This window comes from Oncorhynchus kisutch, linkage group LG15, assembly GCF_002021735.2.
Source record: "Oncorhynchus kisutch isolate 150728-3 linkage group LG15, Okis_V2, whole genome shotgun sequence".
NCBI lineage: Eukaryota > Metazoa > Chordata > Actinopteri > Salmoniformes > Salmonidae > Oncorhynchus > Oncorhynchus kisutch.
This window is the reverse complement of record NC_034188.2, coordinates 34,533,782-34,675,980: the sequence shown is the minus strand read 5'-3', so window position 1 is coordinate 34,675,980 and position 142,199 is coordinate 34,533,782. Positions and strand designations below refer to the sequence as shown.

The window sequence follows — 142,199 nt, the reverse complement described above, 5'->3', positions numbered from 1 at the left end:
CATGTGTGACTGAGAACATCCTGTGTCTATAACCGCTGTTCCCATTTACATTAGCTATGTCTAAGATAACTGTTATGGGCACTATTTTGCTGTCACATAACTGAACTGACTGTCAATGGTATGACTGAGGAAGATAAACTGATCAAAGATAAGTTGTTAAAGAGGAAGCCCGAGCTCATTGAGGACAAATTGCTGTTACCTGTCACAGTGCTGGCTGTCAGTGTCCACTAGGGGGCAGCACAGGATCTGGGTGTGGCTCTCTGAGCCCTGCGAGCTCCACCTCAACTCCTCTACCTCCTTCTCCAACCGGTTCACCTGCTTCTCCTTTGACAGGCAGTCTTGGAGTCTGGAGGTTTTATTCAGATGTCAAATCTGGGGTTATGTACTTACTGTGTCCGTCCATCTGTCTGTCTGTGCTACATAACCAATGACAACAGAGTGATGGGTAGAGCATAGCTACCTCTTGACGGAGCACATCAAGTAGCGCTGCTGTTCACGGCCACTCAAACTTCACAGCGGCCTACTGGATCTTCCTCAGGCTGCCCTCGATTTCCCGCTGCAGTTCCTGCTCCTTTCTCTGGTTGGCGCTGCACAAGTTGTCATTGTCGCGCTGCAGTTCCTGACATTTCCTCTAATGGGTGCTGCGCAACTCCTCCATCTCCTGAGTGCTGGCGCCGTAGCGGCACTGAAGCGCTCTAAGCTCCAATATCTTACTATCGGACAAAAACACATTAAGAGTGTTAAAAGTGAACTTATTAAAATCTCAATGGGATCGGTGTCTCCCCCTCCCTCCCCCCCGCGGATGGTTGAGCTAACTTAGGCTAAAGTGATTAGCATGTGGTTCTAAGTGTTAAAAGTGCATTTATTACGGTGCTACTTGCATTTAGAGATGTTTCTAATATGTGGTGTTAAAAAAAATCTATTTTGTAGCATCCTTCCTGAATGTTGCATGAACAGCCAATATATCCAACCAACATGTTACCCCCCTGCTGATGTGATTTTCTTGCACTATCAATCATGAAAACATTATTTTTTAGAAAGACTATGATTCCCCAGTTTATCTTTCACGGGCAAACAATGAATTTCAGCTCTAGGAAGGGTTTTGAGCTGAGCTCATGTGACACTCCCCTCTCTCCATCATCCCCATAGTGCCAGAGTACCGCTGGAGTCACGATGAGATAACGTATTCTGATCGTCAGCCAACTTTCCAAACGGGGGATTCAAAGTCAGCGAATTACGGCACAGCATGCTTAAGGGCGTGTGTGTTTTCGCTGATTTAGAATCACAAATTCAAACTCAAATGTTTTTCTTTGACGTGTGACAATATGACTAGCTGGAGACATGTTCGACATGTTTTTAAAACAGTGGGGTACGGCTTCACTTTGTGTTTGCAGGAGATGGTAATCAAAAGTTAGGAGTTTCATACATTTTTATGTGTCTTTGCTGAGACTGGCTTCACTACATTATGTCCATTTGTACAGCTGGCTTAATAATGCTGCCATTTAAAAATAGTATGTCTTATGTGTTAAACATTCAGGGGGGTTGGGTACACACACACAGCCATTTTACTTGCCATTTCCCACAGTGCAGAGCCGTGTAGGCCTACCTGTACAGCTGTGCTTGAAGGCCCCTTCGTAAGTGCAGCCCTCTGCAGGGCCTCAGTATGCAGCTCCTCCACCAGGCCTTCCAGGTGCACCTTCAAGCTCTGCCAGTGCCATAGCTCCGAGTGGACCTGTTCCAGCTGTAGGCCCAGCAGTGCAGCGTCTCTGGAGCTCTCTTACACCACAAGATGCACCCGTTGCTGCAAGAACACAACCAGATCCTTGGTGAGGGCCACATAAACCACGCAGACAGAAAGACAAGAACACAAAAGATATGTATTCAACACATGCTATGGTAAACACTCTTTCAGAAATGGGAGGAATGTCATGACATTTCCCTTTATTGCACCATTAGTATTCACGTTATCCACTAGACAGATTCTGGAGATGTTACCAGAGTATTTTCCATAAACACCTATAGATAAAGGTGGCTAGCGAGCCCATACTTGATAGTTGAAAAGAATTAAGATTTGACAGGTATGTGTCAAGACATTTTGTATAGCTTCGATTGCATCGGAATGTATTGATTTTTGCATTGAGATTCTACATTTTGCGAAATGAAGGTAGACCCTTAGAAAGATATACAAAAGTAAATGATTCCTAATCCATGCAATTAAGATCACTTTATTCATCAATTGTACACAATGTCGAACCTGTTCATGATGAATCCTGTAGAGCAGTTGGTCATATTTGAACATTAGCTATGTTGATCTGCTCCTGTTGGCAGAGCTGTCCGGACAGAGCCTCCGGCTCATTCTGCAGGCTCCTCTCTCTCACTGGCCACCAGGCATTCCCCCGTACCAAAAGAAGACGACCCTGTGAATGGAAATCTTGTCTCCCCCTTAACCACCATCCCTCCACATCAGAGGACAACTTTCTCTTACGTATTCAAATGATTCTCTCAGTCACTGTACAGTAGGTTTGGAATTTTAACACTGTAAAATGTGATAGGATATACAGGATCGGTACATCCGAACATCACACCTGCGGGACAGGTACAGGATGGCAACAACAACTGCCCGAGGTACACCAGGAACGCACAATCCCTCCGTCAGTGCTCAGGCTGTCAGCAATAGGCTGAGAGGCTGGACTGAGGGCTTGTAGGCCTGTTGTAAAGCAGGTCCTCACCAGACATCACCGGCAACAATGTCGCCTATGGGCAAAAACCCAGTCACTGGGCTAGACAGGACTGGCAAAAAGTGCTCTTTACTGACGAGTCGCGGTTTTGTCTCACCAGGGGTGATGGTCGGATTCGCATTTATCGTCGAAGGAATGAGCGTTACACCGAGGCCTGTACACTGGAGCGGGATGATTTGGAGGTGGAGGGTTTGTCATGGTCTGGGGCGGTGTGTCACAGCATCATCGGACTGAGCTTGTTATCATTGCAGGCAATCTCAACGCTGTGTGTTACAGGGAAGACATCCTCCTCCCTCATGCGGTACCCTTCCTGCAGGCTCATCCTGACATGACCCTCCAGCATGACAATGCCACCAGCCATACTGCTAGTTCTGTGCGTGATTTCCTGCAAGACAGGAATGTCAGTATTCTACCATGGCCAGCGAAGAGCCCGGATCTCAATCCCATTTTGCATGTCTGGAACCTGTTGGATCGGAGGGTGAGGGCTAGGGCCATTCCCCCCAGATATGTCTGGGAACTTGCAGGTGCCTTGGTGGAAGAGTGGGGTAACATCTCACAGCAAGAACTGGCAAATCTGGTGCAGTCCATAAGGAGGAGATGCACTGCAGTACTTAATGCAGCTGGTGGCACAAGAGATACTAACTGTTACTTTTGATTCTGACCCCCCCTTTGTTCAGGGACACATTATTCCATTTCTTTTAGTCACATGTCTGTGGAACTTGTTCAGTTTATGTCTCAGTTGTTGAATCTTGTTATTTTCATACAAATATTTACACATGTTAAGTTTGCTTTAAATAAACGCAGTTGATAGTGAGAGGAAGTTTCTTTTATGCTGAGTTTATATATGAATCAGCTTATGTATTGCTTTGTTTCATGTGTCAGTCCCTTGCCAGGTGGGGGAGACAAAGCACAGCTATTCCTCATTTGTTAGTACTTGATTACCTGCTTCCATGTGAGGTTAATAAACACGTCAATCACTACCTTACATCACACACACGTGTGGAACGTATCAAATAAACTGTTTAGAGTCAATGGTTGGATCCTTGTGACATCGGAAGGTTCAGTAGTCAAGGAAGAACCATTAAATAACTGAGGCTCTTCAAAAGTCTCATACCGAATGCAACTAGGACGTGTTGATATTGGAGTTTGATGAACAATTAATTCAATGACAAGATGTTCAAAAATTGCATTTATTTAGAAAAGAAAACCACCATGCTGACTTCTGCCTCCGAACACAAAACTCGTAGATAGAAAATGGCTATTGGACATCTACACAGTGTCTGCTAAAACGAATAAATAAAATATTTCAGGTCTGTGAAACAACATCTCTTTCATAAAAGAAATCAGTGACAAACCCATCCCATGATTAGAATGACCTGATTCAGCAGTTTGTTTGTTTTGAATTATATTGGAATTTGTTGGACATTTCTCAGACTTTCACTATGTAGTACTCTGTCTTTTACAATCATTTTGTGATTTAAAACCGTATGGATTACCTTGGGTGTCCAAAAACTGTAGATATACCATCAGTGCATTGCTGTAGGAATAAATGTACAGTATCAGTCAAAAGTTTGGACACACCTACTCATTCAAGGGTTTTTCTTAATTTTTGACAATTTTCTACACTGTAGAATAATAGTGAAGACATCACAACTACGAATCATGAAGTAACCAAAAAAAGTGTTTCTTTGAGATTCTTCAAAGTAGCCACCCTTTGCCTTGATGACAGGTTTGCACATTCTTGCATTCTCTCATCCAGCTTCATGAGGAATGCTTTTCCAACAGTCTTGATGGAGTTCCCACATATGCTGAGCACTTGTTGGCTGCTTTTCCTTCACTCTCTGGTCCAACTCATCCCAAACCATCTCAATTGGGTTGAGGTCGGGTGATTGTGGAGGCCAGGTCATCTGATGCAGCACTCCATCGCTCTCCTTTGTCAAATAGCCCTTACACAGCCTGGAGGTGTGTTTTGGGTCATTGTCCTGCTGAAAAAAAACAAATTATTGTCCCACAAAGGGCAAACCAGATGGGATGGCGTATCGCTGTAGAATGCTGTGGTAGAAATGCTGGTTAAGTGTGCCTTGAATTCTAAATAAATCACTGACAGTGTCACCAGCAAAGCAACCCCACACCATCGCTCCTCCACTGTGCATAACGGTGGGGACCACGCATGCGGAGAGCACCCGTTCACCTACTCGTGTCTCACAAAGACAGTGGTTGGAACCAAAAATCTCAAAATTGGATTCATCAGACCAACAGACAGATTTCCACCGGTCTAATGTCCATTACTCATGTTTCTTGGGCCAAGCAAATCTCATCTTCTTATTGGTGTCCTTTAGTCGTGGTTTATTTGCAGTAAATCGACCATGAAGACCTGATTCACGCAGTCTCCTCTGAACAGTCGATGTTTTGATGTGTCTGTTATTTGAACCATGTGAAGAATTTATTTGGGCTGCAATTTCTAAGACTGGTCACTCGAATGAACTTATCCTCTACAGCAGAGGTAGCTGATTCTACCTTTCCAGTTTCATTGTAGCACTTGATGGTTTTTGCAACAGCAATCGAAGAAACATTCAAAGTTCTTGAAATTTTTCAGATTGACATGAAGGTCAGTCAAAGTAATGACGGACTGTCATTTCTCTTTGCTTATTCGAGCTAGTCTTGCCATAACATGGACTTGTGTCTTTTAACAAATAGGTCTATCTTCTGTATGCCAACCCTACCTTTTCACAACACAACTGATTGGCTCAAACACATTAAGAAGGAAAGAAATTCCACAAATAAGGCACACCTGTTAATTGAAATGCATTCCAGGTGACTACCTCGTGAAGCTGGTTGAGAGAATGCCAAGTGTGCAAAGCTGTCATCAATGCAAAGGGTGGATACATTGAAGAATCTCAAATATATTTATTTGTTTAACACTTTTTTGGTTTCTACATGATTCCATGTGTTATTTCATAGTTTTGATGTCTTCACTATTATTCTACAATGTAGAAAACTGTACAAATAAAAGAAAAACCCTTGAATGAGTAGGTGTGTCCAAACTTTTGACCTGTACTGTATATTTGATTATTTGTTTTGATGTATGGAAAGTTCTAGTTTCAATTTGACTGACATAAAAGGATTAAAAAAACACCAAATGCCATTTTCTGTGACATTACCTTTGTTAATTAAGGTAATAAATATTATTTAAAAGTTCAGCTAAACTCAAAAAGGTGCAAAAGTTGTTTTCATTATGATACAATTAATACAATCACTATCTTCACTGAGGTTGTGGTCTCTGGAAGACTGGAAATAACAAGGACAAACTGAGTGACACAAAGAGATAACCGATTCATGAGCGCTTCCAGTTATATCTGGAATATTTGTCTCTCCAGAGACCACTTTTCACAAAGATAACTGCTCCTCCCGCAAAAGAAAAGAAAGAGATCATAAACACTCAATCCTTCCACCCAGATGAACAAACCAGTGCAGATGGGGTGACAGCTGCTTAATACCTTGGTTAGCTAGGACTAATTCAGTTAAATGTAACAAACTCCAAAGCTGCAGCACACTGTTCACTGAAACCTTTAACTAATGACAAACTACACCGAGAGAATGTATGGTATCAGCACACCCAATGCAGGCATACAAAAAACACATTCAAAACTAGTTTTGGCCTATACGGCGAGCTCATTTCCTTCAACAAGACGACGCGAGTACATTTTAGTTCAGCTATACAAAATATAGGCCAAAACAGGATGTGACTCGGTAAACACTGGGGTTCCGTCCACATTTATCTTTGAACCATAATTACAGTGCAGCCTTTGTTTCCTACTCCAGGTATAGAAACCAGTAGAATACCTGGTAAATCCAGGCGTAGCAGTATTACCCATGGTTATAAGTAGCCTAGATCTTAAATTGGCCATGATTCCACCGGCTAGCCCTAATCCTGGGCTGTCTAACAAAGGTTTTTGATGATTTCTAAACCTTGCTCCAACAAATCGATGCCGACTTTGTTTTAGAGAGAAAAGACGACACTGGGTTACAATGATTTCTAGACATTTTTCAAAAAAGAACCAAATATGCTACACTAGGCTAAACAACAAAGCACAAGAGGCCAGTATCAAATGAACGTATTTGAATAGCTGAGTTATTAGTATTGATCACTGCAATAGGTGACAGTGCATTGTATAATGTATTATATCAATGTACGCTGTATGTATGTTAGTATTGAAAGGTTTCAATCTGAGAGACTAAAGCTCACAGCTTTCAATATGCTCTTCAAAAACAACACATACTCCATACAAAATATCCTGTGCTGTCTGCACTTGGAGGGAGAAACTTTCCTCAAGACTGACCAGCACGCTATTGTACACTGTCAATCCCAAAGGAGTAACAACATTTGTCAGTTAGATATCTTTGTCACAGGAAAAGCTTCCACCTTTCAGACAATCACAATCCCTCCCATAGGTCAATCTGAGTTCAGGTTAACATTAAGTTTGACATTTTTACAGATAAGATGGACTTTTAGATTTCAACATTATAAAGATTTTGATTCTCAAAAGATAAGCCTGTACAGTACATGAATGGAGAAGACTCAAACATGGAGCAAACAAAAAGTACATATGAAAGTCAGCACATCCACCTGAAGTCAGTCTGACGTTCCGCATGACAGTTAAATCAAATTATTGCACTGGTTTAATGTGTCTGTGGATGGGCGGTCATAAATATACAACAAACAACAATAATAGTAATCATAATGACAATAATAATAACAATTCTAGTAATATAAACAGTTCAGACTTAGTCCCCCACCTCACCCTCCCAATTTTACCACTGCTGCCAACTAAAGTCGTCGTTTGATCCGAAGACCAAGAAGAATCCCAGAATGGTTGCGAAGATCACTACATTGCCTGTTAACACAAGCGCACATGCTCCCCAGGCAATCTGTAAACAACAAACATGAATAATTCAGTCCGCACGTTACAAAATTCTGCATTGCACACTTTCAATCTGTAGTTTGGACTGAGCAAAACAAAGTCCTTTTTAAACTGTTATTTAGTAATGGAGCATGTATTGTTATTACACAAATGGTAGCCTATAAGATTTAAAAGGAATGGTCCTTATTCCATTTGTGTAACAAGAAAAATGCATGCAAATAGAAAGCAATTACTTTAACAGCAAAGCTAACACAATGTTGTAACTGCACAGGTATAAGTGCAAAGTGTTGCCAAACACCACTTAGCCTACACATGCAAAAATCCCAAAAATGTGTACTTACAACATCAGCTCTGGCGAAAATTATTGGCAGGCCGAAAGCTGAAACCACTATGCCTGTTGTGAGAAATAAAGCCAGCTCTTTGCAGGCGTTGCTTGCCGAGTCTGTGTCGTCAACAATTCTCCGGGAAATGCCGTAAGGGATTGGGGCGAGGATGTAGAAGAAGAGGAGGAACAAGGGCCAGTATTTACTGTGAAGAGAGAAGTTCCCAGCAGTTATGACTGGAAGAACACTAAATCTGGGTGGCATCATAATACAAAGGCCTGCATCATGACAGTCAGGTTGAATATGATGGAGATACTTACTCATACACTGGAAGGGCACATCCTAGCATCAGGAACATGAGTCCAATGGCCCCACCAAAGGACAGGCTGATCAGAGCTGGAAAGGAGTGGTAAAGAAACTAAGCAGCTGTGTGTGTGTGTGTAAGACTAAATCCTTTGGTCATAATTGATAATCTAACCGTTGGCCTAATGCTTGGGTGAGGGGATGCTGATTATTTTCAGCTACCATTTATTATGTGAATTGGGGGCTATGCGCTATTATTATCGTTTGATTTGTAAACATGCAGGATGTCATGTTATTTAGCTAATAGCTAGCTAGCTGGTGAGGATTGAGACAATGCTATAGCTAGCTAGTTGGTGAGGAGAGACAATGCAATTGCTGTCGAAGTATAGCTAATCTTAGTTTGAAGTCATCGTTGCATAGTTAGCGCTAACTAAGAATGCTATCAAGCTAGCATTCTTAGTTAGCGCTATCGTCATTGTCTGGCTTGACATAACAACCAATCAATAACAATACAGATTTAGCCGGAAGGCAAATATCGTTTCTAACGTGGATTTCATTGATTCAGAATGGCAATCATTAGCTAGCTAGCTTAGTTGACCATTCGAAACTACGCTACCAGAACTAGCCTGGTGCCAAGCTAGCTAACAATAGCTATACTGATTCATCTCTCGTTGATATGTAGCTAGCTAAGCGGCAAAATATTTATTTAGATAGTTAGCTAGCTACACCACTATTTGTCGGCCTGTCAAAGCTAGTAGACTTTAGCTTAGCCGGATAACTAGCTAGTACTCAGTTGTTAGCTTAATAGCTAGCAGCACATGCACCCTTTCAGCGTTTATATATGTGTGTGATTTATTACTTTTGTTGCAATCCAGTTAATGTATTATCTTAAAGTAAGATAGTAACTTCCTCACCTTTAATTCCGGCCATTTCTGTAAGACATAAAGTTGTCACACAGTCCACGACAACAACACACCCTTGCTACTGGATCAAACAGTCCGTGCAAACGATTTCAAAGAGCTGTCTGTAGCTAGCATAGCGCATGCGCGAAACCCGTCACCCAAAACAAGAAATGTGTCTTTGAATAAATAGACAATAATCAATTTATCTCAGACAAAATCATCTGACTTGTGCATTTGTATGCTTAAACCCCACCCTGTATCAGTATCTATACATTAGCTCATTATCCTTGTGTTGATGAGAGAGTTTATTTTTAATAATCTGTTAATATCAATGCCATTTTTATTGACAAAAATGTAATAAGCTAGTGTATTATGCTGTATTGTGATGTTTGTCTTTGTAAATGCATGGGGATTCCTCACTTGTTTTGTTTTCTTTAGGTACAGTTGTGATTCTATCAACCCGGAAGAAGCACATTTTGCTTCCGGCTACAGTTTCGCATGCAGGCGAAACATGTCGAGTGGAGGAGGCTCTGTTGCTTCGCTGTGGACTGAAGTGAATCGCTGTGGACAGAATGGAGACTTCACTCGGGCCCTCAAAGCTGTCAACAAAAGTAGGATTTTGCTCTTGTTCACATGTTTGTAACTGTCAAGCTATGAGCTATTGTTTAAGGGCGGACTAGTTTGCTAGGCAGTTGGCTAACACAGCTAGCTACAGCTGTTAGCACTTAGCTAAAGCGTTAACAGAAATAGCAGAAATATGCAACTACACGTTACTCAAGCCAATTGCTAACTAGTTTCTGTTTATATTTGAGTAATTTTGCCAACTGACGAGTCGGAGTCGAGCGTAGATGTTGTTGAGGACAGTAATATCACATTTTGACCAATATTAATTATTCAACACTGTGATGTGTCCCAATTAGCTAACTACTAGCTTAGCCACACTATAGCAACTACCGTGCTAGACGCTTAGTTATCACTGTATTTTATTTAACCTTTATTTAACTAGGCAAGTCAGTTAAGAAATAAATCTTATTTACAATGACGGCCTACCTGGGAACAGTGGCTTAACTGCGTTGTTCAGGGGCAGAACGACAGATTTTTACCAGCTCGGGCTGTCCCAGCGCTCTGACCATTAACCTTAGGCTACCTGCCGCCCCATCATACGGTATCTACCAGGAAACTGTGATTACTAGATTTGAGCAAAAAATATTTTTCCATGTGCACTTCAAATTGAGATTTTATTACGTTATAGATAACTAGTTTGTTAGCGTTGACCTGAAGAAAAGGTATACATTTTAATGTAAATTGTAATCCCGAAGTGCATTTCTTCCACAGTTTTGCATGAAGTCAAGGAAGACGTGACAGCCCTTCACTGTAAAATAGTTTGCCTAGTGCAGAATTGCAGTTTCAAAGAGGCACTGAATGTCATGAACACTTATTCAAAAGTACTTGGCAGGTATGTTGAATATGACAAATGACTATAAATGACATATTGTTAGATTTTGCATTGCTACAAGATTATCAAAATGTATAAATACTTGACTTGGTCAGAGAAATTCCTGGTTGTACCCTTTAACAATGTTGAACACTTGTTTTTTTGTTCTTTCTCAGTGAGCTTATTGTGTTTGAAAAAGCCTACTGTGAGTACCGATTGAACAGAGTTGAAAGTGCCCTGAAGACCATTGAAAGTGTTTCAGAACAAACAGACAAGCTCAAGGAACTCTATGGCCAAGTGGTAAGACTTTTTTTGAAAATAAGACATTACATGAGTTGTTGCGCTGCTTGGCTGTCTACCCTTCCGTGGATAATCCTGCCAGCCACTGTAAACTGGCCCAATGTACTGGCCTCAGGTCATCACTAGTTACCTCAGCCACAAAGTAATAATTATCAAATTGTATTTGTCACACTGTGAAATGCTCACTCACAAGCCCCTAACCAACAATGCAGTTCAAGAAATAGAGTTAAGAAAATATTTACTAAAATAAAGTAAAAATATAAAGTAACACAGTAGAATTACATAACAATAATAAGGCTATATATACAGGGGGCCCGGTACCGAGTAGATGTGCGGGGGTACAGGTTAGTCGAGGTAATTTGTACATGTAGTTAGAGGTAAAGTGACAATGCATAGATGATACACAGAGAGTAGCAGCAGTGTAAAACAAGGGGGTGGTCTGGGTGGCCATTTTATTAATTGTTTAGCAGTCTTATGGCTTGGGTGTAGAAGCTGACTTGTGTGACTGGAGGGTTTGACCATTTTGGGGTCTTCCTCTGACACTGCCTGGTATAGTGGTCCTGGATGGCAGGAAGCTTGGCCCAAGTGATGTTTTGGGCTGTACGCACTACCCTCTAGCGCTTTATGGTCAGACACAGAGCAGTTGCCATACCAGGCGGTGATGCAACTGGTCATAATGCTCTTGATGGTGCAGAACATTTTGAGGATCTGTGGACCAATGCCAAATAATTTGTCTCCTGAGGGGGAAAAGGTGTTGTCATGCCCTCTTCACAACTGTCTTGGTGTGTTTGGACCTTGATAGTTTGTTGGTGATGTGGACACCAAGGAACTTGAAACTCTCCACCCGCTCCACTTGAATCTCATTTATGTAAATGGAGGGCTGTTTGGCACTCCTTTTTGTGTAGTCCACGCTCATCTCCTTTGTCTTGCTCACGTTGAGGGAGAGGTTGTTGTCCTGGCACCACACTGACAGGTCTTTGACCTCTTCCCTATAGGCTGTCTCATAGTTGTCAGTGATCGGGCCTACCACTGTTGTCATCAGAACTTAATGATGGTGTTGGCGTTGTGCTTTGCCACGCAGTTGTGGGTGAACAGGGAGTACAGGAGTGGACTAAGCACACACCCCTGAGGGAACTGGTATTGAGGATCAGTGTGACAGATGTGTTGTTGCCTACCCTTACCACCTGGGGGCAGCCCGTCAGGAAGTTCAGGATCCAGTTGCAGTGGGAGGTGTTTAGTCCAAGGGTCCTTAGCTTAGTGTTGAGCTTTGTGGGCACGATGGTGTTGGAACGCTGAGCTGTAGTCACTGAACAGCATTCTCACAGGTGTTCCTTTTGTCCAGGTGGGAAAAGGCAGTATGGATTGAGATTGCATCATCTGTGGATCTGTTGGGATGGTATGCGAGTTGGAGTGCGTCTAGGGTTTCATGGCTACCGATGTGAGTGCTACGGTGTGTTAGTCATTTAGGCAGGTTACCTTCGCATTCTTGGGCACAGGGACTATGGTGGTCTGCTTGAAACGTGGGTATTACAGACTCGGTCACAGCGAGGTTGAAAATGTCAGTGAAGACACTTGCCAGTTGGTCTTCGCATGTTTGCCAATGTTTGCCAATAGACCCGATGGCAGTGGTGATTTACTTACTCTCCTACGAATCCTAACAAAGCATCCCAACCTTCTCCCTCGGTCTCTCCTCCTTTTCTTCACACGAATGACAGGTATTTGAACCTGTTCTCTGGAAAGCAGTATATCCTTAGTGTCAGACTTATTAAATCAATTGTGGTAACTGGTGACAACCCTGGCCTCCCCTTTTGTTCTCACCTTAGCTGTACCGTATGGAGCGCTATGATGAGTGCAAGGCTGTCTACACGGACCTGATCAGGAACTCCCAGGATGAATACGAAGAGGAGAGGAAGACCAACCTATCAGCAGTGGTGGCTGCTATGAGCACATGGGAGAAGGCTTCTCCGGTGGGTCTTCTTGCACACAATTAGAACAGACTTCTATTTACAATGGTCCTCTGAGACACTTGGTTATTGAAGCCCTGGCATCCTTAATCTTCCCAAATGTCATTCCACCCTGTTTTTGCAGGATGATCTTGGTCTGTCTGAGACTACATATGAGCTGAGCTACAACGCTGCCTGCACTCTAATTGGTCGAGGCCAGCTCACGGAGGCTCTGAACAAACTACAGGAAGCAGAAGGTCAGGGCCACAGACGTATTGCAATTCATCCTGCTACATAATGTAGCACTTAAGGTTTTTGTCCAGCCCTTTGTGGTTAATGTTGACCATTTTTGTTTATTTTTTTCCAGAGCTTTGTCGGGTTTTCTTCTCAGAGGATTCGGTGAGTGCTCTATGCCTGTGAAATAAATATGCCCACAATGTCATGGCTGAGCGTACAGACAGAAATGTCACCAACATAATTGGCTTGTCTGGTTCGTGCAGGATATAACTGAGGAGGACGTTGAGTCTGAGCTGGCTGTCATCCACTCCCAGATGGCCTACATTATGCAGTTACAGGGTCGGACAGAGGAGGCGTTGCAGCTCTATAACCAAGTTATCAAGCTCAAGTGAGTGTTCCTCCAAAGTGGAATCAATTGAGCCATTACATTCCATTGTAGCTGATGTGTAATTGTAGGCACAGGAAAAGAATAGCGGAAGAGGTGTCTCATTAATTTTTTTGTTGAATCCTAGGCCGTCAGATGTGGGACTTCTAGCTGTGACTGCTAACAACATCATTACGATAAACAAGGTGGATACATGCATGAACATTCCCTGTACTGCTAGGAACGACTGAACATTGAAACAGGCTTTGCTGTTATTGACTGTGTTCTCTTATTGTTTGAACCCATGGTTTTGATCCTGGGCCAGAGCTGTTGCTCATATCCCTTCTTTCTCCCGCAGGACCAAAACGTGTTTGACTCTAAGAAGAAGGTGAAACTGACAAATGCCGATGGCGTTGAGTACAAGCTGGCCAAGAAGCAGCTGCAGGCCATTGAATTCAACAAAGCCCTGTTGGCTATGTACACTAACCAGGTATCGGATTTGAGTACATTAACTCTTCAGTTGTATTTTTACACGTAGTTATACAGTCTGAATAGGTTAGACTGGTATTCCAGACTGGTATTCCAAACAGTCATTGATGACGTGCGTTACATTATACCTCACAGGCGGACCAGTGCAGAAAGCTGACGTCAGGCCTCCAGTCCCAGAACCCAGGCCACCCGCGGCCAGTTTTGATCCAGGTGGCTCAGCTGTGCAGAGAGAAGCAACACTCGAAGGCCATAGAGCTGCTTCAGGTACTCACTGGGCCAAATCCTAACTTGAGATAAGTGTAGTCGATGTATGAATATAAATAGGACATTGAAAGCTCTTCCTTTGCCTCCCGATTGGCGCAGCGAGCTAAGGCACTGCATTGTAGTGCTAGAGGCATCACTACAGATCCGGGTTTGATCCCGGGCTGTGTCGCAGCTGGCCGCGAACGGGAGACCCATGAGGCGGTGCACAATTGTGCTTCTGGCTTCCGGGTTAAGCGAGCAGTGTGTCAAGAAGCAGTGCAGCTTTGCAGGGTCGTGTTTCGGAGGACGCATGGCTCCCGACCATCGCCTCACCCGAGTCTGTGTGGGAGTTGCAGTGATGGGACAAGACTGTATAACTAATATTTTGGATATCACAAAATTAGGGATAAAAGGGGGTAAAAAGTGTGCACACAAAAACTAAAAATCTTCCTTATCCTGCAAGTATAATGCTAACTGTGTGATTCTGTTTTTAAAGCGTTTCTCAGACCAGCACCCAGACAGTGCATCTGGTATCAAATTGACGATGGCACAACTCTATTTGACTCAAGGTAAACTTCTTCCCAAATCCCTTTTTTTTGTCTGAGTAAAACACCCCAAAAATAAGCCTATTGAAGATAAATTGGATTAGATTAGTGCTAAACATTGCCTTTACTGATGCCTAGTACTGTTATCTTTTCATTTTTTTGGGCAGCATATAATTCTGTTGTGTTTGCGCATATGACAGACTACAAGTTAACCTCATAATAATTAAATGTATCGGTGTCTTCTCCAAAGGTCACGTTACAAAAGCATGTGACATCTTGAGGTCGATCGAAGATTTCAAGCACAAACAAGGGATGGTTAGTTTTTATACTCTTCTATTGCTCTTAATCTAATCATAGATGTAACATTTTCTGAACAAACATTACAAGGATCATAAGACTAAGAAATTGACATTGTTTCACAGATCTCAGCTCTGGTATCAATGTACAGCCATGAAGAGGACATCGACAGTGCAATTGATGTCTTCAGCCAAGCTATTCAGTACTACCAATCTGAACAGGTATTATACCCCTGACATGGAATGTGATGTCTTGAAAGCACCTCGGCTATGGCATGTTTGTTTGTCTGAAAGGGTACACTATGGCTTTTTAAATGCCACCACGAAACCTTCTCTGCAGATAGTTTTGAAGTGCCACTGAATGGACATTTAACTTGTCAGTAAAGGAATTCCACTTTTAAAGCGGGAATAACGTCCATCACTAGGCTACCAGAACTGTCAATCAAATGATCTCGTGCTGCCTGTGACCACCCTGCTGCCTGCACGCAGACCACTCGCTCCTAAGAAAAGTACTTTGACGTTTGTTAAATACAATGACTTAACAATACATTTAGTAGAAAGAAAACACATCTATGTACCCTAACATAAAAAAACATCAATCAGCAACGTTTATTGTTGTCAGGGGAACAATACTGAACATCCTATGCAGGAGCAGAATTCTGCTTGGAAAAGTTAGATGCTTCTGATGATGCCCTTTTAAAAAAATGTCTGAAAGGTTATCAACTGTCGCTATCGACCCGTTACTAGCGGCTTCCAATGTATGAAAGGGGTATAAGTAGACGAGCACCTTTTTAGATTCATCACGAAGTCGATGTAACTTTGAAAATGTGATGCCATAGTAGCGCACTTACTTGTCAACTGTTGTCTTCTGCCATCCCAGCCTGGTTCATCTGTTCACCTGGCGCTCGTACGAGAGGCCGCTGATTTCAAGCTGAAGTACGGACGGAAAAAGGAAGCCATCAGTGACCTGGAACAACTGTGGAAGTGAGCAATGTTCTGTTTCTGTTGTGCGGTGGTGATGCTGGTGAATGTTTTGCTTGCTCTAGGCTTGATATTCAATGTAATAACTAGTCCCCCTCCCGCTCCACAGGCAAAACACCAATGACATCCACACTTTGGCACAACTTATCTCGGCTTATTCTTTGGTGGATCAAGATAAAGCCAAGTCGTATCCTTTCTTTGATCTCAGTATTTTAAACTACACATAAGTATGAGTCTGAGTATTTGAATGACTATCGCTGATTAGTGCAGTTTTAAAATCACAGTCAAGGCATTTTCTAAATATTTTTATACCCATTGTTATCATTAAAGTACATAGAACTGGCTAGTAAATGGAAAGGCATGTTATATCCTTAGCCATTTGTCCCAGCCTCAGCAAGCACCTCCCCTCCCCTGAAAGCATGTCGTTCAACGTGGACGTAGATGAGCTGGAGAACTCTCACGGAGCCAACTATGTCAGAAAGAAGGCTGCTAAAGTAACAGGGGAGAACCCACCCAAAGAACAAGGGTGAGGAGACCTGAAGCTTTTTAAAACACTTAATTAAGCTGCATACTACCTGTTCTACACATTCTGTGTACATAGGCTTTCTCTCACTATCAATATTATCTCTCTCCACAGCCAGGGGGATGTTAAAAAGAAGAAGAAGAAAAAAAAGAAGGGTATTGCAAGTTGTGTTGTATGTGAATATCTGCATGCTGTGTGACCCAAATAATTGTTTTATCTGATTTAAATAAAGTCAGCATCTCTGAATGGGATGGGGAATCACTGTTTTTCTCCTGCCTCTGTTTAGGCAAACTGCCCAAGAACTACGACCCAACAGCGAACCCTGACCCGGAGAGATGGCTGCCCATGAGAGAGCGCACCTACTACCGGGGCAGGAAGAAGGGCAAGAAGAAGGAACAAGTGGGAAAAGGCACGCAGGGGGCCACGTCAGGAGCTGCATCCGACCTGTGAGTAATGCATCCGTGTCTCTTATTGTTGGTCACTTCCACTAACACTTAATATATATGAGTCTAATAGTTTAATTCAGGAAAAATCAATGCAGACCTGTCTGATTCCCGATTTGTTCATGTGGGACCTTTTTATATAGTCGTGGCCAAAATTTTTGAGAATGACACAAATATAAATTTTCAAAATTTTCTGCTTCAGTGTCTTTAGATAATTTTGTCAGATGTTACAATGGAATACTCAAGTATAATTACAAGCATTTCATAAGTGTCAAATGTTTTATTGACAATTACATGAAGTTGGTTCAGAGAGTCAATATTTGCAGTGTTGACCCTTCTTTTCAAGACCTCTGCAATCTGCCCTGGCATGCTGTCAATTAACTTCTGGGCCACATCCTGATTGATGGCAGCCCATTCTTTCATAATCAATGCTTGGAGTTTATCCGACTTTGTGGGTTTTTGTTTGTCCACCCGCCTCTTGAGGATTACTACATGTTCTCAATGGGATTAAGGTCTGGGGAGTTTCCTGGCGATGGACCCAAAATATATTTTTTGTTCCCTGAGCCACTTAGTTGGCACTTTTGCCTTATGGCAAGGTGCTCCATCATGCTGGAAAAGGCATTGTTGGTTACCAAACCATGGTTGGGAGAAGTTGCTCTCGGAGGATGTGTTGGTACCATTCTTTATTCATGGCTGTGTTCTTAGTCAAAATTGTGAGTGAGCCCACTCCCTTGGCTGAGAAGCAACCCCACACATGAATGGTCTCATGATGCTTTACTGTTGGCATGACACAGGACTGATGGTAGCACTCACCCTGTCTTCTCCGAACAAGCTTTTTTCCGGATCCCCCAAACAATCGGGAAGGGGATTCATCAGAGAAAATGACTTTACCCCAGTCCTCAGCAGTCCAATCCCTGTACCTTTTGCAGAATATCAGTCTGTCCCTGATGTTTTTCCTGGAGAGAAGTGGCTTCTTTGCTTCCCTTCTTGACACCAGGCCATCCTCCAAAAGTCTTCGCCTCACTGTGCGTGCAGATGCACTCACACCTGCCTGCTGCCATTCCTGAGCAAGCTCTGTACTGGTGGTGCCCTGATCCCACAGCTAAATCAACTTTAGGAGACGGTCCTGGCGCTTGCTGAACTTTCCCTGAAACCTTCTTCACAACATTTGAACCGCTCTCCTTGAAGTTCTTGATGATCAGATAAATGGTTAATTTAGGTGCAATCTTACTGGCAGCAATATCCTTGCCTGTGAAGCCCTTTTTGTGCAAAGCAATGATGACGGCACATGTTTCCTTGCAGGTAACCATGGTTGACAGAGGAAGAACAATGATTCCAAACACCACCCTCCTTTTGAAGCTTCCAGTCTGTTATTCGAACTCAATTTGCATGACAGCGTGATCTCCAGCCTTGTCCTCGTCAACACTCACACCTGTGTTAACGAGAGAATCATTCAAACATTCTGGAGTATATGCAAATTACCATCATACAAACTGAGGCAGCAGACTTTGTGAAAATTCATATTTGTGTCATTCTCAATGACAGGCCACGACTGTATAGTTAAACCGCCCTAATGTTGGAAACAAACATAATTATTATGTTGTCATCCAGAGTCATTATGTTCCTAGCTATGGCACACAATTTTACTTACAGCAGGTTTTTAAAGGACCAAAGAGTTTGGACTGCTTCGTGTTTTAATTTTTTTCAATGGAAAAAAAAATGTAATACTGGTATTGTCACAGCTTTACTTTTTTTTAACCTGTAGTGTTGCATTTGGTCGGTAACACATTCTTCTGTGTTTCCAGGGATGCCAGTAAGACTGCCAGCAGCCCCCCCACCTCCCCCCGGCCAGGGTCAGCCCAAGCCTCTGCCTCCACCTCGGCCCCCGCTGCCAGCAACGTGGTCCCTCCACGACAGCAGAAGCCCGCTACCGCAGGGCCAGGGGCCCGCAAGAAGGCCCCTCAGAAGAAGAAGAAAGGAAGCAAGAGTGGCTGGTAGACTGGAAGAACGCTGCAGATATGGAGCAACACATAGGCAACCACCACCACACGGCCCGGAACTCACAGAATCATGTGCTTTGTCATTTAAGTTGATTAGCCTGTTCTTTTTTTTTTTGACCACAAACATTGTCCAATTTGTAGTTGTTGAATAGGATGCGATGAATTGAGTAATGGGCATCAATTCCCTGCCTGGTTCTTTCACGGTTAGATTTTTTTACACAGAAACAATTGTCAGAGAACTAATTTAAATGGCCAGAGACCTTATTTGTTTGTTGTAGGCAAGTGGGTTCTCTAGTTATAATTTGTATCTTCTGTGCAGAGGAAATTTACTGTTGTTTCTGTTCTCTGAGCCTGAGTTTTTGGAAACTGTTCTTTGACCGTAAACTAATTTCCTTGAGTTGCCCACTGAAAAGGCAAGCTTTGTATGCAAAGGTTAGTATATATTTCTTTCCTGCATTGGTTTAAAGTAAAAATACATTTTTTTTTATTATTATTGGGTAGCAGTACGTCATTTGCGTATTGTTTTAAGGAAAATGATGAAAGCAAACGATTTTGGCCAAAATGTGTGTCCCATTGTTATGTCTTAATAAATAGGCTTCCTTAACTGAAACGGATCTTTGTGTTAATTTTATCTTTGGAAAGTTTTCTCAATTTTTATTTTACCTTTTATTTAACTAGCCAAGTCAGTTAAGAACAAATTCTTATTCAACAGATTTTTACCTTGTCAGCTCAGGGATTTGATCTTGCAACCTCGGTTACTAGTCCAACACTCTAACCACTAGGCTACCTGCCGACCCATCAATGATGTGTATATACAGTGCTAATGGAAAGTATTCAGACCCCATGACTCAACATTTTATTACGTTACAGCTTTATTCTAAAATGTATTAAATATTTGTTTCCTCAATCGACACACAATAACCCATAATGACAAAGCAAAAACTGAATTTTATATTTTTTGCATACCTTAAAGACAACCATCTCTGCAGCACTCCACCAATCAGGCCTTTATGGTAGAATAGCCAGACGGAAGCCACTCCTTAGTAAAAAAAGGCATATGACAGCCCGCTTGGAGTTTGTCAAAAGGCACCTAAAGGACTCTCAGACCATGAAAAACAAGATTCTCTGATCGGATGAAACCAAGATTGAACTCTTTGACCTGAATGCCAAGTGTCACGTCTGGAGGAAACCTGGCAGTATCTCTACGGTGAAGAATGGTGGTGGCAGCATCATGCTGTGGGGATGTTTTTCAGTGGCAGGGACTGGGAGACTAGTCAGGATCTAGGGAAAGATGAATGGTGCAAAGTACAGAGAAATCCTTGATGAAAACCTGTTCAGGACAGCAGACTAGGGCGAGGGTTCACCTTCCAACAGGACAACGCGGGAGTGGCTTCGGGCCAAGTCTCTGAATGTCCTTGAGTGGCCCAGCCAGAGCCCGGACTTGAATGTGATTGAACATCTCTGGAGAGACCTGAAAATGGCTGTGCAGCGACACTCCACATCCAACCTGACAGGGCTTGAGAGGATCTGCAGAGAAGAATAGGAGAAACTCTCCAAATACAGGTGTGCCAAGCTTGTAGCATCATACCCAAGTAGACTCGGCTGTAATCACTTGCAAAGGTGCTTCAACAAAGTACTGAGTAAAGGGTCTGAATACTTATGTAAATGTGATATTTCAGTTTTTTGCAAAAATGTCTAAACCTGTTTTTGCTATGTCATTAAGGGGTATTGTGTGTAAATTCATAATGGGAAAAAAACTATTTAATTAATTTTAGAATAAGGCTGTAACGTAGCAAAATGTGGAAAGGGTGCAGGGGTCTCAATACTTTCTGAATGCACTGTAAATCCTGGATTTCTATTGTATTTATTGGCCAATGAGAGGCTTTGAAGCAACCGGTCAGACATATTGGCACTCTCAGAAGAAGTCCTTCAAAGGAATAAATGGAATTCTACAGTATTTCAATTCAATGTTTCAAGGACAAAAATACATGTATTGTTGTAGTGGGGACAGTAGCATAAGTACTTTAAAAAAAAATTGCCATAAAGGATTTAAAAAATATTTTTATGTTTCGCTCACAATGTAATATAAGTATGCATTAAAGGTGTCTGTACTAAAATAAACATGTCAAAAACAAATGTAGAGATTAATAAATGCATTTCTAAAGCTTCTAATATATTTTTTTACCAATTGAGTGCTAAGATGGAAGCAGGGTGGCTTCAACACAACCCTCCCTGTCAGTCTAGTGTATATTTGTCATTAGTTTTTACCCAGTTTTTTGGTCATTGAGCATCTCATCAGCATTGTTCATCGGCATTGAACGCAGTGTTGCCTCTTTGATATCAAGCGCTGCCTGGTGGACTTACTATGGAAATGCAAACAAGATAGAATAATTTAGCTGCATCATTCATGTTGCTGATTTTCTATATGTTATTTTTCAGTCCTACCTTTGAAATTGTGATGCTACTACTGCGTTTAGACAGGCAGCTCAATTCGGTTATTGTTTCACTAATTGGACCATTCAGATCAGCTCTGAAGAAGATCTTATGTAAAAAGATGGAACAAATATCAGAATTGGGCTGCCTGTGTAAACGCAGCCATACACCCCCTTGAAGGTACTTGTATAAAGTCTCTACATGTCAATCAAACTGATGAGCCGAAACAACTCTCGAGAAGATTAAGTCTTCTCGGCAGTTCGAGTGTAATGTAGTAGTGACTGGCTGCATTGTAGAACGTTCATGTCTTGCGTTTGATGTTTTTTTATTTAGAAAATGTATTATATTGTATCTCTATATATTCATCTATTCTAGCTCCTGCAAACATTATTTTCTGTATGCGCCTTAACGTTACTTCCTGTGTGCTCTAAGCCCCCGGATATCCCCTATCGATCGCATTGAGAGCTTAATCTACTTGTTGTAACTGGGGGGATGCAAACTTATTGATACGTAACGATTATCACGATGTATAAAGACATGTGAAACAGTTCTCCGAGATTTCCTAACATTGTTTCGAACATGCCTGTTGTCAGAGAAGCTGCGGTCGTGGGTCTTGCTCTTGCAGTAACCGGAGGAGTTGCGTATGTCATCTGGACCTATGCGTCTTCGGGGGAAAAGCCAAAGCAAGAACCAGAGAAAATAGGAAAGCAGACTAGGAAAAAAACTGCACAAAAAGCACCAGAACCCGCACAGCAAACACCAACAATCGTAACAGAGGTACTTTTTGTTCGTATTATGCTTACAAAATGTCTATTTTGAGGCACGCCTACTTGACGGATGTTTGTGGTTGCTATTGGAAATTACCTCACCGCCACAGAAAAGTACTTGTGAAGATATTAAACAAGTTAGACTTTTCAAACTAGAGACTTGTAAACTAGAGGCAAATATCCTGTGCAGTTTATAACAAATAGGGTCCACAGATAGGCAATATATCTTAATACAAGGGCGCCACTTTGGTTTTAGAAGTGTATAACCTGTGTATAACCTGTTCCGCATAACCTGGCGGAACTTTTTGGGGCATCTAAAGCTAATTTCCTGCATTTTTACGTAATATGCCTTATCTATTTGAACAAAAAGTAATTAAAAAATGCCCACAGTTATCAAGCTAGGTGGGAGGGAGGTCATTATTAAATATGTTTAAGTGATAAGACTGAACTAGGTCAATATTTTCTATTTTATTTCCAAACATTTTCCTTGGGAATTGAAAAAAATGAATGGTGGGAAATGGGAAGGAAATTGTGTTGGGAGAGAGTTGAGTTAGACTGGTGTGGGTCGGGTGTGCAGGCTGCTTGGGCTGGCTGGTCGGTCTGGCTGAAATTTGATATTGAGGATGTCTTAATAAAAACAATCAAAAGTCTGTATTGGTTGTTAGACTCTTGGTTTAAAATTCACCTCCGCTCCATCACAAACTGGTCTTCCCTGGCTGTTTGACCCTGCTGAGACCCCTGTCACCATCTGATCCGTGCTCTTAACTGACTTGCCTAGTTAAATAAAGGTAAAAATAAATCAATAAAAGATTAAGCATGACAAAGAATTACCTTAGTGTACATTTATACAGTATATTATCCAAGAATAGAATAAATGATCCAATAATGGAAATTACCATTATTCCCAGATCCTAGACTGTAGCTTTAAGCTTAAACTGCTGTTTTGTAGCTATGCCCATCAATATAAGATGGAACTTTGTATCATTCACTGATATTGTTAATATACTGCGGAATTCACCTGAGCTCTGTAGACTGTTCTACCCTGGCTGTGTGACCCTGCTGGGACCCCTGTCACCATCTGATCCTACTAAGACATGGTGAGCAGTGTTGTGTACTGACTGTGCACTCAAGGTCTGCCATCCCACGGGACCTGCGGGCCCCGACAGAGATCATTGCGGCACGATCTGCATTTTTCATTCTGTGGGCGGTCAGACGGATGACTTTTGGATGAAAGCATTTTTGTATCCACCGATTATTTGGAAACGGTCCTCTTTCTGCGTTGTATGCGGTAGCCTACCTATTGTATTAAAATCAAATTTTTCGCATTATTCACACACACATAATTCGCTGCTTCAAGGTCCTGCCATTCTTAAGTGGCCTACCTCTCCTAGTTGATAATGAGAGTTCGAGTACGCTTAGTATGTGTGGTCTCATTGAAATAGAGTAAGCTGCATACGTGGGTGGGGAATTACGTGGCAGTTAATTTAAATATGAAATTAACTTAAATATGATTAGACTGTAGTTTGCTAAATTGTCTGTAAATAAATAGGCTTGATAATGGAGTAAAGGAGGGTGCTCGACCAATGTGAGTCGACGTGCAATCAAAAAATGGAATCATCATTGAAAAAGAAAAGGCACAACTCGCACATTAGTTAGGCTACAATGGTGAGCGAGCGTTGCACCTTTTCATTTTCCATAATGATTTATTAACCATTTATTTGTCTCTGCCTCCAAAATGTCTTCCTAAAAGCTAGGCTATATCCTATAGGCCTATGAAAAATGTAGTACGTGTCGCTGTCATCATTCTTGCTGCATCCAGTTCAGTAGACATACCTGTGAGATCAGGTGTGTTCTCAATTAAATAGAGTAGGCTATAGCCTATACATGGGCGGAGAAGCACGGGCAGTTATCTTTCCAAGGATATGTTGCCTCGACATAGGCCTAAATATTGATCACCCATATTTCTCAGTCTGAAAATATTCCCACTCCTAAAAGGGAACTATGAAAATAACTCAAGAGAATGTGGAAGTCTTTCGTACTCTGCTCTCTTCAAACTACATCTAGCATATTGGCCGATATAGCCCAGTAATACAGATAGTCTAATATAAGAATCTCTAGGAGTTTAAACAATTTCTTAAGTCATTTTTGCATTTGATATTCCCTATGGGGCGCAAAATTAATGGGACCATGGCTGGCATGTGAGCTGCGTCACATACGCCTAAAATAACATTGCGGGACTTCATTTGGGTTTGGGACCAGTTCTTGGGGTAGCGAGTGGGAGTCAGACAGAAAGCCAACAGCTGACGCGGATTCCGGTATGAAAAGCTGCGGATGGAGGCGGGAGCGGAATGAAGAAATCGGTCCTGCGCAGACCTCTACTGTGTGTTTATTACTGTGTCCGTGTGAAAAGTAGGGAATTAGCTCGGGAACTGACAGATCAATAACATTACATTGCCATACTGACTAATAAAAACGTACATTGCACTGAAAAAAATGCCAGAATATAAATCTTCAATCGTTTGGCTGATGGTTCCATCATTTGATTCAGGTCTAGTGTGATGAGGCAAAAATAATAGCTAACTTTAGCCAACTTTTGGCCAGCTCTCTCTAACTGTACATCAACTGGCGAAAGCTAGCCAAGTTCATTTACTCCTGTTGAAAGGGGACCAAACAAAGGCTACAAAACATGTCTATACAAACAACTGCTGTTAGCTATATGAGGTGGCTATTATTACTATCTATCTGACAGATAGCTAGAGGTTAGAGCTGACCTGGCTGTCCTAGCTAATAGCTAACGTAGCTAATTCATTCACGTCAGTTGAGAGGGGATGAAACGTTACATGTCAGTTACAATACTAGCTCAGCACTGCAAAAAAACACTCGTTTTTTTCCTGTTAAAAGTTCAACCGCAGTTACCTTGCCAGCTACATCGGTCAACTAAAGAGTATCCCGTTTCTGCTCTGCTTGCCTTCACAACTCGGTGAACGAGCGCAACACATACACACTGAACCATGCTCAACTCTCCTGTGCTGTTCTAGCCAGCAGGATAATTAATGGCGTTTTGTATAAGCTAACCTGTAACACCCAGTAAAGGAAACATAATTATCACACATCTGGTCTACAAACTGTAGCTAGGTCCAAGTCTTATCTTGACATTATAATCTTGCTGCACTGTTTTATCATGCACTAGTCTATTCTTACTCAGGCATTGGTTAGCTCGAACTGACCACATGCTGTTGTAATGTGACAGTTCCCCTTCAGTCTCTTTGACTTCTATGTGATAGAAAACTAAGGCTGAAGTAAAGATGAAGCAATAAAAGTTCATTGTGGGCTTAAATCGATGGTTCACTATTTGCAATGACCAGTACCATGGCCCAGGCTTTATAAATGTTCACATAACACATGATTCCGGATCAGCAATTACAGAAAAGTATTAATATGCAATGTTTAAATATATTATTATCCGGGTTGTGTTAACTTGTGTATCTGGATGTGCTTTTATTATTATGTGCCATCTTAGACAAAGGCCACGGGAAAGCAAGTCCTGGTGCTTGGCCTCGAAGGGGCAGGGAAGACCAGCTTGCTTCACTGCTTTGCCTCGGGGAGTCTGGAGCAGGATGTGACCCCAACACAGGGGTTCAATGCCGTCTCCATCAATAGAGAGGACCTGCAGATTGAGTTCCTAGAAAGTAAATGCAACTTGCACATGAAAATATTGAGTACAGTTACTGATTATCTGGATGACCAGGATATGAAGGACCAACATGAGTTCATCACTCGATATGCATTCATAGTCTTTTCTTGTGTTTAATAAATGTTAAAAAATGACTTACTGCTCTGATACCTTATGGTGAAGAAATGAACTAAAAACATGCCATCTTTTGCAGTTGGTGGCACAGAGAATCTGCAGCCCTATTGGAAGAGGTACATGTGCAAGGCTATGGTGCTCGTATTTGTGGTGGACTCTTCCAACGCCGCCCAGTTCCCTTTGGCTAAGAAGCATCTCCACGAGCTGCTCGAAACCGACCTCTACCTTCCCTTAGTGGTACTAGCCAACAAGCAGGTGAGACTGACATACTGATTTAGGGCTTGCATCTCAATTGTCTTTCCTTGATTCCTCACGTCTTCTCTCCTCGCCTCCTTCTCAAAACGCGTTGAAGGGGAGTGTCAGAGGGGAGTAACCTTGGATCTTTTTCAAGAATTTTAAGAATGAGATGAGGAAGGACGTGAGGAACCCAGGACAGACGTGAGAACGAGCCAAGAGTTGCATTTCAATAGTCTTGTGGCGTTTCCTTTCCTCGTCGCCTCTTTTTCATCCTTGTGAGATACTGCACCTGCTCCAGTGTCTCACCTTGGGTTTGTTCCCGTTATTCCCCTTATCTCCAGGATAACCAGGGGGCCTGCAGTATCACAACACTCCATGAAGCCCTGTCCCTGGAGGAGGTGGGGGACCAGCGCAAGCTCTTCCTCATCGGCACCCATGTAAGGAAGTGGGACACAGAGGTGAATTCTGCTGTGCAGGACGCACGGGACCTGATCATTCAAATGGTGCAGGATGGTAGATAGACTCACCATCTAGTCATCAGCTATGAATGTCCCACTGGCTGAGAGGTGATAGGTTAGTTTAGTTTCATCCTGCCCTGGCTTGCCTTCATTTGTTGTTGATAGCACTAGCTACAATCTCTACTGACAGACTGCATGATAGTGAAAGGCCTCATTCACATCCAAAGAAGCCATAAGCTGACAAGGTTCTTATGGTCAAACTCATTCACTGGTAATTGTATTAGCACAAATGAACAATAGCACAGAGTTTTATCATTTACTTGCCTCTGTAGTTTTTCACTTCCAGACACAATAATTCAAGGATGGTCTCAACATCCTTACCTATAGGGATTGAATTGATAATGCTTTGTTGTTATCAAATATTATTCTCGTAGAGTTATGCACAACTTGCAGAGCATAATGCAGGTTCATTTTAGACAAATGGCTGTTAGGTAGTATGTTGAAGACCCTTTTGTTGTACATAGGATTATTTTTGTTTATATTGCATAGGAACGTGATGTATTGACTATATTGTCTTAAAGGGACCTTGCTACATAGTTATATTTTCTTAAAACCGATTGTGATATTTAATTAAACAAAGCAAACTGAACAATTCCAAAGTATCATTTTTCACTTGTGTCTGGGCATTTGGCTAACAATGTTTTGCCTTGGAGTAGGTTGAAGCGTTTACATGCACTAAGGAATACATCTACATGTGAGCACAACATGTGCTACTCATTTTCATGTTCATCACTTGTAAAACTACCGGTATAATCTTGAGTAATAAGCCGGTATGAAGTGCACTACAGAATTTCAAAAACCAATGGAACAATTATTTGTATGGCATGACTATAACAGACCTCCAAACTGTTTCTGTCATTTATGCATAAAATACCAAATTTTTCCCCCACTCTTTTTTCTGTTTTGTTTCATCTGGTGATGTAAATAAAAACCTGGTTATAAATACCTGCGTGGCTCAAATTGTTCTCTATAGGCTTATGCTGACATTTAGTTCTCACTCCTCCAATATAAATAACTATATGTTTATTTTTGGAGTTAAAATACAGCTAACCATAAATATTTATGTCATTGTTGACCTCCGATATCACTTTTCATTTGAAATCCTGTATCGGAACTCTTAAGAAAGAAGATAGACGCACTCCCAAAAGGGACTAGTACACTCCGGTTTCAACCCGCCACACTCAAGTAGTCCACTCCTGTCATGTGATAAGTTGCTAGGGACTCCCAATGCCATAGCAACAACACAGACCATTGTGACCCAGCAGGTGAATTCAACTGGGTACATTTATAATGACTTTCCATCAGGCAGATATGGTATCTGGGAAAAAAGGTACGTATGGTGGGGACCATGTTGTCCGACTGCTTATGTTGAACACCATTTTAATGTTATCCTTAAATTGTGGTCTTTTTAAAAAAAAAAATAGAATTTCCATTTTTATCACAAGGGGCTAAACCCAATTGCGTATTATTCTCTGAACAATCCTCTCTTTTGTAGGACTTGAATCCAGATCATGTCCATCAAACAGGTGCACATCTTTTCTTTATGAATTCCTTGCTTTCAGATCAAACTGATGTGCGAAAAAAAAAAGTCAGGTACTACAACTACTGTCCAGTTGTTGGTTGTCTTTGTATTGTCAAGATACATTTTAACAGGGAATAATGAAATGAAACATTCTTGTAGGATTCTGGAACTTGCACAACACAAAGAAAACAAAACAGTGTGGGTCACAACACCTTGGTAAGTAGGCTACTTTTTGAGTATTGGTATTTGCAAATAATTATATGCTCATTACATTTGACATGTTTCTATGACAAGTCTATCAGTTGGAAAAAAACATGAAAGCAAGTACTTTTTTTGTTTATACGTTAGCATTCATAGTGGAGATGTTTATTTGATTTCCTCATTGATCTAGTCCAAAGCTTACCTGGGGCAATCAGGAGTCAATATGGCCTCTGTCTTACTCAGCGCTGGGTGCAGTTCCAACAGAGAGAATCCAATACCTAGCTAAGCACAAAAGAGACTTCTCAGCATGGGAGGACCACCTGAGGTAATGTATGTAAACTAATTACACCCAGGCTGAACATTATTGATTACTCTCAAAAAAGTATGATCCAACAGTTTGACTAAAAAAGCACTGTAAGTAGGTATACTCGATACATTACCATTTTATTGTGCAGTGTCACCACAAAACAGTGAAAATGTTTGCTAAGTCTTATATTGGTCTGCTCCAAAAGCTTGTGTAATATACAGTACATTTGGCTCTGAGCTCAAGCGCAGGAAATGGTCCTCCAGAGTGAAAAGGAATGGATGTTAAGGCGTCAGATTTAGACAGACCTGTATTAGATAATACAAAAAAAGAAAGTAGGTTATCATTCAGCTGCCAAGCTAAACGTGCAAGCAACATTAGACAAATCATTCAATCAAAATTCTTCTCAGGAAGCCCTGCCTTGTAAGCTATTTGTTGAATTGAAGAAGGCAGCATTTGCCAGTAAGTGAGAATGAATGGCCAGTTTGGCCACAGGCAAGCTGCCATCATTGTTTCTGTGCTCATTGAATTTATGTTTTAATGTGCTGCAGTTCGTTTTTTGTGTGGTTTTGACAGAGAAACAATGCCCAAGTGTTCCAAGTGGTTGTAGTTTGACCACATAACCTCACCAACCTACTAGAAATAGGAGACAGATATTTGGCATTCTTCAAATGTTCAGTTTATGACTAAACCATTAACTCTAATGAGATTACGGAAAAGTGAATTTAGCTGCCTGGGTGCTGCCTGCAGGCAACAGAGGTGGTATGTCACCCACACAATGTGTCATGATCTATATCTCGCATAAATGTGAAATGAAATTGTTCAGGTTCAACACAGTCCGATCTGTCTATTCACCCCTCTAAAACGTTGCATCATTAGTGATGCATTTAATCCTTTCAAATGTCCATTGAGACAGGAGGTTAAGTTTCTTACCCTCTGGCATGATGAGACTTCTTTTAGTCCAAAGAAATGGACGGAAATTGCTTGTATTTTCCTGCAGGAAAGACGAGGAGGTGATCTCCTCCAGGAAGACATTACGTTCTTCCTCCAAGACAGACCAGTACGAGCTCGTTGTCCGCCTGTCAACACCCAAGACCAGGTCCCGAAGCTCCCAAGAAATGGGGTAAAATCCCCAAGAAAACGTGACTATAACAAAATGTGCCCAGTCCACATTGTTAAATACTAGAGTATACGCAAGCCTGCCACTTGGCCCAGATCCTCCTTGGCCTAAGAAGCCGATATTTTGACATGTGTTATTTCAGTTGCGAGTTGTGGCTCTGGGAGAGAGAGGAGACGATGATGAGATAATAGGGGTTATTGTCCAAAGGTCAGGCCCCTGGGACATTCAGAGACGGCCACGGAAGTATTTTTATAAATCTTAAAGCGCAGCAGCGCACATTTGGCCTCAAGCCTTCTAGAAAGGACTCTCAGGCCTGCACACTGGAGCGAATATAAAAAACAATATGCCTCTTTGTATTCATGCCTCTGTGGAGCACACTCCCTTGGGAATGGTCTGAAAAGATGAGGTTTTAGTTCAGGGCAGAGGGCTATGTTGGGGTGTTTGTGTTTGTTTTATGGTGATCTTGCATATAGAACTATTAGAATCTCTGTGGTTCCACAGTCCTCCTCACACGTCGTGTTGTGAGTACAGCTGCCCCATCTGGCACATAGACCCCAGAGTGAAAACTGCTGAGACCACTCCACGGCTACTACAGCTAGCCAATCCCAAAGCGAACCACCTCAACTTCAAAAGCAACAGGGAGGTAAGTGCCTAGAAAGAAAGGTAAGTTATTCATTCAGTTCAGTGTAATTGAAAGTGTTGCCAAAGGTGTATATCAAAGGTTTACAGTTGCTGTACCTTTTGGATAACATTTGGATAACTTATTCAGAACTGGAGGGAGGGGGGGGGGGTTGCCTTCAAGGCTTGAGGTTGTTTTCACAATTGCATGTTTGATTGGGAAACCATACATAAGTCAGTGATTCATCTTTTACTTATTTTTCTTTTTTGAAGAAAGTGGAGACATACATTTCCTATGCTGCCAAAACAGCCCAGACCACTCCCAGGCTGGACCAGCTCTCGCTGCCCAAGTTGAGGGACAGTAAAATGTTCTTTGAGCGAGGACATCCAGAGGACTCCATTTGGCCAGTGAGCTCATTGCCTTTACTGTCACCCACACAACACGCTGGAAAACAGTTAAATTCATAGACCTAGAATAATGCTCTGCACCAATGTGTAACATTGTCTCAATGTTGTTGTGATGTGCAATTTTTTTTTTCTTTCTATAATTTGAAGAAAGATGCGCCGTGAGAAAGAGTATGCTTTCAAATAAGTTTTTTAGATCCTTGGAGAGAACTCACTGAAACATGCATTCTCAACAGGTGTCAAGGAGAGCCCGTCAGGCCACAGCAACTTCACGACTTCAAACTCTATCAGCTCCTAAGGGACTTAATAAGGACTACATCCCTCTGAGAGACCTGCCACCTTTATGAGCTTGCTTCTCCATCAAGGTCCATGTTGGTGCACAATGTACTAGGAAAATGGCCACTGAGAAAAGCAAAATAAATGGGTACAGAGTACTCAAGGGGTCTCTAATAAAACAACGTCTTGTGCTTTTTAAAAATCTGTTTGGCGCCAGAGCCGAGATGGGAAAACCGGGCGCTTTTGTGCCCCACTGGTTTTGCAATCATGTGCATTGAGATGTGTTGCTTGGAGCTCTTTTTGGCGACATCGAAGCAATACATTACATTTGTCTTTAGCAAACAGCCAAACCAAACTGTTGCTTTGCTCCAGTAGGCTCTCTTTCCAGAAGAATGTGTTTTCATCTTTTGAAATGAGAGCAACGGAATGATAAAAGGATCCACATGTGTTTCGACATTTCAATCATTCTGGGTTCTCTGTTTTCATATCAAAACCACCTGTTGTAAAGATTCCTCGCGTGTTTTCCTTGAGATAGTGAAATTTCATAGATTGATTCAAAAACCATATTCTCGCCCCAGGTGCTTTAAATGTCAGCCTCCCAGTCTACATGACCACTGTTTAATTTACAAAAGGCACCGTGACCTCTGTTTGAAATACACTGTAATCCTGGTTACACTACAGGCACATGTGAGCATTACCTAAAAGTGGACACAATAGCTTTCAACGGGGCTATGTGGATTCAGAGCGGTGCGGGAAGTTTGGTGGAGCCGCCATGAGTTTAGGGCCCGAGCGGAGAAGCGAACAGACCTCGGAGGCTGGACTTCAAATCAGATCCAAGCGTCCAACTGGGACCTAATCTTGGATAAGCCAGCAATGATCGTGACCTTGGACTGCAGGATAAAGAGGGATAGAGTGGAAGGTGGAGGAGGGCGAGGAGGAAGGAGGAGTGTCATGACCGTTGGTGCCTCCCACTGGTTGACTCACTTCCCATGGGGCACCTGTTCCTACAGAGGAGCTCTGATCTATGCTGCTGGTTATCTGTCTGTGTGTGGCAGCCAGCTCTGACACGTTCATCAAGCTCCAGCTGACACTGATAGTCTCTGAGTGGGGTGGCTGTGTCACTGTCTGGATCCCGCCAGTTACATGAGATGTTGACGCTTGCAGAGTATTAGTGAGACTGATCTGGATTTGGCAGAGAACTGCAACGCTATATTAAACTACACTTTTTATAAAGGGCTTCTAAACGGTCCGTAATTAGTTTATAGACAGTTCATTATGGATGTAGTAATTGGTAATAAACTGTGTGTGTAAATATATCCCCTCTTTAAACACCTGAATGAAGATCACATTTTTAACTACTGGGTGAAACTAGCTACTTTCACATTTAGCCACTTAAACCCTATGAAGAGCTGTCTGCACACATCTATTTCCTATCAACTCTTCACTGCCTCAATAGTTAAGTATGCAAACAAATGTCATGGTCCATTTTGTGTCTTATCGGCCTTGATTGATCTTCTCATATTATCCTTGACTATTCAAGGCTGCACTCAAATACCCTTTGATCAAATAAAATCTAAAATATGTGGTCGGCCTACATCTTCAACCCCCACACACATGCACTTCCTCCTAATGCAGGGATAACAACAAACCAAGACATCCTCACTTGCCCCTTTTGGTTGAACTTAAAATAAAGTGAAAACCGACAAGAAACTGTCATCCTTGTGAGAACTGTTGTCGCTCATACATCGAAGCACATGTGAATCCTCTTAGTCTAGCAGCTTCTTGAGTCCTGGAAAGTGCGTCTTGGACAGAGTGCAGTTTGGACACTTCTGGAGTCAGTTCCTGGGGCCAGCTGGACCAGGCTCTGACGCTCACCAGTCTTGGGGTGACAGATTCCACACAAGCCTGCTAAGTCCTCTTAGCAACAGACAATGCAGGGCCCATTCAAATTCCATACACCCCACATTGGCCTCTTATAGAGCACTAACGGCCTTTCATTCCACTGAATTGTGGTTCGGAAATGACATAACAAGCGGTATGGCATTATCTTCCTGATATACTTTGCCAGGTATCAGCACATATCAATAAAGGTGGGGTATACTTTTTTTTCTCTGATCTTCAAATATCCATTTCTTTATTGGTTTGTTTACTTATTTTAGTTGTTTTGCAGCTGCAACACAAGTCATAAGATGGCATGCAATGATTTAAGAGTGCCGTGCAAGAAGAGACTATATGCGTTCAGCTGGAGCTTGATGAATGTTCAGCAATTGGTGAGTTAGCTGCTCAACTCTCAACAAACACACTTGTTTTTCCCTCTTTGGGTGTGACTTTTTTTACACAGTCAGCTGAACAGGGGAAACAAAACAGACCGGGACAGGAAGAACAGTATATACCACTGTGTGTGTGCAGTATGTGCAGCCAGGCCACACAGCTATCTCTTATAACACACTGTAAAACAGAGAGGAGAGTTTTATTAGGACCAGAAGTACCTGAGTTAGTATATATTTTTGTTGTAGGCGGTTCTCACAATCAGTCCATCATTACCCTAAGTTTGTTGGCAGGATATCACTCCCTTCTCTCTTTACTTCACGTTATTTCCCCTAGACAGATATTTAGAAACTGGGACAACTGAACCGACAAGTAGGTGGCATCACCTGCTGGTGGTTGTTTGCTCTTAACCTCAGCTTACTTGTCTAAAGCCTTTCCCTCCAAATTTGCCATCTTCCCTGTTACATGGCTAGCCGATTCTGTAGAATCTGTCGTAAAATGAGTGCTGCCTCACATCTTTTATAGTCCCATGAAAGCCTAATGTTATCATCCAGCTCCCTGCTGAGAGACACACAAAACAAAGCCTCACAACCAAGTCCCCCCCCGCCAACTCTTCCCGTCATTGTACCCTACTTCCTCATTGCATTCAGCAGCCCCCTTATACAGATGACATGAAGTATGAAAGCAGGCTACCATAATGTATAATATAATATATGTTTATTTATTATTATTATATGTAAACATGGCGGTTATATTGGCAAAAAAACAATGACTCACTTTACATTCAGTAAATGAAAATAGCTTAGATACAAAAGAGAGAGAATGATTCAAGGAAGTGGGGATTGGTCAGTAAGGGCGTGGTGGGTGGGTCGGAGGAGCAACGGGATGAGGGGGAGGTTTCCTACGCCATTCCAATCTCAGTCTTTCACTGATCCCAGTTGAGCTGGAAGGCCCTCGGCCTGTCTCCACTGTGCGTTGCGTAGCCTAAACCATTTCTGAAACAAACAAAAAGAGCCCAAGGGGGGTGTCAGAGACAGATGACGGCACACCACGGCATTGTTACTATTGTTCAACCGGGTATTAGTTCCAAATACCATGTATTATTGGTCGATTTGTTTAAAACCTGAACTGACCTGGGTGAGGTAATGGCGGGTTACAAACTCAGTTAAGTCATTGTGACATGAATATTCCTGAGAAATGACATTCTTCCCCTAGGAGTTTTTCCTTAAGGCCATCAGACTGTTAAACAGCCACTGCCAGTGGCTGCTGCCAACACACTGACTCAACTCCAGCCACTTTAATAATGGGAATTGATGGGAAATTATGTAAAATATATCACTAGCCACTTTAAACAATGCTACTTAATATAATGTTTACATACCCTACATTATTCATCTCATATGTATACATATATACTGTACTCTATATCATCTACTGCATCTTTATGTAATACATGTATCACTAGCCACTTTAACTATGCCATTTTGTTTACATACTCATCTCATATGTATATACTGTACTCAATACCATCTACTGCATCTTGCCTATGCCGCTCTGTACCATCACTCATTCATATATCTTTATGTACATATTCTTTATCCCCTTACACTTGTGTCTATAAGGTAGTAGTTTTGGAATTGTTAGCTAGATTACTTGTTGGTTATTACTGCATTGTCGGAACTAGAAGCACAAGCATTTCGCTACACTCGCATTAACATCTGCTAACCATGTGTATGTGACAAATAAAATTTGATTTGATTTATGCAGGGCGATGAGGTTCCTAAAGCAACACCCAGGGCTGCTTACATCTAAATGTTCAACTGAAACAAATAAACTCTGATTTTTAGGAGGGAATTTCTGTAGCAGTATTTTTCCAGCTAGGCAATTGGGGGAGAAGTCAACTACACGCAGACTACGTTGTGGACAATTAGTTGTGTCTGGAAACAGGGTTTGGCTGTGTCATCGACTGTGAAATGCGTTCTCAACTGTGATTTCCCCACTCTATCTGAATGATGCCATCATTGCTGTGGATTCTCTTGACAACTTGGAATTCCAAACAATGACAGAATTTCATGGATGGTCAAATCATTAAGCAAAATTGTGGATAGTGAAAATTGTTATTGTGGGCCAATATAAAAAAATGTTTTTTAGCAATACCCCAGTTGAGAATAATTGGTATTTAAATGAAAACTACATATGATTCTCATTTGAAATGTCCATGCCGTAAAGTAGTCAGAATAGCCGATATAAAACCTGTCATGGGTGTTTATTCACAGATGGCTAGAAGTATTAATTGACACTGTATAGCTAAATTGTGCTTCATTTTTGTTCTCCCAGATGGATTACACAGAGAAATCACTGCAAGAAACTCCACATGACCCCATTGCCTCCGTGTGCTTTAGAAAGCACAGAAGGTCTAATAATGAGGTACTGTATGAAACACCTTGTAAAGAGGTAGAAACATGTTGCAAATGCTCTTTATGCACGAGAGGGAGTGGTAACAGGGTGTGCCCTTTCCCTTAGGTGTACTGTAAGACCTATCAAACATCCCAGTGCTTTGTTCAAACTGAATGAGACAACAGTAGGTGGTTCAAAACATCCGATGTCAATGAAGTCAGAGGGCCAAGTACTCAACCTCACCCAGAACCACATTTGCCTAGTCAAGTTGGCTGGGCTTCTTCCAACTTTGCGCACTCAATGGAAATACAATGGAAATACTGAGTCACCAGCGGAGTGAGCAGGCCAAACCGGTTTGCAGAGGAGAGATGTTCTGTGCATGTAGTTGTTGATGATCCTCCATTTGATCATCAAATAATGTGCCGGACAAAATCTGCTCAAGGCAATGGGTTGGTTACGTTCTTCTCTGTCACACACACCACTGTATCTGAAACGTGCGTATAAAAATGATCCCAGCTCACGTCTTCCTCCAAAACAACAGCAAATGAATGTATGTGAAGCCTAAAACTGATCGTGAACCCTGAAACTGAACATTATTGTCCTTTTAGCATAGTCGACGGAGAAACAAACAACAGAGTGCATTGCAACAAGCATCCTAAATACGGAATTAGAAGGACTAGCCTCTGCATAAGTGGAATGCTATCAGATAGAGGTGTCTGCGTAACTTCACCATGTTCTCAACACCTTGGAGTATCACTGACCCAGCCTTCAAGCAAAGGATAGGCCCTACCCCGAAACTTTGCATATGTTTATGTCATACTATATGGTTACTCAATGGCTAGGTTATTGCATAGTCAAGAGTCATGTCCAACAACAAACGTTGATTCAATTAAATGTATGTTGTGACTGTAACTGGCAACGTTGTTATGTAAGGACCACAGGTGTTCAGATTTATTATTAGAATGTTTGGAATTTCTGGAATGAGTAAATAATCTCTTTAAAACTGTCAGTTTTATTTTGGGGACAGTGACATGGCATGCGAACCAAAGAGCCGTCACTGGACGCGCGCGCTGTCAGCACTGTCCGAATCACGCTATTCTCTTTTGACATCGTTGCCACTGAACACAAAATATAGTTAGGCTACACATTTGGGTAGCCTAATAGAGGTCGATAATATCTCATCAAAACAAAGATCTTTCTTCTGGCCACTCATCTGCGCGCCATTACGCCTATTCAGTGAAATACCAATTGCCTCTCTTTGGAAATTTCTACATAGTATTTGTTCAATGGTGCGTGGGAAAAAAATGAGAAAAAAGTACACTGGGGTAGCATGCGCCAGCGCAGATATGTATCAATACTAAGTTATATGTACAACAACATTGTAGCCAATTGCCTATAGGTTCCCAAATATGTGTAACTCTCTAAATTACGCTCATTTTCAAGATAAACAAGGCATTCATTTGATTGTTGACATTATATTACACATTGAAAAGACAGACACATTACACATTAACCTAATTTGAGTTTTGACAATAAATGCGTGTGGATCATTTTAGGCCGTTTCTAGCCAATTCACCCCATCCTCAGCAAAGTGTATTTCCTCGCAACATTGTTTTCATCATACAAAACGAATCTCTCCATAGAGCGTAACATTTTCATTGTTGAAACAACATCGAGAACATAATTGAACACTCACCGCTGTCTCTTCCTCGGTTAGTCCGCTTTCAGCTGCGATCAACATGAGCGTCGACTCGTCGGGATGCTTGCTGACTCTGTTGAAATTCTCCTCCAGAATTTTAATCTGGTCCTCCGCTAACTGCATACTTTCCATTCCATTTGAAGCCATGTTCCCTCTCCAAAAGTGCTCTCAGCCACAGAATTCGTTTTTATGATATAGGCTCAAAATTATAGCACTTCGTGGTATAAGCTCCAATCCAAATGACGTCCGTTTGCCAGTAAATACCAGTGGCAACTAGGAAATAATGCTGGAGATAACGACCAACAGCAATCGCTTAGCAATTATAGCCCCTGAAAAACTAACAACAAAAACGCATGTCACGCTGACTGAATGTCGACTGTGTGAAAGCTCTATCACTGTCAACAGTGGCTCTCAGAGCGTTTAACAGAACACTCCCCTTCTATATGAAATTCAATGAAAGTTTGACCCCACGGAGTATGAACAAGTTTAAAAGTGACATACTCATATATGAATACACATACAGAAGTTTAGATATTTCCACAGTGCTTCCTTTAGCTTATTTCTCTCAACTCAACTGCTGATAAGCCTTGTCTCTCCTCAGTATATGCAACATATGCTTGATGATGTCAGGAATACATGATGCTGTGCGCTGGAGCTGCTGCCCCTGTAACCTATCTAAAGGGCCTGCTTAATGCATGGGTTTACCGGGGCTGAAGCCCCTGTGCCCAGGCCCGTGGGGGGCCCAAGAGACGAAAAATACATAAACAACAAAAGAACACAGTGGCCTCCATCAATCTTAAATGGAAGAAGTTTGGAACCACCAAGACCCTTCCTAGAGCTGGCCGGCACAGCCTAACTTCGCAATCGGGGGAGAAGGGCCATGGTCAGCGAGGTGACCAGGAACCCGATGGTCACTTTAACAGAGCTCTAGAGTTCCTCTGTAAGGATGGGAGGTTCCCCTCTTTCCACTGGGATTCTCTGCCTCTAACCCTATTACAGGGGCTGAGTCACTGGCTTACTGGGGCTCTTTCATACCGTCCCTGGGAGGGGTGCGTCACCTGAGTGGGTTGAGTTACTGATGTGATCATCCTGTCTGGGTTGGCGCCCCCCTCCCAGGGACTGTATGAAAGAGCTGTGGCGGAGATCTTTGTGGGCTATACTCAGCCTTGTCTCAGGATGGTAAGTTGGTGGTTGAAGATATCCCTCTAGTGGTGTGGGGTGGTTTGGCAAAGTGGGTGGGGTTATATCCTTCCTGTTTGGCCCTGTCCGGGGGTGTCCTCGGATGGGGCCACAGTGTCTCCTGACCCCTCCTGTCTCAGCCTCCAGTATTTATGCTGCAGTAGTTTATGTGTCGGGGGGCTAGGGTCAGTTTGTTATATCTGGAGTACTTCTCCTGTCCTAATCGGTGTCCTGTGTGAATTTAAGTGTGCTCTCTAATTCTCTCTTTCTTTCTCTCTCTCAGAGGACCTGAGCCCTAGGACCATGCCTCAGGACTACCTGACATGATGACTCCTTGCTGTCCCCAGTCCACCTGGCCGTGCTGCTGCTCCAGTTTCAACTGTTCTGCCTTATTATTATTGGACCATGCTGGTCATTTATGAACATTTGAATATCTTGGCCATGTTCTGTTATAATCTCCACCCGGCACAGCCAGCAGAGGACTGGCCACCCCACATAGCCTGGTTCCTCTCTAGGTTTCTTCCTAGGTTTTGGCCTTTCTAGGGAGTTTTTCCTAGCCACCGTGCTTCTACACCTGCATTGCTTGCTGTTTTAGGCTGGGTTTCTGTACAGCACTTTGAGATATCAGCTGATGTACGAAGGGCTATATAAATACACTTGATTTGATTTGATTTGATGGGAGAACCTTTCAGAAGGACAACTGTCTCTGCAGCACTCCACCAATCAGGCCTTTATGGGTGAGTGACCAGATGGAAGCCACTCCTCAGTAGAAGGCACATGACAGCCCACTTGGAGTTTGCCAAAAGGCACCTAAAGACTCTCAGACCATGAAAAACAAGATTCTCTGATCGAATGAAACCAAGATTGAACTCTTTGACCTGAATGCCAAGTGTCACATCTGGAGGAAACCTGGCAGCATCTCTACGGTGAAGTATGGTGGTGGCAGCATCATGCTGTGGGGATGTTTTTCAAGGGCAGGGACAGGGAGACTAGTCAGGATCGAGCGAAAGATGAACGGAGCAAAGTACAGAGAAATCCTTGATGAAAACCTGCTCCAGAGCACTCAGGACCTCAGACTGGGGCGAAGGTTCACCTTCCAACAGGATAACCCAGGAGTGGCTTCGGGCCAAGTCTCTGAATGTCCTTGAGTGGCCCAGCCAGAGCCCAGACTTGAAAGACCTGAAAATAGCTGTGCAATGACACTCCCCATCCAACCTGACAGAGCTTGAGAGGATCTGCAGAGAAGAATGGGAGAATGGAATTCCCCAAATACAGGTGTGCCAAGCTTGTAGCGTCATACCCAAGAGGACTTGATGCTGAAATCGCTGCCAAAAGTGCTTCAACAAAGTCCTGAGTAAAGGGTCTGAATACTTATGTAAATGTGACATTTCAGTTTTCTATTTGTAATAAGTTAGCAGACATTTCTATAAACCTGTTTTTGCTTTGTCATTAGGGGTTACTGTGTGTACATTGATCAATTTTAGAATGAAGCTGTAACGTAACAAAATGTGGAAAAAGTCAAGGGGGTCTGAATACTTTCCAAAGGAACTGTATAGCCTAAGTTAACGATGTGTGTATTATCTCAGGACACCATAAACCAGGAGGACCATGTAACAAACCATTCAATCATTACAATGGAGGCTTCATTTATTTATTATTTCCTAAGTTTCCCTTTGTAGTGGTGACTTGGCTATAATTGAAGTTACAACAGAAATGACCTTGTGGTGTTGTTGATTTTCTCAGGGGAAAACAGTCAATACTGTGATATACACAAAATGTTCACCCGTTTCAAAAGCAGGTTCCTTTTAAATGCTATTTTTAGATTCAGATTTGGCTCATCGTTTTAAGTTACTCTCAATGAACAGCTGGAAAAGAGGGACACAAACCCATTGATAAGGCCCAGCCTTGCCTGTATATAGGTGCTAAATAGATTATATATGTTGCCCATATCTTTAGTGTTGGCAGTACTCTGCATCTGTTATGTCATATTATGTAGTGTAACTAAAATGCCTTAAAGTTAATACCGATAAAACCATGAGCAGCCATATTGATTGGCAAACTAAAATCTTTGCCTTAGTACGGACAGATATAAATGTTATAATGACATCGACCTTTCAATTTAGGACTATTATATCACAAGGCAAAGATCCATATTTGTTTCAAGTAGTGAAAGAGAGAGTTCCATTTGATTTGTATTACTCACTAGCCTGTTGACAGGTTGTACAAGCCACAATCACTGATAAGACTTGTAGTACCCGCATGGTCAATCCAGAATTCAGCAAATAGCAACTGTTAAGAGACACATCGGTTGGCACCTGTTGCAAACATTTTGAACCGATTATGAATGGACTATGTTCATAAACATTATGTTGAACAATTCAAATAGAAATAACCACCATGCATTTTGATAGGCAACAATATTGAACTGAGCTTTGTTGAATTCAGGAACACCAATGTACCCAGCCCCACAAGCAGTTTGTCCACTTCAGCAGGCCTACTGTAGATATGCAAAGATATGGTAATTGCTTTTGAGTTCAAAATGGATATGAGGCCTGTCTAAATATATCAGGGGTTAGGACCTCCCTGCCAGTAGAATGAGTTGTGTGCGTGTGACTAATCAGCATATCCTCTCCTGACTTACACAACAATGCCCTCTATTTTCTCAAATTCAATTACATTCCACTAAATTAAATGACATATCATAACGAAAATGATTAACTGAGACCAAAATAATCCAATCAAATGAATTAAAGCAAATTTAAGTGGAATGGATAACATGAGCTTGATCCTGTGATTGTGCTTAGTAGACGTACAGAGGTCGAGTAACTCATAATCACACATTACCGTCTTCTACCGGGACCAGAGTCATGTCTTTATGACTTGAAAGCGAGACTATTGCGACATGCAGGTCAGAGGTAAGGTGTTGTTTTGAAACATAATTAGGGTGGCAAATTCCTAAGACAATCACCCATCGCGGAGGACATAGACATGACTGAGACAGGATAACCCCTTGGTATAGATGTGGGTATTTACTAGTGAATGAGAGGGTGATGTCACGAGACACAACTATGTTACCATGTTTGGTAACTAACACGCTGTACGGTTTGACTCTGACATGATACGGATAATAATGTTGTGGTAAGAAAAACAATGCTTGTGTCATAACATTCCATGACAACTACTACCAGCTGTTAGACTTACTGTTGATGAGTGAATGATTCAATCATTTACTCTCATAGCAGTCCTATGACATAGTTATAGTAGGACTGTCACGAGTCACTACAGAGATTTGTTGCATCAGACACTATTCTACTGTTATGACAGCCCAATGTTGAAAGGTCTCTCGAGTCATCTACATATATTTTTTTTATACTGCATACCAACACTTACACTAGATTGGTTTAGAGATGTATTGTTGTCTCTAAATAAATTGGACAAAAATAAGAAAAGCAAAACAGGATGTTCAACCATCCACACTGTCCCTATCGCACATCCTTACGACCACCCTTCTACAACAGGAGGATGAATAAGGAAAGATACCCAAATAATGATAAAGGAAGTCTAAAACAAACAGCCAACTCTATTTCCAGAAAAGGAAATATGTTCGTACAAGTATGCAAAAATAAAACAACAATAAATCTGTAGATGGACTGACATGTAGTAGGCCATACCACTACTAAATCTCTAAGGCCTCCGGGAGATTGAGAAAACAGAACTCGTCTCCCCCTGGCTTTAACCCCCTGAGCCAAACATCTTGTTTCCATTAAAGAGCATCGGTAATGGCTTCAGAGTCACTCTGGAAGGAGCTCCTGCACAAGTTATTTAAGGAGGCCGGGGCCGTATCACATGGGCCTTACATGACAGTATCGTTGTCCGGTTCTACCCTACCACTTCCCTCGTGCCTCCCCCTCCAGAAAAAGAAACATCTGGAAATGAGGAATCAAATTCGCCTGGACCTGGCGGAGGAAACGAGGCTGCTGAATTATGGAGGAGTGTTGGGCTGGGGACAGAGCGAGAAGCATTGGAGCGTGCCCGTTTGGTCTGCTCTCGCTGGTGGCACACTCAGCTCCTTCATGGAGGAAGCACTAAAGAAGGCTGCAATAAATCGTCATGCTGGGAAGCCAGACTATGTGCAAATGGCAGGAAGCAACTTCCTGTGGTCTTAGTAAGCTGGCCAATGAAGAAGATGTGTATAAGGGTGGAGTGGCTCTGTTTTAAACAGTGCGAAGGCAGGATGTCTTACGCAATTGGGCAGCTTTATTCATTGTGATGTCAAGATGGGGCCAATATAGGCTACCGCTCTAGGCCCCAGGGTAGGGACCGAGTTGAGTCTTACTATTACTTATTCTGCTGGCCAAGCACAACAATACCTACTGTCACACAGATGGAGGCAAGGGCGTCATGCACCCCAAAAATCTGAGGGGGCACAAAGTACGTGAGGGGGGCTAGTTGGAGAATTTAGCAATTTTCACCTGAAACACCAGTAAGTTTTCTCCTGCAATCTAGAGCCATAATCATTATGTTTATTTGTAGGTTTTAAAAAAGTATATTTTTCTGCATATCTAAGCATCGAGTGGTCTGTACCCACCAGACTGCTTCTCTGAATCTCTGCTTACATCTGGGTAAAAGATGTAAGCAGAGAGCTGTTGTAAAATATGTTTTACTGCTGCTCTTTAATTACTTGTTACTTTAATCTCTTATTCTTGTCCATATTTTTTAAACTGCATTATTGGTTGGGGGCTCGTAAGTAAGGTCTAAAGAGCATCTGTAATGGCCTCAGAGTCGGTGCATGTGACTAATAGCATTTGATTTGAAGATGGAAAGGAATGCTTCTTATTCAGTAAATTTAATTATTGCATGCTTTTCTACCAACCTTGCCAGCAGGCATGCCAGCTAAAATAGTTAAACAAAATAGGTAGTCTAACTGGGCTAGCTTTTTTTTTTCTATATTTTTTTTTAACCTTTATTTAACCAGGCAAGTCAGTTAAGAACACATTCTTATTTTCAATGACGGCCTGGGAACAGTGGGTTAACTGCCTGTTCAGGGGCAGAATGACAGATTTGTACCTTGCGGGCTCGGGGGTTTGAACTCGCAACCTTCCGGTTACTAGACCAATGCTCTAAGCACTAGGCTACACTGCCGCCAACGTCATAAAATTGCCAAGTGGCAAGTAGTATTACAAAGAACAAACAAACACACTTGTTTTTTTTAAGGACAAATTGAGGGGGCAAGTGCCCCTGTGCCTCCTATAGGCATGACGCCTCTGGATGGAGGCACTGCTATTCCTTTGCTGCATTTCCAAAACAAAGAAATAATGTAGTGTTTAATCCCAATGACATGGCTTGATATTCAATAAATATTGGTAGGCTATCTATTCTGAACACTCAACTCTATTTGACTTACCCAAGCTGCCTTTCGTGAGAGAAATATTGTATTGACTGAGTAAGCAACAAAATTGATATACTGTCGGCCCCCATGTCTCTATGAGAGACTCCTGACAACGGCGCAATGGGAGTCTCTCACAGGTCGTTCTGCATATGGTTAAAGTTAAAGTCAGGCCTGTTCAAGGAGTGCTCATCAAAATAAACTCCCAGCTGACTCTCTCTCAGCTGGGGGGGGGGGGGGGGGGGGGGGGGGGGTTGTGTCAGGCTGCGGGAAAGCTGTACAAACACTGTTGTTTGTTCTGCCCATTAAACCATACACAAATAGAGGTGATGAGGCTTGCATGAATTGCATATGATGACCTCAATAACAGAGCGTCATGAGCTCCCTTTTGTTCATGGTAATGCAAACATTGAGTGTTGTAAAGAAGTTGGTTTGTGTATTTCAACTGCTAACAGCAGATGTGGAAGCGGTCTGTTCATTACCATGGAACAATAAGCTATTACTATATCGTCAAGTCTATTACTTCACAATATGCTACCATGTGAAAATGAACAAGGCTCTTGGTTAGATGCTTTGAGCTACAGAAGAGGTATAAAAAGGAGACTTCTGGGTATTATCTCAAACTAAATACATTTGTCATAAGAAACTCGCTCCCTGGTATACAGAAAATACCCGAGCTCTGAAGCAAGCTTCCAGAAAATTGGAGCGGAAATGGCGCCACACCAAACTGGAAGTCTTCCGACTAGCTTGGAAAGACAGTGCTGTATCGAAGAGCCCTCACTGCTGCTCGATCATCCTATTTTTCCAACTTAATTGAGGAAAATAAGAACAATCTGAAATTTCTTTTGGATACCGTCGCAAAGCTAACTAAAAAGCAGCATTCCCCAAGAGAGGATGGCTTTCACTTCAGCAGTAATAAATTCATGAACTTCTTTGAGGAAAAGATCATGATCATTAGAAAGCAAATTACGGACTCCTCTTTAAATCTGCGTATTCCCCCAAAGCTCAGTTGTCCTGAGTCTGCACAACTCTGCCAGGACCTAGGATCAAGAGAGACACTCAAGTGTTTTAGTACTATACCTCTTGACACAATGATGAAAATAATCATGGCCTCTAAACCTTCAAGCTGCATACTGGACCCTATTCCAACTAAACTACTGAAAGAGCTGCTTCTATGCTTGGCCCTCCTATGTTGAACATAATAAACGTCTCTCTATCCACCGGATGTGTACCAAACTCACTAAAAGGGGCAGTAATAAAGCCTCTCTTGAAAAAGCCAAACCTTGACCCAGAAAATATTTAAAAAACTAAAATCGGCCTATATCGAATCTTCCATTCCTCTAAAAAAATTTGAAAAAGCTGTTGAGCAGCAACTCACTGACTTCCTGAAGACAATGCATACGAAATGCTTCAGTCTGGTTTTAGACCCCATCATAGCACTGAGACTGCACTTGTGAAGGTGGTAAATGACCTTTTAATGGCGTCATACCAAGGCTCTGCATTTGTCCTCGTGCTCCTAGACCTTAGTGCTGCTTTTGATACCATCGATCACCACATTCTTTTGGAGAGATTGGAAACCCAAATTGGTCTACACGGACAAGTTCTGGCCTGGTTTAGATTTTATCTGTCGGAAAGATACCAGTTTGTCTCTGTGAATGGTTTGTCCTCTGACAAATCAACTGTACATTTCGGTGTTCCTCAAGGTTCCATTTAGGACCACTATATATTTTACCTCTTGGGGATGTCAATCAAAAACATAATGTTAACTTTCACTGCTATGCGGATGACACACAGCTGTACATTTCAACAAAACATGGTGAAGCCCCAAAATTGCCCTCGCTAGAAGCCTGTGTTTCAGACATGAGGAAGTGGATGGCTGCAAACATTCTACTTTTAAACTCGGACAAAACAGAGATGCTTGTTCTAGGTCCCAAGAAACAAAGAGATCTTCTGTTGAATCTGACAATTAATCTTGACGGTTGTACAGTCGTCTCAAATAAAACTGTGAAGGACCTCGGCGTTACTCTGGACCCCGATCTCTCTTTTGCCGAACATATCAAGACGGTTTCAAGGACAGCTTTTTTTCCATCTACGTAACATTGCAAAAGTCAGAAACTTTCTGTCCATAAATGATGCAGAAAAATGTATCCATGCTTTTGTTACTTCTAGGTTAGACTACTACTTTCAGGCTACCCAGATAAAGCACTAAATAAACTTCAGTTAGTGCTAAATACGGCTGCTAGAATCCTGACTAGAACCCCAAAATTTGATCATATTTCTCCAGTGCTAGCCTCCCTACACTGGCTTCCTGTTAAAGCAAGGGCTGATTTCAAGGTTTTATTGCTAACCTACAAAGCATTAAATGGGCTTGCTCCTACCTATCTTTCCGATTTGGTCCTGTCGTACATACCTATACGTACGCTACGGTCACAAGATGCAGGCCTCCTAATTTTCCCTTGTTGCAACCTCGACAACTACAGTGATTATTATAATTTAACCATGCTGGTCATTTATGAACATCTTGGTCATGTTCTGTTATGATATCTACCCGGCACAGCCAGAAGAGGACTGGCCACCCCTCATAGCCTGGTTCATCTCTAGGTTTCTTCCTAGGTTTTGGCCTTTCTAGGGGTTTTTTTCTTAGCCAACGTGCTTCTACACCTGCAATGTTTGCTGTTTGGGGTTTTCGGCTGGGTTTCTGTACAGCACTTTGAGATATCAGCTGATGCAAGAAGGGCTTTATAAATACATTTGATTTGATATTATCTGGGGTTCAACTGCAGTTTTTCACTGGACTACAAAGAATACTTTTTTCTCTATTTTGACAACCACTACTATCTGCAGTTTATCCTGTCAAACAATACTCCCTTGTAAGCTTACAAGACAAGCACAGAAAATACCTTTTGTTGAAGCCAAGATTACAGCTCAAAACCACAAGCAGCGTATCACTAGTAGATAGTTCTTACCACATGAGATAAGGGGCCTGTGTGTGTAACAACTTCAGTTTGCTTTAAGGAGACAAAGCGGAAGAAGGGAGGGAGAAAAGCATATATTTAAACAGTGGTCTCAAATCAGGTGTAAGTTTGCAGTAATAGCCACCACAGGGGCATGAAGTTACTGTAGAAACCCCTTTTCTGGATATCAAGATGGGAAAATGTAGTCATGATGCAAGGCTGAATGGGGAAACTGTGACATCATGCCCCATGAAAATATCTGAGGTACTGTGGTGGTGAGTGAAAGGGGGTGTTGAAGTGGGTGTGTCCGGGGGCCGTCCAGTCAAAATGGTGTTTAAATATATTTTATTTTTTATTTTACCTTTATTTAACCAGGCAAGTCAGTTAAGAACAAATTCTTATTTTCAATGACGGCCTAGGAACAAGATTTGTACCTTGATTTGTACCTTGTCAGCTCGGGGGTTTGAACTCGCAACCTTCCGGTTACTAGTCCAACACTCTAACCACTAGGCTACCCTGCTGCCCCACAGCAGTAGTTTGTTTGTTAGTGAGGGGCTCATGAATTGTGCTGTGACACCTCACTGAGTAGGTTCAGTTAAAAAGCAAAGGAAATACCATTAGACTTGATGTGCTTTTTCAAGGACTGTGTGTGCGTGCATACTTGGAACCCTGCAGTGACAAAACATTTGTGCACTAATTGAATGGTCGTATTACTTTTTGAAGCGTGAAAAGCAACAAGTACTGTATGTTCTATGTAAAATTATTTGTGGCATTGGGGGTTTGTCTCAAAAGTAAATGAAAAAAAACTTGATGCAATGGAGAAAAACATTCTTTCCAGTTGGATGGTGATAAAGGAACAGTATAACGTTATGGCTTGCTAAAATAACTGTACCCCGTAGGAACCAGAGATGTTTGCAAATGGACCAGGAAGGACCAAGGAGTCTGCGAGGGAGGCAGGACGGTTAATTTCTTTGTATATTTACAATGTTATCTTTTTTAGTACATCTGAGGTATGCCCCCACCCCTTTGAGTTAGTGTATTTTCCAAGACTAGGTTGACTAACTTTGAAAATGAGACGTTTACTAGGAGACATATGGTGAGTAAAATGTAAGAATGTCTTCCAAAAACATTGGTCTAATTTCTGAGAACACAAAAGGATGGATGTTAATACGGTTTCCTTTTCATGAATAAAGCTGAAGGATTCCTAGATCATTTTATACTACTGAGAGTGAGACATTATACATAGCTGGCGAAATAAAGCAGGAAACTTAGTAACAGAAGTGCTTTTTAAAGTATGCAGCACAGATACAAATCCTTATAGTCATTAGCGAAGTGGTCAAATATGTACTATTCCTAACCTTTCCATCAAGGAAACAGTCCATTCCATTTCTTTTAACCACTGTGGCTTTTCTCAGTAGTCCTCTGAACAAAAAAAAATGCAATATGCCTCTAATTTTCCTGTGATAGGCATCTTAGAGAAATCAGTAGGGAATGTAGATGTGTTTAGCCAAGATAGTTCACTTATCCAAAAGAATTGCAAAGTCCCTGCCAATCACTTCACCATAGTTGTGTCCCCCAAAGCTACAGTTTCTGTCACATGATACAACTGTAAATATTCGCTACAAACCATGAATGAAACATTGATGAACGACCTCTAATGTAGCAGACAAATTCTGCAACACTTGAAGGGCTTTCTACAAAACAGGATTAATGAGATAGCCAGATAAACAACTAGAAATAACTTGATTTTCTGGTTCATTAAGAAAGATAAACTTAGATGTGTTTTTGGTTACTGAGTCATTAGACCATGCCCATTTCAAGCTTATATTTCTAAAGAATGAAAAGTATTTTCAGAATATTTCCACAAGTTAACTGGCTAACTCATTGATCCTGCTTTCTAGTATACCCCTCTGCAAAATATGTGAATGAGGGGGAAAAAAATAAAGTCAAATACTGTTTCATTTTATTTAATAAGCTGGTAAATTATAAATTATCGCACATAAAATATTATTTTCAATAGTTACAAAGTGGATAGCAACGTCTGGTAGCGGATCAAAAAAACAAGAGGGCGGCAGTTTACAAAGGTTTCAGTTTCATCTGACAACACAGGATTTGAACAGCTGGGAGAGGAGTCGAGGTGTAGAGGAGGGGTATTCAACCACTGTTGACTAGCATCCTGTTAAGCAGAGGGTGGCCAATTACCCGACTAGCAGCAGCAAACACAATGGTAACAGAGGTAGCTCCAGAACACACGGAAAACAAAGAGGGGGGATGCTGTACTCTTATGTCAAATGTTGTCAAATGTGTTTGAAGATAAGAGGGAGGAAATGGGAGGAGGATGTGGAGGATGTATGGCAATAAAAAATAAATGTGGATCATACCACAGCATGCGGAGGCGTATCAGAGAAGGGTCAACTTAATCAGATGAGGAAGTAGCATCTTTGGCTTTCCCTTGGAGATGCTACGTGGAGCTACGACAGCGGCTGAGAGACGATAGGGGAAAGGTTAAAGGGAGCGAGCTGGATGAAGAAGCAGCCCGTTCAGAGCACACCACTTGATCTGTGAGTCCAACGGCCTATTACTTCACTTCAACTCTAGAAGTCATCTTCACTTTGTCACTCTGATTTTTGATTTTCTTTCTGGTCCTTCCACCTGCCTCCCCCGGGTCATGGGCCGTGGTAGACCGGACCACTAGGGTGGGTGGGGTTGGGTTGGTTGTGTTGTCCCCTCTACGGTAAGTCTGAGGGAACTTCCTGTTTACCATGTGCCACGTTCACTGTTTTTTCTACACAAGGCCCAAAGGGCCTTCTACTCTGTGTGTTCTACTTGGTCATCTGTTGCTGGATGTGGAGCAGGAACTCGTAGTAGGAGAAGGCCGATTCCGACCTGTCCTCTACCAAGTGCTGGAAAAAGCTGGTCTTAGCTGAAGCATCATCCCTACGGGGAGAAGTAATGAAATGAATAAGCATGTGAAATAAGAAGGAGCGCATATAGTCCGAATACATATACATTCTATTAAAATTACTTTGATACTCAAAAAAAAGGCCTCTGAATTTGTAAGACGTCCATTTGCTATGAAGAATTGTCCTCTGGCCTGTAGACATTTGTAGCAAACAGATCCTCACAGCACTGTAGAGGTACTGACTAAAGGTGAATAAACTGTAAGCTGTAAAAACAAAGAGTCGCACACTATGTACAAATTACTGGGAGTTTACACATAGCGTGTGACACGGTTTTTATAGCTTATAGTGCAACAATGCACCAGCATGACGTAAGAACACCTGATCGTTCCATGACAGAGTGACCAGGTGAATCAAGGAGAAAGCTATGATCCCTTACTTATTTCACTTGTTAAATCCACTTCAAATCAGTGTAGATTAAGGGGAGAAGACAAGTTAAATATTTTGTAAGCCTTGAGACATGGATTGTGTACAGTCGTGGCCAAATGTTTTGAGAATGACAATTTGCATATACTTCAGAATGTTATGAAGAGTGATCAGATGAATTGCAATTAATTGCAAAGTCCCTCTTCACCATGCAAATTAACTGAATCCCCAAAAACATTTCCACTGCATTTCAGCCCTGCCACAAAAGGACCAGCTGACATCATGTCAGTGATTCTCTCGTTAACACAGGTGTGAGTGTTGACGAGGTCAAGGCTGGAGATCACTCTGCCATGCTGATTGAGTTCGAATAACAGACTGGAAGCTTCAAAAGGAGGGTGGGTGCTTGGAATCATTGTTCTTCCTCTGTCAACCATGGTTACCTGCAAGGAAACACATGCCGTCATCATTGCTTTGCACAAAAAGGGCTTCACAGGCAAGGATATTGCTGCCAGTAAGATTGCACCTAAATTAACCATTTATCGGCTCATCAAGAACTTCCAGGAGAGCGGTTGTTGTGAAGGCTTCAGGGCACCCAAGAAAGTCCAGCAAGGACCGTCTCCTAAAGTTGATTCAGCTGTGGGATCGGGGCACCACCAGTACAGAGCTTGCTCAGGAATGGCAGCAGGCAGGTGTGAGTGCATCTGCATGCACAGTGAGGCGAAGACTTTTGGAAGATGGCCTGGTGTCAAGAAAGGCAGCAAAGAAGCCACTTCTCTACAGGAAAACCCATCAGGGACAGACTGATATTCTGCAAAAGGTACAGGGATTGGACTGCTGAGGACTGGGATAAATTGATTTTCTCTGATGAATCCCCTTTCCGATTGTTTGGGGCATCCAGAAAAAAGCTTGTCAAAGACAAGGTGAGCTCTACCATCAGTCCTGTGTCATGCCAACAATGAAGCATCCTGAGACCATTCATGTGTGGGGTTGCTTCCCAGCCAAGGGAGTGGGCTCACTCACAATTTTGCCTAAGAACACAGCCATGAATAAAGAATGGTACCAACACATCCTCCGAGAGCAACTTCTCCCAATCATCCAGGAACAGTTTGACGATGAACAATGCCTTTTCCAGCATGATGGAGCACCTTGCCATAAGGCAAAAGTGATAACTAAGTGGGTCAGGGAACAAAACATCAATATTTTGAGTCCATGGCCAGGAATCTCCCCAGACCTTAATCCCATTGAGAACTTGTGGTCAATCCTCAAGAGGCGGGTGTACAAACAAGACCCCACAAATTCTGACAAACTCCAAGCATTGATTATGCAAGAATGGGCTGCCATCAGTCAGGATGTGGCCCAGAAGTTGATTGACAGCATGCCAGGGCGGATTGCAGAGGTCTTGAAAAAGAAGGGTCAACACTGCAAATATTGACTCTTTGCATCAACTTCATGTAATTGTCAATAAAAGCATGACACTTATGAAATGCTTGTAATTATACTTGAGTATCCCATAGTAACATCTGACAAAAATATCTAAAGACTCTGAAGCAGCAAACGTTGTGAAAATTAATATTTGTCTCATTCTCAAAACTTTTGGCCACGACTGTATATGTGCCATATAGAAGGTCAAGCAAAATAATTAAGTGCCAGGCGCACTAGTTTGAAAAGGGGGTTACAACTCAATACTAGGAAGGTGTTCCTAACGTTTTGTACACTCACTATGTGGTCACCGATGGCTTCCTACACGACATGGACCCAGACACTCACTAGCAACAAACACACACGCGTCAATGCATCAGACCCGGGGTCCTTGACTTACTTCAGGACGTGAAGTGTTGAGCTGAAGGTTCGCGAGTCCTGTAGCCAGGCGAGGAGTGCGCGCAGTCGTTCAGACAGAGGGGTTTCCAGCTCAGGAATTTGGGTCTGGTATTCATAAGAGACAAAGAAGAAAAAAACAAGACCCACAGCTTTGTTTTTACTACTCAAGACAGTCTACACTGTGTGTGTGTGTGTGTGTGTGTGTGTGTGTGTGAAAAAACTAAAGATAACTAGTGGTTGGTTTCAATCCCAGATCTCCACACGTCTGAAGTGTTTGTGATTTAGTGAAATATGTACGTGTGGTTCCGATTGTGAGGCATGCCTGTGGTTTAGGGATGTGTTGGTCTTCTCCCGAAAGAGGGAATCAGAAACGCAAACAAAACCTCGACAATTGCTACTCGGCCTGTGTTTGGGTTGTAACACACCCACGTTGTGTGGTATTACATTATTTAGGTAGCCACGGGCCTTTTGTCAAAAAAAGTAGAACCAAATAAACAAACCTACTAAAATGGAAATCACTCTCTGGCTGAACTGACTAAAGTACAGTACTATTTAATTGTGAAGCACCAGCTGGACACAGCACAGTTATACACAGCAATAAATGTGTCACATTGTGTCTAATGAATGTTAGTGCCCCACTAACCATGTTAGGGGGTATTGAAGCATGGTTTGGGCAGCCCAGCACGTCTCGAATGAACATATCATTACAGCATTTACCAATCCACAAGTAAAACACCTGGAGAAGAGAACAGAGAGGAAGTCAATGAAGGGACAGTAACAAGGATACTTCTTTAAATACATTAATCTTTCCTCCATTCCCTTCCTTGAGGTAAACCCTGATCTACACCGAGTGTGAAAACCATTATGGACACCTGCTTATTCCATAACACAGACTGACCAGGTGAAAGCTAGGATCCCTTATTTATGTCACTTGTTAAATCCACTTTAAAATCAGTGTAGACAAAGGAGACAGGTTCAAAATAATTGCCTTGGATTGTGTGTGCCATTCAGATGGTGAATGGGCAAGACAAAATATTTAAGTGCCTTTGGGTTTGGTAGTAGGTGCCAGGGCGCACCGGTTTAAGTGTGTCAAGAATTGCAACGCTGCAATATTGCCTTCACCTAGTCAACCCTGTCAGATCGGTTATCATCATGGAGGAACGGATGGAGGAGTTCATTGCTAAAAAGTCCTCAAACAGAGACGAGGTTCATTTTTTCAGGAACTTCGGTCAATTGACAGAGCATAGCAGGACTTACACTGCCACAGTCCATGAGGAAAGCCCCTTCTCTGGTCAGCTTCTCAGCCGTAAGGTGCAGCAGATGGGGCTGGGGCACTATGCAGTCGTTCAGGTGGAGTGCCCCCTGTGGACAGAAAAGGGTAAAGCAGTCTACGTTTCAGTATACTTGTGACCCACCAGGTAAAACAAAACCAACGTGTCCAGCTAGGAACCAGTGGAACGCTGGAGAGATGAATCAGTTGTTCAAAGCAGAGCGGGCAGTGTTGACCTCTCACCTCGTCTGAAATGGTGTCCAGGCGGTAGAGGTCAGGGTGGACTGTGCGCATGATCTGCTGCAGCGGCTGGCTCTTGAACTCGCACATGGCGAAGACGCGCTCGTCCAGCTTTGTGCTGGTCCCTGTGCGCAGTGCTTTCTGTTAGGTGGAGAGGAAGGAGGAGGAAGGGGAAAGAGGAGGAGAGGAGGGAGCACAGATTAATGAGAAGGGATAGCATTGACAGCTTTAAACGGCTTCTGACTAGTGACGGAGACATACGGCGGCTCTGTGTGTGTGTTGTTCAGACAGACCTGTTTGAGTAATGCTAGCACGTAGAGGGGGAAGAGACAAAGGGCTGCGGGGGCGATGAGGCCAGACTGCTGCAGATTCGAGACTGTGTTCTTGTACGCACTCAGGGAGTCCACCACCGCATTCACCAGGGCATCCCGGGCGTCCGACAGGCTTGACGATATCGACCGGTCAATGGCTGTTCAAAATGTAAATGTATGAATATACACAACAACAAAAATCGGATCTCATGAACAAATGCAGCGTGCGTATAAATACACTCACCCATGTTGGCTAGGAGGCAGGTGATGGCCTGAACGTCAGCCCCGGCATATACATCACTCAGCTGGCTGACCACTGGCAGACACAGAGTATGGACCCTGATCCTCCTCTTCCCTAGGAGGACGGAGGGAGGGGGGGATAGGAGTAGAGATGAGGGTAGATTAATTTGTCTTTGTTAGATGATATTAAAATAACAACTCTTGTACTAGAACTGGGACTAATTATTCATTATTTAAGTAAAAGTCAGCACTGACTTCTCCAAATATTTCCACAATGAATGAAAAGGTGAGATGGTGTTCACCTTTGCTGGAGGTGTACAGCAGCGCAGCCTGGAAGCAGGCCAGTGAGGTGTCGGCCATGCTCTCCTCTATAGACATCTGCACAGCGAAGCCCGAGTCTGGGTTGACATTGGCCAGGGACAGCAGGTCCGTTGAGCGCACAAAGAAGTTCCCATGGAATGTGTGGATGGACAAGCCTGTTTACCAAGGAGACATACATAGTAATGATGACCGCTAAATCGATCTAGAAATTGTCAAGAAATGTGTACTGTTTGGCCTCCCGAGTGGCGCAGTTCTCTAAGGCATAGCATCGCAGTACTAGAGGCGTCACTACAGACCCGGGTTCGATCGCAGGCTGTGTCGCAGCCGGCCGCAACTGGGAGACCCATGAGGCGTAGCCCGGGTTAGGGGAGGGTTCCGCCGGGATGTCCATGTCCTATCGCGCTCTAGCGACTCCTTGTAGCGGGCCGGATGCAATGCACGCCGACTTTGGTCGCCAGTTGTATGGCATTTCCTCCGACACATTGGTGCGGCTGGCTTCCGGATTAAGCAAGCAGTGTGGCTTTGCAGGGGTCGTGTTTCGGAAGGACGCATAGCTCTCGACCTTTGTCTCTCACGAGTCTGTACGGGAGTTGCAGCGATGGGACAATTGGATATGATGAAATTGGGGAGGAAAAACACGTGAAAAAATATGAACAAAATTTGTGGAGTGACAACAGTACCTTTCAGAAAAAGATTTTAAAAACTACTCAGACAATACAAAACTAAATATCTAGGAGTAGCTTACCCTTGCAAAATCATAACCATTTGAAGAAACAAACTAACAAAATAAACCTACCTTTGGTGCAGCGTATCCTCATGACAGCTTCGAAGCCGATCTTCCTGGTGAGGTAGCGCTCCAGATCTTTCTGGAACTTGTCCAGCTGGGCCGGGTTGTGAACATGGTGCAACGAGGGGTAGTAGAAGATACTACCCGCTGAGTATTTAGACACACACGCTGGCCATCCGAGAGGGGCGGGGGGGAAGAAGGAAGGAAAGAAAGAAAGGAGGATAGAAATTCTCTTTAAGACGCCGGTCTCTTTCTCAACTTTCAGCACTTTCCTAAACAGTAACCTGTCTATTATATAATCTAAGGATTGGACGATCACGTCTTACCTAGTGAGGCCAGGTCAGAGTACTGGGAGCTGAGGAGGAAGAGGTCCACTCCTATCTGCTGACCAGAACAGTCCAGGGCCAGCTTCTTGTAGAAGTCTGTGGCTGGGCCCAGGTGTTGGACCCCCTGTCACAACATGACATGCAGAACAGACTTCTTAGACAACTGGAACCTTACATTACAGAGCCATATGGTCTGACCGTGTGTGTGTGTGTCATGCCTGTGTGTGCGACTCAGCACTCATACCTTGGTGCTGGACCTCTGGTTAGGGTCCTCCCGGGACTGCAGCAGGCCGGCGCCCAGCGTGGGTAGCTGGGTCTGGAACACGGAGACGCGGCCCCCTGTGGAGGACATGAGCTTGTAGGCAGCTTGCAGTGCCGGGCCCAGGGCACTGTGGGTCTCCCTGGTCTGGCTAAACATGCCAGGTAGGGAGGTCAACAGGACCCTCACCAGCTGGGAGGGGGAGTGGGAGAGAAAATGAGAGATCAGAGAGAGAGAGAACAGTCAAAATGACTAAAGATGCACACACACACCAGCATCAGAAAACAAACTGACTATCACACTAAAGCAACCATACATGGTCAGAAACACACAAAGACTCTCACCCTCCAGTCATAAAAAATAAATAAATAAAATAATAAAAAGCCTGTGATGACACTGGTAAACACAAATAGTTCCACACATTCTCAGTCAAAGAAAAACCTTTACCGCTCTGCTTTCCTTCAGGTTCACCAGTAGACTGTCGTGGGTTGGAATGAAGATATCTACAAGAACAGAACAAAGACTGAATCATTTACTGCAGGTCCGTCGAGCTCACAAAGAAGTTGAATGACTTTATTCACCAGCAGAAGGACAAGTCATTACATCTCTACAGTACACATTATATTTACCATTAGTGGATAAGTGACATATAGTTTGAGGGAGAGGAGGGTGTAGTCAGTCTGCAGTCAACAACACCGTTGCCTTGCCAAGAGCTGTTTGCTTTTTAGTAAGCCAACGACATGTTGGCTTGAGCACAAACTGACTGGCACCCAGGCTGGAGATTTTTAGGCAGTGGACCTAAAGGAGGAGAGCTGACTGAAACACACACACACAGAACACACACCGTCGATGTCGGAGACCACCAGCATCTGGGGCTGCGAGAGACTCTCGTGGAGGTTGTAGAAGTGGATGGTGCTGTTGAAGGTGATGAAGCCCACTCGGGTACGCGTGTCCCCCGGCATCCTGAGACACAGAACAGACACCCCCCGGAGAGTTAGCCTGGCCGCGGCATGTAACAGTACTGTACAACGGAACAGGTCAAGAAAATGGCAGAATAACTCTCTGGTTTGAGAGATACCAGATGTATGTGAGCGTGGGGTTCTGGTGAACTCTTTTTCACGTCAGAATGTGAGATTATGGAGTTCAAGTTGACGTGACTGAGATTTTCCAGACATCGGAACCAGCAGTGAACCTTCGTCAAAGCTAGTTTTGTATAGTTGCAACAAAGAACAGGATAATTTCCTGAGAAAAACAGGAAGGACAGTCCTGCTAAAGTATTTCATGTTTCTCTTTTCTTCTGGCAAGAGTTCAAGTAGATACACTTCAAAATGGTTTGCTCCCTAAGGAACTGTCCGATTCAATTCGGATTTGACCAAATCTTATTGCTCACCATGTGTATGAATGTTGACGGACTTAACTACTAAAACAGAAAGCAACAGAGCGATCACCATTTACTTTTATATGCCTCCAGTTCTTAGGCACTTGCAAGCCAGCCAATACTAGTATGACTTTTATAGTAGGGCTTGACCTGTTTCACATTTGATCCATGGCTTTTATTTGTTTATTTCTCTTTGAAATGGAGCCTTGACTACTTAATAGTAGGGGTGTGAGCAGGAAAGGCCTTTGTCAGATACATATAAACTGACTGGAAAACTATAGCTACTGCACCGGTTATCTAAGTGAATTTATCAGGAGTCAACGGCAGTGCTGCTATAAGCAACTCAGATCATATTGAACACATGAATCCAGGTGCGAAGCTACTCACTTGTCCAGGTTCTCCAGTAAGGTCTGACAGAAGACGTCCAGGTAGCCTGCATCCACCGCGTTGTGAGACACATCCAGCACAAACAGGTACACTGCAGGCTGAGGGGGCCGCAGCTGGGGACAACACCCATACACATGCTTTACTCAAAACATTCAACCAGTTCACATCTGCAGACTGACAGTCTGATATTGGAAAGCACAGTGCCTTGCCATTGGTGACTGGATGAATCTGATGGAGACCTGCCCTCTAGAGGATTGTGGGCAAACTGTTTCTGGATGAATGAACACTGATCTCAAAATTATTATTATTATTGTTTTTTAAATCACTCACCATGTAATCTGAAGAGGCTATGAACTCCACCGTGGAGTTCTGCACCTCTGGCCTCTTGTGGGGCTCTCCATAGGAGCGGGTCACGGGATTGTACATGAACTCATCGGGAACTGTGAGGGGGAGAATATGCACGTTCAAGTCATTTATTTAACGTCTCACATTTTGGACGGTGCTGCCCTAAGTACACATATTGAATAGAGGGATCCGTACCATCGTTGACCCTGTAGCAGAGGCTGCATTTCCATCTCCTCTGGTCCAGGAAGGAGACGAAGGGGTTAATGTAGGTACGACAGGAGCGACATCGCACTATGGTGCTGGACGTGATCACTGGGAGTTGCTATGGATGGAGAGAAAGAGAGATTGTGATTACTTTATTTTTTAACTAGGCAAGTCAGTTAAAGAACACATTCTTTTACAATGATGGCCTACCCGGGACGACGCTGGGCCAATTATGCGCCGCCCTATGGGGTTCCCAATCACGGCTGTATGTGATACAGCCTGGATTCGAACCAGGGACTGTAGTGACGCCTCTAGCACTGAGATGCATTGCCTTAGACCGCTGCGCCACACGGGAGCCCAAAGATGAAGACGACTGTTGATTTGTGGTTTGTTACTCATTAAATTATTTACATTCTACACCTGATCGAACCTGCGTCTGCAATCTATAGGAGAGGACTCTTTTCTGTCAAGTCTTTATATCAACAGTCTGCTTTTTGTACTTTTACCACCTTGCACCTGACACTGTCAATGAAACTAAAATAATGGCTTTCTGCACCTCCTCACCCTCCAGCTCATTCTGCCTTGCCTCCTGCTTTTCTGTTTCTGAACTCAGGTCAACTTCCTATGACATATTGACAGGGTGTTATTAAGGGGCATTGAACGCCACAGTCAATATAAATAACCACTGAAGTGTCTTATTCTATGATATTCACTCAATTCCACAACAAAACATTTGTGCTATGTTCAATGTAGCGTTTCAATTCAATTGCACTTCCAAGTTGGTAGCTTCCTGAAATGTCAGTCGCTTACACCTATCCAATCCTCTCAGATCTGCACCAGCACATAGTAGTTAGGGGCTAGGGGATGTTTGTGGACAGGGCCCAGGATATATTAGGGCTGGGTGTCTTCTTACTGCGAGGTCTCTGAAGGGGTGCAGGAGGAGGCCCAGGGGCAGCCGGGCTTTATTCAGCAGGGCCTGGGTCTGTGGGATGTTGGTCAGGGTACACCTGAATGTGCTGTGGAGGCCAGAGAGAAGAGCTTTTAGCACAGCTTTGTAAAGGCATGAGCTAATAAGTTCAATTGAGTGAGCGGGGACTATGGAGGAATAATGCAGTGTGGAGATAGAGGAGAAGTACATTTGAAATCAACAAACGTTCCCAATATGTGTTTTGCTTGATCTTATAAATAAACTTGGGATCGCACTTGTCATTCCTAGTGTTTCAGTTTACGCTGAATATTGTCCGTTAGTGTTGTGTCCAGATACCAGCATATCCTCAAACCCACAAACTTCCCCTGCCCTTACTCCGGGCTGCAGTTGGCCTTCTTGAGGTCAGCGTTGAGGTTGGGTTCGGGGGCATCCAAGGGCCGGTGGGGCAGAAGGTTCCTCTCCTGCAGCAGGTTGACGGGCCGCAGCGCCTCCACCTCCAGCTCTGGCACACCGCTCAGCCCCCCCAGGGCCGCAGACAGCTGGGACATGTTAGGGAAGGGCTGCATGGACAAACAGGAGGCAGTTAGTCAAACAGTCACTAGGGACAGGTAGATCATTACCACAAGGGTCAGGTATGGGGCAGAGATGAACATGATAGAAAGGAACTGATATCCACAACACTAATATGCCCACTGAGAAATGGATTGACATGCAGTGTCTTAGTAGGCCAACTCCTTTTCATGTATTTCATGAGGGACCATATTAAAATGACACAATAAGGCCCGAGGGGGTGTGGTATATGGCAAATATAGCACGGCTAAGGGCAGTTCTTATGCACAACGCAATGAGGAGGGCCTGGATACAGCCCTTAGCCGTGGTATATTGGCAACACCACAAACCCCCGAGGTGCCTTACTGCCATTATAAAACTGGCTAGCAATGTACTTAGAGCAGTAAAAATAAATGTTTTGTCATTCCTGTGGTGTACGGTCTATTATAAACTGGGTGGTTCGAGCCCTGAACTCTGATTGGCTGAAAGCCGTATATCATGGGTATGACAAAACATTTATTTTTACTGCTATAAATACGTTGGTAACCAGTTTATAATAGCAATAAGGCACCTCTGGGGTTTGTGGAATATGGCCAATATACCACGACTAAAGGCTGTATCCAGGCACTCCGGGCTTCTTCGTGCATAATAACAGCCCTTAGCCGTGGTATATTGGCCATATACCACACCCCCTCGTACCTTATTGGTTAAATATACCAACACTGTCAGCCAATCAGCATTCAGGGCTTGAACCACCCAGTTTATTTAGAATATATATGATCTTTTAGTCATACACAACCAGGTGAGTTGTACCAGAACATCTTACCTGTGACAAATGCTGGTAGCCAGTTTGGTTGTACCTGCCGTGTGAGGGGGAGGAGTCTGTCCTGGGGGACGGCCTCTGCTGATAAGCTGGCTGCATGCTGGGGTAGCCATAGCCAAAGGGCGGGGCTTGTTTGGTCATGTCGGCGGAGGGGGGAATGGAGGACTCTAGAAATAGAGTGACAAACATTAGGGTTGAAGGTACCAAATTGATGACTGCCTGCCCACTTAGTGCATTTTGGGGTTGTGGTTGAACGGAGAGAAATGTGGCAGCAGAATCGTTCAATTGTGTCAAATGCCTCAACGTGGCGTTGGATTTTTAAGAGCCGAGTACAGTATGTACCTGGGTAGCTGCCGCCTTCCAGGGAGTCGTAGCTGTTGGGCACCGGGGACGCACTGCCAGTGGTAGTTGAGGAACTATCACCACCTGAGAGTGGGGATGGTGGGGGAAGGAAGAGAAAAACATTTGAGGAGCTGCTCTCTAATGTTAAAAGTTGAATACAGTGCACATGCAGGCGGGAGAAAAATGACACATGAAAGGTGGACATGTTAGGTGTGTGTAAGCAGGGAAGGGGGAACGTGATGCTGATGAAATAGGAAAAATAGGTGAAGCCATAGACAGACAGGCAGTAGTTATCATCATCCCTCTAGGCTGTACACATCCAGCCTTCCCTTCCAGATCTCTGAGAGAAGGCATTTTAGGTCTCGCCACCCACACCCACGCACTGGAAGCTCTGAAAGAGTCGTTTAATCCAATTGGGCAAAACGGAGGGCTGTGACAGTGAACCAAGATAGCGCTGCCTCATTGGATGAGCTCCAATTATCACAGGCAGCTAAATCTGCCTGCCACCCCAGTGGATTAAGTGCTCTAGATATTAAAGAACCTGGGCCTGGGGAAACATGTACTATGACTGACAAGCCCTCCTAACACATCGGAATTCAGCTAATTAGACATATCATAATGACCAAAAATGGAGAGCGGCTGAATGATGATTGGCCAAATGTACAGAGAATGATAAGAAACCACTTGAGAAAAAAAAACAAGAGAAACATCAGTGGCACAAAAAAAAACGGCATGAAAATGACATCCGAAGGCGTTTGGAGAGCAAGGGCAGAGGAGAAAGAGTTAAGGCATAGCACACTTAACTGAACCAAGGTGCTAAGGAGTGCTAGCTGCTAGAGCTGACTTGCCTCAGCCTCTACCCTTTTCCCATTGGAGACCAGTGAGCGGCAGAGAGCCTGTTGGCCCGTGGTAACAGGGGACGTGCTATATATATATAAAAAGCGGTTAACCTCTAGACAATAACACACTATCCAAGGGTGAGGACCCACCAGCGCCTCTAGGACATTCATCAACACCTTCTCATTGAAACACGGCGTGTACTCTGATATGTGAAATGTAGTATGAATAATATAATTATCAGGATAGCATAACTATTGAAATTGCTAAGATTTCAGGTTCCAAACCAACTGGAGGCTATTGACTGGCCCAGGTCTATTGAAAATTGTGTTCAATTATGTCTGCTCTAAACATCCGTTTATCTAAATGCAAAACCAATCATGCAAAAATCTATTGTTTTTCAGGAGGATACAATTTGGATATTCCAATGGGAAGCAATTAGAAGGTTTTTATTCAGTGACCAGTTAGACCCCTTCCTGTAATTGAAATGCAGACAGACATTCCCAAATGGTTAGTGGGTGAGAGGAAAACTGAGGACATGATTGGAAAGGACAAGAACGAGTGCATAGCCTGAATTTCAAGAAGACTAAACAGATTCTAAAACAGATCATTTACTCTCAAACACTACACCGTACTCACATTATTTGAACCGATGGTTCGAATGAGGCTTAACCTCTGTGATGAAGTTAGGATAACTGATCAGATGCTCCACACCATTCTGATTGCCATGCTTCAGTGATTTTAGTTACAACGAGCTCACATCACTAGAAACAAATATCTATTGGGAACACTGTGATAATGTTGGGAGAAGATATGGTGTAGATGTTGAATGCGTGGACGCGTCAGAATGCATCAGATGGGCAGCAGAGAGAGATGGATCTGCAAGTGGGGGGCAGGCAAGCTGCTAGAGATGGGCAGAGGTGGCTTTGAGACATGAGTATGAATGCAAAGTGCCTGGGGTTGAAAGGAAAGTAAGTGGGTTGATGTGGGGGTCGGGTTGGTTGGGTGGTTATTGGAGTTGGGTTGGGATGAGGGGCAGGCGGACGGGCAGGGATGGGAATAAAAGCTATAAGCAGACCTGCTTCCTCATCCTCCTCCTCATCAACATCCTCATCGGAGCTGGATGACAAGGGGGCAGCGTTGGTGGAGGCGTTGGCAGAGCTAGCGCCACTATTGGCTACATATCCGTAGTGCATGCCTGTAGAGGGGTGGGAGAGGGTACAAAACAGAACAACCGTCAACTATGTGGAGGGGAGGAGGGGGCGAGGACGGAGCCAGAGGACTGTCAATTTAGAAAATCTGTGTCTGTGTGGTGGGAATGTTGGTGACTAGCTTGTACCAAATTGAGACAAAAACAAATCATGGTAGGATTGTATCTACGGAGAAGAGAAAACAGAAAGCGAGACAGGACAAGAACAAAAAGGAGATAAAGGACCTATTAAATTCACTTAGTTAGACTAAGCCTACAAGAAGTGAGTTTGAAAGATGAAATACAGATCCCTTCATCAATCATTGAATGAAGGTCCTCAGGGTGAGGACGGATAACCACACAATTGTAAAAATGCAGGAACTAGGGCAGGCAAAATTACCGTATAACTGACGGTTATGGATGAAGACCGTCATGAAAATTAAGTAACCGTCATAACTGTAAAAAAATAAATACAAATGGATTTTACGGAGACCGCGGTCATTTACCATCATCCAGAATTCCATGAATGTCATACCCTTGGCAGGATCCTCTTAAACTTGCATTAAAATGGCAGACATGGGCATGCCATTGAAGACTTATAGAGTTACTGTAGAGATATGGAGGCTAATTCAAAAGTTGAAAAGCCTCTCTTCTCTCTCCATTTACCTTGCTGATGCCCCGGGGAGGAAGTGAAAGGGGTTTCTGAAGGTGGTCTATCTCTGTCAGCACCCCCGGTGTTGTGTGTGACTCCGTAGTGGTCATGTGCCATGGCTGCCTGGTGGCTTTGGTCATAGTGCTGGAGGACTGGGGCTTGGACTGGGGAGAAGGCGACAATTAAGGCAGAGGCAAGTATATCAAATATTGTCAATCACATAAATTAAAAAGAAAAGGGGATTGACAAGTGTCTCAAAATCGATTATGTACAGACAATCACAACAGTGCAGAGTCGACTGTACCTGCATTACCCTGGCCATTGACTGTGGCTGGTTGGCCGGGTGGAGCCATGCTATGCCCAGAGGGAACCGCTGCAGTAGATGCTGGGTGACTGGTGCCATTTCCTGGAGGATACTGGTGGAGGGGAGCGCCTATCAGGTTGGAAATGGCTCCTGGGCCGGTGGGAGCCTGGGAGGAACGCAAAGTGCCATATTGGCTGCTTCCTGGTGCAGAGGGGTACGAGACAATGGGGTACATGGGAGTGCCTTGGCTGCTGGGGGTCGCTGACACCAAGTTAAGCTGCTGGGGATAGATTAGCGCTTGGGAGGGGAGGTACTGCTGCTGTCCATGGTAGGCCCCATGCGGTGCGTAGGGGGATGGTTGTTGGAATGGAGGTGCCTGTTGGGGGTTTGGAGGGGCAACTGAGGTGGGAAGGGTGACATAGGGCTGAGAGGGAGGATGGGAGCCTTGAGTTACTCTGTATGCAGAGGGGGTAGGTGCAGCAATAGGCTGCTGGTGGCTGTTGTGGTGGTAGTAAGCACTGTGGTCATTGTTCGTAATGGGAAATTTGTTGAGGGCAGGGGCACAGTGTCCAGAAATGGTTGGGTAGCCCTGCTGTTGAGGCCCTGCTCCATAGTACCCCGGAGGATATGTGGATGGGTAGGTCTGTCCTACTGGACCTGTGGAGAATAACAGTTGAGGTTAGCAAAACCAGGATTCATGTTAGAATTTTGTTAAAGGAGTTTGCGGAACAATTTACATATTGTTGATGGATTTTTGATCATCAATGTGTAATCAATCTACCATTATCAAAAGTATTACCTACATTACTAAATATTCTATAGAAGCGGTCAAAACTGTCAATGTCAGCTAAGCAGTTACTGACTTATTCAAACCAACAGTAACATAATTTTGCTAACTAGCTGCCGGTGTATTGTCCTACCAGTAATGAGATGTCAATACCCTAGCTAGCCTAAAGGTTCCTCCCCTCCATGGACCCTGGCTGCGTTAGATAATTGCTGGCAACATCCATTTGTGAACATAACCAATATTACTACAAATACTTTAGTGGTGTGGTTGTTCAATATAGCTTGCCAACTAGCTAGCTGGCTAGTGGCAAGCTTGAATGGATGTTCGCTAGAAAGTTTAGCTTTCTCTTTAACGTTAGCTAGCAACAGTACAGTAGATGGCTAACGGTTCGCTAGCTGTTTCTAGCTAACGTTACTGCTAGTTAATAACAAAAGGACAATTGTTCCGTTTTTACTAGCTAATAACGCTATAGCTAACGTAAGTTAGTTATCTAAGCTAATTACCAGACGCAATATGTAGCCAAGCAACACACTTTCACACAGCCATTAGCTATTTCAACCACTGGCACTTGCTAGTTTAGCTAGCGGCCGTATCTCCACGGCCCGTTTTACCATTCTGATAGGGGGGTGCTGCTCCACCATTAGGCGTAGAGTTCATGCTGTAACCGACAGGGGTTTTCAGGTCCGTCTCTTGGTCACGAATGCACAGGGTGACAAAAACACATGAAAGGTTGTCACCAGGGCAATATTCCCATTTGCTAGCTAGTTGTTGGCTGAGGATTTTGTGTCCCCTACTCCGATGGCTGTCGAGCAGAGACGAGGTTCATCCACTTATGTGAAGCTGCCGTTTCTATGCGACTAGAGATGGCATAACGGCGCCACCTGTCAGTAGGCAGAAGAGCAAGAGCTGGATCAAGTGTTGAATTTTTTATTTATTTAGCTAGTCAAATCAGCACCTATTTTTTTCCTGTTGTTCTAAATCATGAATATAGATGTTTTATTTATTTGTATTAAACAATAAACCAGGTGATGATATCAGGGACATATGTCTCTGTCATATTTACTATCTAGTGTAAAATGTTATTGCATTTTTAACTCATGATATTGAGTAATTAAAGGCATACAAATAAAATAACAGATCTGTTGAGGATTACTTTAATTAAAATAGGCACAAGCCAATTGTCACCACAATCACATTTGAGTCTATTGAATAAGGATTGTCCATTTAAAATACATGAATGGGTTAAGCTCCAGGTAAGGTCTCTGCTTAGCTCTGTTGAACTTTTTTTCAACTGGTGATGTCACATCACAATGCATCCTGGGGGATCCTGGGCCGCATGGCTGTGCACTCGCACTCCTCTCTCTGTGGAGGTGTGGCAGAGGGCTCTTCTCCCTTGCCCTTGGTCTGGCAGATGGGGCAGCAGGCGGTGTGGCCGCCCTGTCTGCAGGCAGAGCAGGAAAGAACCAGCTGGCAGCAGAAGTGTGTGGAGCATAGCTGGTACTGGTCCCACGGAGAATTGCAGTACCTACACTCTGCACACAGAGGAAGGGGAGAGGAATGTTGATGAACAGGGCCTGGTTTCCCAAAAGCATCTTAAGGCTGCATTCATCGTTTAAACCTTCGTAGGAGTATTGTTAAATCTCAGAGCTGTTTCCCAAAACCATTGTTACTAAAGTTGCGCTTGAAAAAGCTTGTTATTTAACAACTGCCTCAGACCACTCAGAACAGTTAAGTATGTCATTACATGCTTTTTTTTGCATTTCCACATCACTTTATAAACAGAAATCTCTGTTAAACACAAAATCAAGATGTTCATCTGTCTTTCTGTGACTGCCAATAACTTCAGAACAAATGTGACCGCGACTACAAATAGAAAGTTGACGATTTCTTTGCATAACAAGAGAAGGGTATCGAGGCTTCAAGTGAAAACTGAGATGACTGTATTAAAATATAAATACAGTCCAGGCTACATAGACCTAGATATTAAATTATTATAAAATACATTTCATGTTCATTCAATTCAGTTTTATTTAGCAATTTGTGCACTACCGTCTGATTTTTGCCTCAAAATATTTAATGTGTAACATGTGAGCAATGATGTGCCAAATCTTGATTTTGTGCATTATTATAGCGTAAGCATTAGAATAAGCCGGCTCAATATTTGTAGCCATAGGTGATATCGCTCTAGGAGCTAATTCGTCATAAGTATTGTAGAATAATTGTAATGTTAAGGTAAGGCAGAACGCTGATCCTAGAGCAGTGCTTCCTTTCTTTTGATCCTATCAGTATTGACACATGCCTCAACGACGCACTTAGCAAACGTTCTCTCTGCATGGCGCTTTGGGAATCGCATTTTACATCTTCGGCTGTTGTAGAAAAGATGCGTGGTTAAAACACTCGTAAGCCTAAATTCCATCGCTTTCAGGAAATTGGACCCTGGTCTCTCGTTCTAACAGGAATGGTGAACCATATGTTGGAATGCTGGGTTTGCTACTGCTTACATAAAAAAAAACATTGTGGTGATCAAAGTCTTAAGGGCAATTCATAGTTAACACAGACCTGAGATGATGTCACTGTTGGAGGAGATTGCAAAGCGCTCGTCAAACACAAACAGTTTGCCGCGATAGAAGCCCTCAGGGAATTGTTCCAGGTACTTATGAATGCCACCTTTCAGCTGATAAACTTCTTTACACACATGCTGGAAGTAGGAAAGAAACAAACACTTTGTTTAGGTTGAGCTTTTTGGTTGGATAAAGTGTGTTTGAAATGTTCCAATTATATATTGTCACTGTGCAAAACCTGAAAGGTAGGCTTACTTTTGAGCGGAGATAGGCTGAGCCGCGTTCACAGCGAATGCCACCGGTACAGTACATAAGGACCTTCTTGTCTCGAAAGAGGTCAAGGTTCTGGTCAACGTAATCGGGGAAGTAACTGAACTTTCGGATGTTAGGGGCCAAACATTGGCTGAACTGGCCCTGAAAACAAAAACATATTTAACCTGCCATTATCTTTATTACTCTATACGATACACTTTAAACATGCATAAATAACCAACTGGGATACAAACATATGCAGTCAAAAGCAATACTTACAATTCTACTCTCGTAGAAGTTCCGGCAGTCCAGCAGTATTGTATCATTGCAAGAGTCGCCTTTTGACAAAAGAGCCTCCACTTCTTTGTGGAATTCTTCAGGTTCCAATTGAGTACCTAGGTGGTAAAAAGAGGATTAACTCAGGGCCATATTCAACCCATAACCACTTACTGGTTCCATCATCTCAAATAGCATATTTGTATTTTTTTATTTATCCGTTATTTTACCAGGTAAGCAACGACCTGGGGAATAGTTACAGGGGAGAGGAGGGGGATGAATGAGTCAATTGTAAACTGGGGATTATTAGGTGACCGGGATGGTTTGAGGGCCAGATTGGGAATTTAGCCAGGACACCAGGGTTAACACCCCTACTCTTACGATAAGTGCCATGGGATCTTTAATGACCTAAGAGAGTCAGGACACCCGTTTAACGTCCCATCCGAAAGACGGCACCCTACAAATATGCAACGCAGACGTACACAAGACACACGTTGTTTACCTGCTAGACTGTAGGAGAGGGCATCAGGGTCCACTCCCATTGGCACTATTTCCTTGTAGACTCCAACCCTCAGGTCACAAAAACACTCTGCACCCCCATTGCTGGTCTAAGGGGAAACAGAAAGACATATTGAGCATTGAAAACAACACTTGGGCGATTCCACGCCAGTACAGCCCGAAAATATTTAAGGTTTCTCAGATTGTTATAGCAATTTTCACATAGTAACTTCATTGGGACGAAGAAAGTTTGAAATGCTTTTTACAATTCTATCACAGTTTGAGAAAGTCATGATGAAAATGGCCATTTATAAGGCCCTTTTTAGACCTACACATGCCTCCTGTAAAACCCTATGATCTGTGAAATGTACATGATACAGACAACATCTTGGTGTAATTATACTCCTAACAAACAGAGTCTGTCTAGATTCAGAAACACACTTTTTTTTACATTAATTTGTTCAACATTTAATACAAATATTCACTAGAATTATAATTTTTCAAAAGTACCCTTTTTGATTTCATTCATTTCAATTTTTAAGCATTAAATTGATCAAATATTTAAGTACCAGAGAACCCATTCTGGAAAGTTGACATGTTTGAAGAGTATATCGTTCCAAACAATATGTAAAAAAAATAATAATAATAAATAAGCAAAATCAAAAAGGGTACTTTTGAGATATTAATATTTTTAATGCTGAAAAAATGAATGTAAACATTATTATTTCGGGATCTTGACATACTCCATATTCGAGATCACACTATTAAAGGAGTAAAATGCAATGGTGTAATGGTGCCTGGAGAAGTGGGTATACTCAAATGTTGCTAAAAATTTCCCAGTTGTCCTGCCCGGCGAAGGAAAGGCACCTCGTGTGAAAAATTCTATGACAAACAGTGATACGCACAATGACCTAACGTGATAAATCCCATATTGGTCTTTGGCTAATAATTGGCTAATAATAGGCCAACTATTGAAACAGATAAATCAGGCTATCAACTGTCAGAAATTCATAGACCACTTGAGGTTGGGGGAAAATCCAAGATTTTTTTTTTTTTGAATGTAGTTAGCCTTTAATTCAAGCGAACAGGCACTTAGCACTGTTTGGTTATATGTGTTTCTGTAGCACGAGTTGCAGTTTGAAAAACAAATAGCCACTGGATTGATTTTGCCAGGTAGGCATTGGCTAATTTGTAGCTAGTTAACATTTAATTGAGAACATTTTTTGGGAAAGCTTCTCCATCTACAAGACAATGGTTAGGCCTATTGTTGGCGTCGCTATATTTTTCCTGTTCTTTAATTGTTTAAAACTGGACATTTACTTCATATATTGAGGCATGTTGCTTCAAAGAATACAGAGCAAAAATATAAATGCAACATGTAAAGTGCTGGTCCCATGTTTCATGAGCTGAAATAAAAGATCACAGAAATGTTCCATATGCACAAAAAGCTTATTTCTCTAAAATGTTGTGCACAATTTGTTTACATCCCTGTTAGTGAGCATTTTACCCTTTGTCAAGATAAACCATCCACCAGATAGGTGTGGCATATCAAAAAGCTGATTAAACAGCATGATCATTACACAGGTGCACCTTGTGCTGGGGACAATAAGAGGCCACTCTAAAAATGTGCAGTTGTTACACAACACCACAGATGTCTGAAGTTGAGGGAGAGTACAATTGGCATATCCACCAGAGCTGTTGCCAAATAATTGAATGTTCATTTCGCTACAATAAGCCGCCCCCAATGTCGTTATTTAAGAATTTGTCAGTATGTCCAACCCAGGACCTCCATAACCGGCTTCTTCACCTGCTGGATCGTCAGAGGGATGGGGGGTGCTGAGGAGTATTTCCGTCTGTAATAAAGCCCTTTTGTGGGGAAAAACTCATTCTTATTGGCTGAGGCTGGCTCCCCAGTGGGTTTGCCTGGCTCCCAAGAAGGTGGGCCTATGCCCTCGCAGGCCCACCTATGGCTGCACCCCGACCCCGTCATGTGAAATCCATAGATTAGGGCCTAATTTATTTATTTAAAATGGACTGATTTCTTTATATGAACTGTAATTGTTGCATTTATATTTTTGTTCAGTATAGCTTATAGACAAAATCCCACCATAGAAATGTGGAGGTAATTATTTTATAATGACTTCCTTTCCTGTTCTATTGGTTCTTTCAAGTTTCTTTCATTGTCCAGCAGTTAAAGGCATTATCCTAGTCATTATCAACCCATGATAGTTGTCGCATCTTTTCTAAATTTCTAAAGGAAATTTCCATCTCTGTCCTTGTGCATTTTATAACGGGTTTTACCCATAACTTGCATTTTTGAACATTCGCACATAGGCCTACCACCATGTGCACATTGCTGCGCCTAAAATGTGAAGAAATAATAGTTAAAGATTTTAAGCTAAACATTCGGATCGGTTCCATCAGCCCTATTGATACGGTGCATACCTCCACTACACTACTTTGATATGCATCGTAGGGATTAAGTGAGTATAAGCAATGCCCACTGAAAAACAAGTGGATATACAGCATATACCCGAGTATTACCCTCCACTACACTGGTAAAATGACACCAAGATGTCTGTATCATGTACGCCTCGTGGATCATAGGGCCTCACAGGAGGCCTGTAAAGGTCTAAAATGGGCCTAAAAATGGCCACTTATCAGGATTTTCTCATAACTTTTGCCAAGTCTACTTGCCCCAAATTCAAGCCTTTCTTTTTTACCTTAAAGTCTTCTTTTTCCATTATATTGAAGATTGGATGGCAGCACATTGCCTTGATGTACAAGCCAGTCGCCACTTTTGTGCCTCCAACTGTTCCATTGATCCCCTCAGTTGCCACTCTCACCTGTAGAAATTGTATGATAACTGAATGTAAACACACACACACGCATATATATATTATCATCTGTTTATAAGCCAAGACTCTGTAATTCTGTTACCTTGCCAGTTAACTGGAGTTTTTCACAAAGGGCCTTTTGCCAAGCACAGATGAGCTGTGGATCTGCCAGCTGACAGTAGCAGTAGAGCAGAAGAACCTCACCTGGGCCACTTTACAGATTACAAGAAACAGAGCATGAGAAGGTATTGATTTCATAGAGTACTATACAGTCTTATGTAATAACTCCCATACTTGTGAAGCTGGTCACCAGTGATGTGACTGGTGTCAGGTATCCAGGAGGAAATGTCCACTGGCTCTTTCTCTGTTGATTGTTGTTGTGAAGTGGCTTCTTTCTCAATCTGGCTCAGTAAAACCTCAAATGTGGACTGGGTAAGCTGGTGAATGTCAGTGTCATGAGTCCTTGCCACATGTTTATGGATGGAAGAAAGTTCCTTGAAGGTCTGGCCACAGCAATTCCAAACTGTTGTTGAAGCTCTTTTGGATGCCACAAATGTACCAAATGTCTGCAAGATGAGAGATACGGCTCCATTATGACATACAATAACCAGCACTTTAGCAAGCCAATAAAATAGACCGTTTTGTTACACTCACCCTCCTCTTACAGAATGAGTAGTACTTTCGTAGAGTTGCAGAAAGTTGGAGTTTTTCTTGTTTTAAATCATGGGGGGCAAGGGTGTCAACATCTATGTTAATTAACTCATTGCATGCCATATCATCGGTTGTCATCATGTCCCCTCTTCTTTCTGTGGCTAGACCTTTTCTAGAGTGATAACGTTATTTGCTAAGTTGATAATAAAGATCATGTGACCTAGCATACAGTTGAAGCTAGCCCCCATGCCTTGTTTAGCTTATGTCAGCAATTAAAACATTAAACGAAGCAAATAACCTTTGTACCCGAGTTTATCACCAAAGCCAACAAAATGTAGCTATACATTAACACTACTAGCTAGCTAACTTACGTTAGGACACACCGGCGATGACAAATACGGAACCAAACACAAGAAATTCGGAAGACAAATAAAGTACACAACCAAGTACTTCTGGTTAACCTCCACCCCGGATGTGCCTGACTTGAATCTGACCGCTATTATTTTTGCGACCATTGAAAAAAATAAAATCTTTATAACTTGGTTTCTTATTTCGAAAAAATATTGTTGCCATATTCAAAAAGAAGCAGCACACCATTGTTAATCCAACGGTGTCAACAATAAAATGTCGAGAAGACGGCACAGTGACGGAGATGATGGTAAGTTGTCCCTAGTTCGAGGCTAACGGTATAACGTTTGCTGAAGCCCGCGAGAGTTGATGCTGCTAGCTCTGTCAATGTGTGCATGCTAGCCAAATAGCTAGCTAACCACCTTGATTGCTAACTAAATCATTGTAGCTAGTCATTTCAATTAGCTAACGGTGACTGTATCGGTTCATACTTGTATGTGACACTTTAAAACAAGTTTTTCGCAAGTCATTGGCAGTTTTCCAGCACCCCATTATTGGCTAGCTAGTTAGCCTGATGGATTAGCATAGCCTTTGCTTTTAGCCGGTTAACTAGAAATTGCCTAGCAAACTAGCTTTCGTTCCCCATCACACAAAGCAAAAACACTTCTTTATCCTACCATTACGTTAAACATTGGACCAACATATAATGTGATATATAGCTAACGTTATTCTCTTGTTGTTAATTAACAACTGTTAATATTATTTCAGACCTTGGGGGCGGCAACCATGCCAAAAAGTTGTTTATCTCACTAGCTGGCTATCCTCTGCCATTTACCCCACAGACAGCGGATGTTCAAAATAATGATTAGTGAAATTAACTAGTTAGTAACTTGTTACACCACTGAAGGATAACGTTTTTAAAGAGCTAAGTATATTTGAGCTAGCACAAAATACGACATTGAAGGAAGGCTTTATCTCAGACTGTATATGGTCCATCTCCCCATCATCCGTCCTGTATGTGTCTGTCTGATTTCAAGGAGGCCAATCTCACAAAAGAAGGAGAACGTCTGAGCCCATTGAGATTGAGGATCGTCTGGAATCACTGATATGTCGAGTGGGAGAAAAGGTAATAGGGCTTTGCAGTAAGTGTGGGGATGTTTTCTGCATGATACCCATGTGTGTATTTTCTCACTCACTATACTTTTTCTTTGCCTGATTTGACCTCAGAAATCACCAGATATTTTGCCCTACAACAATTTCTTCATTTGCAGAGTACCTCTTCCCTGGAAAGCAATTTGGAAGGTCTTGCAGGTGTCTTGGAAGCCGACCTCCCCAATTACAAAAACAAAATCCTCCGCATTTTGTGTGCTGTGTAAGCTATTGGAAGTTATTCTAATACATTTGAATGACTTTTAGTAAAAAAAAATTAAAAACATGGAATGAGTAGGTGTGTCCAAACTTTTGACTGGTACTGTAATTGTGTGTCTGGTTTTGACAGGGCTCGACTTCTACCCGAGAAGCTGACAGTGTACACAACATTAGTGGGCCTTCTCAATGCCAGGAACTACAACTTTGGCGGGGAGTTTGTGGAGGCCATGATCCGACAACTCAAAGAGACCTTGAAGGCCAACCTGTACACCGAAGCGCTTTACCTAGTAAGTGTTTGGTGCGATAAAATAATTTAGTCCACAGGCTCACCAAGGCAATTTTCTTTCAAAGTAATTACAGATGCATTACAATCATGTTTGACGTTATGCTAAACAATGGTTTCCAACACCCTGGCTTCCCTCTTTTCTCCAGGTGCGCTTCCTCTGTGACCTGGTGAACTGCCACGTGATCGCTGCCCCCTCCATGGTGGCCATGTTTGAGAACTTTGTTAGTGTCACTCAGGAGGAAGATGTGCCACAGGTAACATCTTATTGATGCATTTTAAACCCTTGAATTGTATGAAAGTATATTCAGTTTAGTTTTAGGATTGGTACATTTGGACTGTTTTCCCTGTTCCCAGGTGCGCTCGGACTGGTTTGTCTATGTTGTACTCTCCAGTCTCCCCTGGGTTGGGAAGGAACTCTATGAGAAGAAGGACGTGGAGATGGACAGGCTCCTAAACCAGATTGACGGTTACCTCAAGTATGCTTTTTTTCCCCCCTCTTAGTTTGGTATTAACATGTCTTTCTGGCTCTTTCCTAGTTGAGGAACTGTGCATGATGTAATGCAACTGAAATTAATGAGTATTTTGAGGGAGACTCCTTTGTCAACTGCACTCAATAGTGGTGAGACAGTCATGGTGACACCAATCTGTTTTTTTAGGAGGCGACTGAAGACTCATGTCCCCATGCTTCAGGTTTGGACAGCAGAGAAGCCACACCCACAAGAGGAGGTAAGTAAGATATATGTGTTCATATATGTTATTCCTCTGTCATAACCATCATAACCTTCACCTCTTCCTCGCTCACCCTCAGTACCTGGACTGCCTGTGGGCTCAGATCCAGAAGCTGAAGAAGGACCGCTGGCAGGAGCGCCACATCCTGCGGCCGTACATTGCCTTTGACAGCGTGCTGTGTGAGGCCCTGCAGCACAACCTGCCACCCTTCACCCCACCTGCCCACATGCCCGACTGCCAGTACCCCATGCCCCGCGTCATCTTCCGCATGTTCGACTACACCGATGCCCCCGAGGTACCGTGTAGTACTCCCTCGCTCAGACCAGAGAAAGAGGAATGTTTGGGGATGGGGTGGCCTTTTTGGAATGCTCCGACTAGTCTTTCTCTCTCCCTGACCACAGGGTCCCGTCATGCCAGGCAGCCACTCTGTGGAGAGGTTTGTGATTGAGGATAACCTTCACAACATCATCAAGTCCCACTGGAAAGAGAGGAAGACCTGGTGAGCTGCTGTACTTTCCAGTTGACTTGTTTATGTGTTCTCTTGTTGTGCGAGTGAGTCATTTATGACTCGTAATTGATCGAACAACTTATTATTTGTTTCCAGTGCTGCGCAGTTGCTCAGCTATCCAGGGAAAAACAAGATCCCACTCAACTATCACATTGTGGAGGTAAGCCCATTACTGCTTCATATCAAGGTTTCATATCAATAAGAGGACATGATCGAAGTCGACGCTTCGGTTCCTCTTTCCCTCTCTTCTGCCAGGTGATCTTTGGAGAGCTCTTCCAGCTGCCCTGTCCCCCCCACATCGACGTCATGTACACCACACTGCTCATCGAGCTCTGCAAGCTGCAGCCAGGCTCCCTGCCTCAAGTTGTATCCTTCTCCCCACTACTGGGACTACCCATTACAGTCTAGTAAAGGGCACACTGAATGGGTGGTCCATCACAGAAATGCTTGTTTTGAATACTTAAGAAATACATTTTTGTCCTATGCCAAAATTTGAGTATAGTGGGAAACCAAGTTACACAAAATGGCATGGGAAAGACCCTACAATTTTTGGGACCACAAGTAATTATTTTGTCAGGCTTGGATACCTGTTTTACATCAACCGTGAGCGTTAACCCCTTAACAGCCTCCTCCCAGTTGGCCCAAGCTACAGAGATGATGTACATGAGACTGGACACTATGAACACTACTTGCATAGACCGACTCCTCAACTGGTTCTCCCACCATTTGAGCAACTTTCAGTTCCGATGGAGCTGGGACGACTGGTAAGATCAGCTGTCTTTCACACAGCTTTTCATTTGATTTAGTTGGAACCCCTACTTATTATATTGAAATACTTATTTACTATTCAGAACAAATACATGTTCTTCTCCAAAGGACGGACTGTTTAGCGCTGGATGCAGACAAGCCCAAGCCCAAGTTTGTCAAGGAGGTTCTGGAGAAATGCATGAGGTATTTCCATTCAGATCCACTATAACTGTGTTGCACCCAGCTTGTTTTGAATCATACATGGGGAGGGATGTGTTATAGAGTCTGTCCCTGTAAACTGACCAATCAGCTTTTTGTTCTCGACCTCCAGGCTCTCCTATCATCAGCGGATAGTGGACATCGTCCCGCCCACTTTCTCAGCCCTCATCCCAGCCGACCCCATCTTCTTTTACAAATACCAAGATGAGGCCAACAGTAAGTACACTGCCTCTCCAGGGGCCATTCATTTATGTATTCTTGAATGTATTTCTGTAAACTTCTGTCTGTTGGTGCATCATAGCCTGGGGACTAAGATGACTCTAATGTGCTCGTAATTGGTCTGCCATTTATTTATTTATTTTTTCTGTTGGATTGTAAGAGTGTGATCACAAGTGGCAGCCTTTTGAGGGTAAAGCTCAAATAAACCCCAGGGGGGTAACACTTCACATTAGTGTTGTTATTCCAGTGAAACTGTAATGGAACAGATGTAATTAGCCTGTGACAGGAAAGAAGTTCACTCAGCGTAATCTAAGTAAATACGGTGTACACAGTCTTCTTTTTTTCCTACTGTTGAACTATTGGCATAAGCACCATCGGAAATACAACACGACACCTCTGCCTTTGTCCAGGTGCGCTGCCAGGCTATGCCGTGGCCATAACGGTGGGCAACGCCATCAAGAACCGGGCCTCCAACGAGGAGATCCTCACCGTGCTCAAAGACGTGCCAAACCCCAACCAGGAAGATGACGATGGTCAGTTAGCCCCAAAGCACTCACCTTCTCAGTGTCCCTATATCCTACATACTCATTACAGTACTGTACACCATAGGGATATGTTCTGCTCATTTCTCACTCGTTCCTCCTTTGTCTGTTTCCAGATGAGGGTGAGGGCTTCAACCCCCTAAAGATAGAGGTGTTCCTGCAGACACTCCTCCATCTGGCTGCCAAGTCCTTCAGCCACTCCTTCAGTGCCCTGGCCAAGTGAGTGCCTGTTATGCCGACCCACACCCTCCATTTCTGTGCCCTCCTCTGTGCCACAGAAAAGGGTGGCATTGTTCAGCCTTGAGGCTTAGTGTAGCATCGCTATGATACCAGGTTGAATGAATGGTGGGAATCCGTCTTCTGTTGAGTTTTGCGCGCGTTGCCTAAAGTGTCCTGTTTCCATCTGCCAGGTTCCATGAGATTCTGAAGGTCCTGACGGACTGTGACGAGGGCAAGCTGCATATCCTCCGGGTGGTCTACGAGGTCTGGCGGAACCACCCACAAGTGAGACCGACCACGCATCTCCGTCACCTACACTAGAACCCTCATTTCCACAGAGTTAATATAGATTTTGTGAATTGTGATGTGACCATAGGGTGTATGGAGAAATATGAGTCTGTGGTGTAACTGTGCAGTTGACCTTTCTCTGTCTGTGCAGATGATCTCTGTGCTGGTGGACAAGTTGATCCGTACACAGATTGTGGATTGTGCAGCTGTAGCCAACTGGCTCTTCTCCCCAAACATGGCTCATGAATTTACCAGGTGGATGTTAAACCCTCTCTGCGTGTGTGCCCGCACACGCACGTTTGCTGTGTCTTCCTTTGCTGTAAATCAGATCATGCAAATATCTCGATCAATAGTTTTCAATTATCCTAATATGTACTACAGTATAAAAAAATCAGCTGTTTTGAAATTAACAAACTCATTGTTACTCCATGCTTGGCCGTGTGGTGGGCAGGTTTTACGTGTGGGAGATTCTGCACTCCACCATCCGTAAGATGAACAAACACGTCCAGAAGATTCAGAAAGAGCTGGAGGAGGCCAAGGATAAGCTGGAGAGGCAACAGCATAAGAAGGTAGGCAGCAGGAGTGTGTCCTATCAACCGCTGCTGTAAACACTGCCTCTTTATAGACTCTTTAAATGCACGAATCGACCAGCCGCATTGCTCTGAATATTGTACTGATTGTGCCAGTAGTTTCTCTTCCAAGGTTTGCACAAAGCAGAATGTTCCCTTGTCTATATATAGTGACCTTTTTAGATTGTGGACTAGTTTTGCTTTCTAAACATGCATCACACGTGGTATTTTCAACCCAACACATTTAATTTGGCCTTGAATGGACACACTGTCCCTTTCAAACATATTAAAACATTTGAATTAGTTTAGTCTGTGTTTGCTGATAATAGACATTACCAGTAGATGTCAGTGCTGCCACCATTTTTAAAGGGACTTTTAAAGGGACGAGAGGAGCCAAACACGCAAATAAGATTCACTCTTTCTCTCCCTCAATCTCTCTCATGTTTGTCTCTCTCCCCTCCCTATCTCAGCAGAAGGACAGTGGCGATGAGGAGGACATGGAGAAGAACAGTGAGGATGAGGACGGTCAGCTGGAGGAGCAGATCGAGCGTCTGCAGGAGAAGGTGGAGTCGGCCCAGAGTGAGCAGAAGAACCTCTTCCTGGTCATCTTCCAGGTAATGCATGGGCAATAAATCTTTGAAGTTAAATGTACAATGTCGGCAACATGGTTTCCTGTTTTTGTTTTCAACTGTTCAGCGCTTTCAGTGATGCTGAGGAGAGGACAGTAGACAGGATGTCACTCTAACGTGTTTTGTATGAGTCCATAGTACCCAGCCTGATTTCATCCTTTTTTCCCCTTCTAATCTTTGTCCCTCTCTTCTGTCCCCGCAGCGCTTCATCATGATGCTGACGGAGCACCTGGTGCGCTGCGAGACAGGCAGTGTGGACTTCAGCACGCCCTGGTACAAGAACTGCATCGAGAGGCTGCAGCAGATCTTCCTCATGGTATTAGCTAGCCTTTCTCGCCTAGGCCGTCAGTCTGACGGGCCCTGTTCGTTCAATTCCATGTCATTTCAAGGTCAACTGATGTTCATGTGGTTATTTTGTGTTTTCTTTGTAGCATCATGTGACCATCCAGCAGTACATGGGGACCCTGGAGAACCTGCTGTTCACCGCCGAGCTTGACCACCACATCCTAGCTGTTTACCAGCAATTCTGTGCCCTGCAGCTCTGAGACCCTGCACACACACCATTACTTTACATATGCCATACTCTATATATATATACATATATATATATACATACATACATACATACATACATACATACATACATACATACATACATACATACATACATACATACATACATACATCAAGATGTCCTCATTACTTTTTAATTTGTATTTTATGTATGAGTGCCATTGACGGTATTAACTATAAAAGACCATATTTGAAGGAGGATTTGTTTATTTGGTGGTATGACAGATGTTAGAATCTGTCTCTCATGCCATTTCTTTGTATTGTTTTTTTGTTTTTTGTTCCCCCCTTCATTTTGCTGTTCATTTTTACCACGTTACTCGTAGCCCTATTAAGGTGGCTCTTTTAAAAAAAAGAACTGAGGTTGCAACAAGGCAGAGGGTGGCTTTCAGTTTTGCTCAGGCGAGCCTGAATCCAGAGTGCTCTTTTTTTTACATGTATTTTATGTGAATTGAAATTGGGGAAATGATTCAAACTCCTGTAGAGTCTTATCTGCCTGTATTATCTGTATGGTGTCTACTGAGGGGAGTGCAGTTCTGTTTGTCACTGTGTAACACTTTGGAACAGTGATGAAATAAATACACTGAAACGGCTTCCTCTTAAAAAAAATAAGTAAAACCCTTCTCTCTCTTTCTTAACTTTTCGATAAATGGCTCATTTTATCAGCTGCCTGTATCTTGGTCGGGGTGTATGCATGTGGTAAACGACACATAATAGTATCCAGGAGAAATGAAAGTGTTTTGACAATTATTCACTAAGTTGTATGTATTTAGAAGTGAATTAAACCAATGACTGACATGGTGGTTTATTTGACTATAAAGTATATTTACAGGAGTAGTTTAAAATACCAAATTTACACAATTGAACGTGTAAAATAATTTGGTACTGACAAAAAATGTGCCATCATTCAAATACCTGGAATATTATTTTATGAACTAGTCTGTACACCCCACAAGCATACATGTCCACCACCATCACAGTTTAATTCTGTTGAAATTTCAGTCAATTCAGGTATTGGATTACTTTTGCATCATACATTTAATGTCCAACTTAACAGACCGAGCCGAAATGACCTCCACTCTGCTCCGCATCAGTACAAACGGTGCGGTGCATAAGATGCTATTCATCTTAGAGCATACCTGTATAAAAGGAAAGCCCCATTTCAAATCGAGTAACTTATGATCACTGTTTACCACCACCGTTTAAGCAATATTAAATATCGCTATTGTCAAAACTGTAATCATTCACTTGGGACGAGAGAATGAAGCAGTATAGCAAAGGTAGAAAGGACCTTTCAGTTACATTCCGAAAACCTAAATAATCTTTATAAAGGAATGTAATGGTAAGTCAATACACTTGGCCTCGTGTGAGAATTGTCGTGCTTCTGAAATGTTGCCAGTGAGCTAGTGATCTCAAAGCAGTTCAGTTAACCCCTGACCTGTTCCTAATTTTGGTCAGAGTTTGAGGCGCTGTCACAGGTTGTCAGAGTTGGCTTTTTTCCACCAGCCTGTGCCTCAGCATCCAGTCTCCTGTACTTCGTGTGGAAGAAGATAACGAAGCAGCAGGTAAAGACACTGAACAGGCCTGCCATCACCAGCACGGGCACTGTGGAGACGTACACAGAAAAAGACAAGTCAATGACTGGAGCTAAGACATTTTCAGACATTTCTACAGGAACTAATCACAGTGTGTGTTTTCGAGAGAATCATGCTGCTAGAGCCACTGCAAAGCACCAGACAATAACAATACAGGCTTGTTCCTCTTTATCAAGACCCCAGAGGATTTCATTATGTTATATTTAGAAATAAGAGTGGCAACTTAACTGAACATAACCTCCGGCATCACTGTGTTTTGGCCTTGGGCACGTTATTTATTTTTGGAGGGCAATATTTTTTTATGTATTTGTTGTAAAATAAACTATAGCTTGTCAGGGCACCTGTCCCCTCAATTTCAATGGAAATAATGTATTTGCAACATACAGTACCAGGCAAAAGTTTGGACACACCTACTCATTCAAGGGTTTTTATTATTGTTTACTATTTTCAACATTGTACAATTATAGTGAAGACATCAAAACTATGACATAACACATATGGAATTATGTAGTCCCCCAAAAAGTGTTAAACAAATCAAAATATAATTTATATTTGAGATTCTTCAAAGTAGCCACCCTTTGCCTTGATGACAGCTTTGCACACTCTTGGCATTCTCTCAACCAGCTTCACCTGGAATGCTTTTCCACCAGTCTTGAAGGAGTTCCCACATATGCTGAGCACTTGTTGGCTGCTTTTCCTTCACTCTGCAGTCCAACTCATCCCAAACCATCTCAATTGGGTTGAGGTCAAGTGATTGTGGAGGCTAGGTCATCTGATGCAGCACTCCATCACTCTCCTTCTTGGTCAAATAGCCCTTAGACAGCCTGGAGTTGTGTTGTGTCATTGTCCTGTTGAAAAATTAATTATAGTCCCACAAAATGTAAACCAGATGTGATGGCGTATCACTGCAGAATGCTGTGGTAGTCATACTGGTTATGTTTGCCTTGAATTCTAAATAAATCCCTGACAGTGTCACCAGCAAAGCAGCCCGACACCATCACACCTCCTCCTCCATGCTTCACGGAGGGAACCACACATGCGGAGATCATCCGTTCACCTACTCTGCGTCTCACAATGGCATGGCGGTTGGAACCAAATTTGGACTCATCAGCCCAAAGGACAGATTTCCGCTGGTCTAATGTCCATTGCTCGTGTTTCTTGGCCCAAGCAAGTCTCTTCTTCTTATTGGTGTCCTTTAGCAGTGTTTTTTTTCTCCTCTTAACAGTGCCACAATACAGTGCCACAATACAGTGCCACTGTCACGGGCCGCTACCAAAACCTGCGGGCTCTCCTTCACCACAGCCAACGTGACTCGACCCCGCCCTGTGCAACTGGGTCCTGGACTTTCTGACGGGTCGCCCCCAGGTGGTGAGTATAGGAAACAACCTCCATCCCGCTGATCCTCAACACTGGGGCCCCACAAGGGTACGTGATTACCAACAACGACGAGACGGCCTACAGGGAGGAAGTGAGGGCCCTCAGAGTATGGTGTCAGGAAAAGAACCTCACACTCAACGTCAACAAAACAAAGGAGATGATTGTGGACTTCAGGAAACAGCAGAGGGAGCACTCCCCTATCCACATCGACGGGATAGTAGTGGAGAAGGTGGAAAGTTTTAAGTTCCTCGGCGTACACATCACGGACAAACTTAAATGGTCCACCCACACAGACAGCGTGTTGAAGAAGGCGCAGCAGTGTCTCTTCAACCTCAGGAGGCTGAAGAAATTTGGCTTGCCACCAAAAACACTCACAAACTTTTACAGATGCACAATTGAGAGCATCCTGTCGGGCTGTATCACTGCCTGGTACGGCAACTGCTCCGCCCACAACCGTAAGGCTCTCCAGAGGGTAGTGAGGTCTGCACAACGCATCACCGGGGGCAAACTACCTGCCCTCCAGGACACCTATACCACATGATGTCACAGGAAGGCCAAAAAGATCATAAAGGACAACATCCACCCGAGCCACTGCCTGTTCACCCCGCTATCATCCAGAAGGCGAGATCAGTACAAGTGCATCAAAGCTGGGACTGAGAGACTGAAAAACAGCTTCTATCTCAAGGCCATCAGACTGTTAAACAGCCATCACTAACATTGAGTGGCTGCTGCCAACATACTGACTCAAATCTCTAGCCACTTTAATAATTAAACATTGGATGTAATTTTTTTTATCCCTAGTCACTTCAAACAATGCCACTTTATATAATGTTTACATACCCTGCATTACTCATCTCATATATACTGTACTCTATACCATCTACTGCATCTTGCCTATGCCGTTCGGCCATCGCTCATCCATACATTTTTATGTACATATTCTTATTCATTATTTTACACTTGTGTGTATAAGGTAGATGTTGCGAAATTGTTAGATTACTTGTTAGATATTACTGCACGGTCGGAACTAGAAGCACAAGTATTTCGCTAAACTCGCATTAACATCTGCTAACCATGTGTATGTGACCAATACAATTAGATTTGATTTGTTGAGATGTGTCTGTTACTTTTATCTGTTAGCATTTATTTGGGCTGCAATTTCTGAGGCTGGTAACTCTAATGAACTTATCCTCTGCAGCAGAGGTAACTCTGGGTCTTCCTTTCCTGTGGAGGTCCTCATGAGAGCTAGTTTCATCATCAGTTTCATCAAAGTTCCAAATTGACTGACCTTCATGTCTCAAAATAATGATGGACTGTCGTTTCTCTTTGCTTATTTCAGCTGTTCTTTCCATAATAGGGACTTGGTCTTTTACCAAATAGGTCTATCTTCTGTATACCACCTCTACCTAACACTTTTTTTGGTTACTACATGATTCCATGTGTTATTTCACAGTTGTGATGTCTTCACTATTATTCTACAATGTAGAAAATTGTGAAAATAAAGAAAAACCCTGGAATGAGTTGTGTCCAAACTTTTGACTGGTACTGTATTTTGTTAGTTGTGGCAAAGCATGTGTTGTCTAGGATGCCGTTTCAGCCAACATTTCGGTCTGCCATATGCATCTTGTGTTATTTTCATACAAATGCAAAGTCTTAACTGCTAACAAAACAACCAATAGCTGTAATTGCCTGAAGAAATGTAATGGTGGGCAACCATACCTCAATTAGCATTCATATACTATTTTAATCCCTCCGATACATATGGTAGTTATTGACTTACCCCTCCAACTCAAGGCCGCATCCCCTCCTACAGAACAGGTAGAGAAGGGCGAGTAGGCCATTGGTTTGGTCAACCCCTGAAGAAGCAGTATATAGATAACTGACTGGATCTGTCTGAAAAAACAAAAACAAGCACATTCTTGTTAACACATAGCCCTTTATTCACACTCTTGCTCTTTAGTCTATGTTCTTCTTGTATGAAACAGTGTATCAGACAGATGTACCCTGATATAAATATCAGGCCTGCTGAGGTGGCCTCCCCAACCGGGTAGGAGCACTCCACAGACAACTCCATGGCAACCGGGTAAATGGAGAAGCCGAAAAAGCCGAAGAGCGAACAAGCAACGGCCACGGCTATTCCCTGATTCCGCATCTGTGATACCTGGTAGGGGGAAACACACACACACACAAGGATGAGAAGGTGTTACACACAAAACTGCTTGGTAAAAATAGAAGATTGTAAAGAGGATAATGGTACCAACAGAGAGGGCTGCTGCTGTGCTTCTAGCTCATAGGAAAATGTACAGTATTTAGTTTTTTTATGTATTATTTATTATATTATTAGACCACACATTTTTTTTGTGTTATTACATACAGCCGGGAAGAACTACTGAATATCAGAGCGGCGGTAACTCACCAGCACTACCAGCATTACAACCAGGAATATGACTTTCCCAAAGCGAATCCTTTGTTCGCACCCCCCAGGACAATTTAACTGATTCCAGAGTCCGACCCAAAACACCGGTGGCAGAGGAGAGGTACTCGGAGTGGTCTTCTAATTCGCTAATGTTCAGTCTCTGGATAATAAAGTTGATGAGCTCAAAGCGAGGATTTCTTTCCAGAGAGACATCAGGGATTACAACATACTCTGTTTCACGGAAACATGGCTCTCTCGGGATATACTGTATGGGGAGGTCCAGCCAGCTGGGTTCTCAGTTGATTGCGCAGACACTAATAAATATCTCTCCGGGAAGAAGAAGATGTGCAGTGGTGTTTAGAGACTCATGGTGTGATTGTTCACCCGACCTAGAATACCTCACAATCAAATGCTGACCGTATTATCGCCCAATAGAATTCTCTTCGGTTATAGTCACAGCCGTGTATATTCCCCTTCAAGCCAATGTCACGACGGCCCTCAAAGAACTTCACAGGACTTTATGCAAACTGGAAACCACATATCCTGAGGCCACATTTATTGCAGTTGGGGATTTTAACCGAGCAAATTTTACAAAAATAATGTTGAAGTTCTATCAACACATTGACTGTAGTACTCGCACTGCTAAAGCACTCAACCACTTCTACTCCAACTTCCGGGATGCCTACAAGGCCCTCCCCCGCCCTCCTTCGGCAAATCTGACCATGACTCCATTTTGCTCCTCCCTTCCTAGAGGCAGAAACTCAAATGTGTGACTATGACTGTGACTATTAAAACCTACACTAACCAGAAACCGTGAATAGAAGGCTTAATTCACACAAAACTGAAAGCGCGAACCACTGCATTTAGAAATATGGCAAGGTGACTGGGAATAAGGCAGAATACAAACAGTGTAGTTATTCCCTCCGTAAGGCAATCAAACAGGCAAAATGTTAGTACAGAGACAAAGTGGAGTTGCAATTCAACAGCTCAGACACGAAACGTACGTATGTGGCAGGGTCTACAGACAATCACGGACTACAAAAGGAAAATCAGCCACGTCGCAGACACCATCGTCTTGATTCCAGACAAGCTAAACACCTTCTTCGCCCGCTTTGAGGGTAACACAGTGCCACCGACGCGGCCCGCTACCAAAGAATGTGGGCTCTGCTTCTCCGTGGCCGAAGTGTGTAAGACATTTAAGCGTGTTAGCCCTCGCAAGGCTGCCAGTCCAGACAGCATCCCCAGCCCCGTCATCAGAGCATGCGCAGACCAGCTGTCTGGAATGCTTACAGACATATTCAATCTCTCCCTATCCCAGTCTGCTGTCCCCAAATGCTTCAAGATGTCCACCATTGTTCCTGTACCCAAGAAAGCAAAGGTAACTGAACTAAATTACTATCGACCCATAGCAGTCAATTCTGTCACCATGAAATGCTTTGAGAGACTAGTCAAGGATTATATCACCTCTACCTTACCTGTCACCCTAGACCCATTTCAATTTGCTTACCGCCGGAATAGATCCACAGACGATGCAATCGCCATCACACTGAACACTGTCCTATCCCATCTGGACAAGAGGAATACCTATGTAAGAATGCTGTTCATTGACTAAAGCTCAGCATTCAACACCATAGTACCCACCAAGCTCATCATTAAGCTTGAGTTCCTGGGTCAGAACCCCGCCCTGTTCAACTGGCTCCTGGACTTCCTGACAGACCCCCTCCCCAGGTGGTGAAGGTAGAAAACAACACCTCCACTTCGCTGATCCTCAACACATGGGCCCTACAAGGGTGTGTGCTCAGCCCCCTCCTGTACTCCATTTTCACCCATGACTACGTGGCTACGCATGCCTCCAACTCAATCATCAAGTTTGCGGACAACACAGTAGTAGGCTTGATTACCAACACGAACAATACAGCCTACAGGGAGGAGGTGAGGGCTCCCGGAGTGTGGCGCCAGGAATATAACCTCTCACTCAACGTCAACAAAACAAAGGAGATGATCGTGGACTCCAGGAAACAGCAGAGGGAGCACCCCCCTATTATCCATATCAACAGGACAGCAGTGGAGAAGGTGTAAAGATTCAAGTTCCTCGGCGTACACATCACTGACAAACTGAAATGGTCCACCCACACAGACAGTGTGGTGAAGAAGGCGCAACGGCGCCTCTTCAACCTCAGGAGGTGGAATAAATTTGAGTGGCACCTAAAACCCGCACAAACTTTTACAGATGCACAATTGAGAGCATCCTGCTGCCTGGTACTGCAACTGCACCGCCAGCAAATCCAGAGGGTGGTTTGGTCTGCCCAACGCATCACCGGGGGCAAACAACCTGCCCTCCAGGGCACCTACAGCACCCATGTCACAGGGAGGCCAAAAAGATCATCAAGGACTACAACCACCCGAGCCACTGCCTGTTCATCATGCTATCATCCAGAAGGCTAGGTCAGTACAGGTGCATCAAAGCTGTGACGGAGAGACTGAAAAACAGCTTCTATCTCAAGGCCATCAGACTGTTAAATAGCCATCGCTAGCATATTAGAGGCTGCTGTCTATAGACTTTAAATCACTGGCCATTTAAATAAATGGAACACTAGTCACTTTAATAATGTTTACATATTTTGCATTACTCATCTCATGTGTATATAATGTATTCTATTTTACTGTATCTTAGTCTATGCCGCTCTGAAATTCCTTGTCCATACATTTATATATTCTTAATTCCATTCCTTTACTTAGATTTGTGAGTATAGGCTGTATGTTGTCAAATTGTTAAGTATTACTTGTTAGATATTACTGCAGTCGGAGCTAGAAACACAAGCATTTCGCTACACCCGCAATAACATCTGCTGAACACGTATGTGACCAATTCATTTTGATTTGATACCTTGAAAGAAGAAAAACTGAAAATATATGCTGTTTTCTTCCACCCTAAACCTTAGTTTGGAACATGCATCACTGTTTCATCATCACACCTATTCATGAGGTACTAAACTGATAACCCTGAGGTTTGATCCTGACTCACCACTGAGAAGGCAATGCAGGCCAGCGCTGAGAGGCTCATGTTGACCTTGGTGACCTCAGTGAACTTCTTGGTCTTGTCAACGTAGAGACCCAGGAAGCCAGCTCCGACTATACCGAACACGATGAAGAGACCTCCACACAGTCCTGCAAAGTCCTGCAACACACATTGAAAATATTGTTCAGGAAACCAATTCATGGGACATATTTTGCAATGAAAAACTAATCTTGTTGGTCCTTTGGGATCATTGATGGGTGCTTACATTAGTGTACCCTCGGACACACATAATCTGCTCCAACAGTGTAGAGAAGCAGGTGAACACAGCGATCCCCGAGCCGAAACACAGCAGGAGAATCATGTAGGCCTTGTTCCTCAGGAGCTACAGAGGAACAGGAGGCAGACAGGCACAGGTTACAGTGGGTTACAGATGCTCCTGTTAGAAGATAGCCATCAGGGATCATTCAATGCTGCAGAAATTTGCAGTAATTTCAAGCAGTATTCAAATCCATCGGATATAATGATCACAATATAGTAGCCATATCTAGGAAAACCAAAGTTCCAAAGGCTTAGCCTAATATAGTGTATAAGAGGTCATACAATACGTTTTGCAGTGATTCCTGCGTTGATTGATGTAAAAAATATTTGTTGGTCCGTGGTGTGCAATGAAGAGCAACCAGATGCTGCACTTGACACATTTATGAAATTGCTTATCCCAGTTACTAATAAGCATGCACCCATGAAGAAAATGGCTGTAAAAACTGTTAAATCCACCTGGATTGATGAGGAATTTAAAAATGTATGGTTGAGAGGGATGAGGCAAAAAGAATGGCAAATAAGTCTGGCTGCACAACCGATTGGCAAACGTACTGCAAATTGAGAAATCTTGTGACTAAACTGAGTAAAAATAAGAAGAAACTACACTATGAAACAAATATAAATGACATAATGAATGATAGTAAAATGCTTTGAAGCACCTTAAATTACATTTTGTGCAAAAAGGCAAACTCAGTTCCATCATTCATTGAATCAGATGGCTCATTCATCACAAAACCCACTGATAATGATTTTTTCATTGACAAGATTAGCAAACTTAGGCATGACATGCCAGCAAGAACTGCTGACACTGCACATCCAAATATATTTGACCAAATTATGAAACTGTACTGTACTGTAATTTAGAATTCTGTAAAGTGAGGGTGGAAGAGGTGAAAAAAGTATTGTTGTCTATGAACAATGACAAGCCACCGGGGTCTGACAATTTGGATGGAAAATTTCTGAGGATAATAGCGGACGATATTTTCTTCAATTTAAGCTTACTAGAAAGTGTGTGCCCTCAGGCCTAAAGTAATTCCGCTACCTAAAAATAGTAAAGGCCCCTTTACTGGCTCAAGTAGCCGACCAATCAGCCTGTTACCAACACTTCGTAAAAATTGTGTTTGACTAGATACAATGCTATTTTACACTAAACAAATTTACAAAATACTTTCAGCACGCTTATAGGAAAGAACATTCAACAAGCACAGCACTTACACAAATGACTGATGATTGGCTGAGAGAAATTGATGATAAAAGATTATGGGGGCTGATTTGTTAGACTTCAGTGCAGCTTTTGACATTATCGATCATAGTCTTCTGCTGGAAAAACTTTACACCCCCTGCTATATTGTGGATAAAGAGTTACCTGTCTAAACAGAACACAGTGGTTATTCTTTAATGGAAGCCTCTCCAACATAATCCAGGTAGAATCAGAATTTCCCCAGGGCAGCTGTCTAGGCCCCTTACTTTTTTCAATTTTACTAACGACATGTCTATGTATGCGGATGACTCAACACTATACACATCAGCTACTACAGAGACTGAAATGACTGCAACACTTAACAAAGAGTTACAGTTAGTTTCAGAATGGGTGGCAAGGAATAAGTTATTCCTAAATATTTCAAAAACTAAAAGCATTGTATTTGGGAAAAATCATTCACTAAACCCTAAACCTCAACTCAATGTTGTAATAAATAATGTGGAAATTGAGCAAGTTGAGGTGACTAAACTGCTTGGAGTAACCCTGGATTGTAAACTGTTATGGTCAAAACATATTGATACAACAAAAGCTAATATGGGGAGAAGTCTGTCCATAATAAAGTGCTGCTCTGCTTTCTTAACAGCACTATCAACAAGGCAGGTCCTACAGGCGCTAGTTCTGTTGCACCTGGACTACTGTTCAGTCGTGTGGTCAGGTGCTACAAAGAGGGACTTTTTTGCAATTGGCTAAAAACAAGGCAGCACGGCTGGCCCTTGGACGTACACAGAGAGCTAACATTAATAATATGAATGTCAATCTCTCCTGGCTCAAAGTGGAGGAGAGATTGACTGCATCATTACTTGTATTTGTGAGAGGTAATTGACATGTTGAATGTACCGATGTGTCTTTTTGAACTACTTGCACACAGCTCGGACACCCATGCATACCCCACAAGACATGCCACAAGAGGTCTCTTCACAGTCCACAAGTCCAGAAGAGACTATGGGAGGCGCACAGTACTACATAGAGCCATGACTACATGGAACTCTATTCCACATCAAGTAACTCATGCAAGCAGTAACATTTGATTTCAAAAACAGAGAGAAATACACCTTATGGAACAGCGGGGACTGGGAAGCAACAAAAACATAGGCACAGACACACACGATAACATACACACTATACACACACGTACACATGGATATTGTGTTGTAGATATGTGGTAATAGAGTCGGGGCCTAAAGGCAGACACTTAATGTGTTGTGAAATCTATTGTTAATGTTTTTAAAATGGTATAACTGCCTTCATTTTGCTGGACAGAGAGTAAGAAAGGAAGAGTATCTGCTAATAAACACCAAATATACAATGCAATATGGATGCTGCTACCCCTCTCAAATGAAGTATAATGAGCCTGAACCTCAGTACCATCAGGAGTGAATTAAATGTTGATGGGGACTACAAATATTATTAGTACAGTATTGTCATTCTTTGTGTGTATAACTCCTCACCAGCTTGATTCCCTCCAGGAAGGGCTCTGAGTTGGAGCTTTCGGCACTGGCTGAGGGGGGCGTTGGGGGGGCACTATCACGGATCCCCACTGTTGCTAGGAGACAGATAATGGCTGCTGGTACAGCATATATGAACAGCTGGGAAGATCAGTGAACGCGGAGAAAGTATTAATGCAGTGATAAATATATATGCAATCTAAAGTCAAGACAATCTGTTTTACTATTTCTTCCTTAACTCACCAATAAAGGGATGTTGTTGGTAGTCCCCACAATCATAGGGGAAAAGATGCTAGCAATGAGAATCCCAAGGGGATTTGCTGAAAGGAGAAATAGAGAAACACAACCGAAAAATTTAAAATATGCCGCCATGATATTGTCCTTTGTTTGGAGCTTAAACGAACAGACATTTTGGACTTTCTCTTCCTACTTTTTAGGGGATCTCAGTTCCTGTGACTGAAAAGCTGACTGAAAAGCTGACTGAGGCTGACGGAAAAGCTGACTGAAAAGCTGACAGAAAGCTGACAGAAAGAGGAGCAGTTGGCAATTCAAAACACATATGGCAAGTGGTGACTAAACCAATAATGCTGACTTGACACAGGTAGTTTTAACAGAGTAACTGATGGGAAAATCTGTGGTGGACAGGACAGCAACCATAGCTCACTCACACATGGAGGCTATCATATTGGCGGTGGCCCGCTGGTGCTCTGGGAACCAGAGGGCTGCCAGCTTGGTGGGAGTGAAGATAACCAGGGGCTGGGCCAGGGCACATAGGGTTTGGCCCCCCATCACCACGGGGAAATTGGCTGCACTTGGTAGGTTCCTCATGATGCCCACGAAACGCAGCACAGCTCCCAACATGTTGAGCCAGGAACCCAGCACCAGCTATAGAACAGTCAGAAAGGCAAAATGTCACAATGGGCACGATTTAGTAAAAAAAGTGCCATCTGCATGTGGGCAGCTTCCTCTATCACTGACAGCAGACTTCATATCCAAAGCCCACACACTTTCTATCTGAGATTTTTCCAGGCAAACTCAAACATTCACACTTTACTGAATGTCCCTCTTACACCTCTCATCCATATCTCTTTCATCATATCTCTTTCATGCATATCTATTTCATGCATATCTTAAAGGAACAGTCTGTATCTTTCATTTCAAGCACTGGACAGACTCCCCTCACAGGTTTGTTTTCAGTGTGTGCACAGCGTTGTAAACAAATATTCTGCGAGATACTGTAGGCAAGGCAGATTTAATGGAATCTGGTCTGTTTTATTCATTTAACCTTTATTTGCCCAGGAAGTCCCATTGAGGTCAGGAGACCTGTGTGTGGTCTACCTTGACCACACTGTACATACTGTGATTCGGAGTCCTAAGGTGTCCAGCATCCATGTGGTCCCAAAGCTGAGAGGAATGGCCACCACCATGTAGATCATGGACAGCCAGTTGATCTGGTCCAGGGTGACACCCATGAACTGGGCTGAATGGTCTGCCACTGGAGCAAAGGTCAGCCATAACTGAGGACACAAGCACAAACACAAAGGAAGAGGGTGTTTTAGGATCATTTGATTATATATACAATAAATGTGTCATTACATTATTTACAACTTGCTGCTTGTACACAAATGTTCTTCACTGATATTTCCTCAATCATTCTATCTGCCCAATGTTACAATGCAGTGACACAAAAGTGTCTGATCGGACACCATCTGTTAATATTCCAGTCCAATCAAGATGTCAACCAATGAGACGTAAAGCTTGATTTATTCTATTTAACCTTTTTTTAACCAGGAAGTCCTATTAAGGACTGAATACCTCTTTCCCAAGGAAGCTGCATGAAAAACTGCATGACAAACGCAACCCACTGGTATACATGTGATCATGTGATAAAAAGATACATCACTAAGCAGGAAGTAAACCACAGCCTTGCCTTGTGGAACTCCAAGTCACGTGAAAACAGAAGCAATGACTCACAAGGCACTAGCGTATGACCCAGCTTTAGGCCGGACTATTCAAATCAGAGGCTACTATGGAGTGTTTACATAGGCTTATTTGCAAATAGTCTGGGTAGCCATTTAATTAGCTGTTCAGGAGTCTTATGGCTTGGGGGTAGAAGCTGTTTAGAAGCCTCTTGGACCTAGACTTGGCGCTCCGGTACCGCTTGCCGTGCGGTAGCAGAGAGAACAGTCTATGACTTATATTGGCATTCATTGGTCAAAATGAATGTGTAGAATTCCTATGCTGAGGAGAGAGACCAACCATCCCAGCCCAATAAACAGTGATAGGCCGATACAATCACAGCATTTTAACCATATACAGTTTGACCCCTGTGCCCTCTCCTTCAAAGATTAACCTAACTTTAACCTCTTAGATGTTGTCCCTTACATAGGAGACTTTGAGCGGTTGTGGACCGGTTCCAACTTACATTTTGGTGTACAAAGCCCCCTGTGAACGTTGCAGGGTCCAGTACCTTATAGTGCCAGAAAGCCCCAATTGTCTGTTTTCCACTACTTCTCAATCAGCGGAGCTTATTTGAAGTGTCAGGTTTCACACCCAACATTTGCATAGGGAGTGACGTGTCACATTTTCTGGCCTATCCAGACAAAGTTTCAATTTCATCTGCCTCTGAGCACTAGATTCCAGCCTACTCAAGAGCATGTTGTGTCTCAACCGATGGCGGGCACATCACTAAAACCTCAGATGATTTAAAGTAAAGTCTAAGCTACAACACGCAAATATGAAGGCACAAATTCATTCCTTCAATTCAGTACCGCTCTTCACCGTGCCCAGAACTGGCCGAACAGGTGTTCATGGAACAGTAGTTACAGTCATAACTGTACCTTCCCTTTCAGTCACTCAACTCAGTACAACAAATCTATGAGGACATGAAATCACACCCCAGGGCACCAAATTGTTGGTATTGTGCAATCTGCATGCTGCTTAATGACACTCTCCTGACCCAGCGGTAACCACACAGTTGGCTACACAGGGGGCAATGAAATCTGAGCAATAAAACCTCACAAAAATGTTTGGTAATGCCCAACTCGCCGTAGAACAGATATCTCCTGAAGGCAACCCTTTAAACAATGCCCAAGACGTTGCCAAACCCCTGGTGAAATGGGCACGTGCACCGTTAGGTAATTCTTGCCTGTTGCTGTCATAGCGGACCAGAGAAATAGCCCCCGAGCTGCAGTTTAGAAAGCCCACTAAATCTATCCGGATTAGCAAAACAGACAAAAAGTTGGACACTCAAACGTACACCCCTAGGCCGCTCAATGTACAAATCAAATCAAATTGTATTTGTCACATAAGACATGGTTAGCAGATGTTAATGCGAGCGTAGCGAAATGCTCGTGCTTCTAGTTCCGACCATGCAGTAATATCTAACAAGTAATCTAACCTAACAATTTCACAACAACTACCTTATGCACACAAGTGTAAAGGAATGAATAAGAATATGTACATAAAAATATATGAACGAGTGATGGCCGAACCGCATAGGCAAGATGCAGTAGATGGTATAGAGTACAGTATATACATATGAGATGAGTAATGTAGGATATGTAAACATTATATAAACTGACATTGTTTAAAGTGGCTAGTGATACATTTATTACATCAAGATGGCAGTATGCAGTAGATGGTATAGAGTACAGTATATACATATGAGATGAGTAATGTAGGGTATGTAAACATGGCGTAACGCTCATACGGATACAGGGCATGTAACCTCCACTGCTCCTCAGAAGCAAATGGAGGAGGCGAAAAGGGAAATAGCTCAAAGCTAGAGGACATAGGACCTGTAGGACATAGTCATGACCTTAGCAGCAAAGGGTGCAATAGGACGCAACGTCACCTTAAAGTCAACAAGGGCGAACTTTATACAAGAGGGGTGAATGGATAACATGTGGGGATCTCCAACACATTTGGCTGAGGCCAAAGCCACGAGCAGGGCAGTCTTGTAGGAGAGGATTTCAGATCCAATGACTCCATTGGTTCAAAGGGGGCCTCACAGAGAACATCCAAAACCAAAGCCAAATCCCAAATGGGTGCAATAGGTTTAGAATCCGGGTCCCCGCCTAAAAGTAGAATGATCTCCGTGAACCAATGTTGTTTGGGCCAACGGGGAGCCACAAGGATCAATGACAATCCCTCCAGATGCACCCTTTCCAGCGTGGGCTGAATCAGGTCCACAGGGGGAAACGCGTCAAGGAGCACCCAGAGCCCTTATCGAGAAAACCAGTCAACAACACACATTTTCTTATGATGAGTAAAGATCTACGTCATCCTTGCCAAACATATCCCATATCTGGGAGATCCCAGAGAACGGGTGCACCCCTGGATAGCAGATCCACACCTGTATTGAGGCACCCGGGGGGATGCGTCGCCCGGAGTGAGGGAAAGTGCGCACTGCTCCACAGCAGTAGTGAGCGAGCCAAGGATAAGATGGTTAGAGACTGCACCCTTCCCTGTCTGTTGATGTATGCCAGCAACCCCCAAATGTAGCTGCCCTCAGGGGATGCGTCTGTCGTGATCACCTTGCGGGATATAATTCATCCCATGGGGGTCCCCAGCGACAACAAAGCCCATTGGCATAACGGGGCCACCCGGAGTGACCAATTTAGGTGGCGCGATGCGTCCATGTGCCTATCACCCACCGCTGAAAAGGTTGCATCAGCAACAGCCCGGGGGAAACCATGGGTATCATAGAAGCCATCATCCCCAATTGACGCAGGCACTGGTGAAAATGCAATATGTGACCTAGCCAAAATCAGGCCAAGCAAAACCGGAAACCAGACTGCCTCTGCTGGGACAAGAACTTTTAAGTCTATCTTGAGACCCAGAAACGGAACGTGCTGAGATGGAGTCAAACAGCTATTCTCTTGATTCACTATGAAACTCAAGAGACTGAACATGTGAAACCAGCATGGATGTGTGTAACACAGCCTGCTCCCTAGACTCTGCTACCACCAGCCAAATATCCAGGTAGTCCAATTTCCTGAGTCCCAGACACTCGTAGGCTACACAGCCTCGAAATGGAACCTCAGGAACTTCCTGTGAGGGGGATATTATTGCCACATGAAAGTATGTGTCATTCAGGTCAATTGAAGTGACCCAATTGCCCGGGCGCCCTGTAACAACCGGCTGTTCGTGACCATTCTGAATTTTTACACCCTGAAGTCCTTATTTAGGTCACGCAGGTCTAAAATGGGTGCAAAGTCCCGCCCTTTCTGGGAACCAATAAATACTGGGTGTACCGGGCCTCTGACATGTTCGCATTATCCAGGGTGAGACTGTGCATACACGCCATTGGTCGACACAGACAGCGAGTCTCCCGCAATGTGCCATCTGAAGCAGCATAAAACTAAAATGTGGGGGGGTTCACCATTCTCAACAACCGAGTGTCTGACTGTGGGAAAGGGACTCTTTTTATTGAGCTCGTATGTGGAGGACAACACACACTTGACACCCGTGAAAACAATGTAACTTGGGGTAGAAACAATGTGTTAAAGTGCCTTTTATGTGCACAGGAGCTCAAGTAATGGCCGAAGCAGTACCTTGGTCGGCCGTAGCCAAACACAGAGTCACTGTTGTCACCGTACCGTATGCAGTACCGTATGCTAGCCAAGCCTGCTGCCAGTGTAGAGCTAGCAGAAGAAAACCGGGTTAAGCTAGGGCAGCTTTCACATGCCTCAGCCCAGGCAGACAAGGCATTTGATCTGACCAAAGCCTCAATTCATCCATGGTTCCCATAACTCAGACCCAGCCGAGGCTCCTGTGAGAGGAAGTCCTAAGAATTCTACCCATTTGGGGTGGCATAGTAGCCTAGTGGTTAGAGCGTTGGACTAGAAACCAAAAGGTTGCAAGTTCAAATCCCTGAGCTGACAAAGTACAACTCTGTTGTTCTGCCCCTGAACAAGGCAGTTCCTAGTGATTGAAAATAAGAGTTTGTTCTTAACCTGCCTAGTTAAATAAAGGTACAAATTTGCCAAGGGAATCTGGTCACACTATGGACTTGGGAACAGGGCAAGCCACTGTTACTGACACCGTCCCTTCATCTCACACACAAGCTGAGCCCGAGCAGGGGCAGCAAGAGCATGCGCTACTCCGAGACATACCAGTCAACAAAATGTGAGTATTATTTGGGCATGGTCTTGAACCTGAACCCGCCTTGTTAGCCTTCGTCATTTTGGTTGCGTTAACCATCTTACTCAGCCAGTTAGCCAGGCTAAACAGGCAGAAGAATAACTAACAAATTGGTCGGGAACTTCACCAAACTAGTTATTAAACATTAATATATAAAGTGCAGATGAATTTATTTATTTATTTATTTAACTTGGCAAGTCAGTTAAGAACAATTTGTTATTTACTATGACGGTCTACCCCGGCCAAACCCTATAGGACTCCCAATCACAGCCAGTTGTGTTACAGCCTGGACTCGAACCCAGGTCTGTAGTGACACCTCTAACACTGAGATGGACTGCCTTAGACCGCTGCACCACTCGGGAGTCCAAGTATGTCCGCCCTCTTGGCCAGTTAAGTTGGAGTAAAGCCTGATACATTTTGCATTCCAATATTATAATTTTTGTGTGAATTGTTCTGCTCAGTTAGAGGTGAAGAGTGGAAGAATAGAAGGAATGAATCCGTGTCTTGGGTTCATCACCTGTGGAAGATGGGGCTTCGATTTACATTGTCAGGCGTGATTTGCCCTAAGGCACACATCCCCTATTAAAGCAATAGCCCCAGGGGTACATTAGCTTAATTCTCTGAAATATTAGGGTGCACCATATGGCAGATACCTTCACAGTACCCTTGTAGAAGTCTGAACCAAATGCATTTTGACTCAATGAGTGATATGCTGAAGGGGTTCATGATGACTCCTGAAACGTCACTATAGGCTGCTAAGCTACTGTATTTCATAGTGAAGGGTAAACACTAATTTAGGATCTGCAGCAGTCTGTCCAAATCAAATCAAATGAAATTGTATTGATCACATACACATGTTCAGCAGATGTTATTGCAGGTGTATTGACATGCTTGTGTTTCTAGCTCCAACAATGCAGTAATATCTAACAAGTAATATCTAACCATTTCAAAACAATACACACAATATACACAAATCTAAAGTTAAGGAATGGAATTAAGAACATATTAATATTTGGACGAGCAGTGTTGGAGCGGCATAGACCAAGACACAGTAGAATAGAATAGAAGGACTTCCTGTGACATCGGGTGCTGTAGGTATCCTGGAGGGCAGGTAGTCTGCCCCCGGTGATGCGCTGTGCAGACCGCACCACCCTCTGGAGAGCCCTGAGGTTGTGGGCGGTGCAGTTGCTGTACCAGGCGGTGATAAAGCCCGACAGGATGCTCTCAATTGTGCATCTGTAAAAGTTTGTGAGGGTTTTAGGTGCCAAGCAAATTTCTTCTGCCTCCTGAGGTTGAAGAGGCGCTGTTGCGCCTTCTTCACCACACTGTCTGTGTGGGTGGACCATTTCAGTTTTCAGTGATGTATACGCCAAGGAAATGGACGCTTTCCACCTTCTCCACTGTGGTCCCGTCGATGTAGATAGGGGGTTGCACCCTCTGCTTTTTCCTGAAGTCCCCGATAAGCTCCTTTGTTTTGTTGACGTTGAGTGAGAGGTTATTTTCCTGCATCACACTCCCAGGGCCCTCATCTCCTCCCTGTAGGCTGTCTCGTCATTGTTGGTAACCAGGCCTACTACTGTTGTGTCGTCTGCAAACTTGATGATTGAGTTGGAGGCGTAGGTGAAACGGGAGTCATGGGTGAAAAGGGAGTACAGGAGGGAGCTGAGCACGCACCCTTGTAGGGCCCATGTGTTGAGGATCAGCTAAGTGGAGGTGTTGTTTCCTACCTTCACCACCTGGGGGGCGGCCCGTCAGGAAGTCTAGGACCGAGTTGCACAGGGCAGGGTTCAGACCCAGGGCCTCAAGCTTAATGATGAGCTTGGAGGGTACTATGGTGTTGAATGCTGAGCTATAGTCAATGAAAAGCATTCTTACATACAGTGCCTTGCGAAAGTATTCGGCCCCCTTGAACTTTGCGACCTTTTGCCACATTTCAGGCTTCAAACATAAAGATATAAAACTGTATTTTTTTGTGAAGAATCAACAACAAGTGGGACACAATCATGAAGTGGAACAACATTTATTGGATATTTCAAACTTTTTTAACAAATCAAAAACTGAAAAATTGGGCATGCAAAATTATTCAGCCCCCTTAAGTTAATACTTTGTAGCGCCACCTTTTGCTGCGATTACAGCTGTAAGTCGCTTGGGGTATGTCTCTATCAGTTTTGCACATCGAGAGACTGACATTTTTTCCCATTCCTCCTTGCAAAACAGCTCGAGCTCAGTGAGGTTGGATGGAGAGCATTTGTGAACAGCAGTTTTCAGTTCTTTCCACAGATTCTCGATTGGATTCAGGTCTGGACTTTGACTAGGCCATTCTAACACCTGGATATGTTTATTTTTGAACCATTCCATTGTAGATTTTGCTTTATGTTTTGGATCATTGTCTTGTTGGAAGACAAATCTCCGTCCCAGTCTCAGGTCTTTTGCAGACTCCATCAGGTTTTCTTCCAGAATGGTCCTGTATTTGGCTCCATCCATCTTCCCATCAATTTTAACCATCTTCCCTGTCCCTGCTGAAGAAAAGCAGGCCCAAACCATGATGCTGCCACCACCATGTTTGACAGTGGGGATGTGTGTTCAGGGTGATGAGCTGTGTTGCTTTTACGCCAAACATAACGTTTTGCATTGTTGCCAAAAAGTTCAATTTTGGTTTCATCTGACCAGAGCACCTTCTTCCACATGTTTGGTGTGTCTCCCAGGTGGCTTGTGGCAAACTTTAAACAACACTTTTTATGGATATCTTTAAGAAATGGCTTTCTTCTTGCCACTCTTCCATAAAGGCCAGATTTGTGCAATATACGACTGATTGTTGTCCTATGGACAGAGTCTCCCACCTCAGCTGTAGATCTCTGCAGTTCATCCAGAGTGATCATGGGCCTCTTGGCTGCATCTCTGATCAGTCTTCTCCTTGTATGAGCTGAAAGTTTAGAGGGACGGCCAGGCCTTGTTAGATTTGCAGTGGTCTGATACTCCTTCCATTTCAATATTATCGCTTGCACAGTGCTCCTTGGGATGTTTAAAGCTTGGGAAATCTTTTTGTATCCAAATCCGGCTTTAAACTTCTTCACAACAGTATCTCGGACCTGCCTGGTGTGTTCCTTGTTCTTCATGATGCTCTCTGCGCTTTTAACGGACCTCTGAGACTATCACAGTGCAGGTGCATTTATACGGAGACTTGATTACACACAGGTGGATTGTATTTATCATCATTAGTCATTTAGGTCAACATTGGATCATTCAGAGATCCTCACTGAACTTCTGGAGAGAGTTTGCTGCACTGAAAGTAAAGGGGCTGAATAATTTTGCACGCCCAATTTTTCAGTTTTGGATTTGTTAAAAAAGTTTGAAATATCCAATAAATGTTGTTCCACTTCATGATTGTGTCCCACTTGTTGTTGATTCTTCACAAAAAAAATACAGTTTTATATCTTTATGTTTGAGGCCTGAAATGTGGCAAAAGGTCGCAAAGTTCAAGTGGGCCGAATACTTTCGCAAGGCACTGTAGGTATTCCTCTTGTCCAGGAAAGCAGACTGGGATAGGGAGAGATTGAATATGTCTGTAAACACTCCAGCCAGCTGGTCTGCACATTCTCTGAAGACCCAGCTAAGGATGCCGTCTGGGCCGGCAGCCTTGCGAGGGTTAACACGCTTAAATGTCTTACTCACGTTGGCTACAGAGATGGAGAGTCCACTGTCCTTGATAGCTAGCTGCGTCGCTGGAACTGTGTTATCCTCAAAGCGGGTGAAAAAGGTGTTTAGCTGGTCCAGAAGCAAGACGTTGGTGTCGCTTACAGTTTTGCGCGATTGCTCCTATCTATCCACGGTTTCTGGTTTGGGTAGATTTGAATAGTCAAAGTGGGTACATCTCAAATCAAAATCAAATCAAATTTATTTATATAGCCCTTCGTACATCAGCTGATATCTCAAAGTGCTATACAGTAACCCAGCCTAAAACCCCAAACAGCAAGCAATGCAGGTGTAGAAGCACGGTGGCTAGGAAAAACTCCCTAGAAAGGCCAAAACCTAGGAAGAAACCTAGAGAGGAACCAGGCTATGTGGGGTGGCCAGTCCTCTTCTGGCTGTGCCGGGTGGAGATTATAACAGAACATGGCCAAGATGTTCAAATGTTCATAAATGACCAGCATGGTCGTATAATAATAAGGCAGAACAGTTGAAACTGGAGCAGCAGCACGGTCAGATGGACTGGGGACAGCAAGGAGTCATCATGTCAGGTAGTCCCCTATACATTTTCTAACAAACTAATTCACCGTATACATGTATTCGTTGATGTTATTCTCAGAGGCTACCCAGAACATATCCCAGTCCCATGATCAAAACAATCTTGAACAATCAATTCTGATTGGTCTGACCAGCATTGAATAGTTTCTGCCTATAGGAAGGGAGGACCAAAATAGAGTCGTGATCAGATTTGCCAAAGGGAGGGTGGTGGAGGGCCTTGTAGGCATTTCGAAAAGTTGAGTAGCACTGGTCCAATGTTTTCTCAGAGTGAGTGCTACAGTCAATGTGCTGGTAGAACTGTGGTAGCGTTTTCCTCAGATTAGCTTTGTTAAAATCCCTGGCTACTATAAATGTGGTATCAGGATATGTGGTTTCCAGTTTGCATAGAGTCCAGTGTAAGTCTTTGAGGGCCGTTGTGGTAACGGCTTGAGGGGGAATATACACGGCTGTGACTAAAACCGAAGAGAATTCTCTTGGGAGGTAATGTGGTCATCATTTGATTGTGAGGTATTCTAGGTCGGGTGAACAAAAGAACTTGAGTTTATGTATGTTATCACAATCACACCATGAGTAGTTAATCATGAAACATATACCCTTCTTCTTCCCGGAGAGATCTTTATTCTTGTCTGCGCAATGAACTGAGAACCCAACTGGCTGTATGGACTCCGACAGTATATCCAGAGAGAGCCATGTTTCCGAACAAAGTATGTTACAATCCCTGATGTCTCTCTGGAAGGAGATCCTCGCCCTGAGCTCGTCAACTTTATTATCCAGAGACTGAACATTAGAGAGCAATATACTCGGAAGCGGTTGGTGGTGAGCGTGCCTACTGAGTCGGGATTAGGAGTCCACTCCGAATACCTCTTCTCTGCCGGGGGTGTTTTGGATCAGCCTCTGGAATCAGTTCAATTGCCCTGGGGGGTACGAACAATCAATCCAATTCGGGAAATTCCTGGACATAATGCTGCTCGAGAACATCTACATTTTAAAAAGTCTAATAAATTCATGTAATATTGCTTACACCATCACAATAAATCCATTATTTATTCTAGACAGGTCTAAAGAAACATGATATGAAGTAAATGTAGTCTATTTCAGAAGAACAGAATAGCATACATTGTTGCTATAAACTACGCCATATGGCTGTAGGCTACACTAGTTCATTTATCAAATGTGGCAGTAGGGAATCACATAATATACCATATTATATCAGGATCACAAACAATAGAAAGAGGTCAGACTTTTCAAAATGAACCTGTAGGCTACATGCCAGTGTCACATGCTTCTCCAGTTCATTTACCTTTTAAAACAATGTAGTAATAGAGCCATAGAGATTGCTACATTGTTGTAACATTGTAGCAATCTGAGCCCTAGAGATTATTACATTGGTGTAACATTGAAGCAATCGGAGAAAGGGAGATTATAACATTGGTGTAACGTTGTAACAATCTGAGTCACAGTGAGTTTTACATTGCTACAAAAAGTTACAAAATCACACCATGAATTTTTTGACAGATTACAGCCAAGTTAATGTATGAGACAGCAAATGATAATTAAAGCCACTTACTATGGAGTTTGAGCAATTTAGCAAGCACAACACGAACAGAATGAACCATCTCCTCTTGTAAACTTTGAATACAATACATTTTTCGAGTACTGGATTGGGTTTAATCGGAATGACGTCGTCCCGGAATTCATTAACATCTTCCATGAGTAGTGTTGTATCCAGCCTGATGCAGTAGACTTTAAAATATCAAATGAGCATATTTGAACCAAGGGTATAGTGCCTTTAAAACGTTTATTTAAAACATATCCTACATTGTCATTCCGATAAAGCAACACAACCAGCTGGTTTGAGATCAACAACACCGCACAGTGTTTTTAGTGGGGACGGGTATTCATTACGGAAACCGGTTACCGTTTAAGAACCAAATGGAGCAAACAGACCAAACGTAACGAAACGGCGAGGGGCCTACCTTAATTTGTCCAATAGAAACTCCCGTTTGCGTTTTCCGTTTGAAGTTAACGGAAAACGTTTTGTAACAGACGAAACGTTTTGCAACAGAATCGGCGTAATGACTACACCCCAGCAGGAATACTGCAATTCGGATGCCCCTCCCTTTGGCTAGCCCTAAAAATTGAGTCCTAGTGATAGTCTAGTTCAATGCTCATTCGGCTTTGGAGAACGAGGTAGAGGGTGTGCAGAGTTTTGTTCTAGCCCAGCACTAACACACCTAATTCTATTATTCAACTGCTCAATTATTATAAGTGACAAAATTCATGTTCATACTGAAGATGAGGAGTTACCATCAGATAAAGGATATGAGATGAATATGATAGACTGCAGTGGAGGTATGTGCTGTTTAAGATGAGGGATGACCATGATTTTTTTCATGAGCATGGCCTTATTAAGCAATAAGGCACGAAGGGGTGTGGTATATGGTTAATATACCACAGCTAAGGGCTGCTCTTTGCACGGTGCAACACGGAGTGCCTGGATACAGCCCTTAGCCGTGGTATATTGGCCATATACCACAAACCCCCGAGGTGCCATAATGCTATTATAAACTGGTTACCAATGTAATTAGAGCAGTAAAAATAAATGTTTTCAGCCAATCAGCATTCAGAGCTCGAACCACCCAGTTTATCATTTCTATTATAGCATAGTGGATGACTGTCATTCATATTCCATTCACCCAGTTCAATGTAACATCGATAGGTTAAGGCTACTACACGATACACAAATTTTCCCTATACCCATCATGAGGTTGCTACAACCTAGCCTATGAATGAAAGTTTACAAAGTAGGTGCACACAGGTCAAGAGAAACATTTGAGGGGACAGACAGGGACACATTCAATACTGCCTTGCACACTCTGGCCTGCATCTGGCTGATCTAGTTTGTAATCTTTAGTCTGACAGTTGCAAACGAGAGTTTCTATCGGACTAATTCAGGTATGTTTATCCCTGTTTCATTCCATTTGCTTCCGTTAAAGAAACAGAAAAAAACAGAATTATCAGAATAAAGACACACGAAAACATAGTTCACCTTCATAGCAGCCACGCTGTATTCCTTCTCGCAGCTATGCGCTCTCCCCTCTCACCTTTTCACTTTGTTTGTGGACTTCAATACACAACACATCAGCTGTACGTGACCAGGCAAAAAAAACTTTCCAAGCCAAACGATATCATAACTGCTACACACAGCCTACAGAGTTATCACCATATTAGCTAAAGTAACATCATAGTCAACATAGCTAATAGAACTAACGCGTTAGTAAACCCGCTACAATCATGCAGTAACGTTACAGTGTATAGTCAGTAAGCAGTTTAGCAGATTAGCAGTTTCAACGACGGGCCCCTGTGGCAATAAATTTGCCAAACCAAAAGCTTATCTTGACTTGGAAGAGTTCCAGTGTTGTGTTAGATAGTCATAGCTAGCTAGCTAACATAGCACCCCTCTAGTTGAGCAGGGTGTGAGTATGCTAAACTAGCTAGCTACATTTGCTAGCTAAGTAAGTGAAACCGAAGGTGAAAAGAAAATGACAATCTCTCTTTCGCTCCTGCTTTTGGAAGAAATACATTTGTTCAAAACCGTTCACCTACTGTATTTCTCTCTCTTTGAGACAACTACTCACATTTTATGCACTGCAGTGCTAGCTAGCTGTAGCGTATGCTTTCAGTACTAAACTCAGAAAAAAAAGAAATGTTCCTTTTTCAGGACACTATCGTAAGAATCTAAATAACTTCACAGATCTTCACTGGAAAGTGTTTAAACACTGTTTCCCATGCTTGTTCAATGAACCATAAACAATTAATGAACATGCACCTGTGGAACGGTCGTTAAGACACTAACAGCTTACAGACGGTAGGCCAGTAAGGTCACAGTTAGGGAAAACTTAGGACACCAAAGAGGCCTTTCTACTGACTCTGAAAACACCAAAAGAAAGATGCCCAGGGTTCCTGCTCATCTGCGTGAATGTGCCTTAGGCATGCATGAGGACTGCAGATGTGGCCAGGGAAATAAATTTCAATGTCTGCACTGTGAGACGCCGAAGACAGAGCTACAGGGAGACTGGACGGACAGCTGATCGTTCTCGCAGTGGCAGACCACGAAGCTAAGCCATGGGACTACAATACAGAGTGTGGTTAAGGCTACTTTAGACCTTAGTTGCAAAACAGTGTGTTTTAATGAATTATTTGTTGACGTGAATATATTTTGTATAATTTGATCTAAAAAGGATCACTTTTTAAATGTTTTACCGTTTTTATTTTTATGAAATTCACTGAGGTGTTGGTCCACCCCTTCCTCCTCTGACGAGACTCCACTGATAGGCTGTCACATGTGTTGTCACATGGATTTTGTTATGTCAATGTGTAGGCCACTGGAAGCGGCTAGTCAGGTTAACACAATTGATTAATAGAGGCTTTTCATTCTGGTGCTTGATTACTCATGTTAAGGATGTGTGTAGGACTACCTGTAAACTGTGTACCTATGTTGAAACATACTGAAAAAGCAAATATTCTCTGATAAGGTTTGACCTAATCTCCTGGCATAAGCCCTTAACCACCCTCTAAGCAGTTGGGTCCTTCCAGGAAGAAAGTGCCTTTTGCGTCCCTTTGATATATGGAGTAGAAATTGTGCACCAATATTGCATTTTAAATTCCTGTTATATAAATGAAATTTCTTTCAATATAGACCACATGGACAATTTGATAAATGTGATTTTGTTTTGCATAATTACTTGCTGAAGTGCCAAAAATCAGCATTTTGACGTGTCCCTCCTCATGTTTTTCTGACTTCTAGGAAGATTTTAACCCACTTAGTGCAGAAATGTCCCCAAGTTTTTCCATCATTGTAAAGGCCTAGTTACTTTGTTGCTTTGACAGTCATTTTTGAAGATTCATATTTATTTAAAGCGATTAGTGATTCATTTATGATTGTGCCTCATTTTAAGGTCAACTCTGTTACGTGAACTGAACTCTCATTTTAATATGGTGAAAATGTTCCTTTTTGAAAGATTTTTTCTAAAGAAACATTGAATTGTCTAAGAGTATCAAAAGAGTATTCTACTCTTTTTGACCATTTTCTGTTGTTACATGGAGGAAAACTGAGCAGATCAAGCAGGCTCCTGAGTGGTGCAGCGGTCTAAGGCACTGCATCTCTGTGCTAAAGACACCACTACAATCCCTGGTTCAAATCCAGGCTGTATCACATCTGGCCTTGATTGGGAGTCCCATTGGGCAGTGCCCAGTGTCATCTGGATTTGGCTGGGGTAGGATGTCATTGTAAATAAGAATTTATTCTTAACTGACTTGCCTAGTTAAATACAGATTACATAACATAACAAAGCTACGGTCACAAGACGCAGGCCTCCTAATTGTCCCTAGAATTTCTAAACAAACAGCTGGAGGCAGGGCTTTCTCCTATAGAGCTCTGTTTTTATGGAACGGCCTGCCTACCCATGTCAGAGACGCAAACTCGGTCTCAACCTTTAAGTCTTTACTGAAGACTCATCTCTTCAGTGGGTCATATGATTGAGTGAAGTCTGGCCCAGGAGTGGGAAGGTGAACGGAAAGGCTCTGGAGCAACGAACCGCCCTTGCTGTCTCTGCCTGGCCGGTTCCCCTCTTTCCACTGGGATTCTCTGCCTCTAACCCTATTACAGGGGCTGAGTCACTGGCTTACTGGGGCTCTCTCATACCGTCCCTGGGAGGGGTGCGTCACCTGAGTGGGTTGAGTCACTGATGTGATCATCCTGTCTGGGTTGTGCCGTGGCGGAGATCTTTGTGGGCTATACTCAGCCTTGTCTCGGGATGGTAAGTTGGTGGTTGAAGTTATCCCTCTAGTGGTGTGGGGGCTGTGCTTTGGCAAAGTGGGTGGGGTTATATCCTTCCTGTTTGGCCCTGTCCGGGGGTGTCCTCGGATAGGGCCACAGTGTCTCCTGACCCCTCCTGTCTCAGCCTCCAGTATTTATGCTGCAGTAGTTTATGTGTCGGGGGGCTAGGGTCAGTTTGTTATATCTGGAGTACTTCTCCTGTCCTATTCGGTGTCCTGTGTGAATTTAAGTGTGCTCTCTCTAATTCTCTCTTTCTCTCTTTCTTTCTCTCTCTCGGAGGACCTGAGCCCTAGGACCATGCCTCAGGACTACCTGACATGATGACTCCTTGCTGTCCCCAGTCCACCTGGCCATGCTGCTGCTCCAGTTTCAACTGTTCTGCCTTATTATTATTGGACCATGCTGGTCATTTATGAACATTTGAACATCTTGGCCATGTTCTGTTATAATCTCCACCCGGCACAGCCAGAAGAGGACTGGCCACCCCACATAGCCTGGTTCCTCTCTAGGTTTCTTCCTAGGTTTTGGCCATTCTAGGGAGTTTTTCCTAGCCACCGTGCTTCTACACCTGCATTGCTTGCTGTTTGGGGTTTTAGGCTGGGTTTCTGTACAGCACTTTGAGATATCAGCTGATGTACAAAGGGCTATATAAATACATTTGATTTGATTTGATAACACATCAACCATAGATAGGCTACAAATGTTTTAATAATTGCTATTTTTTGTGAAGCTTGCATTCATGTGCTCCTCCCTGTTGCTCACAACATTCCATTACCTCGTCACAATGGGAGTTATGACTGATTTAAGATGAAAACTCCAACCCTGTTACAATCAACCTGGTTACTTTAATTGCCACCTGTTATCGTAATTTTTCTTAATTGAACCTCTGGAGATGTGAAAACATGTTTTTTATTAACTTGAACACAAGCTCTTTATGATAGAATGTTAAATACAGGTTAAATAATTTGCTTATCTTAACCAAATAGCACTACCGAACTGGCACTCTATTGGTGGAGTGGCATAACGCCATTCTGAGTTATTGTCTGAATTAATAAAATGTTTAATTAATATGTTAAACATGTTGGAGGACTTTTAAAATCTCCCCAAATGAGCCCGGTCCTACTTCGAAACTCAATCCACACTGAACACATCTCAAACTTATTGGAAGTGTGTTCACAGGGCGATTTATAAACACCCTATCTTGCAGTAATATTAAATAAATATTGCTCTTTTTGTCAACATCATTCTACATCAGGGTACATTTTAGCACAAGCATCCACCTTTTACTTTTGACATCCTAATGTGCTACATCTCAGACATCAATGTATAGTGTTATCATCATCAAATTGACTGAGATGACATACACAACTCCTAATACAGTAGTGGGCTATTAGCAAAGAAACTTATTCTGACAACATAGTCCGCAGGTCTTGCCCACAATTTACCCTCGATTTCATTGTGTGTTTTTTGGGGTCATTTCCCGGAATTCTAAAATGTATAGAAATGTATCAAAATTGTGAATTATTTTAAATGAATGGGGCGCTCCCTATAATGTTACCTTTTCGTCGACTCTCGTTCAACCCTCCTCCCCCTCGACTAATCAGCGCATGCTCAGCAAAGCTCCAAATGGTGTTTCGGCCTGTTTCGGTATTGCCCGGACATTTTCGCCTCTTTGTTTTACCGATAGTGCATTTAACTCGCGTTCAACCCAATATCCAGCGGACTGTACTGTTCTCAAACAGGTTAGTTCGTTTGACTTGAAATATTTCAGGCGTATTAATGCATTAATGCGTCTTTTATTGATTTATGGCTGCGATTTGTATTGTTCTTATTCATTTGTGTCTGTGTCTTTTCCGCTTGGTGGTATGGACATGCCATACGTGTTGTTGTATGTGCCAATGTTGTAGTGTATGGCGGCGCCGGGCCCTGCAGTTAGGCACTGGGATCCTTTTCAAGGAAGAGTGCATTATACCGGAGGGTTTGGATAGCAGCGAAGCACGCTTTTTGTTCTTTAGGAAGGGAGCTCTCGTAGACGCTCACATGTCTCCTATAATATTTGTGTTGTTTGCAGAGACCAATCTTTCCCATTGCCTGGAATGTTCTTGAAAAACCATGGTCCAACATTAACGCCTTCGGGTTTCGAAAGTTCGGTGTTAAATGCACGATGGTGTAGTTGTCGCCACATGATTTAATCTAGACAAAATAAAGTTATTGCTTTTTCGGGGCTATTACGGCCCCGTCTGACTGTATGGAGCTGTTACATTGTGGGGTTTTGGTGAAGGGTCGAGCCAACAAGTCTCTCTTTTGGTAGATTGATGTCTTGTAATCAGGGACAGCAATATGTAAATGACTCTGTGGGTCATGGCACAATATAGCAATATAAGTGGCTAAGAAGCTAAACATAGGTGTGTTTTCCTGACTTCAGACTATATGGATTCAATGGTTTATGACTTGCATAATAGCACAAGGCAGTTTAAAAAGTCAGACAGGAACAAAATGACAGAACTTTTATTGTAGCATTACCTACTTTGCTTTTGAAGTAATAAATATATCTAAACATGCACAGCTTCTTCATTCCTGGTTTGTCTTATTTTTATTTTATTTTTTATTTCACCTTTATTTAACCAGGTAGGCTAGTTGAGAACAAGTTCTCATTTGCAACTGCGACCTGGCCAAGATAAAGCATAGCAGTGTGAGCATACAACAAAGAGTTACACATGGAGTAAACAATTAACAAGTCAATAACACAGTAGAAAACGAAGGGGGGGTCTATATACAATGTGTGCAAAAGGCATGAGGAGGTAGGCAAATAATTACAATTTTGCAGATTAACACTGGAGTGATAAAAGATCAGATGGTCATGTACAGGTAGAGATATTGGTGTGCAGAAGAGCAGAAAAGTAAATAAATAAAAACAGTACGGGGATGAGGTAGGTGAAAAGGGTGGGCTATTTACCAATAGACTATGTATTGGTAAATAGCTTGATAAATTGATTGATCAGGGGGAAAATTGCAGAGAGCCGTTGGCTATTTTCAATATCGTTGGTCATGAAACCTACCTTAGATCAAATTAAGAAGGCTGTTCTTCTCTTCATAACAGCCTTTGCTATGAACAGTCAAATAAATAAATAAAAAACACACCCACTCACACTTTACAAAGAACTAAGGTAGCCATACAAAGATTCCACATGTTGATGGCCCCTTGACAGTGGTGCAACTACTGGCCATTAGGCTACAGCTTTGTGTCAGTCTCTCTATCCATGATGCTATGGCTAGTATGCCCAGCTGTGTATAGAATAGCACATATGTAAAGCTGCTCTTATACCTGTGGTAACGCTGTAATTAGCCTACTACCACATCGACCTTGTTGTTACATTGTAGTATTTACATTGTAATGTAGTTGAGTTTGTTTTGGTCATAGTACAAGTGTTAGGGCTATCAATAAGTGTTGCTGAAATGCCAAAATACAAACTATTAGGGGAATCTACCAACATTTTGGGGGATTTGGTTCAAATCCATTCAGTTCCATTCCGTACCACCTTCTTTGTCAAGGTGTGTTGACTGTTGTTAATGAGAATCGCTGATCAGTGACCAGCAGAGCAAAACAACAGATGGACAAGAAACTAGATATCACCTCTTTGAACCATATCCCACTTCATCCCTTCTTTGATGCTTATGCAGACACATGAAAAGGGAACACACGATGTTGGTTATAGACCTTGTAAATGTACAAATCCTATTCATTTTGAGAACAAGACCAGACCTACTCAACATTCTGCACTATGTGTAGGAGTTTCTCTACACTCTTGAGTGGATTACACCCATAGAGGGAAGTAGGTCCTAACTGTATCAGTTCACTACCCCGACTGTTGCTGTTGTATGCCAACATCCTGAAAAACTGGTTCACACAACCAATTGTGCTAATCCAGTGGTTTTCACTCACTGCACACACATACACACACGCACACACACACACACACCACACACACACACACGCACACACACAGACAGATTAAGATTTAGGGAACCAAGATTTAGGGAACCAAGATTTAGGGAACAAATGATCCACTGGCTGTTGCTTTCTGAGTTTGACAGATGGGGCTAGTTAGCCTGTTGATGCTTACCCAGGCCATGGTATATGGCCTATCATTCATGCATTTAGCAAAATCTCTAAATTCTAGTTAACTGATGGGCACTGGACTGAATCCAGGAACACTTGCCAATTTGAAAGTGGTAATGTGAAGGCTTTGTGAAGCAATTCAAGTAACCCAATCCCAAATCACCCACTATACCCTACGTCCTATATTCTTGTGGATGTCTGAGAGGAGTACATTTTCAGTGTGTCACTTATAACTTATTACCCCGTTATTGCCATGTTATTACCACTTTAGTCTGTGTTGTACTGTAAAGTACTGTCCTAAATTCTGTAAGGATACATTTCAACTGTGTGTTAGATGGGCTTTCAGATGGGCTAAAAATGGTCAAATTAAGAAGGTTTAGGCTGTGTTCATGAACCGAATAGGCAGTGACTTGCTTATGTAGTGCCACTGCCAACCCTCATTGTGTAACGGCTGTTAGTTAAGGTTCCGTTTTAGGATTTGTTAGTTTACAACTAACTGCCTTTTAGTCTTACGTCTGAATATAGCTTTGTGATTAGAAGTCATTAAAATTCCTAGTTTTTGATGTGAGGTGAAAGTTGTATTTTTCAAATGTGTTTTTTTGTTGCTAAATCTCCAAATCGGAGACTGTTGCTGCACCGTCCCCCTTCCACCTCACGCATAGTGTCATACCTATACCAGCCCCCCCTCCCCCATTCCGACAGTATATATTTTAGTTGAAAAAATACAAAATGTACTTTATGTCAAGACTCCAAGGTATACATTTGTTGCGATAATGCAAAGGTGAAAACAAGCATGCGCTGAGGGATCGCGCCATGAATCCCTGATAGAGCCTAAAGGATTTGGGAACGTTATCGAAATCCACGCTGAAGTACAGAGGCAGTGGCACCATACACATTTTGAGAGCATTGTTATAGACTGAACATGTAGTTCCTACGTGTAAATTACACTATGCTGACAATGTGGACATCCTCTACAAGACACATTTAAAGACACATAGGCCTAAGCCCAGTGTCTCTGAAGAGGGCCTCTAGCTATCTAGCAATGCCATTCAAGGGAAACCCAACCGCTTGACCAAAGTTCACCTTAACCGGAGGAATGGTTATCGGTGTATAAAACAATAATAGTTGTTCCTGATCGGTGATAGTGTCTAGTGTAAACAAACGGTGATGGCTGAAGCTTTGTTAGCTGAAAAGTTGTTAGCTGTGCTTCTTAGTTAATGAAAGACAACAACATGGCTCAACAGAACCTGAAGGATCCACATTTCCTTGTTTACTCCTTATCTCCTCCTCTGTCTCACTCCTGTTGCGGTAGTCTGATGCAACTGCTGCTGCTGCTGATGATAGGGTTTATTCACAAGCTCCTTGACTATGTGTGTGTTCCTGCGCACTACCCAAGATCAATTTGTCTCAATCTACAGCAGTCACTGTCCATTGCATTACCCAGTACCTAAACTGGCCAGGGAATCAGCTAGGGCCTAAACGCACTACACTGTTTGACAAGTGTGGTCAATTCTGAGGATTTCCTCATGCTAGTCCATGTCATATTGCGTAAATGTTTCTAGCTGTGTTCTACCAATCAGGCAACTCCACTTCACAAACCAAAATGGTCACACCATTTTCATAACTCATTATTCCGATTTGGCCACTGCATGACACATAACAACACATAAGAAGGCTTTCTGGCATCTCATCACATTAGTGCAGCTTGCTTCACATTTGAACACTTGTTTGGTCTGTCTATCCCTTTTGGCACCAACTCTCATTCATGAGTCAGTTGGGACCATCAGAGAGCATTTAGAAGAGTAGAATAAACAGTGTGTGTGTGTGTGTGTGTGCACGTGCACCCGTGTGTGTGTGTGTATGTGTGTTTGAAGTGAATCCAATGCATCAGCCACAACAAGAGTGTTCTCCTCCTGGCTGCCTCTGCTGATACAGGCCTCAGTATCCTACTCCCAGGCTGTCGCCCAGTCTACACTGGACCCAAACACTCCACTGCCCACAGGCTGCCAACAGGGGCTCTTTGTGCCTGTGTGTCTGTGTGTGTGTTTGCATGTGTGTGTGTTTGTGTGTGTTGCCCAATTTCAATCGAGAATTTACCCCAGTGTTTTACCCAAAGGCTCAGACTTTTCTGTTTCCGTCTATGCCTGCCGGCACCCGTGTCTCACTGGGCCATGACTCCGGCAGACCTGCTCTAAGTTGGAGCCAAGGCAAGGCCCTGGGTACTTTTCAGCTTTCATTTACATAACAAAGGCTAACTGTGAACTTTAACACCTTCTCACAAAGTAACAGTCTTGAATGATGGAGAGGTTGTTGATTCTGCTCGCCACAACTCTTTAGTGTCACACCTGATGGAAACACAATAAAATACTTAATTCTTACTTTAGAATATGGTGGTGGACCTTTGATGTTTTGGGGCTATTTTGCTTCCATTGGTCCTGTGGCCCTTGTTAAGATCAACAGCATCATGAACTTGACCCAGTACCAGGAACCCCGTCCATTCAGCCAGCGGAGTTTTCTGTCCATCGTGCTGATGGGAAGAAAGAACTCTTAGAGAAAAATAAAGTAGGGTGGGTTTGTTTCATGATTAACAACACATGGTGTGATTGTAGTAAAGTACAGGAACTCAATACCTTTTGTTCTCCCGATCTGGAATACCTCACCTTCAAATGCCGACCGCATCACCTTCAAAGAGAATTTTCTTCGGTCATCGTCACTGCCGTGTATATTCCCCCCCAAGCCGACACTGCGTCCACTCTCAAGGAACTACACTGGACTATGTTCAAACTGGAAACCGCATATTCTGAGGCCGCATTTATTGTAGCTGGGGACTTTAATAAAGGAAATCTGAGGAAAATGCTACCGAAATTCGATCAACACATCTCCTGTTCTACATGTGCAACATGGACCCTGGATCATTGCTACAAGGCCCTCCCCCAGCCTCCCTTCAGCAAATGAATGAAGCAAAAGCTTCCATTCTGCTCCCCCCCATTTATAGGCGGAAACTTAAAATAGGAAGCTCCCGTGTTAAGGACGATTCAACGTTGGTCTGTCCAATCGGAATCTATGCTTCAAGATTGTTTTCATCACATGGACTGGGGTATGTTTCCTGTCACCTCTGAGAATTGTATCGATGTATACAGTGACTCGGCGATGGGGTTAATCAATAAGTGCATAGAGGATGTTGTTTCCACTGTGATGATTAGAACTTATCTAAACCAAAAACCGTGGATAGAGGGTAGAGGTCGACCGATTATGACTTTTCAAAGGCGATACCTATACCGATTATTGGAGGACCAAAAAAAAGCCGATACCGATTAATCGGCCGATTTTTATACATATATTTAAATGTCTTTTTCTGAGCAATTGTATTGGTATAACCTAATATAATAAGTAAACGTTTTGGAGCATTCACTATAACTCAGTATTTGTATGACTTATTTTAGTCTTTTTTGCTCATCTTTTTAAAGGGATCCAATCATTCCGTACCCCACTGTATATTAGGCATAGCCTTTATTTGTTTTTGCCAAAATAAAGAAAACACTGGAGTAAAAACTCTAACTTTAAGCACCAGCTGTCAGAGCAGCTCACAGATCACTGCACCTGTATATAGCCCATTTGTGCATAGCCCATCCAACTACCTCATCCCCATACAGTTATTATTATTTTTTGCTCCTTTGCACCCCAGTATCTCTACATGCACATTCATCTTCTGCACATTTATCACTCCAGTGTTTAATTGCTAAACTGTAATTATTTCGCCACTATGGCCTATTTATTGCCTTACCTCCTCACGCCTTACCTCCCTTATCTTACCTCATTTGCACACACTGTAAATACATTTTTCTATTGTATTATTGACTGTATGTTTATTTATTCCATGTGTAACTCTGTGTTGTTGTTTGTGTTGCACTGCTTTGCTTTATCTTGGCCAGGTCGTATTTGTAAATGAGAATTTCTTCTCAACTGGCCTTCCTGGTTAAATAAAGGTTAAATAAAAAAAATATAAATAAATAAATGAGGCATACAAAGTATATTTAAAGCAAGTGATTCCACACAGTATAAGGTGCTTCCACACCTGATTGATTGCAAAGTTAAACAACCATACAACTCACAAAGACTACCTTTAACAATTTCCACTGAACATTTTATAAAAAATACATTTACTCGAAGAACAGTGCAAATGTAAAGTTTGGTAACAGAATGACAGTAAAATCTCCCTCGTTTTTATGTGACCACATTTTCCAAAAACTCTTAAATATTGATTCCGAATTAAGATTCAAAGATGCTTTGCTGAAAGAATAGGGTGTCAGATATGATATGACACCTTGAGTTTGAAAAAAGATCTCTTTTGATTATTGAAATACAGTAAGTGAAGTGGATTAACTCCCGGTAACAATGTTTCTACTGGTGTCTTCGCCCAAGACGTTAGTGAACATTGTCCAGTTGTTTGTGTTAGAGATGCGAGAATACAAAAATCTAAGCCGCGTGTCATCACAAAGAGGAACTTTAAAAACATCAGTGAACAGGCTTTTTAACATTCTTTATTTTAGTCACCTTGATTGTATTTCAGCTATCCCTGAACCTGATTTAGCTTTCTGCCTTTTTGAAGATGTCTTCATTACTATTGTGGATAATCATGCTCCCTTCAAAAAATGAAGGGTTAAAGGTAGATCGAATTATTAGAAGTCATTTATAAAAGAGATGATGCTTTAAGCAACTGAGGAATGATGGTGTAATCCCAATCAGAAAGGCTAAATCTGATTATTATGTAACCACTCTTTTGGATTGTAATGGGAACCCGGTTAAATTCTGGAAAACTGTCAAATCCCTGAAGGGTTCTACTTCCTCCTCTCTGCCACAACAAATTAATTCAGACACTGGCCTCATTACGGAAAAATATGCTCTCATTGATGCATTTAATCACCATTTTATTTCAGCAGGCTATCTCTTTGAAATAACTTCTAAGTCTATTCACAATGATATTGTGCTGGATACTGATAGGGGAAACTTGCTGAATGATCAGAGAAATGACAGACAAAGCTTTTCTTTTAGGCTATTTACAGAAAAATAAGTACCGGATGCTTTACTAGCAATAGATAAGAAGGAATCCACAGGGGCCGATTAATTGGATCCCGGTCTGCTTAAGTGTAGCGCCCATCGTTTTTTGCTCAAAACCCCACATTTTTATTTAAAATTGTTATCAGGAAATATTCCAAAAGTATGGAAATCAGCTCTTGTGCTGCCACCCCATAGGGGCGGGGATAGTAGTGATCTTAAATTGGTAAATATTTTTTATCCGAGAAATCTATACGCTCTACCCTCTGTAGCACCCTGCCGTCAGATGCCGAGCAGTTTCCATACCAGTCCGTGATGCAACCAGTCAGGATGCTCTCGATGGTGCTGCTGTAGAACTTTTTGAGGATCTGAGGGCCCATGCCAAATCTTTTCAGTCTCCTGAGGGGGAATAGGCATTGTCGTGCCCTCTTCACGACCATCTTGGTTTTGTTGGACCATAATAGTTTGTTGCTGATTGTTGATGTGGACACCAAGGAACTTGAAGCTCTCAACCTGCTCCACTACAGCCCAGTCGATGAAAATGGGGCGTGCTCGTCACGCCTTGTATACACAAGTAATTATGACTAATAAACTCAATTCAGAAAGGTTATGTGTTGCAGTAATGAGAAATGACAAATACATCTGTTCAATTACATTTTAAATGTATTTGTTTTCAGTGTTATGCTTAACTCAGGCCTTTTCATTTGGTTAGCAATGTAAAAACATATTAGCAATTGATTTGTTTATTACTTTTTGGGACATTGAAACTATTATGGTAATGAGAATTTTTTAATTGGTAGTTGTGGAAATTGTGGTAAAATGCATAGTATCTGATCAATAAACATAACAATAAATATGAAATAGATACAGTGCCTTCAGAAAGTATTCACACCCCTTTATTTTTTCCACATTCTGTTGTGTTACAGCCAGAATTTTAAATGGATTAAATTGAGATTTTGTGTCACTGGCAAACACATAATACCGCATAATGTCGAAGTGGAATTATGTTTTTAGATATAAAAAAAAACGAATTAATAAAAAATGAAAGCTGAACAGTCCTTCCAACACATCACTGAGTACCACCCTTTATATGGAAGCACTAGAGGTAAACCTGGTTCTGTCTGCTCTCCAACAGACACTGGGAGACAAATTCATCTTTCAGCAGGACAATAACCTAAAACGCAAGTCCAAATATACACCGGAGTTGCTTACCAAGACGACATTGAATGTTCCTGAGTGGCTTGGTTACAGTTTTGACTTAAATCTGCTTGGAAATCTATGTCAAGACTTGAAAATGCCTGTCTAGTAATGATCAACGACCAACTTGACAGATTTATATATTTTTTATATTGTGCAAAGCTCTTAGATGCTTACCCAGATGTATTGACGAAGGGTTGTGAATACTTATGTAAATAAGATATTTTTATATTTAATTTCCAATAAATGTGCAAAAAAAAATCTATGAACATATTTACACTTTGTCATTATGGTGTAGATGTGTGTAGATGTGTGAGAGGGGAAACAAAATTCACACTGTAACACAACAAAATGTGGAATAAGTCTATGGGTTGAATACTTTCTGAAGGCACTGTAAGTAACCACAGATCTTCATTTTAGTGATCCAAGAGGAATTATAGTGCCAGTTTTGGGATGTTTTGTCATAAAAGATCAACGTTCTCAGATTCACGATCTGCAAAAAAAATAAAATAATGTGACGTCCTGAGAGGAACAGCCTTATTCATTAGCGCTGCCGATACACCATAAATATTCTGAATTGAAAAGAGCAATTTAAACACCATAGCTCAACACTAATTTCAGAGGTTACAGAGTACCAGCTCCAGCGTCAATCACATTGCATGTGCATTAAGGAGGACAATAGTTATAGGCTTAGTTCATGCAGACCAGTTTTTGACTGGCTAGATTGGCTAGAGTGCCTTGCCAATGGTGTGTCAATGTGATGCACGGAGTCATCCTGTGTCATGTTGAATGACTGTTCCTTCATCAGGAACCTGCAGGCGTTTGGAACCAAACCTTCATTACCGTCTTCTATTGTAATGGAAAAGTTGTCACCTTGATTATGACAGTTTATCATCTTAGCAACTTTGAATTGTCGCACATTCATTAATGAAGCACTCTTGTTCAGTTGTCTCTGCAAGCCATCCCATCTGAAATGAAATAAATCAAAAACAATGGTCATGGTGATTGACTTTCGAAGGAACATTACAATGCACACACCATCACTGATAAAAGGTGAGCCCATTGAAAAAGTGGAGGAGTACAAATACCTTGGGCTAGTCATTGACAACAAGCTGTCCTGGGATCAGTGTACTGACGCAATTTTTAAGAAAGGCCAACGGAGACCGTATTTCCGACGGAAACTGCACTTTTTTAAGGTTGATCTAACCATCATGGTTCTCTTTTATAAAGCATTCATTGAGAGCATTCTGTCCTACTGCTTGACCCGCTGGTTTGGGAATATCAAGGTTGCACAGAAAAATAGGTTGGGCAAGACAGCAGTTTCTTTTGCACCCACCATGTGTCACGTCCGCAATGGTCATGTGAGGTGAAATGTGTATATAAGCACTCAGTGTGCTTGACCTGACGAAGATCCGTTTCGGATGGAAACGCTGTCAATAAAGCGGTGAATTGGGAGCTTTAACAGTGTGCGGCTCTTCTTGTTCTGTACTAGTATTCTTTATTAGCCCAGCATTTATGTTTTTAAGGATGTGCGTAGGACCACAGACGTTTCTATAAGGCAGGTTAACACGTCCTGTCAACACACTTGCAAGTGCTCTGCAACTGAATGCACTTGTTCAAGTCGACAGTGTGGCAACTGTTACAACAACTCTGATACATGATTTTGGATGCAGCCCAAGTTTGAACCCAAACAGCGCAGGCTAGGGTTCTAATACATCCGCAGCAGCTCTCCTTCACTCATCTCAATGGAGTAAGTGGGCTGATTTCATGATCTGATGAGCAGACAACAGCACACAGGCAGGCTCTTATTGTCCAAGACAGAGTAAAAGAGAATGCACATTTAGGATCAAGAGGCCAAAAAAAAAGTGGTGGGAGTAGTGGGAGCCAAGTCGAAGAGGGTTTTCGGGCTCACAACTCCAAAGCGGTCTGCCTAGAGAGTAATGACTCTCTAGGCCCATGTCTAATGGATTGACTAAGTACTGCAGTACGTCGTTCCTTGAGTCATGTGGGGACACCACTTTTTCTTGTTTATTTTTTAGGCTTTGGTGGATTGTAAGTTACTTTAAATATGTCTCTGGTTCTTATTTTGTTACATTAATTCAGGGACGTCTCCTCTCCATACAATGGTCTCATTGTGTAAATGTTGTCTCAGATGTTTCAAATATGAATGGACTTTTTACAGTAGCAATGGCATGTGCAGTCAGCACTTCCCAGTTTTAATTGAGTTCTGCAGAGCAGTGTCTCAAAAAATGGTGGGTCACTGCCTACTCCTAAGAGTTTGCGGTTCAATATAAGCCTGAGATCAGACAGATTTATTCTCTTCTGCAACATTCGTCTGGTTTTAGGTTAGTTCATGATTAGGCTAAGGCTAGAAAAGCCTCTCCAACTCCTGTCCTGGAGAGCTACTGGGTGTGTGCAGGCTTTTGTTCCACACTTGTAGCACTGCTCTCCAGGATAAGGGTTGGAGGACCCTGGGTTAGAAACACGGTTTTATTCATCTGGAGGGTCTTTGTTGGCTCATCACGGCACAAGGAACTTTGGGGCATCACCACTGCTGTAGAGCACAATGAATTCTGACTGTGTTGTTGTCTGTGTTCTCCCTTTAGCCACATGAGAGGGCATCCATGATGAGGAGCTAACACCACTGCGTGCCTGCAGGAAGAGACGTGGCTGCCAAATCATCCTCAGTCAACACATGGCGTCATTAGGGGTAAGCCAAAACAAGCATCCACCGTGAATAGAGTTTTATGTCTTTGCCTCTCTGTCTGTCTGTATCTCTCTCTCTCTCTCTCTCTCTCTCTGTCTGTTTCTCTGTCTGTTTCTCTGTCTGTCTCTCTGCCTGTCTGTCTGTCTCTCTGTCTGTCTGTCACTCTCTCAAAAAAGGTACTCTGCATAACCTTGAAACCAATGAGTTGTACAGTTGACATGTGTCTTTATCCTGCATTCTTTTGTCAAAAGTGAATTGAGAGGTTACCCTTAGAACGTGCAAAATACACAGAACAGAACGACTCAAATTGTTTTGTCCTCCTTCTCCACAGAACCCCGAGATGCTAACCAGGAAGATCAAGCTGTGGGACATCAACGCCCACATAACTTGTCGCCTGTGTGAGGGGTACCTGATAGACGCCACTACTGTCACGGAGTGCTTGCATACCTGTGAGTACCTGCTGATGACACAAGCATGTACTCATACTCCGACACACATCATTCACATATTAACACGGATCATGTACCTTCATGAGGGCTTCGTGCATGTGGCTTCATAATGCAATAGATATTTTTGTTGTCTCATTAAAGTTAAATTGTCATAACGATCAAGCAACCCCCCACCCACAAAGTAGGCCTAGTTGTACTGGAGACAAGAGAATTCTTGAGTAAATGTCAGCAGCAGCGCAAGTAATGTCAGTCATGCCCTAGAGGGCGCCATTGTACCATACGTGGAAAGTCCCAGTTGACCAAATGTCAATGTCGAGTGGAGAGCTTCAATCGCAATCCTCAGGTTGGAAATGACTTTCTCTCACACCCCCCTCAGAGATGAAACAGAGAGACTCACATCATGTCCGGATAGCTATCGGACACATCATAGCGAGGCTGGTCTCTCAAAAAAGCAACACTTTTTTTAACAACACCAAAAGATAGAACAAGATACCCGTATTGCTTATCATGTGATTGACATCTCTCTCTCTCTCTCTCTCTCTCTCTCTCTTTCTCTTCCAGTCTGCAGAAGCTGTCTAGTGAAGTACCTGGAGGAGAACAACACCTGTCCCACGTGCAGGATTGTCATTCACCAGAGCCACCCACTGCAGTACATCGGGTCAGTAGGCAGCCTGGACACCAAACCATATTCCCCTTAGCCGCTCAGTTGTTTCATCAGTGTGCAGAACAGAGAGCCACCACTACGTGGCAGCAGCACTGTCCAAAAACAATACCGTCGAAGGAGATGGGCGAAAACAAAACAACATGAATATTCTAATTAAATAAATACATACATGCATATTTGCTTAAATGCGCATGTGCGCACACACACACACACATGTTTGTTTTACTACGCTGGTGGGGACCCAACAATTGATTTCCATTCAAAGTCCTATTTTCCTGAACCCTAAACTTTTTTCTTGTGGGGACCGGTGAAATGTCCCCACCTGTTTGAATGTTCCTTTTTATACCCTCCTTGTGAGGATTTCTGGATAGTCAAACCAAACACACACACACAAAGTAAAGGGACTGTTGTCCATCTGCCCTATGAGGGCTTGTGCAGTAGTGTCTGATTAATAGTACAGCCAATGGGGATGTTCGCCAGCCTAAATGTCTACCAGCTATTTAGTCATAAGCATTTTGCAGCCCAGAAAAATGTCCCCATTTGGATGGAAAAACCCAATTTCGAACACATTTTGAAATGCACTGCTCTCTTCATTTCCCTCTGAGTAGTTGTTTGCTCAAATGAAAATAAAAAGCGAATAAATGTGCCAAACGAAAACATTTAAACAGATGTAAGACACATCAAAAATGTTAAAATTCGAAACATAAAACAATTAACAGGTTCAAACTAGGTGTGAGAGGCGGAGATATAAAAATTAAAAAACAACGAGTGCTGCTACTACTACGGCCTGCTGCCGAGAAGATGAAAACACAAGCATTCTAACAATATTTCAAGTCATACATCATTTAAGGGTTATTATAAGCTTGTATGCACTTATCTTTAGTGTTTCAAGATTAATAAAACTGGAACGATTCATAATAGGTCAACTAGGAGTAGCCAAAATCATCAACGAGCATTAGGTCATCTTTCAGATGGTGTATTTAAGCGAAAGCTAATTGAGCCTCAATCTATCCCCGCACTCCCGTGCACCAAGGGCCCTGTCAATAAGGCGTCAGCGCTCGCTGTGTTTGGGGCGAAGCAGAGTTTGGCTACCGCAGCGGTAAGCGGTCAGCTCTCACCTGCCTCAGGGGGTGGTGAAAATCAGCTAATTATGGTCTTGAGCGCAGGATAGGATAGAGTGAATGACCTTCACTCTAGACGGCTCACACACCGCTGAGTTTCGCTAGTCACACTGCAGGCCCAGGTGTTGCAGTACAAAGTGGGCGTCACAGCTGGGTAGTGGACAAATGCGCGGTGTTTTGATGTCATTCATGCTGTTATATGGTAAACATGGGAATTTTGAATGTCAAGAAGCATGTGCTTGCTGACATTAAGGAAGCGTATATGTTTTGTATATGCTGTGGCAAGAGAAAGTATGTGAACCCTTTGGAATGACCTGGATTTCTGCATAAATTGGTCATAAAATTTGATCTGATCTTCATCTAAGTTACAACAATAGACAAACACAGTCTTATTAAACTAATAACACACAAACAATTATACATTTTCATGTCTTTATTGAACACACCGTGTGAACATTCACAGTGCAGGGTGGGAAAAGTATGTGAACCCTTGGATACTGGTATATAACTGGTATTATAACAGGTTGACCCTCCTTTGGTAGCAATAAATTCAACCAAACGTTTTCTGTAGTTGCGGACCAGACCAGCACAACGGTCAGGAGGAATTTTGGACCATTCATCTTTACAAAACTGTTTCAGTTCAGCAATATTCTTAGGATGTCTGGTGTGAACCGCTCTCAAGGTCATGCCACAGCATTTCAAATGGGGTTGAGGTCAGGACTCTGACTGGGCCACTCCAGAAGGCTTATTTTCTTCTGTTGAAGCCATTCTGTTGTTGATTTACTTCTGTGTTTTGGGTCGGTGTCCTGTTGCATCACCGAACCTCTGTTGAGCTTCAATTGGCGGACAGATAGCCTTGCATTCTCCTGCAAAATGTCTTGATAAACTTGGGAATTCATTTTTCCCTCAATGATAGCAAGCTGTCCAGGCCCTGAGGCAGCAAATCAGCCCCAAACCATGATGCTCCCCCCACCATACTTTACATTTGGGATGAGGTTTTTATGTTGGTGTGCTGTGCTTTTTTTTCTTCACACACAGTGTTGTGTGTTCTTTCCTTCCAAACAACTCAACTTTAGTTTAATCTGTTCACAGAATATTTTGCCAGTAGTGCTGTGGAACATCCAGGTGCTCTTTTGCGAACTTCAAACGTGCAGCAATGTCTTTTTTGGACAGCAGTGGCTTCTTCCGGGGTATCCTCCCATGAACACTATTCTTATTTAGTGGTTTACCTATTGTAGATGTTAGCATGTTCCAGAGATTTCTGTAAGTCTTTAGCTGACACTCTAGGATTCTTCTGAAACTCATTGAGTATTCTGCGCTGTGCTCTTGCAGTCATCTTTGCAGGACAGCCACTCCTAGGGAGAGTAGCAATAGTGCTGAACTTTCTCCATTTATAGACAATTTGTCTTACCGTGGACTGATGAACATCAAGGCTTTTAGAGATACTTTTGTAACCCTTTCCAGCTTTATGCATTAGCCTAGGGGTTCACATACTTTCCCCAACCTACACTGTGAATGTTTAAATTATGTATTCGATATATACAAGAAAAATACAATAATTTGTGTGTTATTAGTTTAAGCACACTATGTTTGTCTATTGTTGTGACTAAGATGAAGATCAGATCAAAAGTTTTGACTAATTTAAGCAGAAATCCACGTAATTCCAAAGTGTTCACCTACTTTTTCTTGCCACTGTATGTAAATCATTAAAGGCAAAATTTCCAAACAAGACACAGAATAAGCATGGTACCACATGTCATCAGCTATTAGTGATAATAAACGTAGCATTGTCAGATTTGTAATTTTAAAAAAAAATCTCTCTCCCCTTTAGCCATGACCGAACAATGCAAGACATTGTCTACAAGTTGGTGCCGGGACTACAAGAGGGTAAGTGTCTCACTTTGGTTTCTCTCCTTCCTGGTCCCCTCACCAAAAAATGAAATATATATATTTGAATCTGCCCATATACATTTCCAAACCAACCCCAGTTCGCCTTGAATCTTTTTCTTTCAGTGAGATTGGGGCTGAATGACTGAATAACAAACATCCCAAAGCACATAGCCCTGAAATATCTATGAAGGATTTGACTTTTATTGATTTATCTGACAGACTGTAATGAGAGAAATCCTACTCCATACAGTCTGCCATCAAATTTAAAGAAGCCCTAGTGACAGTTACCTTCAGCCAAAGTAAGGCCCTAATTCTCCCTTGTGTCTCTCTCTCTCTCTTTCAATCCCCTTTCCCCTCCTGCAGCGGAGATAAAAAAACAAAGAGACTTCTATCAGAAGCTGGGAATGGAAGTGCCCGGGGACATCAAAGGAGAGCTGTGCAGCATGAAACAACATCTAGATCCTCAGCGCAATGGTACGGTCCACTCTCGCCCGCCAGAGCCTATGCACACACACCTTCCCCCCCTCTATTTTCCCTACTTAGTATCACCTCTTTCCTGGATTCGGCCCAGGCGAATCAAAGTGTGAAAGTGACGGCACCTGTAAAGCACGGCGGCGTTGCGATCCAGCCCGACAACGAGGTGTAAACGCATGCCCAGAGAGTCGTCGCAGAGCAGGCCTAATTGGTCGCTCAAAACCCTTTCTGATTTCTTGTAATTAATACTCAAATGGAAGTGGAACTGCTCTCGCCCCCCCGTTGAGCTGAGCTGTGGCTAACATCCTTATGAGGTCGTTTAAACAGAATTCTGGCAGAAATGGAACCCTTGTCAACACTCACTGCCCAGCAAAACAGAAATAGTGCGGAGCTTGTTGGCTAACAACAGGTGACAGCTCCGGCTCCTAGATATCCTGAGAGCCAAACCCCGGAGTGGGGAATGACATGAGTGTGCTAATGGACAGCTTCTATAATATCACCTTCACTTCAAGAGCACAAAAAGTGGCTTTCACTCTCATTTTATTTCTGTCTATTCCTTTCTTTCATGTTCTCTCTCTCACTTCTATCTCTCGCCCCCCCCCTTCTTTCTCTCTGTCACTCTCTCTCTCTCTCTCTGTCCCTCTCTCTCTCTCTCTCATACCTCTAACATTCTATTTCATTCTCTTTCATTCTCTCTCATATACACTGAGTGTACAGAACATTAGGGACACCCTCCTAATATTGAGTTGCAGCTCCTTTTGCCCTCAGAACAGCCTGAATTTGTTGGGGTCATTCACTCTACAAGGTGTCAAAGGACACCGTATATACCGTATACTGAGGTGTTTGGAAATAGCCACAGGATGGTTTGTCAATATTGTTGAAACTATTTATTTGAAATAGTTGACATTTTAAAATGTGTACATTTTCATATTTGTAGCAATGTTTTAAGTAAATACCTGCAGTCAACTAGTGCAGTGCGTTAGTAAATAAAGCAGATTGCTTTCTTATTTCACCTGTCACATTATTTTACATTATGAAGCTTACTTAGTTCCCAGCACAATTGAGCCAGTCACGTGTTTGTTTGTAAAAGCACAACAGGAGATTGACGAGTCACGTTTTATATCGAACGTCAACAGTGTTTGTTTTTTTTTGCTTCAAGAGTGATCAGGGACGTGTAACTATTCTTTTCATTCACAGAAAATACATTAGTGCAACACATTCAAAATAAAATAGCTTCATTTTTATCAGATGGCAACAGAAGTGCAACGCTATTTGGCTGGCAGCCGCAAGTAAATGAGCCCAAAAAATATTTCTAATGTTTAGGCCTATAGAGAGAATGTTGCCAACTACATTTCCTAATGTTTTGCTTAAAGTTAATCTTGCATTTTACCGGAGAAAAATAGGCTGGCTACACCGAGAGAAGTACAGGAGAAAAGAAGCGCTGTCTGCTGATAGAATGCTGTTCATGAATTCTCATTTGAGTTTAGAAGTGCAACTGAAGCACAAAATGAGTCTGATGCCGAGCAGAAATTACAATAAGAAGCCATTTAGATCTGTGTTCACAAAACGGGGGCAAGAAATGTCTTGTGTTCTTATATATTTTTTCCTTTGTGAAAAATGCTGCATTTCGTGTTAACACGACCCTTAAATTGAACATGCTATCTAAGTAAGTGGCTGGATTAATAAGGTGACGGGGCATCGTATTGTGTAAGCTTTCTGTCTTGTTTGAGAAGTCAAAGCCCTCTGGATGAGGTATTTGTAGAGCTGCCCAAAGCTTTCTTGATTTCCTTGTGTTTTTTTCTCCTCTGTTCTCGGTCTGCTCCTCCCCCCTCTCTTCTCTGAGCAGAGCAGGCAGGCCCGTTGCCCTAGCGACTCCAGACTTCACAGTCCACTCAAACACAGTGTGTAGACATGCTGCTGGAGAGCCAGTACTGCATCCTTCAAAACTTTGTTCATTTGCATAATGCCTCTCGTTCACATTCGCTTGAGAATTTTCAAACTCGCCAAAAATGACATTCGGCAGCTCCTACCTATTTATGTATAACATTATGAACTGGATTGACTGTCTTTGCAATTTGTTTATTTGTGTTTGAGCTCGTTAGCGTATTTAGCTAGCAGCTATTACTTGTGCTGATTTTGTTAGCATTCTGATAATAGATGCCCAATGGGATTTTTTACATTTTTTCGCGCCCTCTTATGTACTAAACCGGTAATACTGTAAATCCCGTGGTGAGAGAAGGACGGTATGACGATACCGCCCAACCTTGTCGAAACCATTCCACAGGGATTTTGGCCCATGTTGACTCCAATGCTTCCCACAGTTGTGTCAAGTTGACTGGATGTCCTTTGGATGGTGGGCCATTCTTGATACACATGAGAAACTGTTGAGCATGAAAAACCCAGCACTGTAGCAGTTCTTGACACACACAAACCGGTGCGCCTGGCACCTACTACCATACTCCGTTCAAAGGCACTTCAATCTTTTGTCTTGCGCTTTCACCCTCTGAATGGCACACATACACAATCCATGTCTCAATTGTCTCAAGGCTTAAAAATCCTTCTTTGTTTTGTATAGTCAGTGTGCATTAATGCCAAAGTCTCCATAAAGACCCACTTATGTGAAAAATCACATTAGTATTTTACATGCCAGCTCTTTATGACAATGTCCTCTGTGAGTGGTTTTTCGATGGTAAACAATGCTGTATGCTATGTAGAAGCTAATGAAAAAGAAAATGTTCTGTGACATATAGTGCTCAGATTAGCCCACTGGTTTCTTGTTTGTAAGACTTGATAATATCAGTGTCTTATTTCCTAGAATTGTTCCAAAATGGAAACAAAGTCCACCTTATACTTAGTGTCATTGAGTTATTTTCAGGTTGGCTGAAGGTGTATCATAACCAATTTGGCCTCACTTGAACAGTAATCACTCTGCTTACTCTTGAGATTAGCTCGGGCTAGTACAAGAGTGCTCTCAAGCCTCACTGTCAATCCCCTTTGGAATGTACCGCAGAGAGCAAATGGGAGAACAATAGAAGATGGTTAGGCCCCAGTCCCATCGCCAATCATAGAGAGGGAGAAAATGTTTGTCCACAAACAAGGGGCTAACCTAATCAACTGAGCTCAGATAATGGCCCCTCGCTTCGCCGGGACGGAATTGAAAACTCAGGGTATTGGGAGATTCTCAAGGCCCTCTCTGCCAAGGTCTTTTCCATCACAGTGAACCAAACATCCGGAGCCAACAGGTTTATTTAACAGGAGCTAGCCTCCCTCTCACCGCTCCACGCCTATTTTCCTCAGCTTAGCTATTTCGCTGTGTGTAGAAGCCTTATTTCTCTCTTCCTCTTGCCAGTGACCATCGGCCCTTACTTTATAATGACCTCTCTCCATCTCAATTTTCCTATTCCTCCATCTTTGCTCAAATGGTTCCCCAAGGCCAATTAAACCAGAGAAGAGGTCTGATTTTAGCCTCCTTGCAATCACAAATGCAAAAGATCAGTTTGCCTTCATTAAAAGGCCCCCCGATTTGGATGACCGCGCTCAGACGGTGGACAAATCAAGTAAACTGCTTGACGCGTTGGGCCACGTAAATTCCTAATAAATGTAATTCTACAGTTGAATGGATACAGGCCATTTGGTTCATTAGGTAAAAAGCCCCGTTTCTTGCCATCAGATGAGCATTGCTTGTGTTTAGTTAATAAAGAGAGCAGGTATGAAAGTCAATTATATCCAGTCGACTAGATTAAAGGTTGAACACACTCCCAAGTGATCCACTCTTGCCATTCACTCATAATTGTCTGGTAATCTTATATAGAGCCATGGCTGTATGAAGTAATATTCGTTAATGTGTTAAAACATTGAAATGATGAATATGGTAGATGGCGACTAAAATAAAGTCTTATTAGGCTTGACCACTATCTGTCGCTCCTCTCATTGGTTGACAACAGGTGAGGTGAAAACGGAGGACACGGCAAATAAGGAAACAGCAGAGGACAAACCGGAGGAGGAGGAGAACGATTATCACCGCAGCGATGAGCAGGTAGGTGGACGTCCACCACACACCGCCTTCATTTCCTGCAGGACAGGAAGGAGTCATCTCTGAGCTCATCTTTCATTTTCACTGTCCACGGTGCCATGAAATTACATCTGCTCAAGTGGAATCTCATAAAACATTATCCTAGGTTATAGGGGAATGTATTTTATACCATCTATTGCATTTTGCCTGTCGTTGCTCATCCAAATATTTATATGTATATATTCTTAGACCATTCCTTTACATAGATTTGTGTGTATTAGGTAGTTGTTGTGGAATTGTTAGATTACATGTTAGATATTGATGCACTGTCGGGACAAGAAGCACAAGCATTTCGCTACACTCGCAATAACATCTGCTAACCATGTGTATGTGACCAATAAAATTAGATTTGATTTGATTTAGGTGAACTATTTTGTAATGACCAGTTCACTACATGGTAGGCCTATGGTTGTTTTGAGTCGTATATCCACAAGTAGACAACCCAGCATGCCGCACATACAGCTCATTTGAAATACGGAAGGGTTTTTACACGAATTTCGTCTTGATGATCATTTGTATTCCAGTACATTCTCAGCTCTGTGGACAATATCAATAATGCAGAGAGCTTTTATTGTCTCTGCTCGTCGCCATTGTATTCACAAACAGTATTTTCCAGAAAAGAGCCGCCGTACACGCGTCACCACTATATAGCTTCAGGTGATTGGCTGTTTAACATGTAGCTATTGTCTCCGTAAAGAAAAGATCAACATGTTTTTGAAAAAACACGCAGTGTCGACTTGCAGCCAAGCGCCACGTCCTCTCTACTTGGCCGGGAGATTGTACCAGAGGTCAAAGGTCCCGCTCTTTTGGTATTCAGGCAGAGGTGTGGAGTGTTGAACGAATAGCTAATAGAGCTGCTAAGCTTTGTGAGCAGAATACACGGAGGGGAGAACTGCTGTCCAGCGTCATGTGAGGCACGGGAGAAAGGGAGCGGGTGAAAAGGAGACAGTGGGGGGAGGATGTGAGAAAGAGATAAAAGAAAAAAAGATTTGGAGGGTCGAGATAGAAGCCCTTTAAGACTCCGTGGGTGAGAGAGTCTGCTAAAATGACATGGCTGCTATGGAATTGTGGAGGAGATGAAGAAGCGCGTGAGTGAAAAGGATGGATAGAAGGAGGTCAAATCAAATTTGATTTGTCACATACACATGGTTAGCCGATGTTAATGCGAGTGTAGCAAAATGCTTGTGCTTCTAGTTCCTGACCATGCGGTAATATCTAACAAGTAATCCGAACCTAACAATTTCAGGTGAAGAGAGGAATGAGAAACAGAGAGATCAGGTCAATGGGGAGAGAAAGAGAGATCACAGAGGAGGGAGGTTATGCAGAAAGGGACGAATTGATAATCGAAAAAAGAACAGAAACAAAAGATGGTGAGGACGGATAACGCAATTGTCTTATAGGCAATGTTAAGATTCGTTACTCGGAATAGTAATATATGAAATATTATTTGTTATATTAGTTATTTCTTTACGCCGTTCATTCAGTACAGATAAGCAAACTTTTAGATTTACTTTGTGATTTTCGCCATTGTTTGGTATTGTTTGTCCTTAATAAGTAATCCCTTTGATTTGATGCTTTATATTTCAATGCGTTATTATGTGCAGGATCGGTCTGACAGTTTGCATTCGCCGTCATTTAACCCACACGTCATTTGAGTTTTGAATGACATTTATCAGACATTTCTATTGTTTTTATGGACATTGCTATAGAACACTTGGAAACGTTATTTATGGATATTTTGGTTATTATAATGTGCATATACAGTGGGGCAAAAAAGTATTTAGCCAGCCACCAATTGTGCAAGTTCTCCCACTTAAAAAGATGAGAGATGCCTGTCATTTTCATCATAGGTACACTTCAACTATGACAGACAAAATGAGAGAAAAAAATCCAGAAAATCGCATTGTAGGATTTGTTATGAATTTATTTGCAAATTATGGTGGAAAATAAGTATTTGGTCACCTACAAACAAGCAAGATTTCTGGCTCTCACAGACCTGTAACTTCTTCTTTAAGAGGCTCCTCTGTCCTCCACTCATTACCTGTATTAATGGCACCTGTTTGAACTTGTTATCAGTATAAAATACACCTGTCCACAACCTCAAACAGTCACACTCCAAACTCCACTATGGCCAAGACCAAAGAGCTGTCAAAGGACACCAGAAACAAAATTGTAGACCTGCACCAGGCTGGGAAGACTGAATCTGCAATAGGTAAGCAGCGTGGTTCGAAGAAATCAACTGTGGGAGCAATTATTAGGAAATGGAAGACATACAAGACCACTGATAATCTCCCTCGATCTGGGGCTCCACGCAAGATCTCACCCTGTGGGGTCAAAATGATCACAAGAACAGTGAACAAAAATCCCAGAACCACACGGGGGGACCTAGTGAATGACCTGCAGAGAGCTGGGACCAAAGTAACAAAGCCTACCATCAGTAACACACTACGCCGCCAGGGACTCAAATCCTGCAGTGCCAGACGTGTCCCCCTGCTTAAGCCAGTACATGTCCAGGCCCGTCTGAAGTTTGCTAGAGAGCATTTGGATGATCCAGAAGAAGATTGGGAGAATGTCATATGGTCAGATGAAACCAAAATAGAACCTTTTGGTAAAAACTCAACTCGTCGTGTTTGGAGGACAAAGAATGCTGAGTTGCATCCAAAGAACACCATACCTACTGTGAAGCATGGGGGTGGAAACATCATGCTTTGGGGCTGTTTTTCTGCAAAGGGACCAGGACGACTGATCCGTGTAAAGGAAAGAATGAATGGGGCCATGTATCGTGAGATTTTGAGTGAAAACCTCCTTCCATCAGCAAGGGCATTGAAGATGAAACGTGGCTGGGTCTTTCAGCATGACAATGATCCCAAACACACCGCCCGGGCAACGAAGGAGTGGCTTCGTAAGAAGCATTTCAAGGTCCTGGAGTGGCCTAGCCAGTCTCCAGATCTCAACCCCATAGAAAATCTTTGGAGGGAGTTGAAAGTCGGTGTTGCCCAGCAACAGGAATGGGCCAAAATACCAGCAACAGTGTGTGAAAACCTTGTGAAGACTTACAGAAAACTTTTGACCTCTGTCATTGCCAACAAAGGGTATATAACAAAGTATAGAGATAAACTTTTGTTATTGATCAAATACTTATTTTCCACCATAATTTGCAAATAAATTCATAAAAATCCTACAATGTGATCTTCAGGATTTTTTTTCTTCTCATTTTGTCTGTCATAGTTGAAGTGTACCTATGATGAAAATTACAGGCCTCTCTCATATTTTTAAGTGGGAGAACTTGCACAATTGGTGGCTGACTAAATACTATTTGCACCACTGTATGTCTCTTCTTTCACCCATTTTTGCTGAACAATTCCATTTCAATATAGGCTACAAGCGTTTCTCCATTCAGTGTTTCAGAACATGATTGGAGAATGGTGCTCGTTTAATAAAGTTAGATCAAAGCTGAATGTCTGCAAGATCACATAATGATAGTGTTCTACATCGTCTAACCGAATAGTATAACGTTACTGTAAATAAAAAAAACTGCACATTTTATTATGAGATGGTAAGATGAAACAAAACACATGCCAACCATTTGATATCAATCAGTTTCATGAGAATATGCATTTAGATCTCGAGTGATGTTGCATGAATGATGTTGCATGGACATTTCACTGGTAAAACTTGAAGAATAAGCCTGTCATTTACGATTGACAGTGATAAATGTGAATGGAGGGTGAGCACATACAGTTAAAGTCGGATGTTTACATACACTTAGGTTGGAATCATTAAAACTTGTCTTTCAACCACTTCACAAATTTCTTGTTAATAAACCATAGTTTTGGCAAGTCGGTTGGGACATCTACTTTGCGCATCACACAAGTGACACAAAAATTGTTTTTGGACCTATTTTCAGTGGGTCAGAAGTTTACATACACTAAGTTGACTGTGCCTTTAAACAACTTGGAAAATTCCAGAAAAGGATATAATGGCTTTAGAAGCTTCTGCAAGGATAATTGAACTCATTTGAGTCAATTGGAGGTGTACCTGTGAAGGCCTACCTTCAAACTCATTACCTCTTTGCTTGACATCATGGGAAAATCAAAAGAAATCAGCCTCGACCTCAGAAAAGAAATTGTAGACCTGCATAAGTCTGGTTCATCCTTGGGAGCAATTTCCAAATGCCTGAAGGTACCACGTTCATCTGTACAAACAATAGTATGCAAGTATAAACACCATGGGACCACGCAGCCGTCATACCACTCAGGAAGGAGAGGTGTACTTTGGTGTGAAAAATGCAAATCAATTCCAGAACAACAGCCAAGTACCTTGTGAAGATACTGGAGGAAACAGATATAAAATTATCTATATCCACAGTAAAACAAGTCCTATATCGACATAACCTGAAAGGCCACTCAGCAAGGAAGAAGCCACTGCTCCAAAAAAAGCCCGACTGGCCTCCCAGGTGGCACAGTGATCTAGGGCACTAAATCGCAGCGCTAGCTGTGCCACCAGAGACTCTGGGTTCACGCCCAGGCTCTGCCGCAGCCGGCCGCGACTGGGAGGTCCGTGGGTCGACGCACAATTGGCCTAGCGTCGTCCGGGTTAGGGAGGGTTTGGCCGGTAGGGATATCCTTGTCTCATTGCGTGCCAGCGACTCCTGTGGCGGGCCGGGCGCAGTACACACTAACCAAGGTCGCCAGGTGCACGGTGTTTCCTCCGACACATTGGTGTGGCTGGCTTCCGGGCTGGATGCGCGCTGTGTTAAGAAGCAGTGCGGCTTGGTTGGGTTGTGTTTCGGAGGACGCATGACTTTCGACCTTCGTCTCTCCCGAGCCCGTACGGGAGTTGTAGCGATGAGACAAGATAGTAACTACTAATAATTGGATACTACGAAATTGGGGAGAAAAAAGCCAGACTATGGTTGGAACTGCACATGGGGACAAAGATCATATTTTTTGGAGAAATTTCCTCTGGGCTGATGAAACAAAAATAGAATTGTTTGGCCATAATGACCATCGTTATCTTAGGAGGAAAAAGGAGGAGGCTTGCAAGCCGAAGAACACCATCCCAACTGTGAAGCATGGGGGTGACAGCATCATGTTGTGGGGGTGCTTTGCTGCAGGAGGGCCTGGTGTACTTCACAAAATAAATGGCAAAATTATGTGGATATATTTAAGCAACATCTCAAGACATCAGTCAGGAAGTTAAAGCTTGGTCGCAAATGGGTCTTCCAAATGGACAATGACCTCAAGCATACTTCCAAAGTTGTGGCAAAAAGGACAACAATGTCAAGGTATTCTTTAAAAAAAAATGTTTTCCCCTATTTCAGTAGGTTAGTAGTTACTATCTTGTCTCATCACTACAACTCCCATACAGGCTCAGGAGAGACGAAGGTCTCTCTCAACACAGCACGCATCCAACCCAGAAGCACCAATGTGTCAGAGAAAACACTGTGCACCTAGCGACCTGGTCAGCGCATACTGTGCCCGGACCACCACAGGAGTCGCTAGTGCGCGATGAGACAAGGATATCCCTATCGGCCAAACCCTCCCTAACAAGGCTAGGCCAATTGTGTGTCACCCCATGGATTTCCCAGTCACGGCCAGCTGCAACAGAGCTTTGGCTCGAACCCAGAGTCTCTGGTGGCACAGCTAGCACTGCGATGCAGTGCCTTAGACCACTGCGCCACCTGGGAGGCCTGGCTATCACAGTTCTGACCTCAATCCTATAGAAATTTTGTGGGCAGAACTGAAAAAGCATGTGTGAGCAAGGAAGCCTACAAATCAGACCCAGTTACACCAGCTCTGTCAGGAGGAATGGGACAAAATTCACCCAACATTTTGTGGGAAGCTTGTGGAAGGCTACCTAAAATGTTTGACCCAAGTTAAACAATTTAAAGGCAATTGCCTCTACTATTATTCTTACATTTGTCATTCTTAAAATAAAGTGGTGATCCTAACTGACCTAATACATGGAATTTTTACAAGGATTAACTGTCAGGAATTGTGAAAAACTGAGTTTAAATGTATTTGGCTAAGGTGTATGTAAACTTCTGACTTCAACTGTAAGTTGAGGTAAAGAAACCGAGGGTATAACATGCCAGTAGAGACTTGATTCTGAAAGTAACGTTACTTGAAAAAGTAACTGTAATAATGCTACAATATTTGAACACAAGTAACTTGTTATATTATTCATAAAAGTAATAGATTACTGTAACGCGTTACCCCCAACACTGCTTATAAGTGTGAATTTTGAACAGCCACTCAACCCTATTTGGTAATAGTAATAACAGCAGGAGAGGGCTATGCATGGATGGTTTTTGGACTTCTTCCGCCATGTCTGCTGGGTGACCTTCTAAAGGTTGACCTTGGGGTGGGGAGGGAAGCCAAGGCAGCCTAATGAAAGCAGCACAACACTGAAATTGAAAAGAGGAAGAACCATGAAAGCAACATTTAGCAGAGTAATGAACGTCTGCTCACGTTGGCAGAGGCACAAAGGTTTGAATTTTCACATCCAGGATATACAGACAATGGAATGAGTGTATTCGGTGTTAGTTATTTTCAAGTGAAATGAGCTCCCAATTAAAAAAGATACACGGACACTGCTTGATAATGTGATAAAATGATTTTTAGAAAGACATGACATCAGAATATATAACTCCATGTTCTTGTATGGTGATTTTGGGATGCTAAATATGGACACACAGTTGAATTCGGAAGTTTACATACACTTAGGTTGGAATCATCAAACCTTGTTTTTCAACAACTCCACACATTTCTTGTTAACAAACTATAGTTTTTGCAAGTCGGTTAGGACATCTACTTTGTGCATACCACAATTACTTTTTCCAACAATTATTGTTTACAGACACATTATTTCACTTATAATTCACTGTATCACAATACCAGTGGGTCAGAAGTTTACATACACTAAGTTGACTGTGCCTTTAAACAACTTGGACAATTCCAGAAAAGGATTTAATGGCTTTAGAAGCTTCTGCCATGCTAATTGACATAATTTGAGTCAATTGGAGGTGTACCTGTGGATGTATTTCAAGGCCTACCTTCAAACTCAGTGCCTCTTTGCTTGACACCATGGGAAAATCAAAAGAAATCAGCCAAGACCTCAGAAAAGTCTGGTTCATCCTTGGGAGCAATTTCCAAACATCTGAAGTTACCATGTTCATCTGTACAAACAATAGTATGCAAGTATAAACACCATGTGACCACGCAGCCGTCATACCACTCAGGAAGGAGACACGTTCTGTCTCATAGAGATGAACATACTTTGATGCGAAAAGTGCAAATCAATTCCAGAACAACAGCAAAGGGCCTTGTGAAGATGCTGGAGGAGACAGGTACAAAGGTATCTATATCCACAGTAAAATGAGTCCTATATCGACATAACCTGAAAGGCCTCTCAGCAAGGAAGAAGCCACTGCTCCAAAACCGCCATAAAAAAGCCAGACTGCACGTGGACAAAGATCATACTTTTTCAAGAAATAGAAGAACACCATCCCAACTGTGAAGCATGGGGGTGGCGGCATCATGTTGTGGAGGTGCTTTGCTGCAGGAGGGTCTTGTGCACTTCACAAAATAAATGGCATCATGAGGGAGGAAAATTATGTGGATATATTGAAGCAACATCTTAAGACATCAGTCAGGAAGTTAAAGCTTGGTCGCAAATGGGTCTTCCAAATGGACAATGACCCCAAGCATACTTCAAACGTTGTGGCAAAATGGCTTAAGGACAACAAAGTCAAGGTATTGGAGTGGCCATCACAAAGCCATGACCTCAATCCCATAGAACATTTGTGGGCAGAACTGAAAAAAGCTGACTCAGTTACACCAGCTCTGTCAGGAGGAATGGGCCAAAATTCACCCAACTTATTGTGGGAAGCTTGTGGAAGGCTACCCCAAATACTAATTGAGTGTATGTAAACTTCTGACCCACTAGGAATGTGATGAAAGAAATAAAAGCTGAAATAAATGATTCTCTCTACTATTATTCTGACATTTCACATTCTTAAAATAAAGTGATGATCCTAACTGACCTAAGACAGGGACTTTTTACTAGGATTAAATGCCAGGAATTGTGAACAACTGAGTTTAAATGTATTTGGCTGAGGTTTATGTAAACTTCCAACTTCGACTGTAACTGTTTCACTGGAATATAAATGTAACATATTTAATAATCTCCCTAAAAGCCATTGAATCTATCAAGCCATTTTTTGTTCTTAAAAAATCGATACCTGCTATTCGCTACAAAGCTCAAAAAGAGTGAAACGGGGTGGTGCTCCAAAAACCTTCATTTACTCAATGCCTTACGCTATTGCATTAGTCATATCTGTGAATTTGCTCCGAGTCATACCAGCGCGGCAGTTCCCTAATGGTTCCACTAATGTAACGGCCCTGAAGACTGCTGCCGAACTACCATTAACTCTCAGTGCCTCACTCTCTCAATGGAAAGCTTTTGTTTGCATCACAATGTTCCCCTCATTGTTTGTTCCATTGAAAACCAACCATTTACACTTTACAGCAGTCTTTACACTTTACAGCAGTCTTTACACTTTACAGCAGTCTTTACACTTCACAGCAGTCTTTACACTTTACAGCGGTCTTTACACTTTACAGCAGTCTTTACACTTTACAGCAGTCTTTGCTTTCGATAGGTTCCATTGCCGCTGACTATTTATTCGCGGATGATTTTCCACATTTGAGCATAACTCTGGAGACCCGTGTTTTTACTGGCTCTGTTGATGTTTTAGGGAGAAAGACAGGGGTTGCTAATGCCATCTGTTTCTATTAATGCATCCCTGGGTCTCCAGAAATCACCTGAAAATGGCAGTATAAAGCCACTTTACCAGGGCACTTTGTCTGTCTCTGCGCCAGTCAGAGGGAGAGGCCTAATGCTGGTAATGCAACGTGACTCCTTCAGGCACAGACTTGCCAAGCCACCTGCGGTACGGTCTTCACTTGCCATGCTTCAAAAGTGTGCCACTCTCCATCTCCTGGCTTCTTGAGAGAATGCCATGGCATACAGTCACCATGGGAGACAGCAAGTCTCATGTGGAATGGTATTTCCAACGTAGTGGTTGATATCACTTTCATGTACAGTATTTGCAGAATACTGAGAAGCCTGGAAGGAAAATTCAAGTGCCACCTCAGCCATTTTTTAAATGCGTGTTCATTTGTCTTCCCTCCTGCAGGTCAGCATCTGTTTGGAGTGCAACAGCAGCAAGCTCCGTGGCCTGAAGCGCAAGTGGATCCGCTGCTCGGCGCAAGCCACGGTCCTTCACCTCAAGAAATTCATCGCCAAAAAGCTTAACCTGACATCGTTCAATGAGGTATGGCTAACCCACTTTAAGGCAAGGGGGGGGGGGGGATTTTCCTGCAGTAAGGCGAATTTGAGCTTGTCTAGTGACGAAGGACCTCTTTTTAAGGAGGCCCCAAGATGTAGTTTTGACTAGCCGTCTCTTTAAGCCCTTCCCATGCACTTTAAACTGAAAGATGATCCCTTTTAACAAGGCGTTCTTGGTTCTCTCAAGGCAGTGCATTTGTTTGCCTCATCACATACACTATCCAATCCTCTTCCTCCGCTGTCATTATTCTTCACAAAGCTTTTGCCATTCACCTTATGTTCTGGGGAAAATATGCCCTTGTAATATAATTTGCTTTCTGTCTTTTCATTGTGAGTCGCCTGTCACAACTGTATGCGGGAGATGTGATGTAACTTTTAAGCCGGTGTTCAATTAGCCTTTTATCTCGTATCTGTCTGTCTTGAAGATGTGTGTGTGTGTGTGTGTGTGTGTGTGTGTGTGTGTGTGTGTGTGTGTGTGTGTGTGCGTGCGTGCGTGCGTGCGTGCGTGCGTGCGTGCGTGCGTGCGTGCGTGCGTGCGTGTGTGATGTCTTCAAAGCGTATGTTTCCATCACCAACGTCCGTGACGCAATACAGCTGTCAGCTGCTCTGTTGTTGTCTATTGAATATCAAGAGCCGTTTTTCATTCAAAATCTATTTTCAACACTAAACATAGAGGTCTACGTCAACAGTCCCTGCTGTGTCAAAGCACAGCGCGTCGATTTCCCATGGGTTATATTTATATCTATAGGATAATTGGAGCATCCATCTTAATATTTCAGCAGACCTCACCAGGCCATGGAGAACAGTATAAATTAAATCACTGTACCTCACTAAGCCATAGAGAAGAGTATTCGACCACATGAGCTGAATGCGTTGCGTCACCCACACCATGTGTTTCATAAGGTTTTATTTGTTTTCAAACTTGTTGCCATGTCCCTCAGCGCCCAAACACATGTACGCATGGGGAGAGGGAATGTGTTATGTTATTAATGACATTATCAACAATGGAATAAATACTCTAATACATGCTGTCTATTATTGCTGTAACTCTTGCTGTGGCAAGACGGTTTTACTCTGTTACCAAGATAAAATAACATCAAGGCAAAAGCAATGTCTCTCAGTTAGAAGGAAGAGCCAGCTACCAGTAGGTGCTGCTGTGGCAGTGCTGCTTCACACTGGCTTCCTCTCCTCCTCTCTCCCCCTCAGCCCCTCAGTGTCTGTGTTGGGGAGAGTATTGATTGGCCGAATGCAGATGCGGGCAGCCGCCTCACAGAATATCAATGTTTAATCCACGGAGGAGGAGTGGATTGGCCAGGAAGTCTTTGATTCTATTGGCTACAATGAAGGTTTTTGTGCTTTTCCAAAAGACCCCCATGCGCAAGGTGCTAAGGGCCCACCGGCAAATGTACTTTTCCGTCTTTGTTTCCTCTCAAAGAAATGTAGATATTTTGACAGCACAGAGAGACCTCAAGTCTGCATCAGGAGGACAATATATAAAATATAATCAAAGCAGTGCCTGTGTCTGACCGTGTGGTGGTTACAGCACACGCATTACACACTCCTAAGGTTAAAGGTATTCATTCTCTATATGCAGTGCAGCGGATTTCCCTTCCAGTGAATTGTTAATAAATGCATCATTCTTATATCTCCCATTCACAGCTGGACATTTTATGCAATGAGGAAATCTTGGGAAAGGACCACACTTTGAAATTTGTTGTCGTGACAAGATGGAGATTTAAGGTAATACTTATAAAAGAGTATGGGGTAGAATAAGTCTACTAAAATATTGCTTTTCCGGTTCTGTTGAATCTATGTTTTCTGCGTAGATCATCCACAGAGTTGCATGCTGATAAGCTGTGCACACACACACACGTCTCGGTGGAGAGGACAGCTTGCTCTCCAGAACTATTTAGAGACCTTTTCTCTCACGATGTGCTATGGTGACACAAAACCCAGAGATGACTGGAAGTGAATGTTACGATCAGAGCTTGTCATTTTAAACCCCAATGTTTTATACTAGGGGCTATGATAAGGATATAATCAAAGGAGTAGCCTATCTATCTCTGTCTGTGTTGAGAAGGACATTTTTCCAGCTGTATTGTTTTATACTAGGGGCTATGATAAGGATATAATCAAAGGAGTAGCCTATCTATCTCTGTCTGTGTTGAGAAGGACATTTTTCCAGCTGTATTGTTTTATACTAGGGGCTATGATAAGGATATAATCAAAGGAGTAGCCTATCTATCTCTGTCTGTGTTGAGAAGGACATCTTTCCAGCTGTATTGTTTTCAGTCAGTTAGTCTTTATTTGTCATTTGTTTTGTTTGCATTCCAGAAATCCCCCCTCCTGCTGCATTACAGACCCAAAATGGATTTGCTGTAGTCGGACAGAACGGTTGTTTTGGCCCAGTGGCCCAGAACTGTGCAACGTACTATTTATGCAGAGACGATCAATCCCAACACCAAGCAAACACACCAGATCAGAAGTCCACACAAGCCAGCAAACAACAAACCCCAGCACAGATACTGCACCACTGGCGGGTTTAGATCAAAAAACAACCCTTTTTTGTCCGCTATACATCCTAGATATGTGAAAGATTTGAGAGAAAAAAGCATATATTTATACTTTTGTACAGATGAGACATGGAACCAAGACACTACTGGTGCTCTGTTTACACATGAACAAGATGTCGGGGAATCGTGTGCCCATATTGTTTTTTTTTTTCCGACAGACTTCACTCCTCCGACCCTCATTGACTGATAAAAAGGCGAGGACGAGTATTTTTAACAGTTCATTTTATTTTTCAGGTTACACTCAAACGAGTCTTGGGAGCAAAGAAAGTATATACATTTATATATAATAAGACATTGTTTCAAAGCTGTTTATTGCATTGTTGTATTGTTCTCTGATTTATTTTTTTATTTTACTTTAAAATTGCTTCGGGTTTGCTGAAGGTTGATTGTGAATAGGGGATGTACTAATTTATGTTCTATATACCAATATTGTACATAAAATGTCATTATGAGAGAGATTGAAAGGAGTAAGAAAGATACTTAAGATTGTTAGGAAAGGTCCACAGAAGTGCTTCAGTACGGTGCATTCGGAAAGTATTCAGACCCTTTGACTTTTCCCACATTTTGCTATGTTAGTCCACATAAATCTACACACAATACCCCAAACAGCTTTTTAGATATTTTTGCAAATGTATTATAAATAAAAAACAGAAATACCTTATTTACATAAGTATTCAGACTTGCTATTAGTTTCGAAATTGAGACAGGATTGTGTCGAGGCCCAGATCTGGGGAATGGTACCAAATTATGCAGCATTGAAGGTCCCCAAGAACACAGTGGCCTCCATCATTCTTAAATGGAAGAAGTTTTGAACCACCAAGACTCTTTGGCCGCCAGGCCAAACATCGCAATCGGGGGAGAGGGGCCTTGGTCAGGGAGGTGACCAAGAACCCGAGTTCCTCTGTGGAGATGGGAGAACCTGAAAGAAGGACAACCATCTCTGAAGCACTCCACCAATCAGACCTTTATGGTAGTGTGGCTAGACGGAAGCCACTCCTCAGTAAAAGGGACATGTCAGATTGAACTCTTTGGTCTGAATGCCAAGCATCACAGCTGGAGAAAATCTGGCACCATCCCTACAGTGAAGCATGGTGGTGGCCTCATAATGCTGTGGGGATGTTTTAGGCAGGAGGGGCTGGGAGACTAGTCAGGATCGAGGGAAAGATGAACGGAGTAAAGTACAGAGAGATCCTTGATGAAAACCTGCTCTAGAGCGCTTAGGACCTCAGACTGGGGCGAAGGTTCCCCTTCTAACAGGACAACGACCCTAAGACAATGCAGGAGTGGCTTTGAGACAAGTTTCTGAATGTCCTTTAGTTGGCCAGCCAGAGCCCGAACTTGAACCCGATCAAACATCTCTGGAGAGACCTGAAAATAGCTGTGCATCGACACTACACATCCAACCTGGCAGATCTTGGGAGGATCTGCAGAGAAGAATGGGAGAAACGCCCCAAATACAGGTGTTTCAAGCTTGTAGCGTCATACCAAGAAAACTCAAGGCTGTAATCACTTGCAAAGGTGTTTTAACGGAGTGCTGAGTAAAGGGTGTGAATACTTACACTAACGTTCAAAAGTTTGGGGTCACTTAGAAATGTCCTTTTTTTGTGTCCACATTTTTTTGTCCATTAAAATAACATCAAATTGATCAGAAATACAGTGTACACATTGTTAATGTTGTAAACAATGCCGGAAACAACAGATTTTTTTATGAAATATTTACATAGGCGTACAGAGGCCCATTATCAGCAAACATCACTCCTGTGTTCCAATGGCACGTTGTGTTAGTTAATCCAAGTTTATCATTTTAAAAGGCTAATTGATCATTCGAAAACCCTTTTGCAAT

The 142,199-nt window shown here is 42.7% G+C and overlaps 10 protein-coding genes across 12 annotated transcripts; 5 read left to right on the top strand and 5 right to left on the bottom strand.

The window, feature by feature from the left end:
- Positions 1–3,914: 3,914 nt before the first annotated feature.
- LOC109905239 (leptin receptor overlapping transcript-like 1) lies at positions 3,915–9,336 on the bottom strand. The gene is made up of 4 exons (XM_020502509.2): positions 9,201–9,336; positions 8,304–8,379; positions 8,002–8,188; positions 3,915–7,667 (listed from the first exon to the last, which is right to left on the bottom strand). The coding sequence occupies exons 1-4, from the start codon at positions 9,214–9,216 to the stop codon at positions 7,551–7,553; spliced, it is 396 nt and encodes a 131-aa protein (XP_020358098.1). The 5' UTR covers positions 9,217–9,336; the 3' UTR covers positions 3,915–7,550.
- Positions 9,337–9,653: 317 nt separating this feature from the next.
- Positions 9,654–19,597, top strand: LOC109905238 (signal recognition particle subunit SRP72). Its single transcript, XM_020502508.2, has 19 exons — positions 9,654–9,799; positions 10,524–10,644; positions 10,800–10,923; positions 12,747–12,890; positions 13,012–13,123; positions 13,234–13,265; positions 13,367–13,491; positions 13,616–13,673; positions 13,826–13,957; positions 14,092–14,220; positions 14,696–14,768; positions 14,995–15,059; positions 15,167–15,262; positions 15,921–16,024; positions 16,131–16,208; positions 16,410–16,547; positions 16,659–16,699; positions 16,831–16,990; positions 18,793–19,597. The coding sequence occupies exons 1-19, from the start codon at positions 9,700–9,702 to the stop codon at positions 18,983–18,985; spliced, it is 2,025 nt and encodes a 674-aa protein (XP_020358097.1). The 5' UTR covers positions 9,654–9,699; the 3' UTR covers positions 18,986–19,597.
- A 2,029-nt stretch (positions 19,598–21,626) lies between these two features.
- LOC109905237 (ADP-ribosylation factor-like protein 9) lies at positions 21,627–27,695 on the top strand. The gene is made up of 4 exons (XM_020502507.2): positions 21,627–22,197; positions 25,708–25,876; positions 26,075–26,250; positions 26,574–27,695. The coding sequence occupies exons 1-4, from the start codon at positions 22,000–22,002 to the stop codon at positions 26,751–26,753; spliced, it is 723 nt and encodes a 240-aa protein (XP_020358096.1). The 5' UTR covers positions 21,627–21,999; the 3' UTR covers positions 26,754–27,695.
- A 291-nt stretch (positions 27,696–27,986) lies between these two features.
- On the top strand, positions 27,987–33,278 carry spmap2l (sperm microtubule associated protein 2 like). The gene is made up of 8 exons (XM_020503778.2): positions 27,987–28,080; positions 28,246–28,276; positions 28,432–28,488; positions 28,664–28,798; positions 29,778–29,900; positions 30,399–30,540; positions 30,789–30,923; positions 31,157–33,278. The coding sequence occupies exons 1-8, from the start codon at positions 28,041–28,043 to the stop codon at positions 31,265–31,267; spliced, it is 774 nt and encodes a 257-aa protein (XP_020359367.1). The 5' UTR covers positions 27,987–28,040; the 3' UTR covers positions 31,268–33,278.
- Positions 33,279–34,295: 1,017 nt separating this feature from the next.
- On the bottom strand, positions 34,296–37,988 carry hopx (HOP homeobox). The gene is made up of 2 exons (XM_020503661.2): positions 37,558–37,988; positions 34,296–34,459 (listed from the first exon to the last, which is right to left on the bottom strand). The coding sequence occupies exons 1-2, from the start codon at positions 37,705–37,707 to the stop codon at positions 34,382–34,384; spliced, it is 228 nt and encodes a 75-aa protein (XP_020359250.1). The 5' UTR covers positions 37,708–37,988; the 3' UTR covers positions 34,296–34,381.
- Positions 37,989–49,025: 11,037 nt separating this feature from the next.
- Positions 49,026–65,613, bottom strand: sec24b (SEC24 homolog B, COPII coat complex component). 2 transcript variants are annotated; one of them, XM_020502501.2, is made up of 24 exons: positions 65,314–65,612; positions 63,916–64,572; positions 63,626–63,775; positions 62,849–62,968; positions 60,934–61,017; positions 60,595–60,758; positions 59,595–59,779; positions 59,205–59,307; positions 58,283–58,409; positions 58,073–58,182; positions 57,743–57,855; positions 56,822–56,940; positions 56,425–56,480; positions 55,963–56,169; positions 55,719–55,842; positions 55,402–55,560; positions 54,587–54,760; positions 54,289–54,399; positions 54,027–54,202; positions 53,737–53,874; positions 53,481–53,585; positions 52,867–52,959; positions 52,225–52,328; positions 49,026–50,016 (listed from the first exon to the last, which is right to left on the bottom strand). In XM_020502501.2, exons 1-24 carry the CDS (start codon positions 65,357–65,359, stop codon positions 49,902–49,904), a joined length of 3,540 nt encoding a protein of 1,179 aa, XP_020358090.1. In that variant the 5' UTR covers positions 65,360–65,612; the 3' UTR covers positions 49,026–49,901. The 2 variants fall into 2 exon arrangements, with proteins under 2 accessions (XP_020358090.1, XP_020358091.1); XM_020502502.2 differs by lacking the exon at positions 62,849–62,968 and having other exon boundaries at positions 65,314–65,613.
- Positions 65,614–65,840: 227 nt separating this feature from the next.
- On the bottom strand, positions 65,841–72,237 carry LOC109905235 (thiosulfate sulfurtransferase/rhodanese-like domain-containing protein 2). The gene is made up of 9 exons (XM_020502506.2): positions 71,781–72,237; positions 71,421–71,692; positions 71,230–71,338; positions 71,013–71,135; positions 68,294–68,399; positions 67,795–67,910; positions 67,519–67,677; positions 67,262–67,400; positions 65,841–66,234 (listed from the first exon to the last, which is right to left on the bottom strand). The coding sequence occupies exons 1-9, from the start codon at positions 71,916–71,918 to the stop codon at positions 66,008–66,010; spliced, it is 1,389 nt and encodes a 462-aa protein (XP_020358095.1). The 5' UTR covers positions 71,919–72,237; the 3' UTR covers positions 65,841–66,007.
- LOC109905233 (nuclear cap-binding protein subunit 1) lies at positions 72,203–79,656 on the top strand. Of its 2 annotated transcripts, none has more exons than XM_020502504.2 (22): positions 72,203–72,435; positions 73,163–73,251; positions 73,397–73,497; positions 73,624–73,780; positions 73,926–74,033; positions 74,134–74,255; positions 74,436–74,505; positions 74,588–74,803; positions 74,910–75,007; positions 75,113–75,176; positions 75,272–75,382; positions 75,653–75,780; positions 75,893–75,967; positions 76,095–76,198; positions 76,612–76,734; positions 76,860–76,962; positions 77,154–77,247; positions 77,402–77,505; positions 77,702–77,819; positions 78,293–78,433; positions 78,651–78,764; positions 78,880–79,656. In XM_020502504.2, the coding sequence occupies exons 1-22, from the start codon at positions 72,402–72,404 to the stop codon at positions 78,991–78,993; spliced, it is 2,388 nt and encodes a 795-aa protein (XP_020358093.1). In that variant the 5' UTR covers positions 72,203–72,401; the 3' UTR covers positions 78,994–79,656. The 2 variants fall into 2 exon arrangements, with proteins under 2 accessions (XP_020358093.1, XP_020358092.1); XM_020502503.2 differs by having other exon boundaries at positions 78,290–78,433.
- LOC109905234 (solute carrier family 49 member A3) lies at positions 79,163–102,786 on the bottom strand. Its single transcript, XM_020502505.2, has 10 exons — positions 102,409–102,786; positions 91,808–91,966; positions 91,118–91,334; positions 90,693–90,769; positions 90,453–90,590; positions 87,691–87,807; positions 87,432–87,584; positions 83,994–84,151; positions 83,771–83,883; positions 79,163–80,623 (listed from the first exon to the last, which is right to left on the bottom strand). Exons 1-10 carry the CDS (start codon positions 102,550–102,552, stop codon positions 80,463–80,465), a joined length of 1,437 nt encoding a protein of 478 aa, XP_020358094.1. The 5' UTR covers positions 102,553–102,786; the 3' UTR covers positions 79,163–80,462.
- Positions 102,787–108,301: 5,515 nt separating this feature from the next.
- Positions 108,302–140,970, top strand: LOC109906020 (polycomb group RING finger protein 3). Its single transcript, XM_020503660.2, has 10 exons — positions 108,302–108,422; positions 119,659–119,762; positions 120,091–120,208; positions 120,770–120,866; positions 123,825–123,880; positions 124,247–124,357; positions 128,302–128,393; positions 137,632–137,769; positions 139,443–139,523; positions 140,118–140,970. Exons 2-10 carry the CDS (start codon positions 119,748–119,750, stop codon positions 140,163–140,165), a joined length of 756 nt encoding a protein of 251 aa, XP_020359249.1. The 5' UTR covers positions 108,302–108,422; positions 119,659–119,747; the 3' UTR covers positions 140,166–140,970.
- The last annotated feature ends 1,229 nt before the right edge of the window (positions 140,971–142,199 follow it).

Bases quoted from the DNA above. Each gene is read 5' to 3' on its own strand.
- LOC109905233 (XM_020502503.2), top strand. From the start codon at position 72,402: ATGTCGAGAAGACGGCACAGTGACGGAGATGATG. The intron at 77,248-77,401 runs GTGAGACCGACC...CTGTCTGTGCAG, and splicing joins TCTGGCGGAACCACCCACAA to ATGATCTCTGTGCTGGTGGA. The intron at 77,506-77,701 runs GTGGATGTTAAA...TGTGGTGGGCAG, and splicing joins ATGGCTCATGAATTTACCAG to GTTTTACGTGTGGGAGATTC.
- LOC109905237 (XM_020502507.2), top strand. From the start codon at position 22,000: ATGCCTGTTGTCAGAGAAGCTGCGGTCGTGGGTCTTGCTCTTGCAGTA. The intron at 22,198-25,707 runs GTACTTTTTGTT...GTGCCATCTTAG, and splicing joins CACCAACAATCGTAACAGAG to ACAAAGGCCACGGGAAAGCA. The intron at 25,877-26,074 runs GTAAATGCAACT...CATCTTTTGCAG, and splicing joins GCAGATTGAGTTCCTAGAAA to TTGGTGGCACAGAGAATCTG.
- LOC109905238 (XM_020502508.2), top strand. From the start codon at position 9,700: ATGTCGAGTGGAGGAGGCTCTGTTGCTTCGCTGTGGACTGAAGTGAAT. The intron at 13,958-14,091 runs GTATCGGATTTG...TATACCTCACAG, and splicing joins TGGCTATGTACACTAACCAG to GCGGACCAGTGCAGAAAGCT. The intron at 14,769-14,994 runs GTAAACTTCTTC...TCTTCTCCAAAG, and splicing joins ACAACTCTATTTGACTCAAG to GTCACGTTACAAAAGCATGT.
- LOC109906020 (XM_020503660.2), top strand. The intron at 120,867-123,824 runs GTCAGTAGGCAG...TCTCCCCTTTAG, and splicing joins CACCCACTGCAGTACATCGG to CCATGACCGAACAATGCAAG. The intron at 137,770-139,442 runs GTATGGCTAACC...TCCCATTCACAG, and splicing joins ACCTGACATCGTTCAATGAG to CTGGACATTTTATGCAATGA.
- sec24b (XM_020502501.2), bottom strand. From the start codon at position 65,359: ATGAACTCTACGCCTAATGGTGGAGCAGCACCCCCCTATCAGAATG. The intron at 62,969-63,625 runs GTAAATGGAGAG...ACCCCTCTACAG, and splicing joins CTCCCCGGGGCATCAGCAAG to GCATGCACTACGGATATGTA. The intron at 58,183-58,282 runs GTACGGATCCCT...TCCCCCTCACAG, and splicing joins CTGCTACAGGGTCAACGATG to TTCCCGATGAGTTCATGTAC.
- LOC109905239 (XM_020502509.2), bottom strand. The intron at 8,189-8,303 runs GTAAGTATCTCC...CTCTCTTCACAG, and splicing joins TGTGCCCTTCCAGTGTATGA to TAAATACTGGCCCTTGTTCC. The intron at 7,668-8,001 runs GTAAGTACACAT...TGTTGTTTACAG, and splicing joins TTTTCGCCAGAGCTGATGTT to ATTGCCTGGGGAGCATGTGC.
- LOC109905234 (XM_020502505.2), bottom strand. From the start codon at position 102,552: ATGGAAGATGTTAATGAATTCCGGGACGACGTCATTCCGATTAAACCC. The intron at 90,591-90,692 runs GTGAGTTAAGGA...TGATCTTCCCAG, and splicing joins CCAACAACATCCCTTTATTG to CTGTTCATATATGCTGTACC. The intron at 83,884-83,993 runs GTACATCTGTCT...TTGTTTTTTCAG, and splicing joins GGCCTGATATTTATATCAGG to ACAGATCCAGTCAGTTATCT.
- spmap2l (XM_020503778.2), top strand. From the start codon at position 28,041: ATGACTTTCCATCAGGCAGATATGGTATCTGGGAAAAAAG. The intron at 28,277-28,431 runs GTGCACATCTTT...ACATTCTTGTAG, and splicing joins AGATCATGTCCATCAAACAG to GATTCTGGAACTTGCACAAC. The intron at 30,541-30,788 runs GTAAGTGCCTAG...TCTTTTTTGAAG, and splicing joins ACTTCAAAAGCAACAGGGAG to AAAGTGGAGACATACATTTC.
- hopx (XM_020503661.2), bottom strand. From the start codon at position 37,707: ATGGCTTCAAATGGAATGGAAAGTATGCAGTTAGCGGAGGACCAGATT. The intron at 34,460-37,557 runs GTGAGTGTTCAA...TGTTTGTTTCAG, and splicing joins TAACCGAGGAAGAGACAGCG to AAATGGTTTAGGCTACGCAA.
- LOC109905235 (XM_020502506.2), bottom strand. From the start codon at position 71,918: ATGATGACAACCGATGATATGGCATGCAATGAGTTAATTAACATAGAT. The intron at 71,693-71,780 runs GTGAGTGTAACA...CTCATCTTGCAG, and splicing joins ACTCATTCTGTAAGAGGAGG to ACATTTGGTACATTTGTGGC. The intron at 71,339-71,420 runs GTATGGGAGTTA...TAATCTGTAAAG, and splicing joins ACTGGTGACCAGCTTCACAA to TGGCCCAGGTGAGGTTCTTC.